Source organism: Pinus tabuliformis, chromosome 6 (genome assembly GCF_031772625.1).
Source record: "Pinus tabuliformis cultivar Carrire ecotype Pingquan chromosome 6, CPIR1, whole genome shotgun sequence".
Classification (NCBI taxonomy): domain Eukaryota; kingdom Viridiplantae; phylum Streptophyta; class Pinopsida; order Pinales; family Pinaceae; genus Pinus; species Pinus tabuliformis.
In genome coordinates this window covers 163,845,131-163,989,309 of record NC_142292.1, presented here as the reverse complement: position 1 = coordinate 163,989,309, position 144,179 = coordinate 163,845,131, and positions in this window count along the sequence as shown.

Here is a 144,179-nt window from a genome sequence, read left to right as displayed (position 1 = left end):
GGCCATTAATGTAGGGATTTGTTTGACTAACTAACGTTGAACCTAGGTCAGGATCCAACAAGCCAATAAATGGTTCTGTTTCCGAGACTGGAATCTGCATAAGAGATTTGTGATGTCATATCACTAGAATCCAACTATGAAATAAATTGGACACTGGTTGGATACGAAGATCCACGAATTCGCGACACAGGAGAACAAAAGTCTGCGACTAACAAAGGAATAGTGGCTGGACAAGTATCTATATACAGAAATACACGAGATCTTTTTCTATTCCTTTTCGGTTGAGCTATACGAGTGGATCGCGAAGCTAGAAGATAGCCAAGGAAGGTGGATACTTGACGATCTTTTTGTTTGGACCCCAGAGCTAGTACAGAAATTGGAAGCATTGGAGGATAAGATCACCCGTGCTATCGATCAATGGGTCAATCGCATCATAGGAGGATTTGTAACTGAATTTGTAGTTGATACCTAAGTTAGCTACAACGAGGCAGAGTGACGCTTTTTCAAAGGACCGTGAGGTTGAAATCTTTGAATACCTGGATTAAAATGTTATTTTGCGAAAAGTGGGTTATGCAGCTACCTTGATGTTTAGAGCTACGCAAAACAGAAAAACTTACAGGAATGAAGGAAAAAAGGGTCTTGAAGATAGTCTATTAATTTCACCTCCGCGAGTTGACAAAGAGGGAATAGCACAGGTTTCTTTGTGAAGTGCTATTCAGTTAATAAGACAAGGATTCCCGCGACTAACACCTCCACCCACTCCACCTCCATCATCACCACCCTCATCAGCAACTTCACTCGTAGCACCTCCTCCTCCACCGTAGTTTAGTATGGAAAATTCAATGAAGCTTCCTTTTTTCAAAGGCTTGGTAAATGAGGACCCAGGCCCGTTTTGGTTCATGGTGAAAGTTGTATGGGAAGCACAAGGTGTTACAGATGATAACATGAACAAGGAAACACTGGTTAGTGCGCTGCAGGATTACGCACTAACCTGGTACATCAAGTACTCTAATGATAACCCAAACGTTGGAGTGGTAGACATCCAGAAATCACTGAATAAAGAATTCAGTAGGCCTAAGTCTGACGCATAGTCAATTGTGGGGTTCAAGGAAATTGCGATGCAACCAGGAGAGACACCTTGGGAACTAGATCGGAGGTTGAAGTGTAAAATCCATGAACCTAACATGAACCTAACAGACGGACAACATTGAAAATGGTTTGTGGCTTCGCTCCTGCCACACCTAAGGGTTGCGCTGTCAAAACAAAAGATAACAACTCAGGCAGAGGCCTTAGAGATTGCAATGAGACTGCATGAAGAATCAATGCAAGATACGAATCTAGGGGTTCAACAGATCCATGCGCAGTTGAAAAATCTTTGCCTTAAGATGCAAAGCTTGAAGCAAGAAAAATAGTTCAACCAGAGCTGCACGAAGAGGTATGGTGCCTGAAATGCAAGGGTCAGGGGCATGACAAAGACCATTGCTTGGTCTATGGAAATGACCTGGCAGGAGGAGGACCAATGACTTTGAGGCCGGAAGCTTAGGCAGGACCAAGCGCGGGGCCTGCATTGTGGTGTGCTATATGTCAGGTAGCAGGAAAACATGCCACAGATAACTGTCATTTGTTGCAAAAGTTTGTACAAACACCACAAAAATTGTTCTATAAATTCTGTAGGTCGTTAGGGCATGATGAACGTAATTGCAGAAGCTATGAACTAATGATGGATAGAACTCCTGTCTATAGGGTTCAAGTAGAAATGCGGCCCCCTAACCAGAGCACGAGGATGGCACGGACAGGCTTTCAGGGGTGCGAACGAGGCCGAGGCAGAGCAGGACCTGGTAGAGGTCGAGGACAACTAATCTGCTACAATTGTAGAGGACCAGGACATTATGCTTGCGATTGCACTATCCCAACATGTCTGTCATGCAAGTATTGCACTCTGTTTGATCATGAAACAGAAGTGTGTCCTATGCTGATAGCAAGGATACGAGACAAAGGTGCGCTACCACCTCAGCCTACTCAGAACCTGTAGATGATGAGGTATGAGCCGCGCGAAGAAGATTCGAACGTAATTATAGTGCTCCAAAGTTGAATCACAATAGGAGATGATAAGGGGAAATAACCCGAGGATAGTACATGGGTTCACAAAGCTAAGGCCTCCACCTCAGGAAGCAAGGAGAAGCCTGATTAGGAGATGGACCCTTCTATGATTACAACCTTCCTGGAGACCTATATGAAGTTACTACGCAATAGTAAGGGTGTGAAGGGGCTACAGGAGCTTATAAACAAATGTGTCAGAAACATCCTGAGTGAGCCGCGCGTAGTATGAAATATAGGTAAGCATAAAACAAGGATGAGATGGGAGATGAGGCTGACTACACAGATAGGAGAATACGAAATGGATCAAGTTATTTTGGACCTGGGGTCAGATGCGAACATCCTACCAAAGTAGACTTGGGAGCAGATGGGGAGACCCGCATTGTAGTGGTCTTCGATTTAGCTAAGGATGGCAAATCAGTTGAACATCATCCCCATGGGGCAGCTGTAGGGGGTGACTGTATATATTGAAGGTGCGAGTGCACTGGCTGACTTTGAAGTAATAGAAATTGGGGATGACAACAACCCCTACCCTGCGCTCCTAGGAATTGATTGGGCTACTAATATGAACAGGGTAATCAATATAAAGAAGCAAAAGATGATATTTGAGTAGAAATTGCTTCGCGTAATAGTACCCCTAGATCCTGCTGAAGGATTGCACTATACTCAACTAGTCTACGATTATGAGAGCGATGATGATCTGGACTGTATCTATAATATAATGGCACAAGACCAAGATTGGGTGAATCCAGTGGCAGATGGATGAATTACATGGGATCGCGAGAGTTCCTACACCTCGGACTCTGAAGAAGAATTAGAGCGCTGGTAGAATAGGCTACATGAAGTAACTACACTAAGTTGTAACATGATGACCTGGTCACTGCATTGTGTGTCGTCAGAGGTAAGAAATCTGCCCACTTACGATGGCCTGAATGATGTAGATATCTTTTTGGATGCAGTTGAGAGGGAGGCACCAGAAAAGTAGCGATTCCAGGCATTGGATTGGCACTATGCACTACGCCCGCAAGATGGTGGGGTATGCATAAGGGAAGCTTTGATGATTGGCGCGAATGTAGGAGGATGATGAGAACATGCTTTGGGAAGCCGAAGGTGGAATAATAGACAAATATGATGGGAAGAATGATCCGCGTGTGCACTTGGCCAAATGGGCTCAGGTTTATGGAGAAAAGCCCCAACTTGAATGGGTGCACTTGTTCTGTCACACCCTAGATGTTGTCCCGATGAACTAGTGCATAGAAACAAAGCTCTGCCATGGTACAGGGGAATAAGATATTCCGCGCAAAGGATTCATAATGACATTCAGTTTTGAAGACAGGTTTGATTGTATTGACGAAGCTCTACAAGAGGTGAAAGCAGCAATCTTTAGGATACTGTAGGATCCTTTAGACCTGATTTAGCCTGAGTGGGCTACTCAGCTGAGTCACGTGCTAGAATACTATAACGTAACCATGTAGAAATTCCCACTATAGATCACTCGATAATGCAATAGACTAAAGAAAAATACTTGATGTACTTCTACAACCAATTTAGTGGAAGCTTAATTGAACATGAGCAACATCAATAAGAACACATATAACTGATAAGAAGGAATCAATCACACATAACATAGAAGATATAACCTGGGGAAAGCCTCAGCCTAAAACCCCAACTCTGTATTATCATACAAGTGGAAATATAGCCAGTATTACAAAAAGAATTAGCTCAAAAGCTATCCTGCTCTCTCTGCAATACCTCTACTGCTCATAGACAATTAAAGGCCTCTATCTAACCTCTGGTATTCCCTCCAAGCTTCCTATTTCTTTGTACAATTTTGATTGGGGTCCAGTGTAGCCACTTGTGTGAATTGGCCTCTTCACACACTCACCAACCTCTGATCCAACTACGCAGTCTTGAAGGAGATAAATCCTCATCATGGATGAGCTTCCTTTATAGGAAAAATATTCATCCAACTGATAGCACACTATCCCTTCTCTGATGTCAACTGGGTCTCTGTCTGAACTAACATGCATGAGTTATTCATGAGAGAATCTTTAGTTTTCTGAAGTGCAGCAGTTATATGCAAGCATGCATTAACTAACTGAAATCACATTAATTTAAACAAATTGTTTAAATCAATCTAACTGGACTTAACTCTATTAACTGAGCCAACTAATTACAACTCAAATTAGAACTCATCCTTATCTCTTTAACTGATCGATAAATTCCTCAATTAATAGAGAAACTATTGCATGTCCCCACATAGACTTCAAGTTTGATTTTCCTTAACTAATTAACTCAAGGTGAATTAATTAATTAATTTACAAACTGCTGTTAATATCAAATTCGAATTGTACTTCCTATTTTTAGTACAGGGACTAACTAAAATAGGAATCCATCCTCAACTGCTATAAATAGAATGCTATTTTTAGCACTTCCATTTTTCATTCCCTGTTGCCCAATCCAACATTGGTACCCAAACTACTATTTTTAGCACTTCTATTTTTAGCATTTCTTGTTGCCATTTTCAACACTCCCTCTCAACAAGAAAGGTTTCAACTCGAATCTGATCCTGTACCTATGGAATATTTTGCATGCAACATTCCTACCAAGTGTGGTTGCTCTAGCAACTCTCGGAACAAAAAAAAACTCCCAACTGACCTCTTTGTTGGGCTAGAAACATACTCTTATGCTGAAGCTCTACCTGCTGCTGACAAGTGCTCCTTCTCTGACCTCTGAGCTGCTACAACACTCCATGCATCTCACACCGTTGCACACCTCTCTGTGCCATCCTACACTGGTGCAACACTCCTATGCCTCTCGCATTGTTGCAGCCTACTGGCTCTACACAGTCTTGAGACTTCTGCACTATAGCTCTCTCTGTGCCGCTCCATTTGCATCTGTCTCTACCCAATTAGCCAGTCCTACTACTCCTCATCGGGGCTCCTGTAGCAAAGTCAAATCAAAGAGGTTAGGTACCTCAAGGATCCTGCCCCTCCTCCTTGGGACAATCACTCCACATCGCCCCACCTCCTACCTAGAGGTATGGCTGCATGTGATTCCTCTGCTCACCTGGCTCAAAGTTTTCCCCTACTGTAGGTCTCTACGTGAGTAGATGTCTCTACTCAATCTCCACTCAGCTTCCCCTATTGTGGCTGCTCCACAACCTCCTAAAGCTGTTGCACCAATCATGGCTCCTCCACAATCGTCTGAGACTTCTTCTGGTGCTGCATGTTGAGAGGTAATATACTCTCCCTCTCAACCACCAAGTCTCCATTAGTTGCCTTGCTTCTCAAGGCTTTGCATGCATCTTGAACCTTAAGAGCATACAGGTTCTTAACCCGTGAACCGATCTGCTTCACCTATCTAGTGATGATGTGTCTAAGGAAAACCTTTCCCTTACTGAAGACTACATCATAGCCTCTATATTCCAGCATCATGATCGACACCAAGTTTCTCTTTAGTCCTGGTACATACTTGACATTAGACAAGGTAAGGTGAGCTCCATGCTCCCTCTAAAAAAATCATGCCTACACCTGAGACACTATACTTTTCATCGTTACTCGTCGCTATGAGTATTTGGAGATCTTTCTCCTCCAAAGTACTGAAAAAACTCTTGTCATCGGTCATGTGGAAAAAAGCTCCACTGTCAAGAAACCAACCACTTCCCACCATGGATGAAAACGTGCATGTGAAGAGTGTTCTTGGTACCATTTCATTGCCATCCTTTTCTTCTAGAAATCCATCATTTGTCTATCTTTTTCTCCCATAAACCCCTCATAGTCCATTGAAATTGATTAATCAAAGCATTATAGTTGTTAATTTACATTAAATTTAATTTGTGAATTTTTATGTTAAAAATTAGGAATTTTCAACAAAAATTACAGGATGTCAAGACTTCCTGTAAATGGTTTATGATGTGACACGTGGCATGGCAGGAAAATCAAAACAAAGGATAGGAACGTGATCTGGAATGTACATACATGGTGAAAGATCTATTCAACAGCGAATCTAAAGCTCCTGGATACATGGTCAATGCTGGTCAAACCCAGCCTTTTTGGTCACAAAGGCAGCAAAAAGCCAGAGTTTCCCAAACTGATTTCGTTTTGCTTTGGAAATCAATTAAGATTAGAAAAGAAAAAAATCACTGTTTTGTAAAAGCAAAAACATCTGCATAATGTATGTACATTCGATTTAGAGGGAAAGCTAGTGAACATAGGATAGGAGACAAGTGGATAAAAGACTGCATATTGTATTGTCCAGAACGATTATTATTCATGTGTATTGTTTCCAGAACATTGCTCTTGCATGTGATTTCAACTTCCAGAACTTAATTACAGTCATTGTTTTACCCTTACAGTGCTTATGCGTTAACATTCTCATCGCTTGAAGTTTCTTAAGTGTGCCATTGAAGCGTGGACGGGCCCTACGTGGAGATTGGTATACTTTTATTTTCATTTCCATAGCGTTTTCGAATCTGAATAGTGTGAATAGCGTTTAATGTTATTTTCTTGCCTGTGAGTTTATTGATTTGATTAGAAGTTCTTGCAAATAATATTCATGGTGATAGCTTGAGAATTCGATTGCTAGATCATTGAACAATATCTTGTAAAAGATTTGATCGATCATTAGATTTCGAAGTATCTCTGTGGACTCTGTTTTCATGCATTTAAAATTTTAGTGTGTTTAAAAGAGCTTTTGATTTTCATGAATGCTTAGTGTGTTAGTTGGAAAGAGCTTTTGTGGATAATATCCTTGTAAGAGGGTTGAAAACTTAGTCTAGCAACACGTTGTTTCTTTAGAACAATTAGATAAATTAGATGATCTGAGTGTTAAAGTGTGAGAGGAAACATATTTCAATCTCTTGTAAAGGAGTGCTGTAACTTGTCACAGTAAACACTTAGTTAGGTATATGAGATCCTTGTAGGTCTATAGACTTTAGACACGTGCCTCTAAGTTTACCTACCTTGGTTGATATTAAATCTAGTCTAATCTAGTACCCTAGATTGGCCACTAAATTTTGTCGTCGTTGTCGGGGAGGCACAGCTAGAGGATTTCTAAAAAAAAAAAAATTAAACAAAAACAAGAAAAAAAATAGATTTAATTTTAATTCATCATTTTAGAAGTTATGTTTACTTATGCCTAGATCTAGATATAATAAAGGTAGATTCATAAAAACCCCCCATCCAAAAACTAACCTACCATCAAGAGCAGACCCTTTAGGAAACGTTGAACACATAACACGAGCTGAGGAAGTCACCATACAAAAATTAGAGAATAAACAGAAATCAGGGCAAAGACTCACACTCATCGAGAGGTAAATTCTATTAGCACACTAATCACAGAAGAAACATTTCCCTGAATCCTCTATAAAAAGAGAAAGTAGCACAGTAACTCAACAATCTTTCCTTGAACTTTTCTTTGAAACAAGTGATACTGAACAAGAAATTAAATCAACAGAGGAACCTATCAAAATGGCTGAGGAAGGAGATGGATCAGCAAGAGGACCCCCAAATCAAGGTCGAAGAGAGGAGGAAGAGTCAACCTTTAAATTTCCTATTCAAGAACCAGAAGAGGATGACGAAATAAAAATGAAAAACATACCTCCATTTGTGCTACCAAACTTTTATGGCATGGCTTCAGAAGACCCAGATTCATTCTTGTTTGAGTTTTACATAGTATTTCGAACATATGGTTGCACAGATGATGCCCATTGGCTTAGAATCTTCCCAGCAACACTAAAAGCATCATCATTAAGATGGTTCATGGGGCTTAGTGAACATGCAATAACTGATTGGGATGTCATGAGAAGAATATTCCTAAAGAAATACCAACCTTATGGTAGATCGAAATATTCCAAAGATGATATCTTTAGGATGAACCAACAAGAGGATGAAAATTTAGAGGAGTACTTAGAGCGGTTTGTTTGCAATTTACAAAAATCAAAACACAGAACCATGCCTCTTAATCTGATTCAAACAATATTTTTGAAGGGCATTCGAGAGGAATACTTAGATGATCTTAATTTGATGGGCAAAGGTGATATTTCCAATTTACCTTTTGAAGAAATTGCTAAGTTATGTGAAAAGTATTCTAGGAGCAAAGCCAAAATTGGAAAAAGAACCATATCATCCAAAGCCACAAAATATGCTTCGGCAAGTGTCACAAGAGCTGAAATAGGAAATTTGTTAGAGGAATTCAAAATAGATCTATTGAGTACCTTAGGAACTCAAATTGACACTCTCAAAACTAAGAAAATACAAGAAGAGGAAGATCAAATGATGGTTGTCTTTTGTCCAAAATGCCGGAAGAAACATGCCTTAAAAGACTGCCCATTAGAAAACATTCAAGTTTGTGCCTTTTGTACTGAAAATCATGATATATTTCATTGCTCTAAAGTCAATATTTTGCAGAATTGTAATGTGGCAGCTAACACAGATATGGAAAATGTGTATTTCATGGGCGCAAAGAGACCATGGCAGCCAAAACCTCCACCTCAAGGTATGTTCCCAAACCAGAATTTGCAATTTCCTGCACATGATCAGATGTATGCTTAGAATTCGTGGAATGTACCCATGCCATGGTAGCACCAAAATTACCCACAACAACAATGGATACCATCTCAGCAATACTCTCAACAATATCAACCATATCCTCAACCATACCAACCATATTCGCAGCCATATCAACAATATCATCAGCCATATTTGCCATATCCTCAACCATATCAGCAATATCCTCAGCAGCAAGTTGTTTACCCACATCAACCCCAACCCACTCAACAAGCATTACCTGCTCCTCCACCAATAAATCCACCACAATTACAACTTCCATCTAACCAACAACCTCCTAGACCTACTCAAATCCCTTTTCAACCTGTACCAAATCCAAATAACAGAGCAGAGAGACCGGCTTATAATGTAGATGAGGGACCATCATATCCCACATTACCCTTGCAAAATATCAATTTTAGGTCTGGTAAGATACTTCACAAAGAATCTCCAACAATTGATAAACAAGAAGAAAACGAAGAAAATGAAAATGAAAATCAAATTCAAAGGAAACAAAATGATGACATCAAAAATAAACAAATGCAACCGTTGCATCCACCACCTTTTCCAGACAGATTGGTCCAAACAAAACTTCCCATGTCTATACCACAGTTTGATGTTTTAGATGAGCTAAAGAATGTCTATATAAAAATTCCACTACTACAAGCCATAAAAGACATTCCCATATATACTAAAGCCATCAAAGAATTGTGCCTTAAAAAGCCTACTAGGAAAAGAGTTGATCCACAAACTATTCATGTTATTGTACATTTAGCTGGCCTTATGACAAACACCATTTCAATGGAAAAGTATGTTGATCCTGGTATTCCCAGAGTCACTACAATCATTAACAACATACATATTCCAAACACCTTAATTGACCTTGGGGCCGAAATAAATGTGATGACTCTTGAAACAATGAAAAAACTCCAGCTCACAAACTTGCAGCACACAAAAATTGTTCTAGAACTCGCTGATAGGTCTAAAGTGATTCTTGAAGGGATTTTGGAGGACATAATTGTTTCGCTGGACTCTTGGGAGTATCTAGTGGACTTTTTAGTTCTTCAGCCAAAATCCAATTTAGGAGGACACCCTATCATCCTTGGTAGACCATGGTTAGCAACTGTTGATGCATTCATAGGATGTCGATCAGGTAATATGATCATTTCACGAGGAACTGAAAGAAAACAACTCACTCTTTACCCATCAGCACAATCCCCAGCAGTAGCACACAATTTATGGCTTGACGATAAATACAATGACAAGGAAGAAGTTCAATCTGTTTTCAGCATCAACCAAATCTATGATTTTCAAGAACATAATAATGATGATCTGGTAGAATTGTTCCTTTCTCAACCTGATGTTTCCGAAGAATTGAGAAATGACCAATACCATGCTGCAGATGAACTTTTGGCACAAAATTTTCAGGAAACATGCACCATTCATTCCTTGCAAACACCATTTCAGAACATTTTTCCTATCCAATCTATCACAAACACACAGACCAAGACCATAGAGATTAGTCCAAGAAAAACTTTGAATATTGGCACTCTCCTAGACTCATCTCAGGAGGAAAAATTGATTCAATTATTGAGAAAATACCAGAAAGAATTTGCTTGGGACTACACCGATATGCACAGAATTCATCCTGAAACATGCACTCACCATATTTATATGGATAGCAATATCAAACCAGTGAGGCAACCGCAGAGACGAATGAATCCCATGCTTCAGGATATTGTTAGAGAGGAATTACAAAAACTGTTGAAAGTCAATTTTATCTATCCTATCTCTGACAGTTAGTGGGTATCCCCATTGGTAGTAGTGCCCAAGAAAAATGGTAAGTGGAGGATTTGTGTTGATTACAGACAATTGAAAAAAGCAACCCTGAAAGATTATTTCCCACTACCATTTATTGACCAAGTGCTAGACACATTAGCTGGGAAATCATCATTCTCTTTTCTTGATGGTTTCAGTGGCTACAACCAGATCAGGATAGCCTTAGAGGACCAGGACAAAACCACTTTTACTTGTCCTTGGGGCACTTATGCTTATAATGTTTTACCATTTGGACTTTGCAATGCTCCAGCTACATTTCAAAGAGTTGTATTAGCTATTTTTGCTAATTTAGTTCATGATTGTGTTGAAGTTTACATGGATGATTTTTCAGTGTATGGTAATTCATTTGAGCATGCATTAGAGAATCTTGAAAAAGTTTTGAAGACATGTATTGAAGCTAATCTGTCCTTCAACAATGAAAAGTGTTTTATGATGTTAAATGAAGGGATAGTATTAGGCCACTATATTTCTTTTCAAGGCATTAAAGTTGATCCATCAAAAATCCATATCATTGTCAATTTGCCAATTCTGAAGACTCAAAAAGAGATAAGAAGTTTCCTTGGGTATGCAAGCTATTACAGAAGGTTTATTGAACATTTTAGTAAAATAGCTTCACCTCTGTTTAAACTTCTAGCAAAAGATACACCTTTCAACTGGAATCAGAATTGTTAGCAAGCATTTGAAACACTCAAAGAAAAGTTATCAACCACACCAGTCTTAAAAGGACCTAACTGGAACCTACCATTTCACAACTTTACAGATGCATCCGATACTGCGGTAGGTGCCTTATTAGGCCAAAAAGAAGATTCTTTCAATTATGCCATCTATTTCATTAGCGAAAATCTAACACCTGCAGAATTAAACTACACAGTCACTGAAAAAGAAATGCTTGCAATCATACATGCTGTGAATAAATTCCGACATTATATAACTGGTTATGAGGTTTTTGTACATACTGACCATTCTGCCATTAAGTATTTAATGAATAAACCAGTAACTAATGGCAGAGTTACCAAATGGCTGTTATTATTACAGGAATTTAATATCACAGTGTCAGATAGACCACGTAAGGAGAATCAGGTGGCAAATTTTCTTTCTAGACTGCAAAATCCAGGTGAGGTTGTTCCGGTTGAAGATTCTTTTCCAGATGAAAATTTATTTGCAATTTCAATAGTGAATCCTTAGTATGTTGACTTGGCCAACTATTTGTCCACAGGAATAACACCTCCATATTTTACTCCAAAGGAAAAGAAGAGGCTAATCAAACAAAGTTCTCGATACTCATGGGTTAATGGAGATTTATTTTACACTGGTTATGATATGATTATTAGATGATGTGTAAGAAATGATGAAATAATTGATATTTTAAAATCTTGCCATGATGAACCGTGTGGTGGGAATTTTGTAGCTAAAAGAACAACATTCAAGATTCTTAGTCTTGGATACTACTGGCCATCTATTTTTAAGGATTCCAAGAAGTATGTGAAAAGTTGTGATCGCTGTCAAAGAATGGGTAGGCCAACAACTACAGATGAAATGCCACTTCAGCCTCAAGTACACTTAAAGCCATTTGAAAAATGGGCTCTCGATTTCATAGGACCCATCAATCCAACTTCCAAAGGTAAAAAGTACATCCTAGTATGTACTGATTACGTAACAAAATAGGTTGAAGCCAAAGCACTAGTCCGAGCAACTGAACAAACAGTGGTAAACTTCCTTTTTGAAGAAATTTTTGTGAGGTATGGAGTACCAAGGGAGATAGTGACAAATCAAGGTACTCAGTTTACTTCAAAGCTAGTTAAAGACATCACAATCAAATCAAGCACAGAAAAAGTACACCTTACCATCCACAGGCCAATGGCCAGGTGGAATCCACAAATAAAACATTGGAAGGAATTATCACTAAGACCGTAGCAATGAACAGAAAGAATTGGGAAGAGAAGCTCAAAGATGCACTCTGGGCTTATAGAATCACGTGGAAGAACACTACAAGATTTACACCATATCAGTTGGTGTATGGCAAAGAGGTAATGCTTCTTGTTGAATTTCAAATACACACTTATAATATGGCTGCAAATTTAGGAATTGATCTCAATGAAGCCCAACAAGAGAGGATTCAGCAATTGAACCAGCTAGATGAAATGAGGCAGCAAGCAGAGGAGACAACACTCCTAATGCAGAAACAAAGGAAGCAGTGGCATGATGCACACATCAAGAAGAAACAGTTCAAAGAAGGAGACTGGGCTTTACTCTTTGACTCTAAATTCAGAGATCATAAAGCCAAATTTACCACACATTGGATGGGCCCATATGAAATAGTTCAAGTTTATGAAAATGGATCAGTCAAGCTTATTACCATTGATGGAGAAGGCCACCCCTTTCTTGTCAATGGCCATCGGTTGAAACTTTACCATAAGCCCATCAGCAAGGAGGATTTTCTTCAAACTGTATCTCAGCAAAGGGAGGTTGAGATATTGTAGCCTTCAGCTGTGATATCTCTACCTTAGTTCATTTCATTTCAATTTAAAAAAAAATATAATATATATATATATATATATATAAACTTTTAATAATGGTTTAGATGTGAAAACCAGACTCTGGCACACTCTAACCTAGAATTCTTACTTGAAAACCAATTCTTTGGCTGGTAAGAATTCCTTGTTCTATTTGTTTACTGTTTGGTTCATCGCTTCAATAATGACTTGAGGACAAGTCAAAGCTTTAGTGGGGGAGAAGCATCAGCATTTTTGTTCTCCTCATTGTAAATTTTCAAAGAGTTTGTTTCAGCACTTCAGTATTTCAATAAAGAAGTTGTTTTTGTCTTTGTTCTAATCAGAGGGACCTGTTCAAGCAATATGCAGTGGGACCTATTCAGAAGACTATGTTACCAGCACTAATATTAGAGGGACCTGTTCAACAAACATTAAAGGGACCTGTTAAAGACTACTACATCAGGCTACTTCAACAAAGTTTCAACAGAGTTTCAAAGGTTTCTTATCATCAAGGCTACATCAACACCAAAGATCAAGGAAGCTGCACACATAGTTCTTCATATTTCAAAGAAGCTGCACACACAACATTCTTCAATTCTCAGACGGACCTGTTATATCCAATTTTATCTCAAAAGGGACCTGTTATGGACAGTGAAGATTAGTCATATCTGGACAATAAAGATTAGTCCTACCTATGCATGCCAACTCAACTCTTGGTCAACCAACAAAGTGTAATGTATTGTTGTAATTTTTATTTTTAACATTTAAAATTCTTGAATTATTTTAGTGTTAAATATGATGATTATAATTGCTTATGATCAATTTCAAAAACACCCCTATACCCATCACCCTTGTAACATTCCTAACTACTATCATTTCCCAACACACTCTAGCCTATCACCCTTCAAACCTTGTCATTAACTCCTCATTCTTGAATCGGCCATCAAACCTTATCATCGATCCATCATCTTCCTAATCGGCCAAGTACCAACAAGTAATGGACAAGTGGTGAATCATTGGAGAGCCAAGTGTTAAACGATTTCATTCATTTTTTTGAATCGGCCAAGTTATAAAATGATCATTTGACCCAAGTCGACTCATGCAACAACTATCCATTATCATCACTCCAGCACTCCTTATATGTCTATAGCGTTCTCATGATTGTACCTATGCAAACCAGTACAGCTCCTCTGTCTTTGTGATATGAATGCGCTCTGCATTATCATTATAGTAAATTGGGTAAGGTCGGTTGTTAAGTTTCATTTCATTCTCAGTTCGTAAAAAGGGCGTTACCATACTAGTAATTCAAACTCTGTGATTTCAAAGAAGGCCGAGAACAGTAGGCGCTACAAAGGGAGAGCATAGTAATTGGGCTCACCACGAGTTTCTACCTCCGCCATAATCCGAGGACATTAATCCGGTTGCTGCCCAAGTCATTGAAGAAGGAAACCCCAAGAATAGAGGGCGCTACCAGGTCGGTTGAGTGGAGCGCAAAACAGAGGTAACAAATCAAGAGACCCTTGTTGAATTATTAAGCATAAACAAAAAGGGTTAGAACAGGAGTTTCTTTGTCAAAATGACCAATAGAGCAGAGCCTACGACATTTGATAGTTCCCAATATCATGATGACTGTATTACAATTTTAAGGGAAAAACAATGGTTATCCTTCCTAGAGAAGTTTAATGGGAACAATGAAGAAGTAACCAAGCAGTTTGCATTTACATTTAATGGAGAGAAAGCATTGATAGGCAACTTCTCTTTTAGGATTTCAGAGGATACCATAGCACAAACCTTGGGAATTAGTCCAGAAGGAGAAAAATATTTCAAAACAAAATAATTTAAGGAAAAATCATGGACTCAATTCATGACTAGGTCAAGGGTTTCCTCTGTCAACTGGAAAAAGGGTGTCCCTAGAAGCTGGCTGATGCACCCATGGGATGAAATGGTGTACATTATTCAAAAATTTATTATGTGTGAAGGTCGTTACAGCATAGTCTATCTATATCACGTTAAACTCCCGTTGCACTTAAAAGGGCAATACACCATCAGTTTACCTTACTTCTTCTTACAGAATTTGACTAAAATGGCAAAAACCATTTAGAAACAAAAGGGTAGTGAAGATAAAAGCTTGTGTCATTTTGGGTTGATTAAAATTCTAATTGAACTTGAAGTGCAGAGGAGGGGAAAAACATGGAAGGAATTTTTGGTTGCTAATCAAATCAAAGATGGAGAAGATGAACAGGAACAGCAAGAGCGCTCAGTATTTATGCTTGATATTGATGAGGAAATCCCTGTGCACAAGTCAAGTAATGGTCCTCCACACAGCAGTAGTGTAAGGACAAGAAAGATGAGGCAAGAAGCTGCCCAGAAAATTGAGCAAGACAAAATTTTCACTACATACACAAGAAGATCAAGGAGAAGAAAAAAGACCCAAACACAAGAAGATCAACCAGAGTCAAATGCACATGCACCGATGGACATTGAGAGCAGTGCTCATTCACAGCCAGGACCGGAAGCCGAAATGGAAGTCAAGAGTAACAATGGACAAGGGAAAGAGCTAGCACCTGCAAACAAGAAACAACGGAGGTTAGAAAAACAAATTGAAAAGCTAAAAGAAGAATTGATGGAGGCCAACATGCTAGAGAAGGTCATCAAGAAGGAGAATGTAATGGAGCTCAGAGCAAGGAGACTCAATAGAAAAATGAGAAGCCGAAGGAGCAAATTAAAGAACTCAAGGCTGAACAAACCGACATTTGCAAGTGGGCAACCAAATGGTACACTCAAAAGAAAACTCTCAAAGAGAAACACAAGAATTTAAAACATGAGCTCCACGTTCAAAAGAATGCCCAAGCTCAGAAGAATATAGATGCATTGTTACAAGCGGCACAGGCACAGGCAGGAACAGAGTATAAAGGGAGCACATCAGGATTAGCATGAGGACATGCTAAATCATTGAGCTCGGGGGAGATGTTGGTACCATTTCATTGCCATCCTTTTCTTCTAGAAATCCATCATTTGTCTATCTTTTTCTTCCATAAACCCCTCATAGTCCATTGAAATTGATTAATCAAAGCATTATAGTTGTTAATTTACATTAAATTTAATTTGTGAATTTTTATGTTAAAAATTAGGAATTCTCAACAAAAATTACAGGATGTCAAGACTTCCTGTAAATGGTTTATGATGTGACACGTGGCATGGTAGGAAAATCAAAACAAAGGATAGGAATGTGATCTGGAATGTACATACATGGTGAAAGATCTATTCAACAACGAATCTAAAGCTCCTGGATACATGGTCAATGCTGGTCAAACCCAACCCTTTTGGTCATAAAGGCAACAAAAATCCAGAGTTTCCCAAACTGATTTCGTTTTGCTTTGGAAATCAGTTAAGATTAGAAAAGACAAAAATCACTCTTTTGTAAAAGCAGAAACATCTGCATAATGTATGTACATTCGATTTAGAGGGAAAGCTAGTGAACATAGGATAGGAGATAAGCAGATAAAAGATTGCGTATTGTATTGTCCAGAATGATTATTATTCCTGTGTATTGTTTCCAGAACATTGCTCTTGCATGTGATTTCAACTTCCAGAACTTAATTACATTCATCATTTTACCCTTACAATGTTTATGCATTCACATTCTCATCGCTTGAAGTTTCTTAAGTGTGCCATTGAAGCATGGACAGGCCCTACGTGGATATTGGTATACTTTTATTTTCATTTCCATTTTGTTTTCGAATCTGAATAGTGTGAAGAGCGTTTAATGTTATTTTCTTGCCTGTGAGTTTATTGATTTGATTAGAAGTTCTTGCAAATAATGTTCATGGTTATAGCTTGAGAATTCGATTGCTAGATCATTGAACAATATCTTGTAAAATATTTGATCGATCATTAGATTTCGAAGTATCTCTATGGACTCTATTTTCATGCATTTAAAATTTTAATGTGTTTAAAAGAGCTTTTGATTTTCATGAATGCTTAGTGTGTTAGCTGGAAAGAGCTTTTGTGGATAATATCCTTGTAAGAGGGTTGAAAACTCAATCTAGCAACACGTTGTTTCTTTAGAATAGTTAGATAAATTAGATGATCTGAGTGTTAAGGTGTGAGAGGAAACATATTTCAATCTCCTGTAAAGGAGTGTTGTAGCCTGTCACAGTAAACACTTAGTTAGGTAGATGAGATCCTTGTAGGTCTATAGACTTTAGACACGTGCCTCTAAGTTTACCTACCTTGGTTGATATTAAATCTAGTCTAATCTAGTACCCTAGATTGGCCACTACAAGTGTGAAATCCAACTCGAACTGTGAAGCAAGTGCCTCACCTTCTGATCCTTCCATGGATCCCTTCTTGGATTCCCTCAGTGGAAAATTTCAAGAAAAATGGCCCACCTCATGACAACGAAAGCATCGCACTTTCGATTTGTCAAACTTCTTCCCACCATGGGAAGAACTGGATTCAGAAAGAGAAACCTTCTCCTTCCCCTTCTTTGCCTTACTCACTAAGGCACAATTTTCTTCATCCTCCATGGATGAAGAACCATCTCTGGTGCTTCTTCTTATCTCCTCCTGCATCAAATCCGATCAAAGTCGTTCCCAATATGGTAGTTTCTCTCTTCCATTAATCGAGTCCTGGTAGTTATGCTAGCTCTTAAGAAGACCGAGGAGAGCAAGACTCACCATGTCATCATCAGCTGTCATGAACCCTACACTTCCAAGCTCATCCCTGCATGATGTGAGCTTGTTCAGATACATAGAGATCGTGTCCCCCTTTTCACACTTGATCTTTTGAAGTTTGTCCTTCAGTGCCAGCTTCCTCTAATCACCGCTATTCTAATATAGATCTTTCAATGTTTTCCACATTGAAAATGGTGTCTCCTTCCCATGGAGACTCAAGACTATGTGCTCTCAAACTCCCTCCAGAAGGATTCTCCTTGCTCTAGCCACACATTTCTTCCATTCATCCAACTCAACAACACCAATTGGCTTGGGGACTTCTTGATCAATGAAGTCCTTTAGATGTTATCCTCTAGTACTGCTTCCATTCGATCCTTCCAGGCTATATAATTCGAACTGCCATCAAGGGCATATTCGAGTCTCAAACCATTGAATTCCATAGGTGAAATAGAGATTTGATAAGAACTCAATTTCTATATTCAGGAATCACAAACTTCAACTTCTCCCTTCTTGTATACTGTTCTTCCTTGATCACCTGTGCTCTGATACCATGCAGAAATTTCCACTATAGATCAGCTGATAATGCAATAGACTAAAGAAAAATACTTGATCTACTTCTACAACCAATTTAGCGGAAGCTTAATCGAACATGAGCAACATCAATAATAACACATATAACTGATAAGAAGGAATCACTAACACATAACACAAAAGATATAACCCAGGGAAAGCCTCAGCCTAAAACCCCAACTCTGTATTATCATACAAGTGGAAATATAGCCAGTATTACAAAAAGAATCAGCGCAAAACCTATCCTTCTCTCTCTGCAATACCTCTGCTACTCATAGACAGTCAAAGGCCTCTATCTAACCTCTGTTCTACCCTCCAAGCCTCCTATTTCTTTGTGCAATTTTGATTCAGGTCTAGTGCAGCCACTTGTGTGAATTGGCTTCTTCACACACTCACCAACCTCTGATCCAACTATGCAGTCCTGAAGGAGATAAATCCTCATCATGGATGAGCTTCCTTTATAGGAAAAATATTCATCCAACTAATATCACATTGTCCCTTCTCTGATGTCATTGGGTCTCTGTCTGAACTGACATGCATTAGTTATTCATGAGAGAATCTTCAGTTATCTGAAGTGTAGTAGTTATATGCAAGCATGCATTAATTAACTGAACTCACATTAATTTAAACAAACTGTTTAAATCAATATAACTGGACTTGACTCTATTAATTGAGCCAACTAATTACAACTAAAATTAGAACTCATCCTTATCTCTTTAACTGATGAATAAATTCCTCAATTAATAGAGAAACTGTTGCATGTCCCCACATAGACTTCAAGTTTGATTTTCCTTAACTAATTAACTCAAGATGAATTAATTAATTAATTTACAAATTGTTATTAATATCAAATTCGAATTTTACTTCGTATTTTTAGTCCAGTGACTGAATAAAATAGGAATCCATCCTGAACTGCTAAAAATAGAATGCAATTTTTAGCACTTCCATTTTTCATTCGCTGTTGCCCAATCCAGAACTGATACCCAAACTACTATTTTTAGCACTTCTATTTTTAACATTTCTTGTTGCCATTTTCAACAAACCACTGAAGAAGAAGATGAGGATCCATGAAAGATTAACATCCCTAAAATAGAAGGTCACCGCGAGGTTGAAGGACCGCAGATTAAGAATCCTGACATAACTGCGTTGATGAAAACAAAACAAGTAAACATTGGTATGGAGGCAGAGCCCAAATTCAAGAAGATTGGAGACTACTCGGATGACCCAACGGTGGATAAGGTCGTTGAATTGCTCCACAGATACCATGATTTATTCCCTGCCAAGTTTACAGATCTAAAAGGGATAATCGGGGACCTAGGTGTTATGAAGATCATGTTGAAGCTTGATGCGAAGCTGTTTAAGAAAATACCTTACCGTCTTAATCCAAAATATAAGGAGAAGGTCTTCTTAGAGCTAGACAAGATTCTTGCGGTAGGCATCATTGAGCGTGTAGAAGAATTTGACTGAGTAAGCCCAATGGTGTTACAGGAGAAGAAGTAGAAGGATGAAATAAGGATATGCATGGATGTCAGAAAGTTGAATGACACTTGCGTACATGATAATTTCCTAACTCCATCCACTAATGAAGTGTTGGACAATGCAGGTGGCCTGGAAGCATATTCCTTCACTGATAGGTTCTCGGGGTACCACTAGATCAAAAACGTGTCAGAGGATAGGAGCAAGACAACCTTCATGACTGAGTGGGATTGTTTTTAGTACACTGCAATGCCATTTGGACTGAAGAATGCACCTTCAATTTTATCATGCGTAGTCATTGCTATGTTCAAAGATTTTATTTAGAATTTCCTAGAAGTATACTTTGATGATTGGACTGTGTTTGGATTGGTAAAACGCCATGTAGCAAGCTTGCACCTGATGCTGGATACCTATCGAGAATACCAGATTACACTCAATCTGAAGAAGTACCTATTTTGTGTTCCTTTTGGGACCTTGATGGGTAATGTGGTTTGCAGGCAAGGACTGATGGTAGATCCCACGAAGATCACAGTGATACTAAATCTGGAAGCGCCAAGGAGTGTGAAACAACTGCACGCTACCCTAGGACATATGGGATATTACAGAAGGTTTATCGAAGGCTATGCCCAGATCACCGCGCGTATGGAAAATTTGTTAAATAAGGATGTCACGTTCTACTGTAATGAGGATTGTAATAAGAGTCTGGATGTATTAAAAGAAAATATGGTCATCGCACTGATTTTAGTCTTCCTTGATTAGAAGAAGGAGTTCCATGTACACGTCGACGCATCATGTATAGCGTTGGGAGCAGCACTGACACAGGCTGGTGGAGAAGAATTGGACCATCCTATAGCCTTTTCAAGCATAAGGTTATCCAAGGTGGAGAAGAATTATTCCACCACCGAGTGCGAAGGGTTATCTATGGTATATGCGCTCCTGAAGTTTAGACACTACTTGTTGGGAGGCCATTTTAAGATGTATATAGATCACTCTGCACTAAAGTACCTGGTCAATAAGCCTGTGTTAGGGGGGAGAATCTACAAATGGTTGTTATTATTCTAGGAATATGATTTTGAAGTTATTGTGAATCTTGGACAATTGAACGCGGGACCAGACCATCTGTCACGAATCGAAATAGGGGAAGAGCCCACTAATTTGGAGGAAGGATTTATTGACGTGAAACTATTTGCAGTACACGCTATGGATGGTCATTTTGAGGATATCATACACTTCCTAACGATAGGCACTGCCCCAGAGGGATACACTATCCAGTAGAAGAAGGAGTTAGTGGTGCGTGCGATAGATTTTTGTGTTGTTGCTAGGCATCAGTATAAAATGGGGTCTGATGAGGTATTGCGACGATATGTACCTGAATTTGAAAGAAGCAACATCCTCGTGGACGCTCATGGGGGCGCCGCAAGAGGAAATTGTGCAAGGAGAGCAATCGTGCAAAAGATTCTATAGGCAGGGTTGTGGTGGCCAACCCTTCATCAGGACTCAAAAGTGTATTGCAAGGTGTGTGATGTGTGTTAAAGGAATGGTAGGCCATCACGAAGGGATGAGATGCCTTTGAATCCACAGATAACATTACAACCCTTTATGGGCAATAGATTTTGTGGGACCCATTTAGTCCCAAGGAAAGACAAGAGCAAGGTACATTATCACCGTGACAGAGTATTTGACTCATTGGGAATAGGCACAACCTGTGAAGGATTGTACAGGCGCGACTACTGCAAAGTTCCTCTTTGAGTGTGTACTAATGAGATTTGGTTGTCCAAATATTTTGATGAGTGATGATGGTACGCACTTTCTCAATGAGACGATCAGTGCGCTAATGGAGGAATTTCAGGTATATCACCAAAAGAGCACACCTTATCACCCACAGGCTAACGAGATGGTGGAAGCATTCAATAAAGTGCTATAGAATGCACTAACCAAGGTTTCCAACGGTTAGTGAAGTGATTGGGACCTACGCATACCTTTAGTACTATGGGCTTATCAGACGACATCCAAGAAGTTGACTAGACAAACTCCCTTTAGGCTTGTCTATGGTGTTGAAGTGGTAATGCCTATGGAATATATTGTGCCTAGTCTGCGCATAACAATTCTCACAAGTATGAAGGATCACAGAGCCATAGAGGAAAGGCTTGCACAACTGGATGAGCGTGAGGAAGAGATATTTCTGGCTAGATTTCACCAATAGGTCCAAAAGCAGCACGAAAACGCATGGCATGATTAGCATATTAAGTTGCGCACCTTTAAGGTAAATGACCTGGTTTTGTTATATGACAGCAAGTTTGATAAATTTTTGGGGAAATTCAAAATGCATTGGTTAGGGCCCTATGTCATTAAGGATATTACTGACAGAGGAGTGGTACTGCTGGTCAAGTTGAATGGAGATCCCTTCCCAGGAAAGGTGAATGACAGTCGATTGAAGCCATATACCAGTGGTCCAACCATGTGACTAGATGAAGGTAGAACAATATTAGCGCTCCAGGCAGTTGAAAGGAGGCACAAGACTATAAACTACACTAACCAAGTTAGGGAGCCACGTGATTAGAGGATTGTGCGAAGCAAGGAAGTGTCATAGGGTTTGCGAAAACGTGAAGGGAGCTACGCTACCCATGGAGAAATCACGCAAGTTGGCTGGAAAGTGGTTGTTAAAGTCATTGTTCATGATTTGACGATAGAAGTGCAACCAAATGGAGTGGGTGGTTGGCATTTAAGATGAAATTTATGGCTCAGATCCTTGAAAATTGGCCACCAATCTAGCATTAATGAACCGAATTTGGGGGGAACAGTTGAATTTGAATTTAAAATGCCCTATAAATTACAAGTGGTTGTCCAATGAAAAACACTTGGCATTTTGAGAATTGAGTTGTTGAGATCTCAAGCACTCATGAACCAAGAATTCTTCAAGGCTTTGAAAGAGACTCCAACATTTACAAACTTACCAGAGACATCGTGAGCACTGTTGGAAAGTGTTATGTCAGCACCCATAGAATCCACAGATACCGAAGCGGAGGAGTCACTGCCGAAAGTTGAGATGGAGGTAGAAGTAGCTGCTCTAGAGGTCGCCGAAGTACTAGCTGAAGTCCTTAAACCACCAAGTACACCGAGACCAAAGATGACCCCATCCAAGGAGACCGCCAAGTATAAAAAGGGCAAGCAGCTTGCCATATTGGTGCACGCATCACCAAGTAGAAGCCCACCAAAACCCACCGCACAGGAGAAAGGCAAGGCCATAAATTTGGAGCCGGAGGAGGAATACATTGAAGACATTTTGATGGATGACGAGGATGTGGGAGTCGATGTCGAGGAGGTTGAAGCCCAGGGTGCGGACCCTATTACTCGATTGCTTGAGTATGTCCCTCTATGCAAGCTCAAGACTAAGGTGTCGAAAGACATCGACAAAAGCAAGACCCCCTTGCAAACCCATTTGCTGTTGGATGATATTGTTTTCTACAAACTGCACTTGGCGTGGTTGCTGCTGCTAAAACTTGAGGACTGGGACTTGGCTGATTACGAGTAGTTCCCACACCTGGTGATTGAGTAGCTGATGCACTGCATCATCAATACAAACATTGGAATGACTGCATTAGAAAGCGGAGGTGGCTCAGAGGAGTAGACAAGGTAGGGTTGCTCAACCTCATTTGGGTGTCGCACTACAACCACACCCCAGTGATAGTATTGGTCATCAAGCAGCTGCTGTGCTTGGTGCATGATGGGTGTTTGTGGCTAGAGGAGCCAATACCCATCACGAATAAACTGATTCATAACATAACGCAATTGTCGTATACAGGAGATAATCTGACCATGATATTTGTTGGAGAAGGTGGAGAGCAGGCCCTTGCGAAGTCTATGAAGGAAAGTTTAAACAGGTGAAGAAGCCACACAGATATGCTATATCAAGCATTTGTGACCATGCTGTGAAGGTAGCCACACAGGTCTTAGCAGTGAAGGTGATGAGGAAGTGTCACACAAATGAGGTTCTAGAGCCTCTCGTCATGCTAGCAGCCTAGTGCACTGAAGGAGTCCAGTTCATCTGGTCAGACTACCTTCGCGATGAGTTCCTGGAGAACTGTCGTGAAGCGCAGGAGATCAACAAGACGTTCCACTATGCGTAGCTCTTCCTTTCAATTGTGTTGGTAGCGTGGGAGCTGCCAGAGGACAGTCAGTTCCCTTTGGTCGCACCAGACCTCCCAAAAGCAGCAAAGTACACTTTGTTGTGGGTGACCAAGGATGTGCAACGAGTCAAGGACATCAAGATCTTTTGGATCTTGATGGAGATGAACATTCGCATGGCCATCAATCGCAAATCATGATTATCGCCTATGGTGTACGCCAATCTGCAGGGCTATGCATAATTTAAAGGAGACTTCCATCATGTATCCATCAGGGTGCAGAAGGACCCTGTGCAAAAATGGTGCGACTTGCCTTACCTGGTCATGGATGATGCCATTGATGCGGTACTTGATAAATGGCCGGCAGAGTGATTCTCTACAACAGACTTGGTGGTGGGAGGAAGCAAGTCTGCCACACAGAAAAAGAAGGAGGAGTCCAAGCTAAAGATGACCCAACTAGTCGAAAAGAGAAAGAAGGAGGTTGTTCATAAGGACCAGGCGGAGTGCGAGGCCATGTAGCACACAACATAATAGATAGGTGGGACAGAGCGAGGCTCTGACAAAGGCGCACAGTCACCTTCACTTGAGACAGAGGAGGAGATAGAAGAGCAGCACGACATGGACCCACAGGATACATCCACCTGCATCAAGCGCCTAAGGGAGCTGGAGAAAGGAGGGTCCAGGAAGAAATCAAAGGCAACCAAGACATCACTGGACCCTATCACGCTAACAGAGGGCTACTTTCATGATATCGATGACATAAAGCAGGATGTCACCGCATGGGCCCTGCAACAATTTGAGTAGCAGCAACAGATCATCCTGGGGGCGATCAAGACAGGTTTGCAGGAGTTGTAGACACACACATTGCAAACTGGCACGGTGTCTACCAGCCTTGCCATCGACACTTTAGAGGCTGCCAAGATGCTACACGCAAAGGACTCTAGTGTGATAGTGCTACCTATTGGAGCACTAAGCATAGAGAATGAAGTTGACAGGCCCACTGTCAGTGCCCTAAAGGGAGTAGGGTTGAATCTAGCAGTGCTCCTGCATGAAGCACTCCACCTCTTATAGGATGGAGTGATTGTAGAGCTGAGGGCTGGTGAGCACTATGCCCTCCAGGTGATCAGTGAACATCAAATCAACAATGAGTAGATGGCACTGTAGTGAGATTTTTCCATCGTTGCTGAGACCGAGGCGACCAATCAGAGCAAGAGCATTATGCAAGTCATCGAGGAGGCATGCTGAATGGTTCCAGAATTGGCCATTTTAGAGGAGGAGCCAATCGAGGTGCACATCCGCAAGCTGGCCATAGGGGTGCACGACACTCACACTGAGATGGCGAAGGTTCAGTTGGAGTTCAACCTGCAGATCACAGAGTTGTAGTTGAAATCCTAGCCTTTAACTCCGTGAGAAGTCAAGGAGTAATGGGCGACCACTGTCACAGAAGCAATAGTGGCGGTGGATAGTGTAGTAGCAGACTACACGCAACATTTTGAGCAATCTTTTGAAGTCTTGGAAAGCTTGCAGGAGGACCCCAATGTCCAACGATTAGAGACGGAAGCGTGCAAGCTATAGTAGCATTATGATGAGGTTAAGGGCACAGGGTGTAGTGTCGCACTGACACAAAGACTAGCGAAACTTTAGGAGGCCAAGCAACTCAAGGAACAGGTGGATGCAGCGCTACACAAGGAAGAAGTGTTGAAGGTAAGAATGAAGCCCTGGCTGGATAAGGCTTACATGGTGATAGGATCTATTGAAGGAAAGATTACAACATTGCAAGTGATGCAATAGAAGCTTCAGGCCGACAGCTCAGGAGTAGTGACCGCGTAGATGGTAAAATATGTAAAGCAGGCGACTGCACAGTGAACAGCTGAGGTTGAGGCCATCCCAGTCGAACTGGAAGGTCTTCGCACAAGGATCTCCACACCCACTGATTAACTCGAGGGAGATTCACGATGTTTGTGTTGGGGACCTGTTGGGAACGAGATCCCCAAGGACAGTTTTGGGGCTAAAATCCCATGTTTGAGTCGAATTTTGTAATAAAATAGTAAAGTCTCTACATTTTGTGGTCACGGAGCGCAAAGGTGTAATGAGTCATAAAGGGTTGTTTCCCTTATTTTTTTAAAGTAAAGTCAGCTATAAATTATCTACCCATGGTCTGTGGACCATGGGATTGTATAAGAAGATATAAGCTCTAAGTAGTTCAAAAGTAATGGGTTGGAGCCAGATAGTCATAGCTCTGAAGTAAGAAGTATAAGTTTTGGGTCATAGTGTAGGTAGAGGCTTTACAGCTGAGTGCGTAAAGGCATAGGGTGGAAGTCTGCAACTAAGTGCGTGGAGCCTGTTAGTTCCAGTCTTCGCAGCCTGTCACCAGGGATCAACATGAGCTCTTACTATGTCTGGTTTTATTAGATGTTTTGCACATGATGTTCAACACAAAACATGTCATAAGTGTCTTCATCAAAAGAATCTCAGAAAAATATTTCCAATGGTATATCAAATTCCCATAACTAGCTCCTAGATTAAAAGATATGATCGAAATGAATGAGTGATTCTTGCTTATGCATGTTTTGAGGGCGGTTGCTACACACAATGACAAGTTTAGTACAAAATCAGTTTGTGAAATAATGGTAGGGAATTTTTCAAAAGTGAAAGAGGTTTTCTTTAATCACATACCAGATAACAAAAACCTCCTTCAGTTTATGAACAGGTGCTACTATGTGGGAGATATATAGTGATATTTGGAGCTTACATTAAAATAAAGCAAAATTTTCATATTTTTTACTGTTTTAGTCATTTTAGTGCGAGGCCATTTTACAACAGATGGAAAGTAATTTTGCAAAAAACAAGGAGGGTTTTGTTAACCACGAGCCATATAAGAAAAACCTCTTTTATTTTATTCACAGGTGTCACGAATTGGGATATGTGATTAGATCTTTACAACTCATTTTCAAAGATTTAAATTTTTAATGATTTTCTATTTTAGAGATGATTTTGTGGAACAGATTGCGAGCATCTGGAAACAAATTTCCCAAATTTGAGAGAGGTTTTTCTCCAAGATGATCTTATCTACAAAAATTTCTTTCAGTTTTTTAACACGTGCTATGTTTTAGGAGATACGATTTCATCTTCAACATCTATTTTCAGAAATTCGGCCCAAGTTTAATGTAACTGATTCTATTTTGAAGAAAATGGTTGAGCTCAACTCCCTTAGTACAAGGAGGAGAAAATGTATATATTTGATGAATTTCATAGTGTAGGGGTTGGATTTCGGTAGAAGGTTGGACTCTTGTGAATGCTTTGAGCATTATTGTACACTCATTTCAGCAGTTTGGCAAAGGAATAGACCAGGGTTTGCAGTACTTTATGGGATTCTTGTGGCAACTTTGATTTTGTATTGTGTTTCCTTCTGTAATTGCAAGTTTACATGTGTTTTATGTATGTCATTATCTCTCTCTGTTCATCTTCACTAAATGAAACAAGGATAAAGGTAGAATTCATTGCTTTGCAGTGCTCTACCTAGGGTTTTGTTTAGTTATTTATGTTTTTAGCTATTTGAAGAGGATCCCTGAGACTTTCATGTCCTATTCAACTCCTCACCAGTCTAAAATCTCTCCATCTCACTCAATTTGAAGTACCAAACGATTTGCCTACTTCGCCCCATAGAGATCTCTACAAAACTGAGCCCATTCCCCAGACCCAAATTTGCCTTTCACATTTGAGCCAACAAAACATCATCAAATTCAATCAAACTCTTCTGAACACATACCTAGCCTAAAATCAATCTTTACATCAGTCATCTCAAGCCTCATTGATCACATTTTACTGAGATTGACAAGGAGATAGCCCTCTCCTGAGCTGGTAGGGCTAGCTACCAGGTTAAGTGTGGTTTGATGTTACCCTAGATCTTGCCTTTCTCAACCTGAGGTAGATTTAGGCCCTAACAGACCTCTGCAACTGTGTGCGCGGGGTAGATAGATTCTGTAATCACTTGGAAGATATCAATAAAGAGAAGTATTCTGCAAATTCTATGTCTTTGTTCCTGTTAATGCATCTTGACATGTTATGTATGAATTTCATTTCTAATGCTTATATTATGCACGAATGTATGTAATTTCATTGGTTAAGAGAACGCAAGTAAGAACATCTATTTACGTGGTACTAACTATAATTGTTTAACAAGATAAGTAATATTCCTAATATAACTTTACAATCTATGCAATACGATGCCTTAGTAGTACAAAAGTATATGAATCGAACATTAGGGTTGCATGAAGGCTAGCTGTAACCTTTCATGGAGGTACTGAAGGGAGGAATAAGGGGTTAGGAAGTTAAAACCCTTGAACTTAATGACCTGTGTGAAAGCAGGAATAGAAGGAATAAACTAACATCACGACTATCTCAGGGTGTGGAAACTTGGTTCCAGCATCCCCCCATACTACTTTGGGTGAGACTTCGGTCCGTGCTCTGTGGGTTGATGCTGAAAGGGCCAGTAGTGTAGGGATTTATTAGGCTAACTAATGCTGAACCTGGGTGTAGGGATTTCTACATCTGCATCTCCCATCTAAATGCCTCTCATAATTTTATTGAGACTCATCGATCAAGTAATATATATTCCCACAACATTTCTCATCCTTATAAACAAAATCATGAATTTGTTGGCCAAATTTACCTCTTTAGTTAGAGATAGAAAATAGGAATTTTCATCTAATTTTGGGATTGTGTCTTAGAGTGTTCCTAATGAATCCAAATTATGTTTCAAGTCATCCAAGTTGATATCATTCTACATAAGAATGGCATGGGAATATGATTGTCTTCCTCAAAATAGAATTGTCTATTGGAATCTTACCATTCCCTCTTCTCTAGATTTTGGACTTGTGAAAATTAACCTTATCTCGTTTTGAATTTCTACTACAATCATAAATTAAAATCAAAATAATATGTAGATATGTTGTAGAATTGAAACTATTTACCTCTATAAGTGATTTATCTAGGGCTTATGGGATTGTAAATGTTTCCCTTGTTATAATTTGTGAATGAAACTTTAGTGTGGAAATCATTTTAGTAGATAGAAAAGAGTGAAATATTGTAGGTTTTAAACCTGTACATAAATTATCTGCATACAAATTCTAAAAATAGAAAATAGACAATAGCGAGAGCATAAAACATAAAATAGATATACACAAAGATTTTCCCTTGGATCTCAAAACGGGGACTACGAGATTGATTTTTCACTATAATCCTTTCAATGTTACAATACATATATATACATGTTGAAGCATTCATAAAACTCGATCCATTAACCCGGGATTAGAACATTATCGTAGTTCCCTTGACCAGATCTATAAGACACCATGGGTAGAAAACCTTCATGCCAAAAACCACGTGAAAAACCCATGCACAAAACCATAGGTAGGTTCGCCCACTTAATATAGGGTTAAAAAAAACAAAATCATGGGGCGTTGCCTTGGACCTCATAGAGGGGGCGATATCCCCCCATGATCCCCATTGCGATCAATGCAACTAAGAGGGGTTTGGATGCCCCCTCTCTAACCCCTCGGCATCGCCTGTGGGGCTAGTCGTGCAAATAGTATAATACACACTCAACATTCTCCCACTTTTTTTTCCACATAGGGGGTTACAGGAGATCTTGGTCATTGGTCTAGCCTTGCAATTCCCATTTTTTCTCTACACTAAGAAAACTTCTCAGTGCTCACAGACTTCGTCAATGCATCTGCAATATTCTTCAAAGTTTCCACTTTTACCAGCAACACCTTTTTTTTCCTCAACCATATCCCTCACAAAGTGATAGTGAACATCAATTTTCTTTGTCTTTGAATGATAAGCAAGGTTCTTTGCCAAGAAAATTGCACTTTGGCTGTCACAGTATATCGTTATAGCTCATTGTACTAACCCTATACTTGAACACAATCTCTACAGCCAAATTGTTTCCTTTCTTGCATGAGTGGCTTCCATGTATTCTGCCTCCGTAGTTGAAAGTGCCACTACAAACTGTCTCTTGCTCATCCAACTGACTGCACCTCCAAATAGGTTAAACACATACCCACTTGTATATCTTCTCTGATCCATATCTCCAACCCACTTTGCATCAACAAAGCCATGAATGTACAAAAATCTATCCAATCCCAATCTTTCTTGGTAGCACAGACCATAATCACTAATGTCACACAAATACTTGAAAACCTACTTCACTATTGGCCAATGCTCCTTCCCAGGTTTTGACATAAACCTACTCAATATTCCCACTGCATGTGATATGTCTGGTCTAGTACAAACCATTTCATACATTAGGCTACCACCTGCACTTTCATATGGAACACATTCCATGTCCTCTTCCTCTTATTATGTCTTGGGACACTGTTCACCAAATAAATTTACACTTATAGGAATAGGAACCTTCACTGATTTACTATCCTTCATATTAAACCTCTGTAGTATTGTCTTAAAATACTTCCTTTGGTTTAAGTAGAGCTTCCTCTTTGCTCGATCTCGTTTAATTTCCATAACCAAAATATAATTTGCAGCACCAAGATCCTTCATGTTGAATTTGGAGGATAATTGGGTCTTTAAATCCTGGATAATTTCTTTGTTGTTTCCAATCAACAACATGTCATCCACATACAATACCAAATAAATAACATGGTCACCAATTAATTTAAAGCACACACAATGATCCTCTTTGCTTCTGGTGAAGCCAATTCCCCATATAAATGTATCAAATTTCTGATACCACATCCTTGGTGATTGTTTTAATCCATATAAAGAATTTTTTAACCTCCATACTAGTTTTTTCTTTCCCTTCACTGCAAAGCCTTCAGGTTGCTTCATGTAGATCTCTTCTTCTAGATCCCCATGAAGAAATGTTGTCTTCACATCCATCTGTTCTACCTCAAATTCAAAAGCAACAAAAACATATAAAAATAATCTAATAGAAACTACCATAGCAACAAGAGAAAAATATCACCAAAATGAATTCCTAGCACCTAGGAATAAACTTTTTCTACCAACCAAGCTTTGTATTTCTCCACCTTGCCTTTTTCATGAATTTTCCACGACCGATGATTCTATCCTTCCTGTCATTCCCTAATAAGGCATCACCACCATCATATTTCTCATACTCACAGAACCACTTCCTATGGGGAGTGAAGTGAAAGGATGCACCTGAGTCAATCAACCATGCCTCATGATCTACATGTGTACTTGAAGAAGAAGACAAGTACACATCCCCACCTTCATCTGAGGTGGTTTTTGCCTCTGCAGAAGGAGCATCATCAGATCCATCTCCTTTCTCAGGAGCTTTAGATCTACAGTCCTTTTTGAAGTGCCCTTCCTTTCCACATTTCCCGCACACCTTTACAAGTTTTCCTGGAGATTTAGATCTCCATCTAGATTTAGATCTCCCACTCTAGGACTTATTTTTATTTCTGTTATGGGACCATCCTCATATAAACAAGGAATCTTCATTTTATCCCTCCATATTTTTCGTCTCATCTCCTCTGACAGCAAGGATGAGACTATTTCATCAAACTTCAAGGAAATTGTATTTCTACCTATTGCAACAACCATACTATCCCATGAATATGGTAGAGAACAAAACAAACTGATGCACTTATCTTCATACGAAATTTTAATATCAACAAATAACAACTAGACTATCAAAGTATTAAAGGTGTTCAGACACTCTATCACCGAGTCTCCATCCTTCATCCTTGGGTTATATAGTGTTTTCCGTAGGAACAGTTTGTTCACCAGAGACTTATATTGGTATAAAGTCCCTAACTTGTCCCACAAAGCCTTCGTCGTAGCTTCCCCTGATACATTCAACAATACTTAATCTGAGATACACAACCGTATTGTGCTCTTTGCTTTCTGATCCAACTTCCACCAGTCTTCATCTAACATTGTCATTGGTTTAGTACCTAGATCTAATGTGATCTGCTAATCCTTATCCACCAGCAGATCCTCCATGTTGAGTTTCCAAAACTCAAAACTCTGACCTTTAAATTTCATAATCTCTATTTTTCCATTGCTCACCATCTTCTTTCACCACAAGAATCGATCCCACAGATCTCCCACTGAACAGGGTCTACCATAGGCCCGAGGAAAACCCCTTAGCAACAAAGGCATCCCCTTGACGCCAAAACAACTCTAATACCAAATGTATTTTTTAACCCTGTACATAAATTACCTGCGTACAAATTCTAAAAACATAAAATAAACAATAGTGAGAGCATAAAACATATAATAAATATAAACAGAGATTTTCCTCTGGATCCCAAAACCGAGACTACCATATTGATTTTTCATTATATTCCTTTCAATGTTACAATGCACGCACACACACACACACACACACACCCACACACACACACCCACACACACACACACACATATATATATACATGTCAAAGCATTCATAAATCCCAATCCATTAACCCTTGATTAGAACATAACTATAGTTCTCTTGATCGGATCTACAAGATACCATGGGCAAAAAACCATCATGCCCAAAACCATGTGCAAAACCCATGCACAAAACCATAGGTAGGTCTGCCCACCTAATATAGGGTCCAAAAAAAATCTCGAGGCACTACCCCAAACCCTGTAGAAGGGGGCAACCGCCCCACATGGGGGGCATTCGCCCCACCTCTAAACCCCTGGCATCGTGCGTGGGGCTAGTCATGGAAAGAATATAACACACACCCAACAAATACACCAAGAAAATAATAAGTTTCCCTACCAAAACAATTCATTTTTTGTTGCACAATTAGAGTTCCTTGGACTATAACATGCCTCTCTCAATTGTATAAGGTTATCAAATGGAAAAAAACCCAAATAACTTAATAAACTACCAAGGATTGTTAACTCACATCATGAGTAGTTCACTTCCCTAATAGTTCGATATTTTGTTCACTAACTTAAGGGTGCCAAAAGTGTGATTACCACCTTTCTTAGAGAAATACATCCATTCAAAAGACTATGTTATCTTTCATTGTAGTAGAAATTGCTTTTATGAATGAGAAAAATGAAGACTTAGAGGCAAAGATAGAGTGTTGAAGACCTACTCTACACATTAAGAAGAAAAAAGGCACATAGGAGGACTGCAAAGAACATATTAAAGGGTGCATGTTAATTAAAAATCAAGAGGAGGTTTTGAAAAAAACAAAACGATAACAAAGGATATTCATTAGCTTTGTCACATGTTGAGATTTGTGCCCCAAAGGAAGGAACCATATTTCCCTTGAGGTACAATTGTTTAATGCTTATTTTCTTAGGATGCTTTATCCATTTGGTTGGATAGAAGTGAAGTCTGTGCTATTGTAATTTTATATTTTATATTCATCTCTAAGATTGCATGTTTACAAGAGATAAATCCGAGGAACCATGAGTTTGAGGTGTACTTTTTAAATTTGTTTCAAGTAACAATTTTGAAAATTTCCAAGAATTAAAATTGGAATAGAGATTATCCAATCCATTATATAAACATCTGCTAGGTATGTTATTACAAGTGATTTCCCAAGTGGATGAAAGAAACATTGTAAAAAAACACACTTAAATGTTGTGAAATTGTAGAATATAACATAAGATGTAACAGTAACATTTTCTTTATAGAATAAGGTTTTTCAGAGTGTTTCTAATAGCTTGAAACAAATACTTCTACATTTGAAATGGAGATGAAAACGACATGGGTAAAAGGTAGTATCTATGACTATATCAAAGTCGTGCATTTAATGTTGCTTATTTAAAGAAGATATGATGACATCTTTTACACCCATGTGTTTTTGAATTTTGTGGTCTATATATTTGTTTTAAAAGATTTGTGGTTGAATTTTAAGTGATGAGAGAGATTTGTAATATACCAAAACAAAAATAACTACTTAATATACATATGTTTTTGAGTGGATACCTTCATGACTATTACATTAACATGGAAGTAAGTGGAAAATAATTGGCAATGAAGTTCAATGGATGAAAGAGCTTTGTGATAGATGGAAGAAAGAAACATTTATTTATTATACTTATGGGTGTGATATGAGACATGATTTTAATATCAATAGGGAAGCAACTGGAAAACCAATTTTTAGACTAAGTAGAAATAATTGAATTGTTGATATTTGATTTCGTAGATTTATCTAACTAATTTTAAAAGATTGATATATCATTTGAATAATGAGATACACATCTTTCACTAAATATATTTTATTCCATGTTACTAAGTGGTTTATGCAAACAAGCTTTAATTGAAAAGCTTCGTAACATGTGTGGGAGGTGGTTAAAAGTAATTTCATCTATGTTGAATCCTTGAGAATTGTGAATGATTGAATAACTACATGTTTTGTATTCTTTTAAGCATTAGAATTTGTTTTTGTATCTTGTGTAACATGTTATTTTTGTGTCCTAGGGATTTTACACGCTTCTTAATGGATTGATGTGCACTACTATATCATTATTGGTAAATTAGATACAAAAGGTATTAGTGATATATAACAAAAGGTTTAGTATCTAATAGTTGAAGTGCACTTTTAAGGTACTCATTCATTTATGCTTTATGAGAGGGTATTTGAAATGAATAAGAAAGCATGAAAAGCACATCCCAATATTTCATGTAAGACAATTTAATATCACTAACAATTTACATTCATTATATAAATGGTGATAATACTATCCATCATTGACATGTTGATGCTATCTTGTCTTACAAATTAATGCAATATTCTTTATTTTTGACATATTCTCAATAAGTAACTTTTAATTAACCAAATAAATAAATAATCTATTTTCACATTATGTAAACATATTGGAATAGAGCTACCTTAGATATTTAATCTAAAGAAATTATAAAAACTTCATCTTTAAATCACATCAATTAAGAGTTTTTTTTTTTTTGAAAAATTAATCACCTCTTTTCACTACTTATAATAAAGTTGAATTTTATTTTAATTTTTAAATTTATATATATATATATATAAAAGAAAGACTATATCCATTAAATATATAGAATTTTAAAAAATCGACAGAGGAAATGAGTAATACTGTTGCAGCGCAATATAATTAAAAATAAATAAATAATTATTTTTTTACAATATTTACATTATGCATTATATTTGGCGTTCCCTTCCTACTTTAATGTATGCAAGTTTATTATTACGTAAAATCAATAGTGCCATGATGTAAAACGTCTCTCGACACAACAAAACGTTGTAAAAGCAAGTGAAAATGGGATTTTAAAATCTAGTTTGTTCGTTTAAAATAGATTTGATGAGAGTTGCTTAGATTAATCAATGAACTTTTTGGAATACTGGGAGAATCGAGGGGATGGTTTTAAGATTTGACATTAGATTAATCAAAGAATTTTTTTGGAATATTCGGAGAACTGAGAGGGATGGTTTTAAATGCTGTACAGTTATATATATATATATATATATAAAAGAATAATGTATTATTCTGTAGGTAATTTTTAAAATCTTGTTTGATTTTTATTTTTAAATGTGTTTTTTATTATAATACAAAATATATTAGATAATTCAAATTTATTGTTTTTGATATGTAATTTTGAAAACTAGAATAGAGAACTGAAATAAAGAGTAGAGTTTAGAATTAGTAAATTAAATGAGTATCTAAGATTAATATAGACAAAAATCAACTGTTATCCTAATTAAGGGAAATAAGAATAAGAGACAAAAAAATAGTGGTTTTATTGATTAGAAGGTATGAGCCAATAAGAAAATTTAAACACTGAGTTAGATTAAAACATAACTATTGTTCTAAGGGTTAATTGGAGAAATCATAACAGAGATGAAACTACAAAGAACCAAAGCATTAGGATGACAAAGAAGCATCAAGATTGATAGGTTGTTCATTATCCTTGTGCAAAGGAGGTGTTAGCCTCCTGTTGCAACAGGTTTCATATTTCATGATTGACAGTGGAAGTGCCAAAAATGTTCATCTTTTTCCATGTTGTAAAGGTTCCATTTTTGAAACATTTCTCAGTCAAGGGGAAGCCAAACAGCTTAAGCCTGGTTCCCCTAGGTTTAAATTTTTGCTTTAGAATATAGAGAATGTATCTGTCCAAACAGCTTAAGCTTGGCAGAGTAGCAACTAGGTAGAGAATGAAGGAGCCCAACAGCTTAATCTGGGCCCTTGGAAGAAATAAGGGTAGTTTTAGAAAGGAAAGGCAGATTAAAAGAAAAAACAATCAGGGTTTGCAAGTCTAAGTGCACCCTTCCTGAAGTAACAAAAAATGCTAGGTGGATTAGGCTGGGTAGGTAGCCTGGGGTTGCAGAAAAGATCATCTTCAGTTTTGGTTTGACAAAGAAAACTCATCTTATCAGTGGTGGAGGTAGCAAAGCACTATTTTAATGGCAGAAATTTGGAAGCATGTCTAACTTCCCTTCATTCCCCCTAAAAACCCTCTTACTAACATTTCCCCAAAGGACCTTGGGATCTGCCCAACAAGTCCTGATTCCATTTCATCTCTGAGAAGCATTAAGGTAAGTGTTGGCTTTCTTAAATGAAAAGAAGCCACATTTCTTGTGTAAAAGTCATGTTTTCATCTTCTACACACTCTCTATGTCTATCATCAGTTCACAGACTTATCATCATTGTCCCCTTCATTTTTTCATTTCATAAACTCACATTAACTCCTAATTTTATTATGTAGCTCCCTAACTACTCCCCCATCCCCATTCACTACTAAAAACTATATAAAAATCCCCAAAAAATATTAAATAGCCCTCCCCAGGCATTATAGCCATATGTTTGGTCCGGGAAATAGCAGTCCATTTGGGGCTCCTATTAGCCTTTCTGTCTCCTAACCTAGGAATTAACCTAACATCTTGTTTGGTTAATAACCTTTATCTGATTTCTCGTTCATCAAAACCTTCACATCCACTCCCCCCGCAGTCATTACCTCCAAGGGTTTAATGTTTAAAGCTTTATTAAAACATTAAATTAACCCCCCGCATGCATATAAACCCAAAAACCCTCTTTATTAAAGTTATAACCCCCCCCTGCCGCATCAATAATTAAACAAAATAGTGGGCGGGTCCCCGCCCTAACCCTCTGTTGCCTTGTCCTCCCCGCTAGCCATTAGATCTGGCCTGCCCCAGATATACGGTGGGCGGGCCTTTTCACGCACCAACTACCGGGGGTAGCGTCCGGGAGTTCAGCGGTTTTGCCGTCGTACTCCCGCCACGCGTCAAGCTCTCGGGTGTGGCGGAGCCCCTCCCTCCAAAACCGCCCAGGCGCTTAGGCGGTGCGCCCAAAACCACTTACCACCCTCACCTGCGTGACGTCACTGCCACGTCCTCCCCTATGACGTCACCTTCCGCGCTCCGCTGCCGTGCCACGTTGCCGCCACCTCATACTTTGTGTACCCGCGCCCTGCCACCATGTTGCCATGTCATCCATCCGTACCCCGGGACCCGCCGATGACGTCATGCTGACGTCATCCCGAAAAAGCGCCAAAAGCGCCAAATGTCAATTTTTTGCTCAAAAGAGTGCGGACGACCGTTGTAATTCATTTTTATGGGTTCATTTGAACGCTCTGGTCCCCTGTTTTATTCATTTGCTCACTCCCAAAGCTTCAAGGCGACCAACTAAACTGCTGTGGCCGGCAATTCAAGTTCGTAACCTACTTTGCATCAATTCATCAACTTTCGGCACTGTTCAAACCAGGTATTTGCCATATTTTCCCCTTTTCGCTCCTGTGCTCGCATTTTATCTATTCCACATAGTGTGAACCTGCAAAAATTCCCCGAATTGTAACTCTGCTACACCTGAGACACCATTAAACCTACTGGAAACCCTTTGCTTCAGAAAAGTCTCAGAAACCTTATGCCCATTTACACTTTTGCGCACGAATTCTGTTTAAAGCTCGGCTCCCGGCAAAAATCTCGCGGCCGCTCAGCATTTCCCATTTTTACCCTGTTCCCCTGTCCAAATCCCTTCACTGAAGCTGTAAATTGCCCTCTGCTCCTCTGCGTTGTTCTTCACAGTCTCTAGCTCCAAAGAATTCACTGAAAAAGGGAAATTGACCCAAAATTCTGCAAAATTTGTCTCTTACGGCATAAGCTCTCAAGCTATCCAGCTACTGTTACATTTGAGTTCAGTTCACCTGCTCCTGCTGGTTATTACGAGAAAATTTTGATAGCCAGTTCTTGCATTAGTCCTCTTTTCAGCTCAAGCATTCAAAAGCTGCATAATGGCCACTCCGTCTGCTCTGAACGTTACTCCCATGAACCCACCAAGTAAAGAACTTGAGTCCATGCCCTTGGCCGATGCAGACTATCTTATTCAAGACTTTGTTGCCAAAAGAAATCATCTACACACCTACTGCCAGCTGAGAAACAGCTTCTTAAACAGAACTGACAAGTATTACATATGGGAGTCCAATCTGCCCTATTATTTCCTCCCTTCTGTGAATATTTTTCCTGAGATTATTCATCTCTGTGCTGAAAATTATGAACCTAGTCAAAGGGCTGTTAAGTCTTCATCTGGAAGCATACTTTTCTACACTACTCCTGACTCCATCAACCAGATGTTGAACTTCAAAGAGACTCAGACGCTATTTCCCTTCTCCATAAATAATTTGCTGGAAGAGGCCTCCTGGTTCCCTGGTACCAAGATTGAAGTGATTGCTAAGACATTTATGAGGGCAGATTGCCAACCAAAGGAACCACCTCCATTTCCTTATGACCATTTCAATGAGGTGGGCAAGCTACTGGTAGATATGATATCTTATGTGTTGGGCTTCACAACAACTGAACTCGTAGACGAGACAGTACTGGTTATATTGTCTTCTTTCAGCCAAGGACAACCTCCTGCTGTCAAGTACAATTATGCCAGGTTCATATCAAATAAAATCCATGACCAGCTCACTAGACTAGATAGGCAGGGAATCTTCAAATATTCCTCCTATATCTATCATTTGTTCATGTTTTATCAATCTGAAGTTTTCCAATGCCCTATCAAGAAACTGGACTCAAAGGGAGAAAGGAGGTCTGTTGTCTTTTGGTCATCTGTATTTCATCAAGTCCAGCACTCTCCTTATTCATACTGTGAATTCATTGACCAGTTTGTCTATCCGGTCTCCTGCCTCCTAATGAAGGTTCCTCCTCCCAGATTAACCTATGAAATGCAAAAGACCTTACAGCTGTCTAAGAATTACAAATTAGGTGATTGGTACCTATATCAAGACCATACTGTCATCAGAGTTTATGGCTGTGAGCTGTGTCCATACAGGCTCCCGAGATATGTGCCAATGAGACTGTTTGCATTAGAATACTACAGGCAGCTTATAAATTCAGATTTGACTCACTTTCACAGCACCAAAAAGAAGGCACAACTGAAATTCAAAGACCGCCTAGGCCCCTTCATCATGAATAAGAAGGATGGTTGGCAAGAGGCTGACATAATACTCAAGGATCAATTTAAATTGAAAAGGAGTTTCTGGTGGGTCCCTTATGACCCACTTGGCTTCATTAATGCCAGAAGGGTCAAATATAGGTTGATACCCTATGACCACTGCAAATACCCAGACATTGAAAAATATGCTAATCAAGATGCATGGGCACAAGGAACTTTAGTGGAAGAATTAACTCAAGAGGAAATCTTGGAACAAACTGCTAGGGATCTTGAAAAAATTCTTGACTTAGATTCTGATGACCAGGTAAATTTCAAGCTGCCTTACCAAGTTGAAGAGGGCACTTCTACAGCTGCAGCTTCACAAGCTGCCCAAGGAGCTTCTACATCAGCAACAGGTACAGCCAAAGGGAAGGAACCGATGGAGACAGAGCAAACGGTCACGGAACAGCCAGTCACCTCAATGGAGCAAATTCAAGGGCAAACCCCTCCTCAACAAACAGAGGCACTACAAGTGCCACCTTTGCAAACGCCTGCCCACGAGGAAAGGGGCAGGAAGCGAGACCGACAAGATTCCACACCTGCTAGTGGGTCTGTGCAACAGCCTGAATCAAAGAGACAAAGGGTTGATTCTCCGGTTGAGGAGGAGGTCAGTGAAGAGATCGTGGAAAGCCCGAGAAGGGAAAAAAGCCTGCATACACCAACAAGCTCTTTTCAGCGAGAGCAAGATAGACAACAAGGCATGGAGGTGTCTTCCTCCACTCAAAGAGGCAAAAAACCAGCCAGCACCAAGGCCAGCTTCAAAGAAATCAAAGCTCAAAATGAGCTACTAAGGGTGCAATTGTATAAGCAATTTTTAAAGGCAACACCTGCCAAACAAGAAAGACTGATGGCAGCATTTGATATAAAGCAAGAAAAGATGATTCTGAGCCACTTCAAGCCCAAGGTTCAGCAGCCACAATCGGCCGCAGACTTTGTTAAAACGAGGTTAGAGGTCCTGTCCAAGGACATCCACCCAATGGATCAAATAGAATTACACAAGCAGACAGCCGAAATGCTTTATGCTACACTTGCTGAAAAGGCCACATTGGCCCATGAGTTAGAAGAATCATTGAAGAATACCAACACTCAGCTGGATTTTGAAAGATTGTCCTCCACAGCCAAGGATAATAGAATTAAAACACTGGAGGAGATTATTGTGGACTTAGGTCATGATCCTAAGGATCCTAAGGGTGTCAGGACCCTTATGAAAAAGAAAGACGATGATATTGTTGCACTGAAGAAAAGATTGAGGTTGCTTCCTATTGAGCACCCTCAAACAGGAGAAATACAGAAAGAAAAAGAAGCTGAGGATCAGTTGGACTTGATGATGAAGTTGAACCAAAGAGTAATCGATTTGGAAGCGGAGTTGGAGCAAGCGCTGCACGGAAAGCAGGGAGAGTCGACCTCCCAGCCTCCTCAAACAATCCCAACTATTGTTGATCCTCTATCACAAGCAGCAGTGACCCCTCCAATTATTCCAGCCACAACAATAGCTACAGAAGCTACAACATCAACAACAGCAGCACCTGAAGCAAGCATGAGCGTAGATGATTTGACAGAAGCTGTCAATAAACTTAAACTTCAGGCAACAGAAATAAAGGAAGCCAAAGAAAAGTTGGCTAAACTAGAAGAAAAATATGATAAGTCCAAAATGACGGTGGGTGAGCAATCAAGGGAAATCAAAGCCCTGAAGGACAGAATCAAAACCTTGGAGAAAGAATTATCCTTGGACAAAACTTTGGCTGAAATAAAGAAGATCCTGTGGGCCAAAATAAATCAGTCAATCACTGGCCAATGGAGGTCAATTCAGGCCATGTACGAACAGGTGGAACTGATTGGCCGTGCTAAGCTTGAAAGCCAGAGAGCCAAGGCAGCATTAGGAAACATGCCTGAGCAGGCTAACAGAATGATCAACTTTCTGAATCATCAAACTAGGGAAGAGCTGGCAGCACTCCATATCATGAACAGAACAGATGCCATATTAACAGCAAAAAGTGTGCTCACATTAAGAAGCTTGGTGCAAACTCTGGAGGCAAGATGTCGGGATATACAGAGAGATGTAGACAATTTTGACGTAAAGCTTGCAGCACTACAGATTAGAGGATTGCCCAGCCTGTTGACCAGCGCTGGAAAACTATTAACATGTGACCAATATGCTACCAGGCTAAATAATTTTGTCACAAATCAGCTTACCGCTGCATCAAGTTCTACAGCAGAGGCAGGGCCGCCTACAGGACAGACACTCTACGACAAGCTGGAAAGCTTATTTTACCTGGAGCATGAGGTCAATCATCTGTTTGATATGCCGCCCAGTTATTACAAGTACATAGAGGCCGATGAAACGCTTGTCAAAATACAAAGGCATCAGTTGCCTTCTGATAATTGGTGGCATGCAATGCTGGCCATATTGCCCAGGTGATTTCAATTTTTGCCTCTTTTTGTTCATTTCAAAATCTATGTCAGATACAGGTTAGCAAGAAGCACAGGATAAGGCACAGAATGCACAGGACAGAGTAATGAAGGAACGTGCAGGACAGGTGGGAGCAGGTACAAAGCAGTAACACTGAGATGGCAAACTGAAGAGCGCGGATTTCTAAGAACGCAGCCCCGCCGACTCAAAAGTCAACATCTACCGCCAGAAGTGAACAGCTGTTGCATTTGTATTTATTTTAGCATTTACTTTTTCATCAATCACTCCTTAAGAGTTGGTAGAGAAGTTATCAGCTATTAACTTCTCGTCTAGATATTTTTGTATCCAAATTTTGTATAAATACCACCCTCTGTGTTGTTAAAAGGGTTGGTCGGCTTATGTATTCCAGGAGAGACTCGCACTGCATACCTGTTATTTTCTATAATCAAAGACTGCTGAAAGCTTGGAGGAATGGCTGTCTGCATCGTGTTTAATTGGTTTAAAGACGTGAATATGGAATTCTTGCACTGCTATATGAAACAATAAGTGTTCCTCATCTCTGTCATTTCCATTTCATATATGCACAAATCACAGAAAGAAAGATTGGTTTAGAAATTGCATATCTGCACTCTACGCTCAGTTTCTGTGGTTTCTTAATGTTTTCCTCTTGATTTAGGCATGAATATGAATTCCTTTATGGCTCATGTTTAACCTATTTCACATATGAATGACTGTTAACTAGGAATTCTTAATTGCTCCTAGGCTGAGCTCATTCATCTTCCCTCTGCTAACCTGTTTGAGAGATTCTTTGTTGCCTCTCATTCCTTGGCATCCTTTCCATCATTTAAACTTGAAAAATTGTTTCATATGCAGCTATCTTGCTCCATGTTAGTCTTGTGACCAAGAAAATGCGCCAGTAGTCCTACTCTTTGACTCCACGCCCAATGGTTTGAAGTTTCCAGAACATGCCTTGCCTCTCTGCCTGAGAGTATTCTCCTTCCCACCCAAAATCAAAAACAAACCCCCTGAACCCAATAGCTAGCCTAAAATCCTTTTAAACAAAGCTAAAAATCATAAAGAGAGAGCCCTCTCTGACTGCAGGTGGGCTAGAACCTGCAGTCCAAAGTTGGTTTGTGGTTACCTCAGCCGTATCCTTTTCCGAAGCTTAAGGAAAACCTGAGTGATAATAGGAGGAACTTGAGAGCAAGGTGGAGAACCCATCTCCAATCTTGCTCATTGGACTTCCATGTCAACCATGAGGTCTCGGAGTTCATCTAACTTGTGTAAAAGATTGACCTAAGATTATCTCCTATCCACCAACATTTTTCCAAGCAACAACTTGACATGCTAATATAAATCAAAAGTATGAATATAATGATTTTGACAGCCTTATAAATTACTTGTATCAAGAAACCAAGGAGTAGTGGCTTCCATGTCGTCTAAATCAAGAGTGTCATGTCTTTCATGTCATATTTCTTCCTCCACCATTCAAAATTTCTCTTATATGTTTGGAGGCATGTTGGAATGGAAGAAATGGGCTAAGGATTTTGCTTGAAGGTGCACCTTGGATTGCCATGAAGCTCCACAACTGCCATTCTTACACTGACAACAAGCTCTCTAATGCATCATGGTTTCTAGGTGAAAAAAGACATCACATGGACCAGGATTGAGATGAGAGGAGAGTTGCATGAGCTGGCCATAAAATAGACATGTCATAACAATTTTCTAGTCAGGTTGCACCAACGTCAAATGAGAGATTATATCCTCTCCCTTTGAAAAAAATGACAACATCAAGGAGAACTCAATGATAAAGACATAAGACAACCCACCCAAGCAACCAAGAAGAGTCTAGGTCATAGAGAGTGAAGACAAGAGATGAAGGAAGTGACAAAGGAGAATGTCACAGTCGAGACACCAACCAGAGACAAAGAACACATTGGAGATTCGAAAGACGTTGTCAATGTGTATATCATAAAATTTCCAAAAAGCCTTAGCCTCCCGCCTAGGGGCCAAAACCCCTTAAATGTACTTTGAGAAAAACACATTCACAAAAAATAATGGTTTGAAGGCACATTAAGTCAGAACCCCATTTATATCACCATATGCCACCCATCAAGATTGTTTAACGTTTATTTAAAAAAAAATAAAGAGAAAATTTAATTATTTTATTTTCCTAAATATTATAAATCTTCAATTTAATTGTGAACATAACGAAAACGACATGGAGGTTAAATGTTACAAATCTTATATGACATGGAAGTTGATATATAAAATTGTTTAAAATCGGTTAAAATGATTAGATTTAATAAAAAATTAAAAAATGTTGAATATTTTTTTAATAATATTGTTTGTTTTAAAAGTTTACAAAATTTTATAAATATTATTTTGTTATATATATAATTAGCATAGTTTAATTAGTAAATAAAATTACTTTTTTTATTGGAATTTAATAATACAATTTGTTGTGTGATTGTGATTTTTTGTTATTTAAAATATACTTTTGAATACAAAAATAGATTCAATTCCCTAAAAAATCTCAAAGACGCTCAATCTTTATAGATTAAATAATTTAAACTATGATTTTTATAAATATGTACCAAATTTTGGACAAAATTGACAATAAAAAATCACTGCAAAAAAACCATTCATGAATTATTTAAACTACTTATCAATAAATTTGTTGAAAGTAAAATTATATATATAGTTTAAATATTTTAAATTTCAAATATTTATTGAGTAAATATTTAATACATACATAATTTTGTTTAGAGTGAAATTCTAATTATACTTTAAAACTCCTATAAAATTTATTATATATTTTTTAATATTTTAAATTCTAAATATGAAATATGTAAAGCTTTAGATATGTAAAAACGAAAAAAACAAAAATCAAAAAGAGGGATTTTTTTTAAGAAAATAAACCATCAACTAAGGAGAGGAGGTGGTTATTTAGGAACAAGGTTAACAAACTAGAAGAAAGATTACAAAGCATCCTACTCTTAAATAGTTTGAAATATCACTTGGATATCAAACTCATCAAAACATAAAAGAATGAACTCATAAAGTTATATCATGAGCATGTAACTAAAAGCATAAAAGAATGAGCTCATATAGTTATATCATGAGCATGTAACGAAAAGCATAAAAGAATGGGCTCATAAAGTTCTATCATGAGCATGTAACAAAAGAGCTTTGAAAATCATTGATTTTTAGTATTAAAGATAAGAAAGATGAAGACATTTACTGAAGGAAGAATTAAATAACAAATGACAAATTGAAACAACTTATTTTACAGAAACAAAAAGGCTAGGGAAAATAGGTTAATTTATGTTAAGGTATGTTCTATTGACCTTAAAGATATCATACTTGTCTTAACTTAAATGGGTCAATAATATTTATAAATGAAGACCTCATTCTAGAAGACCAAGCAAAACTAAGGAAGGAAGTTTGAAAAGTAAAAGGAGCTAGGAAGGAAGGAAAACGAGAAGTAATTAGGAGTTGAAAAGATGTTATTAGGAATATAGTCAAAAATATAATAATAAATAGGAATTAAATACACTCTAGATCCTTGCATGGAAATATTGTGGTTTTCCATGGAGTAAAGGGCTTACATTAAGTGGGATACCAAGTAAAATTTATATTATATTTATGTTTGAAACTTGGGATCATGAAAAATCTAACGTCGACATGGAACAAGAAATCCTCCTATAAGTGGACTAGAGGCATAACTTATATAAAAATGAGTGTTTCTCTTCACATTCGACTTCACGAGAAAGATTCTCTTAATCAATACATATGGAGGTATATTTCCAATATTATCATTAAGAAGATGTATATAGCAATATGTTATTTTGCACCTATGAATTATAATTTTTATAAGAAAAAAAATTTAGATAAGAATTATCCCTATAAAAACTTAGAACAAGATATTTATCATAAGAAATGAAGGTAGTACCTTGTGCCAATAAACTAATGCTAGAACTAAAATTAATCAAGCTATTCTTATGAGCAATTATTCTAACCCTAATCCTCTATGGCTAAAAGAGGACCTTGTCTCTACTAATAAGTAAAAAAGAGAAATTGAAGATCCTATTGAGAATTTATTTGGTACTGAGATAATCAATATCTCTAGCTCTCGAGATCTAATAATTAATGGTCTAATGAAATGGTGGAATTCTTACCCAATGACTTGTATCCATAAGTCACACAGTAATGCCATAGGTTATGCAATTTCAGATACCCCATATGCAATCAAATAGTAATTTTTGATGTTTTAAATGACCATGAGACTAACTCCAATCATAGACCTTTACCCCTAAACCTTAGACATTTTCATGCATAAAAAATCCATTGAGGAAAAACATGGTAACCAAAGACACTTACTTTTTGAGAAAAATAAAGCTGATATTTTCTTAGAGGAGTTAAATTGTGAATCAAATCTCCTATCATATAAGAACATTATTGGTGACCTCTATCATAATTTTACAACAACTCTCTCTACTTCCATTAACTAATTATCTTTAAAGGCATTATGGAAAAAAGAAAAATAAGACTGTAATCCCTTGGTATGGTAGTGAGTGAAAAATTGCAATAAAGGTCATCAAATATGCTTCTAATTAGTTCTTAAAGTTTGATAAGATTAAAATGTTAAAACTCTAATTAAAAGGAAAAAAGGCACCACATTAATAAAGGAGATAAGTTTCTCCACCTATCAAAGATTGATCCTAGGAGAATTTGGAGGTAAATTTTGACTCATAAAACTAAAGAAAATAATGTGATTCCCCTGAAGGATTGAAAATCCTACCTAAAAAATATTTATGAATCCTCTATTGTTATTAACAACATTCCAAATATTCGTATAAAGGATGAAGTTTTTTCTATAAAAGGAATAAATTTTAGGGTTAAGCGATTAAAAAAAGGGAAATATAAGGATATTAAAGGCTACCAATATGAAATATTGAAAATTGGAGAGCCTATCCTCATCCATTTTCAATTGTGGTTCATGGTCACTGGGTGGCCACTGTATCCACGGGAAATAATCCGGGTAGATCCACCCGAAGGTATCTACTCGTCAACCTAATATGTCAACCCTAACCCCAAGAGAATTGAGGATATTTGACCCTGTGACCTCCCAATTTCCAAGGTACTTAACAATGGGAAATCGACCAACTGAGCTATCCCTTGGGATTGCCTGTCCTCATCCCTTATATACGTAAATTCTTCAATTAGTAGTCAAGTAGGGATACATTAAAACCTAGACTCGTATCCTCATTGTTCCTATCTTTAAAGGTGGGGATAAAATTATTTTCTCTAATTATAGGAAAATTATGATTAGCCCCATCTTAGCTAAGCTTTAAAAAATTATTCCGGAAAAAAGACAAGTATATGGGCTAAAAGCCACACAACTTATCTAAAGGACAAGTTGGCTTTCAAAGATAGCATGATGGCAACATGGTGTTGGCATTGATGTCAACCCTAGGAGATAGTCAACCACTTGAGATTGGAGTTGATGTTAGAAAGTTTTGTGCTGATGATCTAATGTGTTGCAAAGATTCCCAATCTTATATAGTTCCCTAAAGAAGTGTTCAAGAGGTGGCAACAATTTCTAGGTGGTACAATTTGAATATCCCCTCATTTATGGTATGGACGCTAGTTTAGAAAGGAAAACCCGCAGACTTAACTTTCGTAGCTCGTATTTTATTTGGAAAATTTGTGTTTGGAGCTCAAATTAAGCATGGATAATGTGTGTCCATGCCTGTAGGTCCCAAAATGAGTTTCGCGAGCCTTAAACCATATAATTTTCCAATGGATTCATTGAGAAGTTTTGATCCTTGACATGAATATGAGTGCATTTGTTTTTCGTTGATCTAGTAAATGCTTCAAAGGTGTGAATACAATTAATTAATTAATTGTAGTGGTCATTGCAGTGGTTAAGGAACACATTAATTAATTAATTGTCAAATTAATGGCATTGATTGAGTGATCACTTGATAAGTTTGAGTTGGTCCTCCAATATTATAATGATATGGTCGTCAATGAAGATTAAACATAGTAATTTTCCAAGTGATTACCCACGTTGACCTAATCCATATAATTAATATGGGGAAAATTGTTATGATTGATATGGTCAAATTTTCTATGAACTCATTGAGTTAGTCATTAAGGGTTTGATTAAGGTCCTTGTTGGTTATTCCGGTCCTGATGCTGAACTCAAAAAAAAAAAATGAGGTTATGGATTTTTACCATAGTAACCAAAGGGACGAGAGTTATATACTATGAAAGCAATTCAATATTTGGTGTGTGCATTTGAGACAATCTAAGGAATTTGTTTCGACACCAACACTCGACAATTATAGATCTGAATTTGTTTCCTATCTTTTCTTTTATTCTAGCACATATTGTTTGAAGATTGAAAATCCTTTGTTGAATTGATCTCAGTCATTGAGACACCTGTGCAATCTTGTTGATCAACATCGTTTAGTTCGCAAAGAAGTTTGAGGGGCTACAAGGGTGTTCTGGCTCAGTCACTATGGATCTGAGCACACATAGATGGATTGATATCTGAACCTTTTGATCACATGCCAATGGGGATCTATGTCTAATCAAATTGTTTTGTATTGATAAATATGATGTCGTTCTATGTGATCTAAAGAAATATTGATTAGAAGGCAATATGGATGCAAGGGACTAAGTTATGAAAACCTTATGGGTTGAATTTGATGAATGTAGCATGAACCTAGAGTTAAGTGCAATGTGTATCGATTCTTAAGTGTATTTTTTCTAAAAAAGTAGTGTTCTAGAGGATTGATTCGTGATCTCAAAGAATATGGCTAAAGGAGTGTGATTGTACAAGTTGAAGAGCATGTACACATAAGATGATACTGTGATGAAGATATAATTGCATGACCTATAGTGTGTTTGTAGACCTAATGCTACATATATGGAGATCAAAGGCCATCCATGTTTCTAGGCTAGTTTGTATGCAATGACCATTGACAAAGAAGCCAAAGAAGTTAGTTGGCATGTGTTGGATATAACTTAGTATTGATTTATTATTTGACTAATTGCAAGGTCATTTTTTGTGTGTATATACCTGTAATGATTTTCCTAATATGTGTTGTCTAGTGAGTTGAGTAACAAGTTCGATGTATGTTGTTGTTGGATTATTGGGGTCTATGTATGAGTTGATGCTTTTTATGTAGTTGTCCATTATGTGTCTAAGTTGTATTGACTGAGTGAAAGAGTATGTTGAGAGAATGTATAGTGGTTATGATTGAGTGGAGTAGAACTATGTTGCAAAGGTTTGATATGCTCACTGAGTAGTTTGTATTCAATTGATGAGCATAGGGCATGATGGAGTTTGAATGGTAGGGTTTAACAATTTTTTGTATTCAGTTGATGAGAGTATGTTTGTTGGTATGAGTTGTAATATATTGTTGTAGTGTATGATCAGAGTATGTTACTACTAAGGGCAGATTAGTTTTTGATGATATGATTTTGACATATTACTGAACAAATATTAGTTTATGCAAAAAGAGTGGGTATTGCTAATGTTTGGGCATAAAATTTGATGCTACTAGGGTTTATGGAAAAATAGATACCACAAATATTGATAGCAAGGTACTGAAAAACATTTGTTTCTCTAGTGCTTAGTTATTATATTGATTACAATGTTGTTGCAAGGTTATGTTGTTAAGGCATACATTTGTCTTGATATGCTTGATGTACTGCTATTATGACTATCAGAGTATGAATGTCTTATGCCTGGTTTAATGTGTGAAATTCCATGCCAAGAGTAGTGTACTTGTTATTGATGAGATTCGTTGTTGAGTTTGATGAGAAGAGAATATTTATGAGTGCTCTTGTTGTTGGGTCAGAGCACTGATTGAATGCTTCTAGGGTTTAAGAGTAAATTAGTTGTTTTAAGAACTAGGATAGGATTGATGAATTGTTGATTATTGATTATGGTTGCATAGTGAGTAGAGGAGTTATTTCAGAATTGGATGTTAATATATGCTAGGGTTTGAAAATATAGTGACCATATTGTCTTTTTGAAATGATTTTATCATAGGGTATTTGACAATGTTTATGTTTTGGGCAAATCTAGGGTTTGATACTTGGTGTTGTTGAGATTGAATGATTTAGAGTGGATGTTATTGTTATAATTATGATGTATGTTATTAAGGTAGAAGAATATTTGTTTTGATTGTTGAGTTGCAAAGATTATGATTCAGTTGAGTATTCAATTATTGTTGAGCAAAAGTGTTATATGGGGTCTAGTCTGAAAATTATGAAACATGTTCTACGATGTTTAATTTTGTTGGAAGTGGATCCAATATGAAACATCGTGAAATGGGGTCCATAAGAGTCTAAGGGTTGGAGTCTTTAGTAAGGGAGTGGGGATTCCTTTTAGTGGTAGCTGGAGAACTTACAAAGGGAGTAGAGGCTTCCTTTTGATGATAGTTGGAGAAATTGCTAAGGGAGTAGTTGCTTCATTTTGGTCGTAGCTGGAGGAATTGCTAAAGGAGTGGTAGCTTCCTTCCAGTGATGGCCAAAGAACTTGATAATGGAGTATTTTCTTCCTTCTAGTGAGCTAAAGAACTTTCTAAGGGAGCGATAGCTTTCATCCAATGGTGGCTAGATAAATCAATCAGGGAGTGGTGGCTTCCTTCCAGTAGTAGTTGGAGAAATTATTGGAGGTGGTGGCCTCCAATAGGTAGGGTATTTCACATTGGTAGTGGGATAGTGTATGATGTAAAAGAAAAATTTTAATATTCATAAGAAAGAAGATGAAGACAAAAACAACAATATTTTTTCCTAGTTGGGTTTTCCACCTAATATTCAGTGTCTATGTGTGCTTGATGGTGTTCTCATGTGTTTGCTAATGTTTACTTGTTGATTTGATTCTCATGGTTCATGATTGATAAATTTCATGGTTTCTCTTATATAGTTTCTCATGATATGTGCATATTTACATGTATGCTACTAATTAATCATTGGTACAATTAATGATTGGCAAAGAAGAGTAAAAATTGGGCAAAAGTTGATTTATCAAGAAATAATGATTCACCCCCCCAATCAGTATTTTTTACATATCATTCAATTGTCAACCATATTCTTACATTAAATATCATTGCAAAAGAGTTTCAAAATAACAAAAATAATATCTATTATTGTTTTGTTTATTTTAGAACATATTTTGACATTATATCAAAACTAAGCTTTGGAATAAGTTATAAGAGCTAAAAGTTCTATATGAGCTTACTACTATAAGTCTATATGAAAGTGTTAATGCTAAGTTTATGAAGACTAAGGGGTGGACAAAAGAAAGGAATTATAATATAAGATTCAAGCAAGGTTGTCCCTTTTCCCCTACTCTATTTGGCATTTACAACAATAAATTAGAATGTTGATTGGAAGAAGCTAGTTGTATTGGCCCAACTCTCATTCATATAGTCATCATCCTTCTTCTTTATAGTCATGATATTTTTCTTATGACATGAAATCCTTGTGACTTCAATAATCATCTAAGAATCCTCAAGGACTTTCTCTCTAGTATGGCTATTGTTGTAACATTTTTTGGTTTTGATAAGATATAATATTTGAAAAAATGTTAAGTTAGGATATGGACATAACAATAGTGAATAATATATCTTGATGATGATGTCCATATCAAAGAAAATTTTAGGTAGATGCTCTAAAAAATCAAGGAAAAAAGAAAATGTTAGGTTAGAAAGAAAAGAAAACAAATAAACTCCGAAAGTGAGCAAGTCTAAATGCCACTACTATGGTTTCTGCAAAATAATGGTTGTGTGCAGCTTGTCTTAAATGCCACAACCCATGACAGTCAAATAGTTTAATATTGACTATTTCATGCTTTAAATTTGATGTTATAGTTAGGGAATAAAGATATGGCCAAACTGTTTAATCTTGGCAGATCAGTAGTTAGGTAGAGAATAATTAGGTGGTCATCAGTTTAATCTGAGGCCTTGGAGGTTAGAAGGGTAGATTTAGATAGTTTTCTTTTGTAAAATAAAAAGAAAGGAAAAGGGTTTGCCAGCTTACATGCACCCATTAAGTGAAGAAAAAATGATAGGATAATCAAAGGGTAACTAGAGCAAAGGTTGCAGAAGTTTGATAACTCATTGGACAAATGTACATTTATCATGTTTTACCATATGTTCCTATGTCCATGAGGCAATTACACAAAGCAAATGAAGGACTACTTTACTAATTTCATCCCCTTTCATTCCTATATTTACTAATTTCCCTTTTCTACCTTCATACACTCATATTCATTCATTTTCATTAAAAAAAACCATTTTTCCTAAGGTCAAAACCCCTTTTGCCTAGGAAAAGTGAAAACCCCATGTAAAATCCTTTTTTACCATGTTAAATCCCATTTTACCCACAAAAGGTGTTTACCCAAAGTATTGATGCATATATGAAAAGCATATAACCCATGAAAGGCACTATACTTAGTCTATTTTCCTTTTCAGCTCATATTTCATACATTTTCCCTTTTTCCACCTATATTTCCCCCCTTTCCGCTCATATTTCATATTAACATTGACTTAACGTATTAAACCCTTAAAAGTTCCCTTTCCCAGATATATTAGCTCCCTTTATTAAAATAACCCGAAACCTTAGTTTTATAATAAAACTATGTATTTTCATATCACATCGCAATATTGACAGGTCGCAACCTTTCAACGTGCATCCACTTTCCCCAATTGCGATATGCGATCAATGATGGGCCCGAACCTGTCCAAATATATATTATAATCCATATTCATATTGCATCTACCTACATCGCAAGTCCCGGCTAATAGCACTACCCTCCACTGTTGCGATCTCCGATGCGATTGGGACCCGGACCCGATCACATATCATACATGTTTTATTTCCATATCGTGTTTGGCCCTTATCACATTCCTTTGCGATGGGCCTTCCTCCACTAAACTATGATTGCGACATGCGATTAGCCTAGACTCGATATCATTATCCACCCAAGTTAATAAAATTTCAAGTCTGCCATATGTGTTTTGCGAAGGTTTTCTTTGTTAAATCATTTTTATGATTTTAACGAAGAATTAAGATTAACCTCCATATAACCCCGCTAATCACAGTTTTAACACATAATACAACCCATGCCGCCATATTTGATCATTGAGCCCCTCTGTACTACTCCTTCGCTCTGCCACCGTCCGATCTAATGCGTTCAGATCCAATGTCTCGGCTCTCTATACGAGCATTACCCACGGGAAAAGTGGTATATCACCATCCTCCTTTGCTACGTGTTAGGCTTTAAACCATATCAAGTGAACCCTTCCTAAAACCGCTCGCGCTTCATAAGCAGTGCGATGAAAACCAAAACTACCTCCTGCATAATGACAAAATAGCCACTATTCACTATCACACCATATTTCAAAAGAAAGTTGTTTTCCATTTAAAGGAAAAAATCACCATTTTTCCTTTGTTTCGCCTGTTTTACACAGTGAAGCCCCCATAAGCCTCTGCGACCAAAAAACCATTGTTTCACCTTCTGATATGCTATGGACTCCTTCCAATAGCCTTTCAAGCTCAAATAAAGCCATTGAAGACCTTCTCTGTCACCTATATTTTTCTTAACAGTTTCTGTGTTTTGCAGGTAAAAACCTCTATTTCAGGCTTACAAAGAAAAATCTTGCACACAGTTTGAAGACAAATATGAAGATCATATCAAATTACTTTACCATGTGACACAAATCTAGAAGGATTTACTGTTGAAAAACACAGTAAAAACCTGAAAAGCACTGTAAAGGTAAAAATAAATAGTAAAGGTTATTTAGCACGATTAAAGGATATTCATAGAGTTTAAAGAGTATCAGATGAAAGATCAAAATGAAGGAATCAACCAACGCAAAGGATTCAAAAAATCTAGCAGCGTAAAGGGCAAAATATCAGACAATAAAGCTAGCACAACCTGAATAAAAGGGATAGAAAGAAGCAGTTCAATAGCTGCTCCTATCATCTTGCATGAAGATCTTTCCTTTCCTAGAATAAATCTTAATCAGTTTTAGAATATTTTTTAGTTTCATAATTGTATAAATAACTCTCTTCTCGAAATGTTATAGGTTCAAAGTTCAAGATTCATTGTTTATTTGTTGTTAAGTTGCGACTGTTCATTCTACTTTGAAGGAAGCTTTTCTAGACCACCTTTGAAGGAAGCTTTTCTAGACACTTGATGTACTCAATTTTTCTGGAACCTTAATATAAAGAAGAGGATTTTGAATTTGGTTTTACATAGTTTTTGTTATCCTGTAAGTTTTTCCAATTATTAATCATTATGTTTTTCTTCATATGCTTATGACTTATAGAGATATCTAGGTAGGAAGAATTGTGTCTCAATTTATTCCTATAAGCTCTTGAAGTGATCATCTATTAAGAGAATGGATTAATGAACTATATTTTTAGCTAATCCCCTCTAATTAATAAATCATCGACATCTTGTGTAAGCTTAAGTATACTGCCTTGAACCTTTTGAACGTAGTTTAGAAGGTTTTCCCACTTATGATTGTTTTGTTTTACAATCTGGAAACTGTGATAATAATATTATTTTATGTCTTCTTCTCACCACTATTTTGATCTATATCACTGTGTAAAGCTTTATAGTAGCCCTTTGCTGAGATATTAATATAACCCAAAGGATCAATTAATTCAATTCTACATTTGTCTTCATTCATTGGTCTTCCAAAAACTAAAACCAAAAACCCCAAAACAATTATTTTAGATGCTCTCACATTGGTAGCTGACCTACTACTATCTCAGAGGTACAACATCAGATTGGCGCCGTTACCAGGGATTCGAATTTCATTTAAGTTTCCTGTGGGACAACGATATTCATTCATTCTTTTCCTTTAAAGCTGATTAAAGGTTTAGAAAGGTTAAAATCATTCACCTAGGCAAATCCACACTCCCAAGCTGGCACCTTTTAAACATACCAGATCTTGTTCAGAAGTTGAGAAATTTAGTCCTATTTCAGATCTTGAAAGGCTTCTAAGAAAAGCTAGTTCTAAAAGGGGACACCAACCATCTTCTTCTTCTTCTTCAATCGTACAATTTGAAGAATTGGAATCATTTGACCCCTATACTAATATCCCATCTGATCCCAATTACTCCCATTTATCACCTAGGGTTGTTGAACTTCTAAATAGAGGAGTTTATTTTAAGTCATCCTACCGTATTCATTCATTAGAATCTCGTCCAATACCCACACTACCACTAGGATCACCTAAAACTGAATCTGAGTTGGGTGTTGATCTACCAGGATATAAACCCACAGATTTCATATCCCCTACCACCTATCCATTTCCTTCAATTTTTGATCGACCTGAAGCTTCTTCTTCTAAAAAATTTGAGGAGACTTTCTCTATATATACCAATCCTCTCTTTGAAACAGAAGAAGGTATTCATTTACAGGTCCCTAAGCTAGTTCTTAAGACTCCTTTGAAGTCTTTCAGGAGATCTCCTCCTCCTTCACCTCCAACTAGTTTATCTACCCCTAAATCACCATCTTCTTTCTCTACTTCTTCTTCATCCTCTACATCCACACAAACACCACATACTCCACCTAGACAACCTCATACACCTCAAGCACCTCATGCACCACCTGTTGTCATGGCTTTCTGACCTATTGTACAGGCTAGATATGCTGCCTTAGTCTTACTCAATAACCTTGATGCATTCCCAGCTGGATACTTAAAATACTTTCCCAAGTACAATGGAGAAACTGGTCCCTCAGCTAAGGACCATCTTCAAAATTTCCTAGACTTTGCAAACAACATGAATATTGAACAAGAAAATGTTTATATGAGATTTTTTGTACAGTCACTTGAAGGAAATGTGACGGTTTGGTTTAAGCAGTTTCCAGCAGCTTCCATTAGAAATTGGGAAGAGCTTACAACCATATTTAAAAATCAATGGGGTGTGAAAAAGGATCCTCTTTACTTCCTCACAGAATTTGAAGAGCTTAAAAGGAACTTTGGTGAACAATTATCAGATTTTATCAAAAGATTCAATAAACTCTATCACAAAATGCCAGTTGATTGTAAGCCCCTTGTAGTAGCAGCTAAGTCTAGATTTTATAAAGCTTTTGATGATGAATTTTTTGTTATGTTACGAGAGAGAACTTCAAGAACTCTTGAAGATATGAAAACAAACGTTATAGAAGTAGAAGAAAATAGAGCAGCATCAACTTCTCTAGAACTTAAGGAAGAAAAGGCCCAAAGAAAACCCAAATCTGTTCAAGAAGCCTCTAGTTCCTCTAAGACTAAGTCAAAATACTCAAAAATAGATGAAATAACATCTCTTCTTAGAAACCTATCAAATAGGATTTAAAAGATTGAGACCTAACCTAGGACAATACAACAAACAGTTACTAGACCTCAAAACCAAAATCAAGGTCAATATAAAAGAAATCCACCACTATAAATTCTTCATAGACCTAGCAATGATCAATAGGTTCCTACTCCTATAATGATAAACGACCAACAACCTGATGATAATACTATGACAATTATTGAAGATATTAGTAGTATGGATTCTTCTTCCAATCAAACAGTCGTCATTCCTCTCTCACAACAAAATCAGGTTCAAGAAGATCATGAATCTTCAGAAGTCTCTAAATATCATGCTTTCTTTGAATTTTTAATTGCAGAATTAAATAAGAGGTATGATCTTAGGCTTAGGCCTGGTCCTGGGAGACCTCCAAAGGAAACTCCAGTAATTGAACCGCGTACCAAAACTGCTGAAGCTCAAACAACTCTTATTCAGCCCTTAGATCAGTCAATTGATACTACCCAAACTAGTAAAAACATTTTGAATACATTTAATGTTGAAAAAGAATTAGAGAGGGTTAAGATCCCAATTCCACTGTTAGATCTTTCTAAAAACCGTTGGGTGTGGAGCCTGATTATCTTCTATAGTACCGGCATATTGGACCCCAGTTCAAAATGGGGCGGCAACGCCGCCCGTAAAATAATCACTGCCGTTGGGGGTCCAGGCTAAAAACAGCTGTAAAATTGCCTTGTAAAAGTATAGTAATTTCGAGTCAATCTGGGCCGTTCATTAGGCGGATGATCTGACGGTAGAACTTATGTTTAGTTTAGGGTTTTTTGCCCTAGAAGGCAACCCCTCTCTTTATATGAGGGCATTGTACTTGAGGCTGTGATATAGATGTGTATTCAGTGAGCGAGAAACATAGAGGTGAGACTGTGAGAGAAAACAGAGGATATTACAGCGGTTTTGCTGTAGGTTGTATCTCTTCATTTTGCTAGATAATAGAAAGGAAGGACTGGCTGTTCGGGGTGGACGTAGCCCAAACTGGGTGAACCACGTATATCTGTGTCTCTCTTGTTTTGTGCGTTTTCTGTGTTTATATTTCTGCAATATTATATGTGTTCCATTGCTCCGTAATATATAATTTTCTAACAAAAACCCTGGTTACAAAAGCCAAGTCACAAAATGGATACAAAATACCTCGGTTGATGATGAAGGTGATGTCATAAGTCTACAAGATGAAAAACCAGCAGTAGTTTTTGGCCCTATTTCAGACATGATAGATGAGATAGTGCCCCCTTTCTATGTAGTTCTTAAAACAAATGATTCCATGTTGTATAATTGTATGCTTGATTCAAGAGCATCACACAACCTTATGCCAAAATCTATCATGGACCATTTGAAACTTGAGATAACTAGATCCTACCGTGACTTGTGCACCTTTAATTCTAAAAAGGTTCCCTGTTTAGGATTGATCAAGGATCTAGTGGTTACCCTTGCTCAAATTCCAGCGAAAAGTGTAGTACTTGATATTTTTGTCACAAATATCCCTCCCAAGTTTGGAATTCTCCTTTCTAGGTCTTGTTGTGCCAAATTAGGGGGAACTCTACAGATGGATATGTCATATGATACTATTCCTATTTATGGAGGAGAGAAATTAAGATTATATAGAGAGGTAAGATTTATACATATTGTTTGTAAAACTGACCAGCCAAGGAACAATCCAATTTATCCAATAGATCAAAACTTTGGTTGTTTTCAACTCACTTCAAACCAACATAAAACTCAAGTCAAAATTGAATAGGTAGTTGAAAGCCCTAAACCAAACCAAACTGATATTTGGAAACTGTTCTTTGATGGCTCTTGCACGAAAGATGGGGCAGGAGCTGGAGTAGTTTTAATTTCACCTAAAAAAGAAAATATAACCCAATCATGTAAATTAGATTTTGAAGTTACCAATAATGTTGTTGAATATGAAGCTTTCCTTTTAGGATTGCAATTAGCCAAAAGCTTAAAAGTTCAAAACTTAAGTGTTTTTACTGATTCAGAGCTTATTGTTAAGCAAGTAAGAAATGCTTGCCAAACCAAGCACCCTAGACTTAGGTCCTACTGAAATGAAGTATGGGATTCAATTGAAAACTTCTTTGATGCTTTTAATTTGACTCATATTCCCAAAGATCAGAATATTCATGCAGATGCCTTAGCTGTCTCTGCTAGCTCTTTTAAAATCCCTGATCATACTGATGTACTCTATCATATACAAGTCAAATATAGGCCATCTATCCCAGATAATCTAAAACATTGGCAAATATTTGAAGATGATGAATAGTTGAAATCATTTCTGTAGGTAACAGATGATTTTTCATTTCTACAAATTGATGAAGATAGAACTGAAATAAATGAAAATACAGATGGAAATGATACTTCAAATTTTAAAACCCAAATTTCTAATCATGACATTATTTAGTTATCAAATAATTTTATTCCAAAAGGACTCATTCCTTTAGAAAGATTGTTTGATCAAAATGATGTCCTTCGAAACCCTCAGTCCATTTCTTTAGAAGATGACATAGAAGAGATTAACATTGGAACTGATGAAGATATCAAAATCATCAGATTATGTGCATCTCTAGACCCTGAGATCAAAGCTCAATATCTTAAGTTACTGAAAAATTATAAGGATGTTTTTGCTTGGACTTATGCTGATCTACAGACTTATAATACTTAATTAATATAGCATAAGATTCCTTTGAAGCAAGAAGCAAAACCTTATCAACAGAAACTTAGAAGGATAAATCCAGCCCTTCTTCCAACTGTAGAAAGGAAGATTAAGAAAATGCTAGATACTCAGATCATCCTCCCTCTTAGATATTCTAATTGGGTTGCAAATCTAGTTCCTATTAGAAAGAAAAATGGAGAAATAAGACTCTATGTGGATTTTAGAAATTTTAACAAAGCATCATTAAAAGATAATTATCCTTTGCCCAAAATGGATTAGTTACTTCAAATGGTTTTAGGAGAAAAGAGACTTTCTATTGTTGATGGTTTTTCAGGTTACAATCAGGTGAATGTTGATACATCAGACAGAGAGAAGACAACCTTTACTACACACTGGGGTACATTCATGTACGCTAGGATGAAATTTGGCTTAACCAATGCTAGAGAAACATTTCAGAGAGCTATGGACATAGCTTTTATGGGTCAAGTAAATAAATTTGTCGTTATTTATCTTGATGACATAACTATTTTTTCTAAATCTGATCAGAAACATTTAAAGCATTTGATGAAGGTTTTTGACAAGTGTAGAAAATTTGGAATATCATTGAACCATAAGAAGTCCCTGTTTGCTGTCAAAGAAGGAAAACTATTGAGCCATATTATTTCAAAGGAGGGAGTAGTAATTGATCCCAAACGAGTATCTACCATTGAAACATTTACCTTACCTAGAAACAAGAAGGAGATTCAAGCTTTTCTAAGGAAGATTAATTTTCTAAGGAGGTTTATTCCAAATTATGTAGAGATTGTAAAAGATATATCTAACATGCTCTGAAAGGATCACAAAGTTAAATGGACTCCCTCTTCTAGGCGTGCATTTGAACAAATAAAAAGGTCTATCTCTGAAGCTCCCACCTTAGCCAACCCTGATTATACTAAGGCATTTAGTATTTTCTCTTTTTCCTTTGAAACAACCCTTGTTGCCATTCTATTATAGAAAAATGAAGATTCCCATGACCAACCCATAGCCTTTTTCAGCAAGGTTATGAGATATTTTGAGCTTAAGTATGACATCATTGAGAAGCAAGCATATGCCCTCATTCAAGCCCTGGAGTCATTCAGGATGTATGTTTTACATTCACCTATTACTACTTCTGTTCCTAATAGTGCTATGAAAATTGTCCTAACCCAACTAGACACTGATGGGAAAAAAGGTAGATGGATCACTCAAATTCTGGAGTTTGATCTAACTATCAAGACTACCAAGCTAGTAAAAGTTCAAGGATTAGCCAAGCTTCTAGCTGAATCCAACTACAAAGTACTTGGAATCAATTCGATTTTAGAAATACAAGGGAAGAATACACAAGAACCTTCTTTTCATTCTCAAGGGAAGAATACACAAGAACCTTCTCTCCTTGTAGAAGGGGAGAAACCATAAGAACCCTCCTTTCCTCCTAAAGGGGATAATCCACAAGAACCTCTACCTTCAGAGCAGATCTTTCCTATACACATTGATGAAAAATTCTTGTTGTCAAACTAATATCAAGATATTGTAAATTTCTTGATCCATTTTGAGTGTCCAACATCATTCTCCAAAGCCAGTGTAAAACCCTTAAGTTAAAATCAGTCAAGTACTGCATTATAAATGAAAATTTATACTGGAAAGATCTACTGAATATTTTGTTATTATGTTTAACATAATCAGAAACTGAGGGAATCATTAATCAGTTTCATACAAGATTTTGTGGAGGACATTATGCTTGGAGAGAAACTGCATACAAGATTCTGAGGGGAAGATTTTATTGGCCTACATTGTTCTTACAAGTAGGGGCAAAGGTCAGAGGTTGTGTTCCTTGTCAAATGTTTGCTGCTAAACAAAAATTAGCAGCTCTTCCACATGTTCCATCAATAGTTTCAGAACCTTTTTCTCAATGGGGATTAGATTTTGTTGGAGAGATTCACCCCACTTCAAGTAATCAGCATAGATGGATCCTCACTGCAATAGACTACTTTACTAAATGGGTGGAAGCAATTCTAGTCAGGAATGCTACTAATTCAGTAGTAATTAAGTTTATTGAGGACAATATCTTATCTAGATTTGGTTGCCCAACTAAAATTGTCACAGATAATGCAACAACCTTTTCTAGTGTTAAATTGATTGACTTTTGCAAAAAATATCAAATTACGTTACATCATTCAACTCCATACTACCCTTAAAGTAATGGCCTTGCAGAGTCATCCAACAAAAGCCTGGTAAAGGTAATAAAAAAGACTCTAGATGATCATAAGAAGTGTTGGGATTCACATTTGATTTATGCAGTATATTACTCCAAAGAGATCAACTGAAAAATCTCCATTTCAGTTAGTCTATGGGAAAGATGCAATTTTCCCTACCAATTTGGCCTTCCCTGTTTTAAAATTCTTGCAGGATTCAACAAACAAACCTGATGATTTTTCAAGAAGAATACATCATATTATTGAACTTAATGAAAAAAAGATGAAGTTCAATAAAAATTGAATAAATATGAAAATAAGATGAAGGTCCTGTTTGACAGAAGAGCCGGGGAAAGGGACTTTAAGGAAGGTGATCTAGTTCTAAGATGGGATGCTAGGAGAGAAGAGAATGGAAAGCATGGAAAATTTGACAATCTATGGTTTGGACCTTTAGCAATTGCTGAAGTAAAGGGTAACAACACTTTTGTGCTGCAGAATATTGAGGGGTTGTATTCCACTTATCCTGTAAATGGAAGGTTTCTCAAACATTACATTTAGTACTAAGAAGTTGAAATAGTTTTCATTGTAAATACTTCGGTTTTCTTTTACCTTTCAAGATGTTAGTGTGATTTCCTTACAGCAAGGACTCCATAGCCCAAGGAGAAGGCACATGGATCTGTAAGTTATCTACATTATACAGGAGAAAACAGTCCCCAGATGGAGCCAATGTTGTAACATTTTTTGGTTTTGATAAGATAGAATATTTGAAAAAATGTTAAGTTAAGATATGGACATAACAATAGTGAATAAAATGTTTTTAAAAAATATGTCTTGATGATGATGTCCATATCAAAGAAAATGTTAGGTTAGAAAGAAAAGAAAGCAAATAAACTCCGAAAGTGAGCAAGTCTAAATGCCACTACTATGGTTTCTGCAAAATAATGGTTGTGTGCAGCTTGTCTTAAATGCCACAACCCATGACAGTCAAATAGTTTAATATTGACTGTTTCATGCTTTAAATTTGATGTTATAGTTAGGGAATAAAGATATGGCCAAACTGTTTAATCTTGGCAGATCAATAGTTAGGTAGAGAATAATTAGGTGCTCATCAGTTTAATCTGAGGCCTTGGAGGTTATAAGGGTAGATTTAGATAGTTTGCTTTTGTAAAATAAAAAGAAAGGAAAAGGGTCGGCTAGCTTAAATGCACCCATTAAGTGAAGAAAAAATGATAGGATAAGCAAAGGGTAAGTAGAGCAAAGGTTGCAGAAGTTTGAGAATTCATTGGACAAATGAAATTTATCATGTTTTACCATATGTTTCTATGTCCATGAAGAAATTACACAAAGCAAATGAAGGACTAATTTACTAATTACATCCCCATTCATTCATATATTTACTAATTTACCCTTTCTACCTTCATACATTCATATTCATTCATTTTCATAAAAAACCCTCTTTTTCCTAAGGTCAAAAACCTTTTTGCCTAGGAAAAGTGAAAAGCCCATGTAAAATCCCTTTTTACCATGTAAAATCCCTTTTTACCATGTTAAATCCCATTTTACCCACAAAAGGTGTTTACCCTAAGTATTGATGCATATATGAAAAGCATATAACCCATGAAAGGCATTATACTTAGTCTATTTCCTTTTTCTGCTCATATTTCATACATTTCCCCTTTTTTCGCCTATATTTCCCCTTTTCCGCTCATATTTTATATTAACATTGACTTAATGTATTAAACCCTTAAAAGTTCCATTTCACGTATATATTAGCTCCCTTTATTAAAATAACCCGAAACCTTAGTTTTATAATAAAACTATGTATTTTCATGTCGCATCGCAATATTGGCGTATCACAACCTTTCAATGTGCATCCACTTTCCCCGATTGTGATATGCGATCAACGATGGGCCCAGACCCGACCAAATATATATTATAATCCATATTCATATCGCATCCACCTCCATCGCAAGTCCCAACTAATAGCACTACCCTCCGTCATTGCCATCTCCGATGCGATTGGGACCCAGACCCGATCACATATCATACATGTTTTATTTCCATATCGCATCCGACCCTTATCACATTCCTTTGCGATGGGTCTTCCTCTGCTAAACTGCGATTTCAATATGCGATTAGCCCGGATCCGATATCATTATCCGCCCAAGTTAATAAAATTTCAAGTCCGCCATATGTGTTCTGTGAAGGTTTTTTTTGTTAAATCATTTTTATGATTTTAACGAAGAATTAAGCTTGACCTCCATATAACCCCGCTAATCACAGTTTTAACACATAATAAAGACCATGCCGCCATATTTGATTGTTGAGCCCCTCCATACTGCTCCTTCACTCCACCACCATCTGATCTAATGCGTTTAGATCCAACGACCCTCGGTGATTTCGGGTTGGCTCTCTATACGGCCATTACCCACCCAAAAAGCAATATTTCATCGTCCTCCTTTGCTACGTGTTAGGCTTTAAACCATATTAGTTGATCCCTTCCTATAACCTCCCATGCTTCATAAGCAGTGCGATGGAAACCAAAACTGCCTCCCGCATAATGATGAAATAGCCACTGTTCACTATCGTGGCATATTTCAAAAGAAAGTTGTTTTTCCGTTTAAAGGCAAAAATCACCATTTTTCCTTTGTTTTTCCTGTTTTACATAGTGAAGCCTCCATAAGCCTCTGCGACAAAAAAGCCATTGTTTCACCTTCTGATATACTATGGACTCCTTCCAATAGCCTTTCAAGCTCAAATAAAACCATTGAGGACCTTCACTATCACCTATATTTTTCTTAACAGTTTCTGTGTTTTATAGGTAAAAACCTCTGTTTCAGGCTTACAAAGAAAAAGTCTGCACACAGTTTGAAGACAAATATGAAGATCATGTCAAATTACTTTACCATGTGACACAAATCTAGAAGGATTTACTGTTGAAAAACATAGTAAAAAACCTGAAAATCACTGTAAAGGTAAAAAAGAAATAGTAAAGGTTATTCAGCAGGGTTAAAGGATATTCATAGAGTTTAAAGAGTATCAAATAAAAGATAAAAATGAAGGAATCAACCAGCGCAAAGGATTCAAACAATCTAGAAGCTTAAAGGGAAAAATATCAGACAATAAAGCCAGCACAACCTGAATAAAAGGGACAACAAGAAGCAGTTCAATAGCTGCCCCTATCTTCTTGCGTGAAGATCTTTCCTTTCCTAGATTAAATCTTAATCAATTTTAGGATATTATTTAGTTTCATAATTGTATAAATTACTCTCTTCTCGAGATGTTACAGGTTCGAAGTTCAAGATTCATTGTTTATTGCTTGTTAAGTTGTGACTATTCATGCTACTTTGAACCTAGAAGCCACCTTTGAAGGAAGCCTTTCTAGACACTTGATGTACTCAGTCTTTCTGGAACCTTAATACAAATTAGAGGATTCTGAATTTGGTTTTACACAGTTTGTGTTATCCTGTAAGTTTTTCTAGTTATCAATCATTATGTTTTTCTTCATATGCTTATGACTTATAGAGATATCTAGGTAGGAAGAATTGTGTCTCAATTTATTCCTATAAGCTCCTGAAGTGATCATCTATTGAGAGAATGGATTAATGAACTATATTTTTAGCTAATCCCCTCTAATTAATAAATCATCAGCATCTTGTGTAAGCTTAAGTATACTGCCTTGAACCTTTGGAACGTAGTTTAGAAGGCTTTCCTACTTATGATTGTTCTATTTTATAGTCTGGAACCTATGATAATCATATTATTTTATGTCTTCTTCTCACCACTATTTTGATCTATATCACTGTGTAAAGCTTTATAGAAGCTCTTTGCTGACATATTAATATAACCCAAAGGATTAATTACTTCAATTATACATATGTCTTCATTCATTGGTCTTCCAAAAACTAAAACCAAAAACCCCAAAACAATTATTTTAGATGCTCTGGCATTGGTAGCTGGCCTACGACTATCTGAGGGGTACAACAACTATGACTATGAGTAGAAACAAAAAAAAAGTTTTTTGATAATCAAATCTCAAAACTTCTTCTAAAATTTCTTCCAAGCAGACTTCGTCTCATTGATTTCCTTAACTAGTTTGAGATTTCATCACCATATTGATGCTATACCATTTAAATTTAATATGACCACTCTGGCCTTCATGTTTCCAAATTCATCATGGATTAGGATGATTTTTCTCATCCAAAGAAGCTAGGCCTTCAATTCTTGCCTGAATTTCACTTCACCATTAAATTTACGGCGATTTTCCTTTATAAATTATACATGTAGGTTGTCTTGTAAAGGCTTATCCATATTATGGTTATGGAAACAAGCCATTTAATTACTCATTGAGTCTTCAATGGAAAGGGATTCTAGCATAGGATATTGATAGTGTATATGTCCCATCCCTAAAGACTCTTATGGTGCTATGGGACCTCTTGAGAGAATGAATCTTACTCCTACTAGCATTGTTCAAATTTTATCCATGATGTAATTTCCTATGTACATGTTTCATGCTTTGAATCAAATCCACATCAATTGATTATATTCTTCCTCGGCCCCAATTAGTCTCTCATTATCTACTCTACAACGTTAAAGATCTACCCTTAAGGTCCTCATGGTATCTACAAGGTTTAGAGGTATCTCTTAATTTATACACTAATGAGATATGTATATACATTTAGAGCTTGTAGTTAATTGATGGTGTTGTCGCCTTCTGAAAACAAATTTTTGTAGCCATATTCCAAGCCATAGAAGCTCTCAAATCTAAATTGGACCCTCTCCACTGGATAGTGTTTGGAATAAGGTTTCCAATGGTTGGTGGAAGTCCAAAATAGACTCCTAGATCAGAAGTTAGAGTAGATTGAAGATACCCTTTCAAAGACAAAAAACAAAGAAAAAATGGCTAAGGGTCAAGCTCATCGCAAATCGCAATCGGGGATTTTCTGAAACAACAACAAGGGAAGACATCGAAATTTGTGATTGGACGATCGTTGATATCAAAAATCATAAATCAGTGGGTCCAAGGTAAGGCAGATTGATGTTAAGAGGTCCCAAGAACAATATTTCATCTTATCGATGATTGAAGGTCCCGCAATATCAGTGATCGACGATTCTGGACAAGACTAGGGATTAAAATATTGCTAGGTGGAAAAGTCCCGATATAGTGTAAATCGTCGGGAGGGGCCAGTGACCATTTAAAAAAGGACTACGGTGAAAAAGAAAGGGCAAGCAGACCCTTTTCTCTGTCCTCCAGGGGGCCACGTGGCAGAATACCATTGGTCCCTATGAATCCACATGGTAGCTGACGTCATCATGACAGGGCAGTACGAAGGACACATGGCATGCTGATCTAGAATTTTTAGGGGTCCAATGGGGGCATTTCTAGGTGACATGTGGCATGGTCCTCTCACAAAGTTACATGTGGTAGTGATGACATAACCCATCACAAATCAACAATTGGCGATCGCACAAAGAAAAGTCCCTCCTCCACCAAATCCCTTCCGACCTACGATTGAGATATGTGAACGACCCTCCTGGATGCGATGTTTTATGTGTCATACCTTATGAAAGTTTCGTGTTTGAACAATTAGCCATCACTACAAAAGGATGTAAAAGGGCTCTCTCCCCCGTATTGTGATTGTGATATGCTGGGTGGGCCTGATCCCGCAGATTGACAATCACAAGCATCATGGAGAGATACCAAAGGCAAAGCATTGTAAATTGTTGGTATGTGGTATTCCAAGTAACAGAGGGAAAATACCCCCGAAGGGAAGTTCAATGCCCCTAATTCCCCATGACTAAGCACCTGGTCATAGCCCCCGATCACATGAAGTAAAAGGGGCTAAAGTGGATCTAAAGGCCTTCTCTTGTAAAGGCTTTTCATTGAGAAATATTGATATGAGAATGTCACAACCAGGTAGTGCAGAACTTTAAAGAGATGTTGGGTCGAAAACTATTGCATTTAATAAGGGAGATGGAGTATTCAAACCAAACATGGGCTAATCCAGAAAGGCTCTTTGTGCAGTGCTCTTCCAACTACTGCATCCTATCTCCGGGTGAACTGTTTCTAGAGTGGGAAAGCTATTAAAAAGAAAAGAATAGGAAGTTGAAGACGAAGAATAGAAACTTGAACAAAATAGTGATCAACCTTAAATACAGACTTCTCATGAAGAAACCTATGATGGCAGTCACTTCAAAGAGGAGCAAGAGAAGAAAGTTAGATGTACTGGCAGAGGTATCTGAGCAGATGCAATAGGAAAGAAGAGTTCACAGTTTTGGAAAAATTGCATGGGGACACGTAATGATTTTGCAGTGGGGGTATGTTGGACCTCATAATTACTCTCTCTTTGACAATTTTTCTCACTTCTTTCTCTTGTTTTTCCATGAAAGATAGATCCCCATCACTGATAAATGATAAATTTTGTTTCAAGGAAGATATTAAATGATTGACATGTTATAGTTTTATGTTTTTTCTATTTGAAATAAGTTTTTTCAAATTAGCTATGGAACATATCCCATTCTGCAGCTAATTATGTGTTCCGTAGCCACTTCCATGGTTGAACAGGTTACAGGTGTTAAACGAGGAAACCGGCCACATGGGCATCTCTAGAATGGTCACAACATGGATCCTATCCTATTCACCTAGCCCAGATCGACAAAAAATCTAGCTCAAGACCACAATCAAAGGTGGAGTCAAATGAAGAAACCCGAGAGCAATAAGACTCTATGTCCACTCTTCGTGGCTAATTAATAAATCCAACAATTTTGTTGTAGCATTAACTCGAACCAGCCATCGGTGATAACAGTTCATGCAACCATCTTGCTGACTTAATGTCACCTGTAGCTGATCAACCATTTACGCAGATCTGTTGTAATATGTGGAGACCACTTGTAGCTAAATTCTCTCAAAATACAGTTAGAAATGTTTCTTTAAATATCATTTGTAAAGAACTGAGAAGGAGTTTGAATTTCTATATGTATTAAGCTCAAACTTACATCTTTGTAATTTTGGAACTTATTTTCCTATTAATAATATGAAGTCATGTTTGACCAAGTGATCATTTGAAAGAGTATCTTCAACTAGTTAGCAGCTCAACTCAATCAGTTGCAAAGGTCCCCTGCACTGAAGAAGGTTTTTCTTTTATTATTTTGTTTACTGTTTAGTTTAGTTTCATTATTTACTTTTAGTAGTATTTTTAGTTTAGATTGATTTCCTGTAGTTTGTTTTATTTTAATTATGTTCAGTAGCATAATGTTAGAATTGAATGGTGCAGTCTTTTTTCTCCTATCTATTTCATAAATGAAACTTGTTTTGTTTTAACAGGGTAAGGTGGAAAAGTAACAAGGATGCATGTTTATTAGTTTACTTACTATTTGTTTCCTCTGCTATTTATTTCATAGTTCAGATTGCCAATGCACTGTGTGGATAAATGTTTTTGGTCACCATTTCAAGATGATATCCATCCTAACTAAATGGTTAAACATTCACTTCACACAAGGATTGAAATCAATTAGTTACTCTCTACATATTTGATTTAGTTCTCTAAACTATAAAGTACAGTAAGTTGCTTGTTTTCCATCTCAAGAAAGTTATCTTTCAAAATTGGAGGCTTGGACAACTAAAAGTGCTTTAGTCAGTTTTCATTCTCTGTAATTATTTCAATTTTCCTTACAACTTCACCTTTTAATTTTTTACTTAGAATTAAATGAAAAAATAGGATAGATGGTCTGTTTTTTTCTTCCCTTGACTTAGTTTTTGATTAGTTCACCTTTAGGAAATTTATACTCAGTTTCATCATAATTTAGACTGTACATCATTAAAAATTAAGGAAACCCCCAAAAACAAAACAATATAAAAATACAAAACAATGAAGTAAGAAGGGTTAACTAGCACATATAGTGCACTTCACTTCATTAGCTTACGAGCCTCGATTGATAATTTATGCAAATTAATTTAGGAAACTAAATTGACTAAACACCTCCTCTCAGAGTTTAACGCTATAAGGAAGAATCCAAAATAGGATATCTTAGACTTTATAAAAGGGTTCAATAAGCAGTATAATAATTTGTTGGGTGAGATAAATACTCCTCTAGCTATTGCTCGAGTAGCATTTTTGGGAGCCTTTGAATCTAAATTTGGTTTTACTCTAAGGGAAAGGAAGTCTTTCACTTTAGATCAACTCCAAATCGATGTGCTTGAGGTGGAAGCAAATTTCACCTCTGCCAGGAAGTCAAGAGAAAAGCAAGAACCTACTGAGAATAAAAGAGGGAAAGAAGATGCATCCTACTCTGGTCAAGCTGAACAATCACCAGACCTGAAGTGGGATGAATTGGATAAACTTGTCAAGATTTTATCACATAATGTTGGAAAGATTGAATTTGTGAACAAGAGTCTCACCAAACAGAATTCTCAAGGAAACAATTGGGGTTATAACCCATAGCATAGAAGGCCTCCATTGCAAATACTTCCAAGGGAAAGAAAGGAACAACTCAATCAAATCCCTCATCCTCTATATTTAGAATATGAATCCAATGAACAATCGTTAGATACACATGAGATGCAGGGAAACTTGTATTCCTCTTTCTTTGAAGAAGAACACGAAAATATGGCTCACTAGGAGACTAGTCATGATAGAGAAGTAGCAACAAATGAGGAGGATATAGATTATTGTAAACAGTTTGTGGATTTCATGCAAGCACAACTACACCAAAGGTATGATCTAATATCTTCAAGAAAGAGGTTGAGGGAACTAGAACAACAAGAGGGAATTGTTCCCCAAGATATTCCCTCAATACCAGATAAAGGAAAAGGTAAGCTGAATCCTGACCTTTCCAAGATAAAAGTCTCCTCAAATAAGGAAAGCAATAGTTTCTAGGGACACACAGAAAAGGAGGCACCTATTTTGCTAAAAAATTCCAGTGGTAAGGAAGGAGAAGCAGAGCCAGGAGGTATAGAAAAATCCAACCTAAATTCAATCTTTAGAAGGAACTTGAAAAGGTAAATATGCTTGTCCCTCTGATTGAGATTCTAAAGAAGCCTACCTACAAATCTCAAGTATCTCAATTCATGCTTCCATCCACCTCTTAGCCCACCCATGATTGTTTAAAAATTCAATAAGAGAGGCCAATGGTTGTTTTTGGGCTGCATGTGGAAGAACTTGATCCTTCTACTGCACCCTTCTATGTGACCCTGGTAATCCATGACCTTTTATTGCATAATTGCATGTTGGACTCTAGAGCCTCACACAATCTCATGCAATTAGCAATGATGGAACAACTTGGCTTGCAGATCACCAGGCCCTACAAGGACCTATATTCCTTTGACTCTAAGAGGGTCAAATGTTTAGGATTGATAAAAGATCTAGTGGTAAACTTGTCTCAAATCCCTGTGAAGAGAATGGTAATGGACATAGTAATGGCAGATATTTCCCCTCGGTTTGGCATGCTTCTATCTAGATCTTGGGATTCCAAGGTATGGGGCTCTATCAAGTTAGATCTAAATTATGCCATTATTCCCACGTTTGGAGGTGAAAAAAGGAGGTTGTATAGAGATTCCAGGTTTGTAAAAAACTGTGACCACATCTAAAGGCTCAAAAAACTCCCCAGTGCTTGGAAAAGAAAGCAACCTCTCCTACCCATTCTTAGAAGAAGATGAGACCATATTAGAAGAAACATCAGTACACCTAACAAGGCAATTAGAACAACAACATGCAAATGAAAACAAAGTATGGAAATTATACTTTGACAGAGAAAATTCCAAAGAGGGAAATGGAGCAGGAGTATTGTTGGTATCTCCTAAGGGCAGCCTAATACCCCTCTCATTCAAGCTGGAGTTTGAGGCAACCAACAATGTGGTGGAGTATGAAGCATTGCTCCTTGGGTTATAAATGACAAAGAATATGAATATTGAATACCTAATGGTCTATGGAGACTCTGAGCTAGTTGTAAGGCAGATTAGAAATCAGTGCCAGGCCAAACACCCCAGGCTGAGGACTTATCGGAATAAGTGTTAGATTTAATTGATAACTTCTTCCTGGCCTTTAATATCCAATTTCTTCCTAGAGAAGGAAATAGAATGATTGACTCCCTTGTTGTAGCGGCAAGTGGTTTCAGGGCCCCTCAAAATCCGCTCCTCAGGTATGAGTTAGAAATCAGATACAGACCCTCTATACCTAATAATGTCAAGCACTGAAAGGTATTCGAGGATGACGAGCGGGTGAAATGATTTATAGAATTCATTGGGGAGTTCACTAACTCCACCATCGATCAAGAAGAATAAAAAGAGGATGATCAAGAAACCACTTCGTGGGAAGACACAGTGGCTGGACATAAAATTCTACAACTGAAAGGGAACACCATTCCTCACAGACTAGTCCCATTGGAAAGAATTTTTAATAAGGATGACATAGCCTCCAAACCAATGGCTCCAAAGATAGATGATCAAGTAGAAGATTGCAATATCGGCTCAGAGGAGGAACCCAAAATGATCAGGATATCAAAAGGAATCCCCTTGCAATATAAACAAAGGTAATTAATTCTATTCAAAATCTACAAGGATGTTTTTTCTTGGTCTTATGAGGATATAAAATCATTTTATACTAACAAAATTCAGCATAAGATTCCTTTAAAGAGTGGAATAAAACCATGCAAGCAAAAAATTAGGCAGATAAATCCACTCTTACTCCCCTCCATTGAAAAATAAGTGAGGAAGCTTCTACAGGCAAAAATCATAGTTCCTTTAAGATACTTTGAGTGGGTGGCAAACTTAGTCCCTGTTCGGAAAAAGAATGGAGAAATAAGGCTATGTTTAGATTTTCAGAATCTAAATAGGTGTCACTGAAAGACAACTACCCGCTTCCTAAGATGGATTATATATTGCATAAGGTGGTTGACTCAGTCAGAATTTCCATGATGGATGGGTTCTCTGGTTACAACCAAGTGGAGGTCCACCTGGATGTTCATAAGAAGACTACTTTCACCACCCGATGGGGAACATGCATGTATGCTCGCATGCCTTTCGGTCTTATTAATGCAGGGGCCACATTAAAGAGAGCTATGGATATAGATTTTGTAGGGGAGAAAGACAAATTTGTGGTGGTTTATTTAGATGATATCACAGTCTTTTCTAAGACTAATGAAGAGCACATCCTCCATTTGAAGCTCACCTTTGAGAAATGAAAGAGGTATGGTCTTTCTTTGAATACTAATAAATCCCAATTTTCTCAGTGAGGGAAAGCTACTAGGACACATAGTATTGCAGGAAGGTGTGAAGATCGATCCTAAATGAGTCGAAGCCATCAGTCATATTCCTCTAGCCAGGAATAAGAAAGAGGTCCAAGCTTTTTTGGTGAGAATAAATTTATTAAGGAGGTTCATACCCAAATATGCAGAAATAGTCAAGGTTATTATGGAAATGCTTAAGAAGGAAATGAAGTCAATTGTAGCCCTACCCCCGAAGATTCTTTCATTAGAATTAAAGAAGCTTTGGCTGAAGCCTTAGTACTAGTCAGCGCTGAATATTCAATGCCTTTCTATATCTTCTCTTTTTCTTTTCTGCATACTAGCCGCAGTTCTGCTATAGAAGAATAAATATGGCTATGAATGTCCCATCGCCTTCTTTAGCCAAGTCCTTAGGGATGCTGAGCTGAAATATAACATCTTGAAGAAAAAATCCTATGCACTAGTCAAGGCTTTGAACGCATTTCGTATGTATGTTTTACAATTGGAAATCACAACATTTGTCCCAACGAAAGTGGTCCAGGACATCCTGGTGCAAGGAGACAGTGAAGGAAAAAAGGGGTAGGTGGATAGCAAAGGTACAATACTATGAGCTAGACATAAAGCCTAGTAATCTCATAAAAGGTTAGGGGTTGCCCAAGGTTTTATCCGAATCTAATTTCCAAGCTCTAGGGATAAACCCGATAATACAGGAAGGCAAACCAGAGGATCATCAGAATGGGATTAAAACATTCAAGTAGAAGATCTATGCTAAATTTGAGGGATCACCCTCGTATAAGAACACCATTCATATCTCTTATTCCTGAGGATCCCACTGGGGTTGGATGATCTGAAATGGAGCAGATTAGTAATGTTGTCCTAATTCCCCATTTAGAATAAAACCCAAGATGCTTATAATTTTCTTATAAAGTGCTTAAGGATTCACCATGTTTTCTTAATTAACTAATTCCCATGAGAGTTTATTATGTAAATGTTATAAACAATTTAACATAAAATATATGATGAACAACAGAAAAATAACAACAAAGAACATCAAAATACAACACACAACACAAAGATTTGATGAGGATTTCACCCCTCCTGGGCTACATCTCCTTGTTCAAGATTCCAATGTTTGGGCCTCTTTATTATGCTCAAAATTTCAACATAAGCGTGTTTACAATGCTCAAATGCCTTTGAAACTGTCTCAATGAGTTCAAAATGATAAAAACATGGCTATCTAGCCTCTTTTTGCATCCAATTTGGATAAGAACTAAACAAGTTATGACTTCTCCTAGTTCTCACACTAATTGTTCCACAAATTACTCCAAAACCGACATAATCCCACAAATTCGCTCCAAAATCTAGTAACTGAGTGAGAATTTGGCCATGTCGCGGGCCATAACCTCTCACCCATATCACAAATCACAATCGGTGAGGTTTAGCAGTTGAAGGTCTTGTTAGCATGGTGGAATGTTGTGATAGCGATATCACGGACCTGACAGGAGTATAAAATGTGGCTCATAACATCTTGCGTCCAAGAACTTATCGCTCATCACAATCAGCAATCGGTGCAGGAACATAATCCACGGTATCGGTGGACCCGACACATATAAACAGCAACACATAACGTATCGCGTCTAAGACTTATCGCAATCAAAACTCATCGCATTTTGCTATCATCGGATAATCCCTGTATCATATATATATCAGTGAGTACTGGGTGTGATATGCGATTACGATATATCACATCGCAACCCTGACTATGTTGGGGGATGATTCTTTAACTCCTCCTTTGTTGTGATTGTGATATGTGATATCGCAAATCTCAATCGACATTTCCTGGGGGCCGATTCTTGACCCGATCCACCTACAACCTATGATATGCAATATGCGAGGGCCAATGGCAGCCTTCCACTTGGTTCCTCCTCATTCGCTGGGAAATTTTCCACGTTATCCAATCATGCCATGTAGACAAGTCAAACTTGAACTTTGACTTGCTCTAACTTTGGCACATGAGCTCAGATTTGAGTGTCGTTCACACCATTGGATTTAGAATGAAGAGCTCTTCGATTGATCTGGATCTTGGGGAGGCCTCAAGATCTAAAAGATTTAAATGGATCTTGTGGGGGAAGTGCCAAACATCTGAAAAATTAAAATGCCAGAAGAAAGAAAGGAGAATGCCTAATAAACAACCAAAAAGAATTTATTTTTATTAAAACAAAGAATAACTGTAAAGGCTACAGTGTGGCGGAAAATCTATCCTTTTACAAAATGTGACTTGTTACTTATAGTCTCTTTCAGTTACAATACCACGAGTCAATTCCATGGGTGGATGTCACAATACCACGGGTCAGTTCCATGGGTGAATGAATACCATTGGTGGATGTCATAATACCATGGGCGAATACCATGGGTGAATGAATAGTAGAATACCATGGGTGGATGTCACTTACAATACCATGGGTGGATAAATACCATGGGTGGATGCCACTTACAATACCATGAGTAAATTCCATGGGTAGATGAAAACCCTGTCTGGATGAATACCATGGGTTGATGCCATTTTGCATTCGGATCATTCCTCCCTCCTTAAGAAGCAATGGTCCCCATTGCGTGAAGTTCTCTCCTGCGAAGCCTTTGTTGGATATGAAGAGCCACTGAAGGGAAGGGTTTTATGTGGTTAACACATAACCATGATGAACGAAGATCCGAGGATAGAGATACCTTGTAATGCTTGTGACCAACTGTGATACTAGTAGTGTGCGGCCTAGAAAATGGACTTCGATGAAGTGTGGGTTTGTGGATAACCCATAACCATGAAAAATGAAGATCCGAGGATAGAGATACCCTGAAATTCTTATGACCAATTGTGATCCTAACAATGTGCGGCCTAGCAAATGGACTTCGATGACGAGGATTTTGTGCAGTTTACCCATAACCATGATGTTGGTTGTTGATGAAGTAGCAGGTGCCTACATAGACTGGGGTGGGAGGGCATGTCTCCAAATAACCCAAGTTGAATGCTGCTATGCTGAAATTGATGAATGTGAAGCAAGTGCCTACTAAAGTGGGGTGGGAGGGCACGTCTCCAATGGGAACCCACTCCGAATGTTGCTCCAGAATTAAAATGGACATAAATCGGCCAATATATCTCAAAATATTTACTATAACCTATTTTTGGAAGTAGAAGGACCATTTTTCATCTTCCCATGTGTTGGAAATCCTTATCTAGACACTCTAAAATCTCTAATTCTCGCTGCAATTTTTCCGACTTGACAAAAGTTCTGAAGAAAATAGTTGATTTTAAATCAGCAATATCTCCCACATCCGAACTCCGATTCGACCCATTTTTTTAAAAAATGGGTGATTTTTCAAGAGGAGCTCAAATCTACGATCCCTTTTCAGAAATTCTGCACAAAAACTTCAAAAAAGTATAGGAAAGTCGTTGTCCACCAAATGTCGTCAGAAAAAAAATTCTACAACATAGCTGATTTTAAATTAGCGATATCTCCCTCATCCAGACTCCGATTCGACCGATTTTTTTGTTTGAATTTTGGTATTTTTTCGCAAGGAATCCGGATATGTTATTTGTTTTTGTAAATTTCTATCAAATGTTTCATATCTTATTTAAAAACTCGCCACCCAAAAAAAATTCTGCAAAAAAAAAGAAAAAAGAAAAATTCTTCCTATTTGGCCCAAGAAAGTGTTCTGTGGCGGTCGCAACACATGCCCGAAGTTCTTTTAATATTTCTGCAAACATTTGAAACTAAAATATGCATGAAACCCTCATTCCCATGGAATCATTACCTTCTTTGATACCATTGATCCGGATCTTGGGGGGAGGCCCTTAAGATCTAAAAGATTGAAATGGATCTTGTGGGGGAGCTACCCAAGATCTGAAAAATTGAAATGCTAGAAGAAAAAGAGGAGAATGCCCAATAAACAACCACAATTTTTTTTTAGTTAAAATAGAGAATAATTGTAAAGGCTACATTGTGGCAGATAATCTGTCCATTTACAAACTGCAACTTGTTACTTATAGTCTTTTTCAGTTACAATACCACGGGTCAATTCCATGGGTGTATGAATACCATGAGTGGATGTCACAATACCACGAGTATATTCCATGGGTGAATGAATACCATGGGTGGATAAATACCATTGGTGGATGCCACTTACAATACCATGGGTAAATTCCATGGGTGGATGAATACCATGGGTTGATGCCATTTTCCATTCAGATCATTGATCTGAAGTTAACTTTAACAAAATTATGACACCTTGATTTTTTAGCATAAACTTGAGCACCTGATCACTGGATAAATCCAAATATTGAACTCTGAGATTGCAAGCACAAAAATATATCACATACAATTGTCAACTCTATTGGAAGGACCCGGTGGGAGTTTTGTTGTATGTTTGGTAGAGGACGAACCCCATAAAGTGATTGAGGAATTTCATGGAGAATTTTGTAGAGTTCATTACTGCTGGAAGACCACAACACACAAAATCCTCAAGGCAGGATTCTACTCACCTACACTGTTTTGAAATGTTCATTCCCAAGGCAGGTCATGCCAGAAATGCCAAGATTTTTCTAAGAGACAAAAGCTTTCTCCTCTCCCCTTGATTCCTGTGCATGTGGAAGAACCTTTCAGACAGTGAGGACTAGACTTCATAGGAGAAATAAACCCAATGTCCAGTGGCCAACACAAATGGATATTAACAACCATGGATTATTTCACCAAGTGGGTAGAGGCCATCCTAGCCAAAAATGCTACAGACTCAGTGGTAATTAAGTTTATGGAGGAGAACATATTATCTCGCTTTAGTTTTCCTATCAAAATTATCACTAAAAATGCTCAGGTCTTCAAATATTCCAAATTCACCAACTTCTGCCAGAAATTCAATATCATTATCGGGAACTCCACTACCTACTATCCCCAAGGTAATCAGTTGGCTGAGTCCTCAAACAAAACTATGGTGATGGTGCTGAAGAAGACCATCACTGAGAATTAGAGGAACTGGGACGTCCAACTAAAGTTTTCCCTTTGGGCCAATCGAGTAACTCCTAAATGATCCATGAGATTGCCTTTTGAGATAGTGTATGGTAAGGATGTAGTATTCCCAATCCAATTAGTGATGTTGATGGCGAAGTTACTACATGAAGTTGAGGAAGAGCCAAGTGCCTTGACATGAATGATAAATCAGTTACTCGAGCTTCATGAAAACAGAGAACAGGTGGGGGCCAAATTGTCAAATTACTAGCAAAAGATGAAATCCATGTTTGACAAGAAGGCCAAGGATCAACCTCTTCAAACAGGAGATTTAGTTCTTCAATGGGACTTCTGATGGGAAGACAAAAGAAAACATGGAAAGTTTAGTCTGCTATGGTTTGGCCCTTTCAAGATTGCAGAAGAGAGAGGAAGTCCCTTCCGACCTACAATTGTGATATGAAAACGACCCTCTCAAATGCGATATTTTATGTGGTGTACCTTATGAAAGTTTCACATCTAGACAATCGGTTAGCACTATGAAAGGAGGTAAAAAGGCTCTCTATCTCGTATTGTGATTGCGATATCCTGGGTGGGCTCAATCCTGTAGATCGGAGATCGCAAGTATCATGGGGAGATACTAAAGGCAAAGCGTTATAAATCATCGGTATGAGTGTATTCCAAGTAACAAAGGAAAATACCCCCAGAGGGAAGTCCAATGGCCTTAGCACCTAAGGACTAAGCACCCATTCATAGCCCATGATCACATAAAGTAAAAGGGGCTAAATTGGATCTGGAGGCCCCATCCTATAAAGGCTTTTAAGTGAGAAATCTTAATATGAGAATGTCACGACTAGGTAGTGAGAAACTTTAAAGGCATTGTGGTTCAAAATTTGTGGAATTTAATAAGGGAGACGGAGCATTCAAACCTAGCATGGGATGACCCAAAAAGGCCCTTTCTGACATGGAACCAGGTTCGATGCTAACAGAAGTAAACAAGGACTTAGTAGATTAGGAGGACTTGATTATCCAACATGGTGCCCCCATATAGATGGAAGACAAAGTACCACCTAGGGGTCCTCTGCTTCATTACTATGGGATGAAACTGATAGTGCCCACTCCTAGCTTTAAAGGATAAATGGTTCAAGAAGTAAAGGTAGAAGTGATAAGAGTCAGGTGAGTAACATAGGAGGCTAGACAGTGAGAAAAATTCAACCTGAAGTAGCGACGATCACAAGGATGGGCACAGATATTTTGTTAACATTCTTATTTGACTATTGACTTGTTTTGTCACCCTGTAATGTGCTGCCATTAAATGAGGCAATTAATATTTTGTAATTTTTTTGGGCCACAAAGCCATCCCTAGCCGAGACATCTAGTCGACCTGATAGACTGAGACTCGACCAAAGATATTTTGTTGTAATGAATCTTCAAACACTCCCCTTTCTAGATAAATAGGGGGGAAGAAACACTTTACAAATGTTTAGAAATAGTAAAGAAAATGCTACATGTTATTTTTAGACTGTATGACTTTATAATTCAGATCTTTCAGAATATCAAATAAATTGTGGTGATTCCCCCTTCAAGTATTACCGTATGTTATCCCTCTGTTAAAACCCATTATGTTCATGTTTCTTCTATAAATTCATGTAATCATAGCTGCTAGAAATATTTCATACTTCTCACTAATTCATTTGTATTGACTTATTAATGTATATGCTTGTATGGATTATTGAGATTACATCTTTAAAATTACGCTACATGAATCATAGGATTCAATCTCTCTTTTTTCCATTATATCTGCCTGTAACTCAAATAAGTGTAGAAATTCTTAATGCTTCAAGTTCTATGTGTTAAATGTAGAATTCTTGATGCTTTAAGCTCTATGTGATGAGTTGCTCTTTCTTCTTATCCTCTCTCATTGCTCTATAAAATATTATTAAACTGTAAGTCCTTGGACTACTCGGGCGCCATTATTTTATGCACACACTTCTATGAACTGCATATGTGAAGAAGTACCTGAAACACATACCTTTTGGATGAATGAACCAACCCATTCCATTTAATATCTATATATAGAATATATGTGATGTCTCCATTTTCCTCAGAATCATTTGACACACACTAAAACTAGATGTGCCTAGGCACTAGTCTTATAAGAAATCCAAGGTTGTCTCTGGGAGCAACAACAGATGGCATATATTTCAAATTCATATCGATCATATGCATCATCCATGATGATAGCATGCTTACCCCAACCAAGACCAAGTCTCATTTAATTCAATTTTCTTAAATTCTAACCTCTAATTAGTTCCGGTGCATCATTGTATTTGTGAAAGTGTTTATACAATCACATTTTAGATTGATTTCATCCGAAAATATTGTAGAGACCTTTTATTTTAATGCATTTTGGAAACCACCCATAGTGACATTTTTAATCAAATCAAGATTAAAGACTCATTTCTTCTCAATTTCTAAAGAAATCAGAAGTACTTCTCTAGAATCTAAATGTTTAGTTTTAGTCCCTTTTATAAGGATGTTCCAATGACTATACCCATGCTCAATTCTAAGCTTAGAGATAAAATTTATAATACCCACAATTTACCTTTCTTCAACCAGCTATTTATATTTTTTATTAATGAGATCAATGTTGAAGACCAACTTCTACTACTTGTAGAAGAAAATATGACAAGGAATATAAGAAATTTTGTATTAGGAATGGATAGAATTTATGGTTGTGAGCATGCAACACCCTTCACCTTACTGAAACGATTCTCCAACCACTTTCGGCATCAATATGAAACTTTCATCCTTACACTTTCTATACTTTTTCCATACAAACAAAATTTTGCAAAAATGTTGTCTTTCAAATGGTGAGGATCCACAAAATTCTCATGAAAAAAGAATTATCCATGTTGTTGATATTATCAAATGTCAATTTGGAAAGTATTTCAACAATTTCCACCTCAAATCACTTTTCCTCAATTTATTGCCAAAAACTACCTCAAAATAGTGAGATTTTCCATATTTTTTGAACTCTATGTCAAAGCCCTTGGAATTTTCCCAAACACCCATTTGGGTTTTCTCATCTTTTCTCTTATTTCACATTTTCCAAATTTAATCATTAATAGGGTTGTTAACAATGATATGATCCAGCTCTCTGTTGTCTAGGCAAATCCTCTCTACAGATAGAGATGATCCCTCTAGCCCAATGAGTGGGACTAGCAACCTACATGAAAATCTACAAGACACTTTCCTAAATTAAAATCGAAATGAGAGAAGAGGAAGATGGCCTACCTCATTCTGATGCTATAATGTACTCCTTTGTTGAAGACCTCAAACCACTTCCACCTTAGGCTCAACTCTGCCGGTCACAACATTTGAATACCTTCACAATAGATCAAAGACACAACAAAGCATACAAGTACAAATAGCATAATAGAAAGTAATCCACTTAATAGATCAAGGAGCATTAAGATAAATGATGCATTAACACAAACATTTATGAAAATTGAATGAGCAGTTGTATATAGTAATGAAATAAAGGAGGAATCATACAACCAAGCCTTGGTGTCATTAAGCTATTTTTTAGTGAATGTCCAAGTCCAAGCTCAATCTCTCCAAGCACTCCTTCTACAAGCCAAATGAGTAGCATGTAGGCACTATCTCAGCATAAGGGTGAAAATAGCCAAAGAGCAACCATTTGGGAATGTGGGAGGATGAATATATAGGCAGGGAGAGGGAGTTAGGATCTATCCAAACATAGGGGAAGGCCCTCATCTCAAGGAGGTAGCTCATAGGGATAAGATCAAAGGCCAATATTGGGAAAATTCAACACATCCACACCGAACAACCTACAGCTCATCATTCTGGAAGCCTCTAGATCATGAAGCTTCTTGTCCTCTTTGGGAAAAATGCCTTTTAGGGATCATCACAGGTATCCAAGAAAAAAGTGTGCTAGCACCACAAGGCTAGTATAGTGCAACTAGTGATCAACATGAGTTTCTAGTTTCAGGGTCGCAATGATCCTAAAATTAGGGTTTTAGAGATCTATTATTCAAGGAAAGCTCAAAGCATTTTTCCATCAGTGCTTTACGGAGGATCTGAGCTGCATATAGGATGGGTATACTGCATGATTGCCAATTTTTGGGCACTTCAGGGTATGACACAGGGAAGTGCGGGAGGCATGACAAAATATTCTGTAACACTCTCTAAAAACTAAGGATCTGCAATGTAACAATGTAGCATCCCCATATAGTAATCGAAACCACATGAAAAGTAGCTATGTGATAGGATTCCAAGTCATTTTCAACTCTTATAAGCAATTTTCCATAACAATAGCTAATTGAGCCTACTAGGAAGAGATAGAATTTAATGAAAATGTATGGTGCATCTATGAAAACTAAAATGTAGCGGATATAAAAAAACAATGATCAAACATAACATGCATGATACAATGATTTTCATAACATAAAATAAAATAAATATTGTTTATATTCATAAATAAAAATATACCACTTATCTTTATTTCAATAAGGTCCACGATAATGGTTATATAAGAGAAATTTTTAATCCAACCATAGGCATCTATTACAAATATTATGTCTAGGTCAGACTATGAGGTAATTGGGACATCCATTTCTTAGCCCAACCCCTTTTCTCTCATGCACAGCTAATCCATTCACCATACTGTATTACAAACAGCTCATTTAATGATAAAAAACCAAGGATCTCTCTCCCACCACCCCATGCAACATAAAGCACACCTTTGCTCTACTCCATATCACCTCAAAGCACCCTTCCCTTACAATGTTCTTCAGTGTGTGTAGAAGGGTCTAATTTATTGTATGCCTTGTGAGATTTACCTACATGATCTAAACATCGCTTATCAAATATATAAAGAGCAAAATATGTATAGTGGGTGAAGGTTTCCTAACTTTCCAAGATTCTATTCTCATCTACAACCATCACTTTTCATCCAAAGTCTATAATTTCCTTTTACAATACTCTATATTTTCCCATGGAAAATCATGGTGAACACAACCTACACAACATAGATATTGAATGTGACAAGTCTAGAAAGAATGCTCAGGTCAATGTATTGAAAATAGAAACAGGAAATGATAAAAATAGAATCTGGAAATTCCAATTTAATTTGTCCTTGAATTAAACTATGAATTAAAATCAAATTCTATTCTCATAGAAACTTGTAAATAGTTAATTAAGTTTAATTAACTTAATTAGCTTAGGAATTTCAAGTTGGAAGTCTTTCTGAAGTCATGTATATGTTCTCCCTATATTATAGGGGTCCATGATGAGTTAAGTATGAGTGGTAGTTAGTTAACTCAGTTTACTGAGTTAAGTCCAATTAAATTAGTTCCAAACTGTTTGAGAAACTAATAGTGAGTTAACAGTCAGTTTATGCATTAGTGCACTCAACTAGTGCTACTCTAGTTAACTGAATATTTCCTCATCAGAAACTCATGCATGTTGATTCTGAGAAAGACCCAGTTGAGACTAGAGTGCAGGGAAATTGTACTATTTGTTTTAGATTTTTCTAAGTTGCACTGATAGTGCATGCATTCAGGAACTAACCCTTAAGGGATTGCGCAAATTTTAGAGGCTTTATTTTCCCTTTGAATACAAGCTATCCTCCATAGGAATTATGCATTGGAATAGAGACTTGAAGAGCTTGTGAAGAGGCTAAGCTTTGGCCTTGAACATTCTTATGAGTTGGAGATTGAATTTGCTGAGTGTTGGGATTATTCTTGTGAGAACAAGCATTGCATTATCATCTTAGATTTCTGATTAATGCAATATATATAGTGGGGTTTTGAGTTGTGGCTTTCCCCATATATTTATTGTGTTATGTGCCATTGATGTTCTTCCTCTTGTCAATTATTGTTTTGCTCGATTTTTATGTCCTTCCACTGTAAAGAGTAGAAGTAGATTATTTCCTCTTGTTTTAGTAGATTACATGAGCTTGTGAATCTATAGGAAAATCTACATCTTACTAGAGCTGAGAATAGTATACTAGAGGAGATTTCAAAGTTTTGAGTTTTGGGCCATGAGTGTGCAAAGCATATTTGAAATTTTTTGTGAAACTTTTCAAAAAATTATAGCATATTTGGATTCTTTATGAAAAAATAGCCAAATTCAAAAAACAAATCAGCTAAATCGAAGTTCGGATGAGGGAGATATCACTAATTTGAAATCATCTCTTTTTCTAGAAAATTTCGTTACGACGAGACAGATAAAACAGATTGGTGTGCTAGCTAACAACTTGTATGCTCTTTAGGTTCAATATGCATGCAAAGCCTTGAGGAGAAAGGAAAAGGTTAGAGACTTGGTGGTTGAAAGGGAGATTAAATTACCTCTCAACATGTTGTCCTAGAAGAAGCAGTCTCAGACAATTGTGGAGCATCCACAATTGGAGAAGCCGAGAGGAGACTGATTGGAGGCATCCATTCATGCAGAGACCTCCAGTAGAGTGGAATTTTGAGCCAAGTGGGCAGAGGGATCACATGCAGCCATACCTCCAGATGTGAGGTGGGGAAATTTGAAGTGATAGTCCCAAGTGAGCTGAAATTGGGCAGATTCCATTGAATGGTTTTATCTCATGGATTGTACCTTGCTACGGGAGCCCAAAGTACATAGTAGTAGGAGGAATCAGTGGGATTGATGCAATCAGAGAACATAGTGACATAGGCTAGAGAATTCAGATACTGAAGAGCATAGACAGGGTTGACAACAGTGCGGAAAGGCAGAGTCAATAGAAGCGTAGAGTTTTTAGTTGGCAGAGGCAATAACAATCAGAGAATTTGATGAGAGAGACATCATTCTGATTTAGGTTGGATGTTTTTTGTTTCTATAGTTGTTGGAGCAACAAAACTAGAGAGAAATGTTGCATGTAGAAAATTCCAAAGGTTTAGGATTGGGATCGAGTTGAATTCCTTTCTTGTTGAGATGAAGTCTTGAAAATATCAAGACGAAATGATAAAAATAGAATCTAGAAATTCTAGTTCAATTTGTACTTGAATTAAACTGTGAATTAAAACTGAATTATATTCTCATAGAAACTTGTAAATAGTTAATTAAGTTTAATTAACTTAATTAGCTTAGGAATTTTGAGTTGGAAGTATTTCTGAAGTCATGTATATGTTCTCCCTATACCATAGGGGTCTAGGATGAGTTAAGTATGAGTGTTAATTAGTTAACTCAGTTTACTGAGTTAAGTCGACTTAAATTAGTTCCAAATTGTTTAAGGAACTAATAGTGAGTTAACCGTCAGTTGATGCATTAGTGCACTCAACTAGTGCTACTCCGGTTAACTGAATATTCCCTCATCAGAAACTCATGCATGTCGATTCTAAGAAAGACCCAGTTGACACTAGAGTGCAAGGAAAATGTACTATTTGTTTTAGATTTTTTTGAGTTGCACTAATAGTGCATGCATTCAGGAACTGATCCTTAAGGGATTGCACAATTTTTAGAGGCTTTATTTTCCCTTTAAATACAAGCTATCCTCGATAGGAATTACGTATTGGAATAGAGACTTGGAGAGCTTGTGAAGAGGCTAAGATTTGGCCTTGAGCTTGCTTATGAGTTGGAGATTGAATTTGATGAGTGTTTGGATTGTTCTTGTGAGAACAAGCATTGTATTATCATCTTGGTTTTTTTATTAATGCAATACAGATAGTGGGATTTTGATTTGTGGCTTTCCCTGGATATTTATTTTGTTATGTTCCATTAATGTTATTCCTCTTGTCGACTATTGTTTTGCTTGATCTTTATGTTCTTCTGCTGTAAAGAGTAGAAGTAGATTCTTGTCTCTTGTTTTAGTAGATTAGATGAGCTTGTGAATCTACAGGAAAATCTACACAATGGAATGAGAGGATTAGTAAAATTGTGGCTAAACCATTCAATGTAAGACTCTTAGAATTCCCATGATGAGCATACTTAGTTATTGCTACCATAACTATGTGAAAGGATTTCCCACTAGCCTCATACATGCATTTAAATATGGGTTTAATATTGCCTTATTTAAGGTAGATGGTGAAAAAAGAGGTGAATTTTAAGGATTACACTCAACAACAAAGGATTTAGGATTTAGTTTCCCATAGGCCCCCTTATCTCTTCACCTCAAGTGGATTCATAGCCCCTCTGGTGCTAAATAACCATCTTGGACCACCACATTATATTCTAACATTGATATTTATATATCTTTAAGTCAACATGACAAGACTAAAACATGGCACATATATAGATATTTACATTATACATTCTTAACTATTCGCTAGTTGTACTTTGACATTGAACTCCAAAATAGGAATATATACTATTACATTTACAACCTTTACATAAACAGGTTTAATATAAAGATAAAAAAATAAATATTACATTAAATTTGTTAAATTTCTCATTACACACTTCCACTCTTACAATATTCTTTGATAATTTGACATAGCACTTTAAAATTTTTATAACTAATTATATATTATTGTTTAATTTATTTTTCATAACCTATTCTAAATTAAATAAAATTGTAATAACATTATTTCTCTCTAAATATATTATATATTAGAAAGTAAAAACATAAATGAACTTCCTTCCTCCATATTCCTAATATATGTACCAAAACTATAAAATTATAGTAAGTCTAATATACACAAAAGAGATGTTAGATCACTCAAATTCCAATACCTTAAACATAATTACAACTATTACGAAAGGAATAATTATAATCTTAAAATAATGCATTAAAAGACATTTAACATAATGCTAAAAATTATGCATAAAATAAAATGTACAAAATCTATGTATGCTTAATATTTATCTTTTTAATCATCATAGAAAATTTTCAATATGATATTAAACAAATAATAGTAATGGATCATCACAAAATGTGCAAATTCTATATCTCAATATTTGTGTTTTTAATCATCATAGACATTTTTCAATATGATATTTAAAAAAATAACAATTTTATAAAATAGGTAACCATAATCAACAAAATAAACATAAGCACGTCGTCTGTCTTTTTATTATAATTAAATATATCACTTTATAAGAATAACAATAGTATGGCAAACAATTCGTCAAGTATTATTATGCTATCTACATGAAATTTGAGGAAAGCCCAAATTGGAAAACTTCTATCAAATTTTGGCTATCTCGAAAGCGTGCGACCTTGGCTTACTGGAATCTATAGTGTGTAGCCCTTAAAATGAAAGTTGGCTTAAGGTTAAAATCTTATATTTTTTTGATTCTCAATTCAATGGGTTTTACAAAGGGTTATAAGATTATATTTCGAATAAATACGAGGAATTTTGAAAGTGTTATCAAATAAAATAAAAATCTTACAACTTCTATAACGTCCATGTGAGGTTTTATTAGTCTGTTTCTATCACCAAACACCTTCAAATGGGATCTCACTAGATGCTTATCTTAATTTATATTTTAGCTCCAATACATTATATAAAAATTAAAGTACAAACGTTAATCTAAATTGTAATCATAAATCATAATTCAAGCTTCTATTTAGACTTAGATATTTCCTACAAAATTTTCTATAAACATTAAGTTGAATATATTTAATGAGAAAGTTTTTACATAATATAATATGAATTATAAACTCATAGATTCCCTACATAAATATTTTTAGTAAATAGACACTTTGCATCCAACACAATTACATCAATCCACATTTAATCAGAGACCAAGACTACTTTTAAATCTAGCTGAAAGTTATCGAATGTTTACTTTTGTGACTACCTAACTTAGTTACAACATTCAATTTTATTTAGGTTCGACCAATCTAGATGCATCTTAAATTTGAATCTATTAAGTGCTGAAAAGGATCTGTTGTAGCAGCTACAAGCACCCTCCAACATTTTGCCTTAGCTTCATTTTGGAGCCTCCCTACCAACCCTCCCTAGAAACATGTCTTACATTGTCAAGTGCATACGCTTTAGGTGAGTTGCAGTGGCTTTCCAACCTGTGCATGTAACCTTCCTTGTCTCCCATCACAGACTGTCATTCTGGACTTAAGTAATTTTCTTACTAAGATGTTCACTCAGAAAATTGTGCAATTCTAGAGGGGAACTAGCCTTCCCTCCAGAAATTGTGCAATCATGATGGGTTGTTTGCTATGCTCCAGAATTGCGCAATCCAGTCAAGCATCCCTCCCTCAGAAAATTATGCAACCCATCTTGACACTGGGCTTCAACCAAGAAATTGTGCAATTTTGGGAGGCACTGACCTGCTGACCCCAAAAATTGTGCAATGCCTGAGGGACAGCCAAGCTTGCTCAGCCCAAAAACTACCAAATCCCTTTCCCAGATTTGCAGATTATTACAAGTGCCTTTAGATTGACCAGTTCCTTCCGGTATTGAGCAATCCTGATTTGCATGCATGGGCTGCTTTTCTCGAAATAGAAAAAGGAAACATGCAAAAGGAATCCCTAAATTTCAGGGATATATTTTTAAGAGCTAGAGGTTGCATGCAAAGATCGTTTTAGAAACTTTACTCCAAGTGTCACTTTTTCCCAGATTCGCGGCATGCACGTCATAAGCCTCAAACTTATTTATTTGATGCCGTAGAGCTCATTCCTCACATTAATCTTGGAGCTCTGACATCCCACAACACATCTAGGAGCCTTCAACACATTTAGCTCAGTTGTTTTCGGGTAAGTCTGCTTTTCATGTCATTTACTACTTTCCTATTGTATTTCTCTTCATATGAATGATGTTTGCTTGGTTTTTTTGAATGTCTATTGTCATTTTAATGTATATTAGCTTATAGAAGCACCGTTTCAGTTTTTGTTTGCATCTCACTATTTCCACATGCATGACATTGTTTTGCACTGACAGTCACCATTGCGGCGATTCGTTTAACACACATGCATACGTTCCCATTTTCTGAATCTTGCATTCACTATTTTCAGGCATGATCATTCATTCTTACTTACACCTAGTCTCAACATGCATCCAAACCTTTTCATGTTTTCAGTCGCCCATCAGTGGGTCTGGGCTGCCTTGGCTCGGACCTTGCTTTTGCCTAGACAGAAATGCGAATTTCTGGAAGTGAAGGCTCTCCCTTCCCTCCAAAACCTGTGCAAACCTAGACAACATTCACATCCAGGCTTTCATTGTGCAATTATGGGAGGTAGTGCCCTGTTGACCCAGAAAATTGCACAATGCAGTCTCTGGACATGCATTCCCTTGCTGACTGAAACTGTGCATTACACAGTTTCAATCGTCAGCAGGTAGACTAGACTGTGCATTGCTCATTTCTAGCAGTGAGTCAATCTCCTAATAGCCTAGACTGTGCCTTGCACAGTTTTGGCAATCAGTCTCCCAGCCTCCCAGTGAAAATTGCACAATATTTACTGCTAGTCACCTAGGTGTGTTGCATGACAGTCCTCAGATTTGTCTTTGTTTTCAACTGATAGATTTCTTTCCATGAGTGTCGCTATGTCTTCAGATATATCAAGTGTGTGTTCATTTCTCAGCAGTACAGGTACAATGGCCTCCAAGAGAGAAGGGTCAAAAAGCACCATTAGAAGTGGAACTGGAGATGCAGTTGAACAAGTGTCTATGAGCTTGCTTGTTTATAGAGACACTAAGTTGGTCATAGATAGAGACATCAAGATGAAATGGCAGGACAACAATGGTACATTCTCAAGCACATTTGAGGAATATCTAGAAGACTACAGGGTCTATGTCAACATCCACAAATCTCGCTTGTACCAGATTACATGCAGGTATCCTGCATTTCCATGTGCGAACATGATACATTGGATTGTCTCACACATTGATCCTGAGATGATGATGTTGAGCAGTGTCAGTGGGACAGAGCTTTCTACCTTCAGGGCGAAGGACTATCATGAGATGTATCACTTGCCACAACCAATGATCATAATGGAGAAACCCTTCAACACACGCAACAATGCAAACTCCAAAGATATCTTGAAGAGTTGGGTGAAAGAGCCAGCCAAGTTCAACACACCACCCAGCTTGGTTACAAGACAAATATAATGCAGAAGGCATATCAATACTTGGTCATCTTTTCATGTCGCTTATATGGCCAAGAGAACACAGACACCTTCCCACAGAGCTAGGTGATTGCGTTTGACCAATTGGCTAGTGAAGGAAGGCCATGCAATTAGCTAGACATGTTGGCTCTTAAGTTGAAGGAACAGGTGATAGAAGCCTGACATCCACCCAAAGGTCAACAAGAAGAGATATACATGTCCATTTACATTCTGGATGCAATATGTTCCTATCAGCAGTTCCTAGGCTTGAAGTGAGCATGGACACCTTCAGAAACCTCTGTGCACACTTATTATAGATTGTTCTCTGAATGTAGCTTCTGTGGAGTTATCACACAGTTGTCAAACCACTTTGTCACCTCAGTGTACAAAATGATATTTGAGCAGGATCCACCTTGCATTTCATAGGTAGCAATGGAGGCATTGATCAACATAGCAGATTGGTATGCATCACCCCTTGGCACCTTCATACGGAAGTACAACGCGAAGAAGCCTCTGCATGTTTTACTGATGTTTTCCATGGATAAGCTCGTCATGTAAGAAGTGTCATATCACATCTCAATATGGTTTCCAGCTAGACTGCACAGGAAGAAGGCACCTTGACCAGCTCTTCCTTTACGGATCGGGTTGTATGAGATATGAAATCTCAAACATGTTGATGTTGAGATGGAAGAGTTCAAAAGATTCACTTTCGGCCTAGAAGTTTGAATCCATATGACCCGCATTGCTTTTTAAAAGACCATTGTGTGAGAGTGCAATTTCCTTGGATCCACGGGGTGTGTCATTTGCCTGAGGAAGACCCATGGAGATACTGTCACAACTTCTCTAGGCTTAATAAACTGGTTGGCATAACTATGGAATGGTTAGCGAAGCAGCACGAAGCAACATCTCAGAGAGAACCATCATCAGTAGCAATAGAGGGTAATAAACCTGCACATGACAAAGGCAAGAGAAAGGTTGTTGACAACGCAAAGATAGAACAAAGCCGCAAATTCAAAACAAATCAACTTGTGATGAAAGTAACTTTGGAGATTGAGGCTAAGAGGCTACAATGTGACAAGAGGAACATGCAAAGGCAAAGAGACAAGCAGAGGATGGAGGAAACAAAAAACTAGTTGCAAGAGTTGAATAAGCAATTTCGAGAAGAACAGGAGTTGTGCAGAAGAGAGAAGGAAGTGCAACAAGGACAGACACAGAAGGAGGTGTAGCATGCATAGATCGACAAAACTATGCCTATACAGGTTATAGACTTATCTGAGCGGCTAGCACATCGCAGATAGGGTGAGCAGCTGCAGGAGCAAGACTTAGCTCAATAAATTGAATAGATGCTAGAGAAGATGGATATGGATGCGATGCAGCTAGAGTCCAAATAGGATATTGATCTCATGCCTCATAACCGAGAGGTCACCCCACTAACTTCACCATATCTAGAAGTAGAGAAAGTCCCAAGCTATCAAGGAGAAACAAAGATCCTTGAAGACAATCCAGAAGTGAAGATGCACAACATATCTTTCGACAAGTCACAACACAGAGTTGCGCAGTCGTGTAGAGTGCCCACTTCGAATGTCCATACATCTCCTATGCAATTTGAAGAATGAGTGATCGTATTTGATGTGCGCAAGCATCCAACAACATTGGCTAATGCTACCAGATCATATGCTGAGGCCACCAACTCGAGTGTTCAATTATTGATAGCAGAGAATGAGCACATGGGCAAGTTGTTACAAGTGGCCAAGTAGGGAGGAGAACAGGTTACATCATCTGCAAGAGAAGAGTTGAAGAGAGCGACACTAGATAAGGTATCTCCCCTTGAAACATTCATGCAGATGTTGTATTCTAGATTCATCACCGTCCATAAGGGAGTTGTCCATCTCAATGGTTGGCAACAACCCTGTGCTAGGAGAGCACGCATATTTTCAAATTGCACATTATTGTTGGCTGCATGCATACATGGACAATGAGGTACAAAGGATCCCCTTTGCATTTTCCAAAGATGATGAAGCCAAAGGCGTAGACTTGAAGGCACGCATCCAAAGTTAGATCTTGAACTATGAGTAACTGCTGCAACTCATCACCAGTTTGCTAGCTTCACATGCACGAGTGTTCATAAGCATGGATGGCATTGTCCATGCACACGAAATCCCATCTATTGGCATACTCACCGAGGTGAAGTCAAAGAACCAAGTCCAAATGGAGCTGGACATGTACTTTGACAAGTTGATGCGTGTAGCCACCAGCGCAGACTTGGAGATCAACACAGACACTATGCATCAGTATGTTGTTGGTCCAGTCGGACTCAAGACTATGATGTGTATGTTATTAGATGAGTTGGAAATAGGTTCCTTATCAGTGTACCCAGATGCAATGGAGGCGAGAGTTCACTTTCAGTAGGATGTCACATTTGAGCACGCGGACCCCATCACGGACTACCAAGCTTAGCATTAGTTCACCACCGTCAATCATCATGAAGATGTCGAAGATTTGGTCTTCCCATAGTTTTCTGAGTCTTAGTAGTGTCTTGCATGGCTTTCTCAAGCCAATTTGTCTCACATGGGTACATGTGCAGATTGTAATGTAACATCTTGTAAAAGTGAAAGACCAAGTGTCGATGGTCAAATTTAACAGTCATGTAGTAGTTGAAGAGTCATGAGTGTAGGTGGAGAGTCACAAAGGCGAATGTCAAGGGTCACCCCACCCTTTTTCTATTTATAGAACCTCATAACTCATTGTACATTCTTTTGGGAGCCAAGATTCCTATAGATGTATCCTAGAGAAATGTTAGAGTGCATTGTAACGAGCCTTGGCTTCTCTATAGTGCAGATCTAGTACATCTCTTTGGAGGAGTAGGCAACAGTGACTGTAACATTCCTCTGTTGGAACTAGAGGTTGGTCATGGTTGTACTGTATGATTGGATCTTTCACTCTTAATATAACAGAGCCAACACTTTTCATGCATATTTTATTATTGTATTTCAGTTGTCTTGGTTACTCTAATGATATATGTAGTTGTTTGCTTACACATGTATTTATGGAATCTTTGTATATATGTATGTATGAATCTTACTGAGATGTGTTGTTGGTTTAAGCATCACTTTGGATTGTTGGTTCACCTTCCATCCAGCGTGTGATGTATCGTTGCTCGTGTGTTGCCTTCCAAGTCACATGTTTCTATAGGTTTCCAAGGGGTGCACTCATTCCGCTTTCCATTTGTTAGAACCCTTCATGCACCTTCCTTGGCTTACTACACTGGTCACACCCTTGCCACCAACAAGGACATCCTTATTGCCTCTGCGCTCGACCGTGGTCAAGGCGATACCATACGACCCACTCCTAAGACTACTACATGAAATGGTCTAAGGTCTAGTTGGGACGTCTTACCGGGGAGATCCTCTTACATGTTGGTAGGTCTAGCACTGTGGTTGAAGGGAAAGTACCCCTAGGGTCCTTTGGGTTAAGACTCTACCAGACTGAAAATTGCTTATTCAAAGAAACACACACACAACCATTATCTTCACTTTAAGCAAATTCTAATGTTTAGGGTACGTACCTAAGGTCCTACGTTCGAGAAGGCCTTTAGGGTCCAAACCCTTCTTGGAGTTCCCTTCTTCTTCTTTGACCTGTAAAACAAGAAAATCAAAGAACACAACAATACATGGACAAATACTTATATGAAAACCATCTTCATTCTATAAAGTTAGTTATAAAAATCTTTAAGTAACTACTTGCATAAGAATTCAAGACAAGAATCTCATAAGCATAAAGAAAGATTGTTTCGGGAACCAAGACGTGTTTCTTTAGATAAAGGCAAGTAAAGTACATATAACGGAAAGATTTCACCTGAAACACCTTCAGCAGGCTCCAAGCAAAGCTTCCTCCCGGATTCGTTCCAGCCTCAAGCCTCCAACAAGAGCTCCTTCCAAGTCTTACTCAATGGTGATATAAAGGATGGATGATCACCAATACACATGGAAACAAGGGTTTCCTATGCAAAATGGGGGAAGTGCAGAAGGCACCAAGGACTTCAGACCTGGTCTATGGGGAAAATCTCAGCATAATAATCTTGCTCTTCTTTTCTCTCTCCCTTAGGCCTTCCCTTTGATGTCTTTTTATACCATCTCCAAAGTAGTTTTTTAGTTAGGAGTTGGTTGGGAACAGTTGGGCCACGGTCACTAACAGGTGATCAGCAGGTAAAACCCGCGATCTCCGCCCGAAAATGAGGAATTATTTATTTTTTTAAGTGTTTTAATACATACACGCGGGTTGGGTATACACAGACCCGCGTGTACACGCGTTTAACTCAGGGCAATGTCGCGTATAGGGAATAAAACACTGTTTTTTAAATTTTTGGACCAGGTCTGGAAGGAGGGGTTGCCCTAGGCCATGAGTGCAGCATCACAAACCATAAGAGTGAGATTTGGAGCTATAACAGATGCCCCCTAATGTATGAGGTCAGAAGGGGAACATGATGGCCGAAATATATTATGTAAGAACATGGAAAGGAACTCTGTCGAAAAACCGAGGAGGACTGCACCAGAATTCAGCCTGCCAAGCCACCAAAAGGAGATCAGAAAGAAACATTGTCTGAGGCGGGCATACCCATGCTCAGGAAAAGTAAAGCATGTCCGCATATCAAGTACAAGCGGATCCACTAAGTATACAAGTATAAATGACTGGAAGATACATAATGGATCATCTGATCATAATGAGTAAGTACATGTCTGAATATCACATATAAGACTGTCAATGATGCTGAAAGATGCAATGGATCACTGATATCAAAGACTGATCCCAAAAGGTACCAACTGAACATGATGGAATAGGATGGTACTACACTGCAAACTCAGGTGCCAGCATATAGAATGTCGCCATGACTGACTGCAACATATAAGGTAGAGTGGTATCAACTAGCAGCAACAGGAGCAACTGTCATGTGAACCAATGAATGCTGATACAACCTGAGGTCTTCACCGACCGCCGTGGTACATTTCTACACCATGGGAATAAATGATCTGAAGTCAACCATGTGAGAAATCGTTTGATTACCGGTCATTGATGTATACCGTTAACAAACGCGAGACTACTCACCGATAATGATAATGAGCGTCAAGGTACCCAGTACAATCTAACAAGTGTGAATAGATGAGTTGAAGTCGAACACCTGTAAGAATCTATCGATCAGGAGACAATGATGGTTTCCCACTGTCGATAGCGAAGGATCTGCCACTAATGACTGCAAACCCCAAGGTACTGCCAAATGGACTCTAGATCTTTGCCCCAGAGCAATGAGTCGGAGTCGATAGGGAAAGATCCGCTAGAAGGAAGGCATTAAGGCATCCTCCATCAATCTAGCGCGAGTGTAACCCGTAGGCCAATAATGTGGAAGGAATCGGACGAAAAAGATGTAGTAACCCAACCAAAGTACGTTTCCGGCGTACACAATATGTGGCTAGCGCACGGCAGAAACCCTCTGAACCAACCAATAATGAAAGCTGACACAGAGGCAAGGTATCCACCAATAGGGTCAAATGGAAACCAAGGTACTGCACGAATCCCAATGTGTGATAATGTATGCTGATGTCGAACACAAGGGAAACCACTCAGTCAAAGACCCATGATACTGATCGATGCTGAGCACAAGGTTACCTATCAATAATGAAAATAGGGCCAGGGTGCGGCTCTAGGCCTGTCCTCAGAGCAAGGTGTCGTGAGTCTTCAACGCATAAGTCATGGCGGGACTACAGAGGACTCCCAAGCCTACTCAAAACGAAGCAGCATGGGCAACAAATGTCAGTGAGGTGCTAACTACGAAGCCCATGTAAAGGTATGGCTCTACCATCGTGTCATGATTTAAAGAATCGGCGAGTGAAAATGGCTTACTAACCATAACACGATGGGGTGGACCCTACGACAGATGGATCGGTCAGATGGAGGCTAGTATGCATAATGCAACGGAAAAAATGGTGTCCCTAACCTATATGCCAGTGAAAACACGATACCTGCCATGACGGGTCAGCGGTCATGGAACCGTCTCGAACTATCGAAAAATGTCCTGAAAACAAACCAAACTCGGCATTCCAAGCTCCCAAGTTAAAAGTGACATGAGGCCAAACAAAATAAAATTTTGAAAAAATTTTTCATTTTCAAAACTTATAAAAAGAAATTTTGGACTCACCATTTTCACCATTTGACTTGGAGAGCAAAAATTGTGGAGCAAAAGGAGCAAACTTCCCTGTGACTTTTCCAACCGTTCAAACTTGCCGAAAACTTCCAGGTAAGCACTAAACTTGTCTTGCAATTAATTGTGATAGTTTTTAGGAATTTTAGTTGATGTTTTACCGTTGGATTTTTGCAAAAAATTCTTTCGCGGCGTACACGCGGGTTGGCAATATTGAACTCGCGTATACGATGGCCCTACACGCGACTGTGTATATATGAACCCACGTGTGCGCAGCGAACTAATTTTATAAACAAAACTAACGGATGAAAATTATTTTTTCTTCTAGGATGACTATCACATGGCGTGAAAGAGAGCACTCAGCCGTGGATAATGAAGTTATGAATAATGATGAGGCATTAGATGCCCTACGGGGATGCGGGTTGCTAAAATTCTTCAAATTGCCAAATATGAAAGCAAACACGCGTCTTCTCGAGAGACTCATTGATTATTGGGATGTCGATGAGGAAGCATTTGTGATTGATCAGATGCCACTCAGGGTAGAAGTGGAAGACATATATTTTATCACGGGCCTTTCCCGAAGGGGAGAGGTAGTACATTCCCGGGGCAGGACACGGAATAGCCTCAGTGTAGATGACTATGTACAACTTTACTGCCCGGGTCATCGGAAGGTTGGGAGCCAGATCTCTATCCCACATGTGGAGAGTTTGTCACTCAGGATAATCTTGTTCACCATATCTCGAGTGAACGGATCATCCTCACTACATCAAGCGTCACGGGTAAACATGAGCGTGGCAGTGGACTGTCTCACTACTGTGTTTGACTGGTGTACTCCTCTCCTTGCCAACATGAAGGAACAACTCACTTCTATCAGGAGGGGACAGACCAAGAACTTTGGGTTCGGAACCATCTTGTGCACTTTCTTCTTCGAGAAGGTTCCCGCACTCCGTCCCAGGGTAGCAGTTGCCATCAGTAGTCCACGTGATCCACGCATGGGCCGGTGGGCTGACTTGATGAAACGTCTGGGGGGTGGGGAAGTCCCAAGGAATGCATTTGACGACGACTTCTTTGCTTGGTGGGAGCAACAGATCATCGCCGTGGATGACTACCCCTATGCTGGGCTGGATTTTCGAGGAGATCCTGATCTAGTGTTACCACCAAATGCAGCATGGGGCGAGATCGGTAAGAATTTTTATTATTTTATGATTTTTTTGGATTTTTCAAATATAATGATGAATTTTGAAAAATATTTTTTGATGAGATTCAAATGACTAATATGATGATCATGTTCTAGACATTGGGCCTATACGACCAGATGGATTCCTGCGGCATGGACGACGTGGCCGAGGAGCCGAAGAGGCGACTGCGGATACGGAACGGACCCTGAACAACGTCCAACGACACTTGGCGAGATTGAGCTGCCAAGTACCGATGGCCGAGATAGAGGACCTTCCTCCGGATATGCAGCATCATGTAGTTGGCATGCCACGTGACTGGGTTCGCATCTTTCGGCGCGTGGCCCACGCTATAGTGACATACTTAGACGCTCATCCTGAGCCGAGGCGCTAGATATGCCTGACATGATTATGGGCATTTGAGTCCCAATTTTGTATATTTTTGGACACACATATGTACACTCGAGGCGTTTTATGATATATATATGTATATACAGTTTGACTTTTTGATGCATGATTTTATGATGATGAATGATTGATATGCCAGTCTAATGCTTGATTAGCGATAGAATCAGCTAACCAATTTTGAGATCTTGGAATGTGCAAATAATTAATGTAAATAAATGATCTTTGCAACAACCTCACCCTTAAATATTGGCAATATAATAATGGATCTCTAACCCGATAAATGTTATTTAACTGAGACACTATCAATTGAGAATCAAGATATACTACCAACGAGTCGATCCCATAAGAGATTGCCTCGGATAATAAATTGATAACAGCTGTATACTCGGCCATATTGTTTGAAGCAGGACCTATACACACGCCTCTCGATATCATCAACTGACTAGTTGGGTAATAAAGTACCGACGCTGCGGAAGCAAGATTCCGAGTGTGCCGACTAGCACCATCGGCGAACCCAAAATAAACCAAATCATCCATCAACACCTGCCAAAGCAGACCAAAAGTGCTGATATCAGAAAACGCTCGATAATATATGTACAAATATACATAAAATACAAAGAAGCCATTGCCTGGTAAAACTAAGCAAAATACTTCTTTAGGTAGAGCCCATTTCTGGGCTCCGCCAGCTTGTTTCCTTCGAAATCAATTAACTCATACGATCCTTTTTCTAAAACTCGTTTGATAATGAAAGGACCGTACCACATAGGCTTAAATTTGCCTGCCCCCAAGGCGTCCTTATCTTGGTCATAGACCAAGACAAGGTCACCTTCAGAAAAGACACGAGGACGGACAGACTTATCATACTGTGTTTTGACCCTTTTCTTATGGGCCTCATTCATCGTGGCGGCATCTCGACGCTGCTCATCGAGATGTTCCAAGTGAACTAGGCGCTCCTCGAGACTTGAAGTCTCAGGAAGAAGCTCAACAGCCAACTTTAGAGATGGGATTTCACATTCAACCGGAAAGATAGATTCCATCCCGTAAACCAACTGAAAAGGAGTAAAACCAATAGCCGTTTTGACGGAGGTTCGGTATGCCCAAAGAGCCGAATACAACATAATGTGCCAATTGGACCGATTTTTATCGATTATTCGTTGGAGTATCGTCTTAAGAGTTTTATTGACCGCCTCGACCTGTCCATTGGCCTGAGGATAATAAGGGGATGAATGCTCCTGACGGAAACCTAATTTAAGAGCCAATTCGGACATTAGCTGATTTTGGAAATGACTGCCATGGTCAGTGACAATCTCCCTTGGGATACCGAATCTTGAGATAACTTGATTGAAAAGAAACAAAGTTGCCGTGTCACTGTCGTTCTTATAAGTAGGCATGGCCTCAGCCCACTTCGTGAAGTAGTCTACAGCCACGATAATGTACTTGTGATTCGTTGCTGAAGGTGGATTACAAGTCGTAAAATCAATACCCCACTTAGTGAAGGGACCGACGGTGACAACGGGAAAAAGGGGAGCTGGATGCGCGTGCATCTTGCGAGTAAAAATTTGACACGGGTGACAACGTTTGACCGCTTCCACACAGTCCTTAAAGAGTGAAGGCCAAAAGTAGCCGGCACGTAAGATGCGCTGGGCTGTAGCAAGCCCTGATAGATGACCACCACAAGCTCCACTGTGGCAGTCATTAAGAACAGACTCTGCTTCCTCTAAGGTTAAACAACGTCGAAGAATTGAATCAACCCCTCGACGATATAATGTGTCACCAATGATAACATAGTTTTTAGCCAGGTGACGTAATTTGCGACGTTCATCCTTGGAGAAAGTAGAGGGAAACTTCGAAGTCTGGAGATAAACAATGATATCTCCATACCAAGGGTCTTGTGAAGAGATGAGGAATATATGTTCGTTAGGTAAAATTTCCTCATAAACAACATCCTCTCCACAAGGAAGCTCAGAAATTAGCTCCGCGAAGACCATAGATTTCTTAGACTTGGTGGACAAGAATTCGAGATCGAATTCTTGTAAAATGACTATCCATCTATTATATTTGCCCCCAATCACTCGCCTACTGAGGACAAATTGAAATGGATTGACCGCCGCTAAGTCAAAAGTTTTGTGCAGCAAAATATAATGAAGGAGCCTCTGGACAACATGGACAGCTGCCAAGGCCAATTTCTCAACCGGAGAATAGCGGAGTTCGGGACCTATTAAGCCTCGGCTTAAATAATAAATCACGTGCTCGACAAGAGCATCGTCCTCCTGAACTAGAACCATACCAATGGTAGATTCTGGTGCGGCGAGATATAAAAGGAAGTCTCTACCATAATCCGGTGGACTCAAAAGCGGGGCAGAGACTAATGCCTTTTTCAAAGCATCAAACGACCGCTGCGCAAAGTCATCCCACACAAATGGAACTCCTTTTCGTAGCAAACGCATGAACCCTTTAGTGATCTCGGCATAGTTTGCTATAAACCGTCTTAAGAAATTAGCCTTCCCTTGAAGACTTTGAAGTTGACGAATTGAGGACGGGGGAGGCAACTGAACTATTGCCTCAACCTTGAAGGGATCAACCCGAATCCCTTCATTGGACATAATAAACCCTAACAGCCGACCGGATGTAACCGCAAAAACGCATTTATTGGGATTCAACCGGATTTTATAGAAACGACATCGCTCAAAGACTAATCGAAGATGACTAGGATGATCAGTTCTCTTTCGAGAGCGAGCAGCGAGATCATCTAAGTATGCCTCAATGACGTGTTTGATGTCGTGGAAAGCGTATGACATGGCCCGCTGAAAAGTGGCTCCAGCATTTTTAAGACCAAAAGGCATCTTTCGATATGCAAAAGTACCCCAGGGACATATGAAGGCCGTCTTATGCTGGTCTTTAGGACAGATAGAGATTTGATTATAACCCGAAAAACCATCCATGAAGGAAAAAATTTCATTACCCACACACTCGTCGATAATCTGATCAATGAATGGCGTGGGGTAATTGTCTTTCGGACAAGCCTTGTTTAGATCCCTAAAATCGATGCATACTCGGATTGTTCCTTGCTTTTTGTCCACAGGGACTGGGTTAGAAACCCAATCCGTAAGAGGAACAGGGTATATAAAACCCGCCCTTAGCAGCTTCTCAACCTCAGCTTTGATAGCCGCTGCTTTCCTAGGGTTAACCAGCCGAAGCCTTTGACGAATCGGTTTTGCATTTTCGTACGTCTTGATCTCATGTTGGACTATAGAAGGATCAATGCCGGGCATTTCCTCATAAGACCAAGCAAACACATCGCGATATTCCTTGAATAGGTCGGTGTAAATTTGAATTTCTTCAGGGGAACACTCAATTCCGATGAAGATATTCTCTATGATGTTAGGGTCCCTAGAGATGTTGATGGGTATCGTTTTTGAAATTACCGACATATTACCTTCGGCACGAATGTGTGCTGGAGCCAAAGGGTTCGAAACCATATCAACATCACTAGTACAGAGCTGGGAAAACCTAGATTCCACTTCCTGCAAAGGAGGAAGAAAGTACGAACGATGGTGTAAGTCTTCCCACGGTTGATCTATACCCATCATTGCTTCAAGGATTGCTTCTTCAGAAGGTAAAATTGAATCCAAGCAATCCAAGGTAGAGATAGAATCTAAGCTCCAAGCTGGGGCCACATGACCATCCAACTCTTCTTCAGAGAAAGGAGTGGAATGGTTATCTGCAGAGTCTACGATAGACTGATATCTAAGCTCAGCTGCAGATATAGGAAATGCCATTCCATTAACTTGTCCTTCAACTAATGTGGTCATAGGTGAAGGCAAGGTCCAAGGGTCAGAAAAATAATGAGTTCGGAAGAACTCTTCTCGAGGAGACTCCTTGGATGACGAAATAGCATTGATTTTTGCAAAAGGAGAGGGAAGGTCAAATGTACCCATCAATGACGAATACATCCCTACTCCTAAATTCTCAGTCGGCGGGCGAGGGTTATCCACCAAAGGAATAGTAGAGTCGGATTTTGCTTGAGGATTGATTGGAGAATAGTCCAATTGATCAACCTTAATGATTTTACCCTCATGAGGAAAGCAAATGACACGAAACAGAGTCGATACGACGGCTTCCATTTCATATACCCAGTTTCTTCCTAATAGGAGATTATAGTCTAGGCTAGCATCTACGACTTCAACTTCGATATTAATGACCTTCCCTCCAACACATATAGGAAAGGCCGGGATAATCCCATGCGGCTTGTGAGAATGACCATCAAATGCAGTTAAGACGGTTGGTGAAGGAACAGCCGAAGGTGAGCCAATAGCCTTCCAACATGACATCGACATGACACATGTGGAAGCTCCTTCATCTATAACGGTGCGGAAAATATTGATTTTACGGTATGTAGACTTTATCTGAAAAGCCATATGATGAGGGAGTCTCTTTTTGACATTTGAAATGTCAAAAGAGAGCACTAAAGAGTTAGCTGGATCGACTGCTCCAATTGCGGAGAGTAAAGCACTTCTCTGAGACGGACACGACTGGAGAACCTCTAAAGCGGACATAGCACATGGGCTTTGAGCCAGATCCTCCACAATGGAGTAATTCTGGGCGGCCCTAGCATTAAGGTTAATCATCGCGCGTTTGGTGGAACCTTTCGGTATCCTAGGTATAGTCTCAACAGGGGGCCGCTCAATATGAAGGTCATTACCTCCGGGAACAGTTTTATCCTTAGATGTTTGGGCTTCACCATAATCACGTGACTGAGTAGTCACATGGACATTTGAACCCATCATAAAAACATTTGATGCTTTTTCCCCTTCCTGGTTGCCCCCTGAGGAGGTCCTAGGATTCGAATTCGCGCCAGCAAGAAGTTGCTGCCCTTGGGGAAATGGGTTAGTTAACACAGCTTGTGAACTAGAAGTCCCTTGCTGTCCTAACAAGCGCTGAGCGTCTTCAATTCTAGGGAAGAGATGAGTTAGATGGTCCCCACTGCATAACTTGCAAGGAAACTTAACTTTCTTTCTCGACTCACCTTTACCACCACCAGCGTTGTTGCCGGATTTATTTGCATCGAGCTTCCCATCCGAGTTCTTTTTCTTACCACGTCCTTTCTTTTTCCCATTGGAATTTTGATTTCCTTTGGGGTTATCGGATTGGACGGCATTAATTGAAGAAGTTTGGGAAGCGGGAGGATTAGAAAATGTGACTTGGTTGTTAGAAGCAGTTTGCAAAGACAACTGCTGCAATTGATTCAACAAGTTCACTGTAGATGTGTCTACTGACCCAACAATATCGTCCTTGTGCGGACCTGGCTTCGGCTTAGCTAAATCATCCTTAGATCCAGGAGCATCTGGCAAGTACTTTTGGAGGATCCCAGACTGAGAGTAAATCAGTTCTAACTGCTGGGCCCTGAAAATGGCTTGCTCCTCAGAATAGACCCCAGACATGGAGACATCCTTGGAAATCTCGGGTTGCAAAGACTTCAAAAACCACTCTAGACGGTACTCCGGAGGGATTTCGGCTTTAATGAGCCTCTTTCTCCGTCTCCATTCCTGAATGTGATTAGAAATGTGGGTTGCCTTATCCTGACGAAAGGTGGCCAGAAGTTCGGTTCTGGCGTCATAGCGGATAGGCAACTGGAAGTGATTTAAGAAAATATTGGCTAAGTCGGCGAACGATGTAAAGCTGCCCCCTGGCAACTCTATATACCACTTGGCCGCATTACCAGTCAAGGTGCGCTGAAAGAGTCTCAACCTAATCGAATCCTCGATGAGGGAGTTGGATGAGCACCACAGATGGAATGTGGTTACGTGGTCGCCCGGGTCCTCACCACTCTTCCCTTCGAATTTTGGAATGTCCGAAGGGAGTTTGGTTGGGACCGGAGGCTAGGCTGGATTATACCTGATTGGGTCATTTGTTAACTTTGTGAGATCTGGCAAGTTTAACATTGCCAGAAACGGAAGCCTAGGAGGACCTAGGGGATTCCACCCAGACTAGGCAGAACTCCCCAAGTTTTGAAAAGATTGTCCTGGGATTTGGGAGGCACCAGGCTGCCCGAAGTGACCAGTAGAACCGGCTGAACCAAAAGGCAAGCCTTGTGGTCCAGCAAAATTCGGAGTTTGACCAACTCCTGCCGTATAACCTCCATAGCCCGCAAAGTTTCCTCCTAAAGAATGGTAAGGAGTTGATAACCCCTGATATGGATTCCAAGCCGAAGCAAGGGGAGGAATACTTTGAAACGAACTAACCGTGGTGTACGGCCTATTCCCTTGTTGGCCGATAAATGGATTCCCAGTTCCTGCACTACTAACCCCAGGGTTATTCCAACCTTGGAAAGGATTGCTGCTTTGTCCTATAGAAGAAAAAGGCATGGATCCTACCGTCGGGTTGGAATGTGGTATATGACCACTTCCGAAAGGAAAACCCTGGAATGAAGCCAATCCGCCCATCATGGACGTAGCGGCACTAAATGGAACCGATGGAATACCCTGTGATTGGGTGCCAAAAGAGAAGAGTCCAGTACTAAAAGCATTGGTTTGGGCATTTCCACTCGTGGACGGAATGGAGGTAGACCCAAGTAGAGATGTGCTCGCAAAAGATCCAAACAAGGAAGTGGAGGGGATGGAAATGGTTCCTCCCCCTTGCACTGATGTAGGGGTTTGCATAGTCGCAACACTCGTAGAAGCCATGCTTCCAGTAGTGGTCATGAATGGTAAGCGCGTAGCGTAACCTGGACTTGCTGGTCTATGTGATGGAGTCCCAACGTATTGCAATACGTCTGGATGACTAAATGGTAGAGGAGAATTTGGAACCACTAATGATTTTGAAAGTTCTTCTACCTCTACGTTATTCTCTGCTTGAAAGCGAACTCGAGAAAGGACTGGAGTGTCCCTCTCTTGCTCAGAAGTGCCAGGCCTTGCTTGGCCGCTAATGTCCTCGAGAGGAGGATCAATCCTCGATGCGTCAACTGGTGTGGGACGGACCCTACCGGTAGTATTGCCTCTGCGCCTTCTAGGAGAAGGCTCTAAACTAGGTGGCGAGAGACCACGAAGTCTTCGAGACCGTCTTGGAGATCGGTCAGCCACTTTGAATTTTTTGTTATGATCTAACTAAAGACTCAAAAAATTAAAAGCTAGGCCAACTAGGAGCACAGAGCACACACTATAAAGTCCCTAAAGATACAACCAGTCAAACAAACTTCCACGTATTTCCGCTCCGGGTGATTAGGACCGGACACCAAAATACGAGAAAGTGAATCAAAGGGCCTTCCGAAGATAGTCTGGGATGATGAGGGCCCAATCCTATCAGCGAAGGTATCATAGGAAGTTATGCTGACCTCCTAACAACAGCCTGCGCCGGTGCAAGCCCCCAAGATTCGCAAGGGTGCCCTCCAGTAGTACTGTCGAGAGTGATGCAACGTCGACCTCAGGTGCCATGGGATTCCCCTCCACAGCCACCTATGCAGATCCCTAGGAGAGGCAACTATGGATACCAACTCGTCGCAGAAGCCAGGCGGAACAATCGTGAGGTAAGTTCGGACAAGTAGGAGAGGGGGTATCTCTCTTCCCTGTCTTCACAGACCCTCGTGCTTAACTCCCAGATCTGGAGCTTTCCTGGTCTTCCTAACGCTATTGGATTTTCTCTCGTTAATCAGACTCTTATGTTTGACGTTTTATGTGGCCTTGGAGAGTTAACTCTCCACTCGCCTAATCCAAGGCCCTAAAATCCTAAACTTGTTGGTGTAACTGACTAAAACAAAAAGTTCTAGTGGATTTTAATTTAGCACTTGATTTTATTAGGTTGTTCTTTAAGTCACAGGGTAATGGAGATGAAACTTGTGGTGCTTTTATGGACGCAAAAGAAATTAATAAAACTTAGCTACATGCACATGCACTTTTTGTTTTTGATGAAGAGCAATTTCTATGAGGTTCAGAGGTACTTCTAATATAAACAAATTTTTCTTTTCTTTGCAGACTCCACACTCACAAAAACTTACAAAACTATATATGCCTAAAAATAGATGCAAATCTATCCTAATGCAAGAACTATATGTGGATGCAAGATTTAAAGACTACTCTAAAAACAAAGAAGGAAAGTTGCTGCTTTACCAAATTGTGTCTTGCCACTAAAATGCCTAGATAGAAGATGATGTGTTACCAATCATTTCGTCCAAACAATAAAAACAAGTTCTAAGATAAAAACAAAGCACTTTCACTTCGCAAAAAAGGAAATCAAATGAAAAGCAAGTTTAAGAAAGCGAAACTCAAAACTTTCAAAAGATTTTCTTTCAATCAAACCAAAAAGTCATTTTCAAAGGAAAGCTCTCAAAAATACTGACACCAATGATTGATAAATAGGCAACCAAACAATTTTGTGAATTGACACCTTTCAAATGATGAAAACTCAACAAAAATAAATGTGTTTGAAATCTCTTTTTTGACAATCAAAAGCAGCAATGAAAGTCCAAAAGATCAAAAGACAAGTTTCAAGAAAATGGTAACAAACAACTTTCCCGAAACGAAGGAGCAAATGGTCACAAAAATGGTTTCGTTAAGCAAACAAAAGGGTCATCAAAACAAAAGTGAACACAAAGCTTGAAATCCAATCTTCCTACTCTGCCAAAACAGAGCAGTCAAGATTCTTAACCAGAAATCTTGTGTGTCAAAAATCAATGACGCTTGCAATCAACGAAAACAAGACTAATACTCCTTATAACTAGAGAGAGTTCAGAATAAGATGCCCCCTGTTAAACAGAGGACTGTTACTGGAAAATGACTGCTTGAAACTGACCCAAACCACCAGACAAACATTCAGCAAAAAGAAAATTTATAAATCTTGAAAATTATATAGTATACGTGCCTGCAGTGATGTGCAGAGTGCGTGTACACGCTACTGTAACTGAGGAAACCTGCGTATACGCGGGTCCACTTAGTACAACTTGCGTATATACGCTTCTGTAATCCAGAAAAACAGCGTATATGAAGACTTTCAAGAAAAATAAAAAAACACAGACTGAAAAAACTGGAAAAGCTTAGAGTTCAAGAACAGATCAGACAGTCAGAACCAGCAAACAGAGAGGCTGAGCCTTGATTGGCTTGAAGGCTACCCAAACTAGGAACAACAAGAGTGTTGTTCCCCAGCGGAGTCGCCAATTCTGGTTGAAGGGAAAGTACCCCTAGGGTCCTTTGGGTTAAGACTCTACCAGACTGAAAATTGCTTATTCAAAGAAACACACACACAACCATTATCTTCACTTTAAGCAAATTCTAATGTTTAGGGTACGTACCTAAGGTCCTACGTTCGAGAAGGCCTTTAGGGTCCAAACCCTTCTTGGAGTTCCCTTCTTCTTCTTTGACCTATAAAACAAGCAAATCAAAGAACACAACAGTACATGGACAAATACTTATATGAAAACCATCTTCATGCTATAAAGTTAGTTATAAAAATCTTTAAGTAACTACTTGCATAAGAATTCAAGACAAGAATCTCATAAGCATAAAGAAAGATTGTTTCGGGAACCAAGACGTGTTTCTTTATATAAAGGCAAGTAAAGTACATATAACGGAAAGATTTCACCTGAAACACCTTCAGCAGGCTCCAAGCAAAGCTTCCTCCCGGATTCGTTCCAGCCTCAAGCCTCCAACAAGAGCTCCTTCCAAGTCTTACTCAATGGTGATATAAAGGATGGATGATCACCAATACACATGGAAACAAGGGTTTCCTATGCAAAATGGGGGAAGTGCAGAAGGCACCAAGGACTTCAGACCTGGTCTATGGGGAAAATCTCAGCATAATAATCTTGCTCTTCTTTTCTCTCTCCCTTAGGCCTTCCCTTTGATGTCTTTTTATACCATCTCCAAAGTAGTTTTTTAGTTAGGAGTTGGTTGGGAACAGTTGGGCCACGGGCACTAATAGGTGATCAGCAGGTAAAACCCGCGATCTCCGCCCGAAAATGAAGAATTATTTATTTTTTTAAGTGTTTTAATACATACACGCGGGTTGGGTATACACAGACCCGTGTGTACACGCGTTTAACTCAGGGCAATGTCTCGTATAGGGAATAAAACACTATTTTTTAAATTTTTGGACCAGGTCTGGAAGGAGGGGTTGCCCTAGGCCATGAGTGCAGCATCACAAACCATAAGAGTGAGATTTGGAGCTATAACACACTGTCAACAAGATCAAATCTCCTAAGGTGAAAACCTCTTTTTTGAATGCATAAGTGGGAGACAGTGATGGTGGGGTGATACAAAGGAAGGTGGGAGAGAAAGGGAGAGAGAGGAAGGAAGAGAGAGGAAGGAAGAGAGAAAGGAATTGAGAGAGAGAAGGTGAGAGGGAGGGAGGGAGACATAATGTTGGAGGGGGAGAGTGAGGGAGGCAAGAAGAAGATATATAAAGAGAAAGGTGAAGAGAGGGAGAGGGAGTGACAAAGGAGAGATGTAAAGAGAGTGAGGGAGAGAGGAGAGAAGAGAGATATGAGGAGAGTGAAAGGGAGAGAATGGGAAGAGAGAGAGGGAGAGGAAGGGGGGAGAGAGATATATAGATAGATAGATATGGAGAAAGAGTGTATATGTTTGGGGCATGAGATAGAGAGACAAAGAATGAGAGAGAGAGAGAGAGAGATATGGAAAGAGAGTGTGTGTGTACTTTTTTGGGGGGTGGGATAGAGCCAGATAAAGGGGAGATGGAGGGAGATATAGATATATATGGCGTAGGGAGAGATAGGGGAGAAGAAAGAGACATAGAGACAAACACAAATATTATATGGTATTACATAATATTGAACATTATTAACCATGGAGGAAGAGGAAGTAAGGATTTTAAAAAAGTTATAAGAATTTGGATTTAAAAAGCCATGAAATTTTGGTTTTTCATTGAAATAGATGGATTGGTTTCAGTGGATGTTGATTCCTAATCCTGTTTGATTTATTGCAATAGATGATTTGATTTTAGTGTAGTTGTTGATTTATAACCTTATTTGATTTCTTTCATTGGATGCATTGATTTTAATGTAGATGTTTATTTATAATCCTATTTGATTTCTTGTAATAGATGCATTGATTTCAATGAATATGTTGATTTATAATCATATTTAATTGTTTACCCTAGATGCATTGATTTCAGTGTAAGCACAAAAATTATTGATGACATGCATTTATTTCTGTGTTACAATAAATCAACCATAAATAAAATAATTGAATTTTAATCTTAAATAAAATGTTCACTTATCTGAAATTTTCATCTTGAAACTATAAACTATTTGTAATTGAATACGTTATCAATCCCATTTCCATCATTCAATATTGTTAGTCACTTTGCTTTCAAACGAAGTAATATAAAAAAACTACCATTGAAACTTGCTTGGGGTTTAACACTCCGTAATTCACAATGGTTGGCTTTGAAGAAAGTTACTATTAATATTGGAAAGCAAGAGAGACAAGGTATGATGTTTACGAAAATAGCTTGAGTTAAATATTTGAATGCTCTATGATTCAAACCTCCCTTTTCATATGATCGATATGAAAAGAGGACAAAACTAGAAAGTGTGATAATCAGAATAGTAGAAGAAAATAGTTTGAGATTGATCACAATGAAGACTATTTTTTTGTTGGTGTAAAGTTCAGATTAGGAAGACCTGGGGTTCAACCTCTAGTGGCCAACCAAGGGATTTTTTGTATTCTAACATGACGCTGACATTTTCACTCCTTCGTAAGGAAGAAGCATCTAACCCAAAGCGTGCCAAGACAATCAAGGATAGAAGGGATCAAATTTAGCGGTGAAGAGTGTCTTAACAATTGGATCATTCATTATATAAAAAATATTTTTAATATTCAAAGCTTATTATAATAGAAACATTCTACAACAATAAATACTAAAAAGTTACACATTAACATGATCTTAAAAAAATTTAATAGGCCACTCATACAACATTGACACAAATACACAGAATCATTCCTCACAACACCTCAATTTTATTATCACCTAAGACCATTACATCATAGATCTTCTCAAGGATGTGAGATATTTCATAGCTTATCAGAGATAAACTATAAAATAGAATTACAAAAAAAATTAGCTAACCAATCCATATTTCAATCCAGAATCATTTCAACATAGGTTGGAACTTACCTCTCTTTTTCTCTTTTGTGGCAGCCTTTTATATATTTTTCTCTTTCATTCCACTCGCTTGATCTAGTCCACTTTTTCCATTTGGTCTAGTCTTCTTTGACAAAATTTGGGTGTCTTGATCCTGATCGTCTTTTGCTTTTTTCAAAATCCAGCATGTGCATCCTCCTTTTTTGGCTTTTTCAAATCCCAAGGTAACAACCTCTAACTTCTTATGTTGCTTCTCTTTTTCTGTCTTCGGCTTTCGACTAGTTTGACCATCTATCTTGTCGCTTCTACTAATCTTCTCTACAACCACTTTTCAGCAAAATATTAATCAGAATTTTCCAAAACCAATACCAAAGATGAAGGATCTAATAGGCCCCGACCACAATCCATTGACTCACCCTCGAGTCAATCTATTGCTGGTACATCAATATTTGTTTATGGTTGTGGTGTCTCTATTGTTTCTTCTCAAGATACAAATCATATTTTTATTAGTGAACTCAGCTAGTCCATTACCCTATGGGTAATAAGTCGAGGAAGTCAAGTGTTTGATATTTTACTAATTACAAAACCGAGTAAAATGTGCAGATATAAATGAAATCCCATTATTTGAAATTAATTCAAAGGAAATCCAAAGGGTGAGAAAATATTATTTTCTAAGAATTCAATTACCTACTCATCATGAGCATTCTTTAAAGGAATGGTGTTGGCCCACCTAGTAAAATAATAATTAGCAGTAAGTATAAAAATATGACCCACTTATGAAGGAGGGTTAATCGATCCAATAAAGTCTAAACCCCATTTAGCGAATGAGAATTCATGGATAACCATGCAGAGATGCATAACATGTAACTTTTCTCTTCTAGATGCATGTTTCATTCTTTGCAGCTTTGTCCATAGTTATAACAATCTGTAAAAATTGCAGGCCAACAAAAATTATACCTTAAGATTTTGTATGTAGTGGACATTTCTGCAAAATGTCCACCAGTGTGGAAACCTCCAAAGGCGGAACCATGAGAAATTGATAACATTTTAGCTGTAGATTGGGCATCAACACAATATGACAATAAACAATCATAAGACATATGATAAAGCATAGTGTTCAAAATAAAATACTTGGAAAAAACTAAACATAAACATCTGTAATGAAATTTTTTCAAGTATTTGAGGCATTTTTTATTTTGAAGATAAAATATCATATCTTTATACCATGGATGGCTTGCAACATCAATTAATTGTTCATTTGTTAAAATAAGGAAGACAATGATTCATCATCATCATCATTTGGATTGCTTAGCTCAAGATGTTGAGCTAGGATTGATGCCAAGTTGTGTCCCTTTATTGTTTTTGAAGCAGTCATTTTCAAATCATGCTCTTAAATTTTGGAGAGAAAATGTGCAATTTTTCCTAAAAACAGAGTTTGAGACAATAAAAACTTGATGGTAGGTAAAGGGACTCTTACCTCCATGTGCTTGTGAAGAATACAGTGTCTAAATTTTTAAATCTCTTTAACTAGGGTAAAAACATTTTTTTCAATCAAAGAGTATTTAAACTTTGTTATGCAAACAACTTGCAAAATAGAAGAAGAGATAGATCAACGACTTAAAAATAGTCCTCTTCGAGGGGGCAACCTCATTTACATTACACAAATGAAAAATTCTTGTATGATTCAAATGAAGAAACCTCATTTCTATATCTAGGAGTCTAAGGGGTCACAATATAATCAAAGCCAACATAACAATAATAATGTAAGGGCACAAAAATAATAATAGTGGGCTTCTATGGGGCACAATAATAATATGGGGACAACATGGGCACAACAATAACAATAAAGGGCTACAATGACAATAATAATAAGGGAATACACTAGTATTATAGGGACCTAACATGCCCCTCTCCTTCAAAAAATTGTTGTCCTCAATGCTTGAGTAGTTGTGGATGCTTCTATATAAAATTATCATCCTCCCATGTGGAATCTTCAGCAACTAAGTTCTTCCACTTGATGAGATACTCTGAGATTGATCGATTTCGTAGCTCTCGATTTCTTATTTATGTGACTGCTTCAGGTTTCAATATGATTTTTCCTTCCTCGTCAAGTAAATTTCTGGAAATATTGTTTGAACTGGGATCTTGTCACATATAACCTTCTTTAAGCATGAAATATGGAAAATTGGGTGCACTCAGGAAGATGTAGGAAGCTCCAATTTGTATGCCATAGTACCAATCTTTTGCAATACCTTGTACGGACCATAATACTTTGGTGATAATGTATTATCCTTCTTAGGTTTCTTGAGGGACATTTGTTTGTATGGTTGTAGTCGTAGAAATACCCAGTCACCTGCATCAAAAATTCTTTCATTGCGATGTTGATCTGCTTGTTGTTTCATTCTATTCTACACAAAAGTGAGGTTATCCTTTAAGAGTTGGAGAACCTTTTGTTGATGCTCGATGTGATCTTCCACTGCTTGAACCTTGGAATTTTCTTTTAAATATGATGTGATGGATGGTAGATGATATCCATAAAGTGCCATAAATGGGGTCATTTTTGCTACATTATGGAAGGAAGTGTTATACCACCATTCAACCAAAAGCAACCACTTGACCCATTTTGTATGTTTATCGAATACAAAGCAACGAAGATATCCTTCCAAAAATTTGTTGATTATCTCAGTTTTCCCATCAGATTGAGGATGATAAAATAAAACCATGAGCTAACTGAGTACCCAAACATGAAAATAATTATGTCCAAAAATTTCCAGTGAAAATGGGATCTCTATCGCTTACAATGATCTTTGGGTTTCCATGTAGCTTTTAAATTGTTTCCATAAATGCAGTAGCAACTGTATTGAATTTAAATGGATGAGATAATGCACAAAAGTGTGGATACTTGGTAAGTCTATCAACTACCACCATGATGACACTCTTTCCTTTGAACATGGGTAAACGTCTGATAAAATCCATTAAAACCTCCTCCTAATGTTGACTTGGAATGGATAAAGGTTGTAACAGACCTGGGGTCTTAATTGTCTCAACTTTATTTTGTTGGAAAACCAAACATTCTACCACAAACGTTTGAATATTAGATTTAAGGCCATCCAAAAAAAAATATTTTTTAACCCTATGGTAAGTTTTTAAAAATTCTAAGTGCCCTCCTAAGGGAGAGGTGTGCAATTCCAGAAGAATCTTTTGTTTGAGTTGGGAATTCTTATAGAGGTATAAGTGATCTTTGTAACATAACGAATCATTTTTCCAGCTAAATGTATCAGATGTTGTTCATTACGGTATGTTCTATGCTTGGAGCAGTTTACTTCCTTTTCTTATTATTATCCATAGATTAGCAATCACATGTACATTAAGTAAAGTGTAGATAGAACATTAAAAGGTCGACAGAAAACAAGCGAAGACAAGAGACACAAGATGTGGTGTATAGCCAGGGACAAACCCCAATATGGGGAAACCCTTTGATCAATTCTTCTTTTATCTTCAATAATTCAGCAGAGAGAAATAGTACAAAGATCTTATTTATATGAGTAGCAGCAAACCCCAGATCAGCCCTAAACTAGTGCAGGAGACCCTAGATTGAACTTGTCAAGTTTCCACCAGTGAGTTGTTCACCATGCACCAGTCCAAGACTTCATCGTGCACTAGTCCAAGACTTCACCATGCTCCAATCCAAGATTTCACCGCGCACCAGTTCAAGATTTTTCCGCGCACTAGTGCAAGATTTTGCCACACAACAGTGCAAGTTTTCGCCATGCACCATTGCAAGATTTCGCTGCGCACCAATGCAAGATTTCTCCATGCACCAGTGCAAGTTTTCACCGCGCACCAGTGCAAGATTTCGCCGTGCACCAGTGCAAGATTTCACCACTCACCAGTGCAAGATTTTGTCGTGCACCAGTGCAATATTTCATCGTGCATTAGTGCAAGATTTTGCGGCACACCAATGCAAGATTTCGCCACACACCAGTGCAAGATTTCTCCGCACACCAAAGAGAGAGAGAGAGAGAGAGAGAGAGAGAGAGAGAGAGAGAGAGATGTGTTGATCAATGTGTGTCCAAATGAGGAAAAGACCTCCTATATTTATATACAAATGTTGATGATGAATATATGTGTCTGTTGGGCTTCTGAGCCTACATGAGTTGCTGGTCACCTTGATAATTATTCCATAATCAAAATAAATTCATATATCCATAAATACTTATCAAATCAAATGATCTTTAGATCAATGCTACACCTCTTGATGAGAGGAATCTAATAAAAATATTATCATCCATGAATAAGATGACCCACATGGAGTTTCGCCCTAGTTTCCAATTTTAACACTCCCTCTCAACTAGGGAGAACTCCATCTGAAATTCATCTGTCAGTCGCTACTATTCATCCATCAAATGCAATACCCTATACAACTTGACCACTTCTCTCCTATGCTCTATCCTTCCTTCTCTACTCTATTCTGTTTTGCCATGTTTTGATCTGCTCTACTCTGCTCTATTCTGCTTTGCTCTGCTTTGTCCGAATTATGAAGAGGAGGAAATGATCAAGGATGTATCATACTGACTCAAAGTTAGTCTCAGAGTGTGTACCACTGGTCCCAGACCAGTCTCAACCGATCCGAAGTTAGCATCATATTGGATACAACTCCTACCACTTGTCCTATTATCACCCCAAGAAACTCTCCTAGGTTGTATATCAGAGATGCTCGGGAACATTACAAACTCAACAAAAATGTTGGAGAATGGTGGATGAATGAAAGAAATGCTGCATATTCAAGAAAAATAACCACTTCTACTGTGCTTAACCCCAGACATGGGTGAACACCCCCAGACTACAAGGCTTTAGACCACCAATTACTCACAGTTTTAAGGAAAATGTGATGATGGAGAATACTGATCACACCAACAGATGCACAGGACCCTGTGATGGCCAGCTACAACCTGTTAAAAGGTCTATACATCTATTTCTTAATGCACAGACAGGATGATAGCTCTCTGGCATTAAAACAACAAAAACCTGCATACATATTCAACAATACATGCTAAATTCTAACAAAGAGGTGGGATGACATCCCCTCTAATGCTAAACATCAACAACACATGAATAAATGCATAACAGAAGAAGTGGAAAGTGAGAAATTAACAACAAAAGAAGCTTGTATTGGCTGAAAATGAAGACCAGAAGCTGCGGGTATCATAGTAGTTACAGTCTCTAGAAGCTAAACTTTACATCAAAATAACATTCATCAACCCTCCTTACATCTTCTTTTTGGGTATATATGGAGGTTGAATACAAAAATATCTACTAACCTATGCATGGAGGGATCATAACTGAACACCAACCTTATTTACAATCAGATATGGTCTTTGATACAATTTGTTCGTTTTAATGGACCAATTTGACATTTACTAGTACTTTCTTATCCTTCCTGAACAGGTGAAGTATTATTTGAATGAATTTCAATAACTGCTGCAGTCATTGAACTGCTCAAGGATTTTCCTTCTCATCCTTGGCTGTGATGTTCTTTGAATGTGGTAGCTGAGGACTTAATGTGAAGAGTATTGAACCATGAGCTTCTTTCTTCTTCGGGTGCACAGGACAGGTCAAACAAGGAAAATGTATGGAAAATGGACGATGAACTGGGAAAGAATAATGACCATTGGTGGCTCATATGGACGGTCGAGATCTGATGGTGAGAGGTGATGAGAAGGCGTGAGGCAAAACGACTATAAATCATCGGATCGTGTAATCAAACGACGACGAACAATGTACTGAGGTTATCGGAAGGTAGGGGAGCAGGGAGATCACAGACCGTCGGATCGCGGGATGGACGATCAGATGGTGGATGGGCACGGAAACTGTGGAGAAATTAACAGGTGGGAGTAGTACGGGATGAGCGGTAAGTGGTTTCCCCACATCGCTCACGGGAGGTGGGTGATTTTCGTGTGTGGAGGAGCGATCAAGTATTAAAGTGCCGCATGGTAGATGGGACGGTGGGGAAATAGCTTTCCCTGCTGACTAACGAACGCGCATGACACTGGAGTGGGAGCAGCGGATATCGTCTGATCCACGAGAAATGATCGGATGGCGGTGGGGTGAATGCGCATGTGCTTTAAGTGATGTGGCAGGTGAGGGCCCCGGTGGTGACATTTTTATTATATGCGCACGGTTATGTGAATAACATCATATGGGCTTTGAAATTAAGCAAATAAAGGATTTAACTAAATAAAGGGACTTACACAGGGTTATATATTATTTAAACAAAAATGCATGGGAGCCAGGGAAAAAGGGTTTATGCGGGATTTAAAGGAGAAAAACAAGGATAAAGGGACTTAAAGGAGAATAAGGAGGATTTAAGGGGAAGGAAGAAATGGAGGTGTGGGGAGTTATAAGGGAATAAGGCAAATGAAATGGAAGGATAAAATAAACTGCTGCAAACCCTTTGCAACCTAAACCAGCATTGCCTAACCTGATTTTATCCATTAAATGTTGCAAATTGTAGCAGAGCTAACACTGGCTCCTTCTGGGGATGAGATCCTCCCTGTGAGGTCTCAAGAACCTGTAGATCAATGCCTTTCCAGCTGAAAACAAATTAGTCAAAATTCCTAGTGTTCCATTGGGCATGGAGTCTACTTTGCCTGCAGAAAACTGATGAAAACAAAATATTTACAGCCTTTAAGGCCAAAAGACCTTAAACAACATAATTTTTTAGAAAACGCCCATTAAATGGGCCATCAAAAGCTTTCTCTCCTCCCATACTTTTCAGTATGAAGGTGTTGTTCCCTTGAATCTGTGAAATGATGAAAGGGTCTGTCTAGAGAGCATCAAACTTCCCATGATGGCCTTTCTTTTCCTTTAGTGCATCCCATTTCAAAACCAGATCTCCAACTTGAAAATTGTCTATTTTTGCCTTCTTGTCAAAGGCTTCCTTGATCTTTTTCTGATGTGCTACAACCTTTTCAATCAGTTGTTCTCTAATTTGATGCAACTCTGCTAAATCAGTGATCCTCTTTGCCATGTATTCTTCCTCATCCTGCTCTTCTTGAAGGAATTTTTCCACGAGGAGAGTTAGCTGAATTGGAAATACAGCCTCAGTGCCATATACCAGCTTGAAAGGAGAATTGCTTGTGGATTTCTTAATGGTCACTCTGTCAGCCCACAGTGCATACTTGAGCTTTGAATCCCAATAATTTTTATTGTCCTCTAACAACTTCTTAATTATTCTTATCAGGCTTTTATTAGAGGATTCTGTTAGACCATTTCCATGAGGATAATATGAGGTGGAATGAACAAGTTTAATCCCCATTGAATCACACATTTCCACCAATTCATTTTCCCTGAAGGCTGCTGCATTATCTGTAACTAATTTATGTGGACAACCAAATCTGTCGAAGATATTTTCTATCAAAAACTTCATGACCACATTATGATCAACCTTCCTAGTAGGGACTGCTTCAATCCACTTGGTGAAATAATCAGTGGCTACTAATATCCATTTATTCTAGCCAGTAGAATGTGGATTGATTTCTCTAATAAAATCCAAGCCCCACTGCTGAAAAGGTCCTTTTGCCTGAAATGGTTTTAGGGGTAGGGATTTCAACTGTTGTTTTCCTTCAAATCTTTGGCACTCATCACAAGATTTAACAAAAACAAATACATCAGAAAATAAAGTGGGCCAATAGTACCCAGCTCTGAGAATTTTATGGGCTGTGGTTTTTCAATAATGGTGTCCTCCACACATGCTGGAATGAAACTGCTGCATAACTTCTTTTGACTGTTCCTTGTCCAGACACCTTAAAAATATTCCAGATGGATCCCTCCAGTAGAGAAGATTTTCATTGATGCAATACTTAGCTGCTCTAAGTTTTAAAGTTATAGTTTAACTTTGAGTAAATACTGAAGGGATTTTTAGCTTCAGTAAGAAATTAATTATTTTGGCATATCAATTACAAGAAGCTAGACTCTCGGCCACTGACTGCTTACCCTCTGGTTCAACTGCTTCCTCTTCTTTATCTGTCTGACCGTTTTCTGCAATTGTGCACAGGAAATCAATATCTAAAGACTTGCAATTTTCCTCAGCCAATAACTTGGCAAGCCCTTAACCTCTGACCAATTTGGTGGGCTTTAGTTCTATATTAAATTCTATCATCTTTGCAATCCACTTTACCCTTCTTCCATCAACATCAGGTTGTGTCAAAACATCTTTAATTGCAGCAGAGGGTACATATGCAACTATCTTTGAATGCAATCTTTAAACTCTGAAAGCTTTTAAGGATTTGATAAGATCATATGCATGTTTCTCAATAATATCATACCTCAGTTCAGCATCCCTCAAGTTGTTGCTGAAAAATGCTACTGGATGTTTTGAACCTTCTTCATCTGTTTGCAATAGAACTGTTGCAATGGTATTTTCAGAGGCAAATGAGAATACATGGAACTCCTTGCTATATCTGGACTTATTAATGTGGGAGCCTCCATAATAGCCTTCTTAATGGACTCAAAAGATTGTCTTGCTATATTAGTCCATTTGATTTCTACCCCTTTCTTCAACATGGACGTAACATGCTTCACCAATTTTTCAAAGTTTGGGATAAACCTCCTTACAAAATTAATTTTACCTAGAAAGGACTGGATATCCTTCTTTGATCTAGGGACAGACAAAGTCTGTATTTCTTTTACTCTTTATAGGTCAATCCGAACACCTGCAGCAGACACAACATGTTCTAACAGCGTGCCTTCTTCTAAAGCAAATTGTGATTTTTTAGGATTGACTGAAATTCCAAACCTCCTGCACTTCAAGAACACTTTTTTCAAATGCTGCAAATGATTTTGATGGCTACTGGAGTAAACTGTTATATCATCAAGGTAGATAAGGACAAATTTATCCTTCTCCCCCACAAATGCTATATCCATAGCTCTTTGAAAGGTTGCTCCAGCATTCATCAATCCAAAAGGCATCTTAGCATACATAAAAGTGCCCCAAGGAGTGGTGAATGCAGTCTTCTCTTGATCATCTGGATGCACAACAATTTGATTAAAGCCTGAAAATCCATCCAAGAAAGACATTACTTTGGCTCCTGAGACCCTTTGCAGCAAATGCTCCATCTTGGGTAGAGGATAATTGTCTTTTTTAGAGCATTTGTTTAAATTCCTGAAATCGACACACAGTCTGATTTCTCCACTCTTCTTCCTCACCACCACCAAGTTTGCTACCCATTTTGAATATCTAAGAGGAACTATGATTTTAGAAGCCAACAACTTTTTAATTTCTTTTTCAATTAGAGGAAGAAGCATAGGATTTATTGGTCTCAGCATCTGTTTGAAAGGAATAATGTCTTTCTCCAGAGGGATTTTATGCTGAATTATGTTCTTATCATATGTTTTTAGGTCACTATACTCCCAAGCAAACACATCAGCAAATTGCCTCATTAAATTGCAGTATTCAGCACTTTAATCAGCTAAAAAATGAGTGGACAAATTTACATATCTAGGCTGACCTGGACTTCCTATATCATGTTTATAGACTACAGATTGATCTTCTTTTTGGGCAGCCTTGTAAGGCACATCATTTTGGACAAACAATCTTTCAAGAGGAATTAGACCCTTAAGAATATGATTGTTGGGAAGCTGAACAATACTATCTTTACCAATTTTATTTCTAAGCTGGGATTGGGGATTTTCTTCCAAGGGTTCATTCTCTTGGTCAATTTTCATTTCTGAAAACTCATCAATGACTTGAAGAAACCTATTTAACTCATCATCATCATTAAAAACTTTCCAATGCTAGACATTATCAGGCAAGGAAGGTTTGTATTTCATTTGGACCTCATAAACTAGTCTGGGAGGCATGGGAGGTATAAATAGACTAGTAGAAACAACAAGGGAATCAACAAGCTGATTTTGGGTTCTAGGAATATATGAAATACAGAAATAATCAAAAGAGTCTCTGATTCTCCATACCTCATCTCTGTATGCTTTCAGCCTTGGGTGCTTTTCTTGAAATTTTTTATTTACTTGCTGAATGATCAAATCAGCATCTCCAAACACTTTCAGATTCTTGATTCCTCTGTCTTTTGCTACATTAAAGCCCAATAGCAGAGCCTCATACTCTGCTATATTTTTTGTGACATGGAAAACCAGCTTAAAAGACAGTTGAATGATTTCTTTGTCTGGAGACACTAGCACCACCCCTACTCCTGCAGTCTCCTTGGAACATGCTCCATCAAATAACATCTCCCAAATTTGACTTCCTTGCTCTTCCTCGACCTGAACTGTTGGTTTCCTGATCTGCAATGAGGCCTTCTGAGATTCTTCTATTTGGAGAATACATGCTCCAAAATCAATGTCCACTACATAAATGGGATGATTAGTAGGATTTTTCTCATCACTGATGATATATGCCAACTGTGCTTCTCTGTACAACCTCCTACTTTCTCCTCCAAACACTGGGACAGTGGCATAAGATAGATCATTCTGTAATGTCCCACCTAGTCTCTTAATCCATCCTCTGGACAGCAGCATGCCAAATTTAGGAGAGACATCTGCTACCACAATATCCATCATCATACTCTTCATAGGCAGCTGAGTTAAGGTAATGGCCAGGTCTTTAATCAATCCAAGACATTTCACTTTCCTTGAATCAAAAGAGAATAAATCATGATAGGGTCTCGTGATGTCAAGGCCCAACTCTTCCATGATAGCTTTAACAATTAAGTTGTGGCTAGCTCCTGTATCTAGCAGGCAATTATGGAGAATTTTGTCATGAATGATCAATGAAACATAAAAAGATGGAGAATTATTATCAATGGGTTCAATCATGGGTCTAAGCACAATGGCAGGCTTGTCATCTTGCAAATTGATAGAGTCAGTGGAGGTTTGTGTGGTTTCTAGCTCAAGAGCTTCAAGGATAGGCTTTCTAAACATTTCACTCTTCACCAACTCTACCAAAGGCACATATATTTTCAATTTTTGGACCTTTGACTCAAAGCTGAAAGAAGAAGGTAACTTATCAGAACCTCTTACCTCTTGAACTGGTGCTTTGAGGATGACTGGATCAGCTGTTGGTCTTCTCTATCTGATGTTTTGTGACTCTGTTTGGACAACAGCTCTTTGGGCAGTATTTTCCTTGACATTTTTTGCATTGGACCTCAGATTATATCTCTAATGTTGCTCAGTTTGTAGAACAGCTCCTCTGTCCCACTCCTGACTATTTTGTTCTTGCAGAAATGATTCTTCATAAGCAGCCAATGTCAAAAATGCAGCGCTACCTTTATCTTCCATGCAGTGAATTTCATCCTCATCTTCTTCAAATTGTTCCTCCTCCATGACTACATTTTGGAAAGGAGCTTTAACTTTCTGATCTACTTTTGATTCTTCACCCCTCTGCATTATTTGTAACTGTTCATTGCTCTTCTGAATAAATTCTGATGTCTTGGAGCAAATGTGTTTTGCTGCCTTGTTTTTCCTGAATTCTGCTCAACCTTTAGCTTAGAAATTTCAGTAGCCAATGACTCTATCATCTTAGTCATTTTATTTAATTTAGGCTCTGAAGATGATGTATAAGAAGTAGAAGCCTGACCTCTCTACCTCCTTCTGTCAGCTTGATTTTTGAGTTTCTCTGCAGCCATGATATTAGACTCTACTTCTAGGGCTGCATCTTGCATGTCTGTGAGCGTAGCACATCTCCTTTCTCTCAATAATAGGTAGAAATCAGAGTCAAAAGCATTGGCATAAATGAGTTTGGTAGAGGTGGGGGTAGGCTTTACCTCTGCTAGTATCTTACTATACATACGATTGAATCTTTTATTAAAATTAGGCAAAGATTCACCATTTTCCCTCTTCATATTACCAAACTCAGTATGATAATACAACAAGTCCTTTTTATCTCCCCAGTACTTCAAAAATGCATCATCTAATGCTTCAATATCTGTTATAGATCTCTGGGGTAATTCTATGAACCACTTCCTGGCCTCTCCATCAAGGCTCTAGACAAAAACTCTCATCCACACATCATTTTCACTTATGTCTAAATTATCAGCATAACTGTAAAAAGCTTGAAGGTGTTCTTCTACTGTTACTCCCTCTGTGCCAATGAACTTAGGCATATATTTCTGATATTCACCCACAGGCATATGATTTAAAGGAACAGGCAAGACCGAAGGTCCATATCTAGTGGCAACAATTCTCTCTATCTTCGTGGGTGCTTGCTAGCCTGCCATGACTGGGGTATTTGGAAGAATACTGGAAGATTGAATAGCAAGAAATAATGTGATAGATGGAAGAGACAAAGGGATGTTTTGGACTGAATGGGTCCCTTTGTTTGGATTGAGATTCAAAGGGGAACTAACTATACAAGGGGTTGAATTAATCTCTGAAGGAATTTCATGATTAACAATGCTGGGCTCTAAATCTTCAAACTGTACATCTTCAGCTACAAATTTATCTTTCAGAGATGAATGAGATTTTTTAGGCTTACCTGATCCTGATGCCCCTTTCTGTGATGCTTTCTTCGATTTAACAGTCCTCTCAAGGTCAGGCACTGGTTCAGCTGGTGATTTCTGAGGATTTCTTCGAATGTGTCTCACAAACTGAGCCAGAACTTCAATGTGGAGTTGCCAGATAGATGATTACAACCAGAAACTATGTTCAAACCTTGTCTATCATCAAAGCTTGAAGCTGTGTCATTCTCCCAGGGAAGCTGAGCTTCAATTATCCTCTCCCCGGCAACGGCGCCACTTAATGTTATCACCCCAAGAAACTCTCCTAGGTTGTATATCAGAGATGCTCGAGAACATTACAAACTCAACAAAAATGTTGGAGAATGGTGGATGAATGAAAGAAATGCTGCATATTCAAGCCAGATAACCACTTCTACTATGCTTAACCCCAGACATGGGTGAACACCCCCAGACTATAAGGCTTTAGACCACCAATTACTCACAGTTTTAAGAAAAATGTGATGATGGAGAATATTGATCACACCAACAGATACACAAGACCCTGTGATGGCCAGCTGCAACCAGTTAAAAGGTTTTTACATCTATTTCTTAATGCACAGACAGGATGACATCTTTCTAGCATTAAAACAACAGAAACCTGCATACATATTCAATAATACATGCTAAATTCTAACACAGAGGTGAGATGACATCCCCTCTAATGCTAAACATCAACAGCACATGAATAAATGCATAATAGGCACAACCTGAAACAAAGAAGAAGTGGAAAGTGAGCAATTAACAGCAAAAGAAGCTTGTATTGGCTGAAAATGAAGACCAAAAGGTGCAGGTTTCATAGTAGTTACAGTCTCCAGAAGTTGAACTTTACATCAAGATAACATTCATCAACCCTCCTTACATCTTATTTTTGGGTATATATAGAGGTTGAATACAAAAATATTTGCTAACCTATGTGTGGAGGGATCGTAACTGACCACCAACTGCATTTACAACTAGATATGGTATTTGATACAATTTGATCGTTTTAATGGAACAATTTGACATTTACTGGTACTGTGTTGTCCTTCCTGAACAGGTGAAGTATTATTTGAATGAATTTCAATAACTGCTGCAGTCATTGAACTGCTCGAGGATCGTCCTTCTCATCCTTGGCCATGTTGTTCTTTGAATGTGGTAGCTGAGGACTTAATGCGCAGAGTATTGAACCATGAGCTTCTTTCTTCTTTGGGTGCACAGGACAGGTCAAATAAGGAAAATGTATGGAAAATGGATGATGAGCTGGGAAAGAATAATGACCATTGGACAGCTCAGACATATGGCCGAGATCTGATGGTGGGATGTGATGAGAAGGCACGAGGCAAAATGACTATAAACCATCGGATCGTGTAATTGGACAGTGGCAAACAGTGTACGGAGGCTAATGGAAGGTAGGGGAGCAGGGAGATCATGGACCGTCGGATCGCGAGATGGATGATCAGACGGTGGATGGGCGTGGAAGCTGCAGAGAAATTAACGGGCGGGAGTAGTACGGGATGAGCGGTAAGCGGTTTCCCCGCACCGCTCACGGGAGGTGGGTGGTTTTCATGTGCAGAGGAGCGATCAAGTATTAAAGTGTCACGTGGCAGATGGGACGGTGGGGAAACAACTTTCCCCGCTGCCTAACGGACGTGCATTTCACTGGAACGAGAGCAGTGGATATCGTCTGATCCACAGGAAATGATCGGACGGCGGTGGGGTGAATGCGCACGTGCTTTAAGTGACATGGCAGGTGAGGGCCCCAGTGGTGACGTTTTTATTATATGTGCGTGGTTATGTGAATAATGTCATATGGGCTTTGAAATTAAGTGAATAAAGGATTTAACTGAATAAAGGGACTTACACAGGGTTATATAGTATTTAAACAAAAATGCGTGGGGGCTAGGGGAAAAAGGGTTTATGCGGGGTTTAAAGGAGAAAAACAGGGATAAAGGGACTTAAAGGAGAATAAGGAGGATTTAAGGGGAAGGAGGAAATGGAGGTGTGGGGAGTTATAAGGGAATAAGGCAAATGAAAGGGAAGGATAAAATAAACTGCTACAAACCCTTTGCAACCCAAACCAGCATTGCCTGACCTAATTTTATCCATCAAATGTTGCAAACTGTAACAGAGCTAACAGGTCCCAGACTAGTATCATCCTCCACTGACTCAAAGTCAGTCTCAGAGTGTGTACCACTGGTCCCAAACTAGTCTAAACTGACTCGAAGTCAGCTTCATAGTGTGTACAACTCCTACCACTGGTCCCAAACCAGTATCATTAATCCCAAATCAATGAACAAGGATGTATCATACCATCCTCCACTGACTCAAAGTCAGTCTCAGAGTGTGTACCACTGGTCCGAGACCAATCTCAATCGACCCGAAGTCAACGTCATAGTGGGTAAAACTCCTACGACTGGTCCCAGACCAGTGTCATTGATCCGAGATAAATGAATGAGGATGTATCATACCATCCTCCACTGACTCAAATTCGGTCTTAGAGTGTGTACCACTAGTCCCAAACTAGTCTCAACTGACCTGAAGTTAGTGTCATAGTTTGTACAACTCCTACCACTGGTTCCAGACCAGTATCATTGATCCCAGAACAATGAAGGTCATCTAGCATAGGGAGTATGGTAGATACATCGATGCTTCCATCGATACTACTATGGTCCTATCCTCATTTCCCTACTCATTGATAAGATGAGAGGTACTTCCCAAGAGTCCTAGATTGCATGGGTAGGATGCCTTGAAAGGAGAACTTAATCAATCCTATCCTCATAGAAGAACTAATCATCTTGCTACATAAATGCCATGGAGAACACATCATCCAGGCCTCACAGGATAACTAATCATCCTGCTTCATACTCGTCATGGAGAACACATCATCCAGACCTCATAAGAGAACCAATCATCCTGCTACATAGTTGTCATGGAGAACACATCATCCAGACCTCATAGGAGAACCAATCGTCCTGCTACATAGTCATCATGGAGAACATGTTAGTGTCGGTATCTTCATCCCTCCGTCAGTGATCAAATTCTCTTGTTGTGTTGCATAATAGGTGTCTCGCTCAGTCAGCTGCATTCCATTAGGAGCATGGATCATCTAACAGTAGTGGCTTCTTATACATTTTCCCTCATGCCCTTTACCCGTTGGCCCATTTCCATTTGTCAAGATCATCTGTAATCATTTTTTGTCTTTAAATCTGCAAGGGTTATTTTTAGGGTTTCAGTTTCATTACTTCTAGGGTTTCATCAAAAAGGTCTTCAAAATGTTCAATAACAGTCAGCAGGTACATGAGGAGGTTGAATAAAGTTTCAGTACCAATAAATTCCATAATCACATGCTTAGAGACTTATTTTCCCTCAAAACCCTGTTTTGAGGAAAAACAGAGTATTCTATGTTTTAATGTATAAAATTTGATGTAATTTCAATTTTTCATATGTAACAGTTTCAGTGGCAACCCTCGTCACCTTGCCAAGCTTTAGCATCTTTGTCACCTGCAAGGCAAACAAAAAGTCAAGTCATTCAGTTAATCAGAGGCAAAATAAAGGAAAACTGCCTGAAAACAGAGTTTGAAAAGAAAGTGTCAAATGTAAACATTACAAAAGTGGGTTTTATGAGTGAAAAATTAAAGTCTTTTGTATATAAGCCATTTCTTGTGTTTAAAAGACTCATTTGCATCCGAAAGAGCAAGAGAAACTTAGAACAAGGTTGTGGAAGGAAAATTGCAGCAAAGAGTTTCAGTTTCAGGGGCACGACGCATTGGGTCAATGGCGCGGCGCATAGGGCTGGCACGGCACATTAGGCCACCCTCCACAGTGTAAAAAATACACTAGCACGATGCATACAGTAGGTGCAGCGCATTGGGTTTGTGGCGCAGCGCATAGAGGTGCAAGCCATTTTCACCACGAAATCCATCCAAATGCTTGATTAGCTCGACTTCCACATGTCCAAAATAAGTCAAAAATTCTTCCAATGCCAATGAATGTGTTTCTTAAGATGTTTATGATGATTTAGTAAAAATAAATTTCAAACCCTACCTCCTTGCAATTTTTTCTCAAGAAACAATTGCTTAGGGTTTGTAGATGTGTTTTTGTTGCCATCACTCCCTCACCCTTTTATTCCATGACTTCTTTTCTAGTTTCATTAACTCATTTCACTATCCCCATATCCCTAAATTCATTCACCCCCTATCCCCAATTTCCACTATCCCAAACCCTAATTGCTATCCCAAAGCCTAAAAATTGTCCCTAGAACCCTTCTATTCCCAAATTCCAGTCAACAACATTCCCAAAACCCCTCTTACCCTCTCCCTTCATAGTCCCTCATACATTTTCATACACTTGGCAGCAAAAGATCAAAGACACCTAAAATCTCTTCATACTCATCTAAGACAACACAAACATTTGGCAAACATGGAATCTGATCCTTCCTATGACCAAGATGAAGAGACACATAGTGACTCTCCTACAAAAATGCATGCACCAAGGAGACTTCACAAGGGTGGTAAACATATACGAGAGGAGCCTACTTCACTTACCTAGATACAGGCCTGCCCTCTTGTTGTCACATTCTTTCAACACCAATCCTGTTATCAGTTCTATGAGATGGTTACGAGAGTCTAATACCATCATGAGTTGGCTAGGTTGTTTGTGCTTCATCTACATAATGGCCAAGTCACTCTAGCAGGTGTGACATTCACCTTGACACCATAGTCTATTTCTCTAGCAACTGGAATTCCAAATCTCAGAGAGCAATGGAATAAAAGGTAGCAAATTGATAGGGAACACTATGAGCCATACATCAAGGCTGGTTACCGGAGACATCTCAGTAGATTTTTTCCCTTTCGGTACCTGAGAGACTCATATGCTCTCTTGATGAAACTCATAATTAAGTATTTCAGCTGTGAGGGCTGGTTTTCTCACCTATATGCCTATCACATCAGATTGTTGATGCACTTTACCAGGGTGAGAATGATGAATCTCCCCTACTTCATGTGCCGAAATATTGAGAAGATGACCACCCTAGTGCAAAGGAAGACTCCTCAGCAATAGTATAACAGCATATACCATTTTGCACTAATCAAGATTGTGGTCATGCATCAGCTTGGTTTGCAGAACATCTCATGGGAGGATTTCATTTCTCATGAGGTCTTCATGGCTCCTCAAGTACCTTAGGAAGCTTTTCATGAGACAGGTGGACCTCCACATCAGTAGGAGAGTCATGAGACATAGACTGCTATTGTGCCGGTGTTTGTCACCTATCAAAAGGGCACTAAAAGGTTGTCTGCAGCAGCAAAGCAAGTATTATCTCCACCTGGGGTGGAAGGGGTCTCGCTTCCTTCATCAGCAAAGTAGGTTTAGGACAAGGGCAAGAGGCCATTACATGATGAGGGGCCTGCAAGAGAGAAAGAGACAAATTTCATTCTTATTCAGGATGATGACACTGATTTGGGCTCACAAAGCTCAAAGGTCAAGGAGATCATCCAAGAGCAACAGGCGGACATCAATGATTTTTCCCTCAACCTAGAAATAGCTAAGTGGATAAGAAAATATTTGGAGCAAAGAAACAAGTAGCTAGAGGATCAACAAACCATTATGGAGCTGCAAAACATACGAGAAAACCACCAAGCTGCCAAGAGGAGGAAACTGAAGCTCACATCACTTGAACTAGAAATCAATGCTCATCAAGATTCTTGGCTTGAGAGGGTGAATATCCACTTAGAAAAGTTGCTAGAGAAGGCCAACAAGAAAAAAACAATGTTGAGGCAGATGGCCTACCATTACTTGGCGAGAAATAAAAGTTGCAAGGAAAGAATCAAAAACCTGAAGGCCAAGTTGAAGAAGGCATCGAGGAGGCGAAAGGAGCAAGATAGCTGAGGCTTCCTTGGCCCAATACAGTACTTGATGGATAACACTCAGCCCAAATTTCAAAAAATTTGGGACACTTTTTGCAATTTTGAAATTTTTGGGCCAAAACACAGGATTTTCTGCCTAATGCGCCGCGCCACTTGGTGCTTGCTTTTGATGGAGGCCTCCTCAGAATTTTTGGATTTTTCATGGAGAAATATGCATGCTCACCAATGGCCAAGAAATTTTGACAGGTTTTGAGCCCCCAAAAAGTTCAAAAACACCCCAAAAATGACCTTTCTACCCCTTTTTGGACACACAGGAAGCAGTGTTGGAGAACTCAGTTTTGGAGGGGCAAATGGAGGCCAAATTCAAAAATTCCACTTGTTCTGGAAAGTAGATAGGAAGATATTTCCAAAAAGCATGCTTGGAGAAAATTTGGACACAAGGAAGACCTCCAAAAGCCACTTCAAAAAGCTGCTATGCATAGGGAAATCAGCACGACGCATTGGGGAAACTTTGCTCAATTTGACCAAAAATACTCTGTTTTTGCCTAGTTTCTTGACACTTTGACTTTTCTCCTTCTTAATGTCAAACTAATGATGTAATTTGATGGATCTCGATGTAATTATGCTAAATTTTCACTCATAGATGTAGATTCATCCATGAAAAGGTAGTTTGCAACTGAATGAATCAGTTCCCTAGTCTTTAGAGGCAAGCTGTTCCACTGCCTACCTTTTAGTTCTTAGGTTAGAATTTATTGGAACAACTCCTAAACTTATGAGGTCGACCCTTGGAGGCTAGGATGAGTTTTTGTTTGCCTATATCTTGTGATTTTTCAGTCATTAGCAAAGGTTGGAATTTTGAGAAAGCTGGGAGCTTCATTGTATACATTTTTCAGCAGTTTTGGCTAAGGAATAGACCAGGGTTTGTAGCACTCTATGGGATTCATGTGGCATCTTTATTTGATATTGTGTTTCCTTCTATAAATGTAAGTTCACATGTGTTTTTGTATGCCATCATCTCTCTTTGCTTCATCTTAACTAAATCAAACAAGGATAAAGGTAGAATCCATTTAAATCGCAATGCTCTACCTAGGGTTTGTTTAGTTATTTATGTTTTCAGCTGTTTGAAGAGGATCCCTGAGGTTTTCTTGCCCTCTTCAACTCCTCATCTATTTAAAGCTCTCCATTTCATTCAAATATGAAGTATCAAATCATTTTCCTTTCTTTCCCCATTGAGATCTCTGCAAAACTGAGCCTCATTCCCCAGACCCAAAAACTTCCTTTCTCTTTGAGCCAACAAAACTTCATCAAATTCAATCAAACTCTTTTACACAAATACCTAGCCTAAAATCAGTCTTCACATCAGTCATCTCAAGCCTCATTGAGCATTCTTTGCCAAGATTGACAGGAGAGAGCCCTCTCTCGACCTAGTAGGGCTAGCTACCAAGTTAAGCATGGTTTGATGTTATCCTGGATCCTACCTTTCTCAGCCTGAGGTAGATTTAGGCACTAATAGAACACATCATCCAAACCTCACAGGAGAACCAATCATCCTGCTACATAGTCATCATAGAGAACACATCATCCAAACCTCACAGGAGAAGTAATCATCCTACTACATAATCGTCATGGAGAACACATCATCGAGACCTCACAGGAGAACTAATCATCCTGCTACATAGTCGCCATGGGGTGTTAAAGGGAAATTTTTGATTCTTTTACCCTGTGCTCATATGTCACTCCAAGAAGTACCCCGCACCCTGGAGCTACAAGAGCACCATACATCATATAGGATCCTCATCAGAGGATTTCTGAATGACAATAAGTCATTCTCAGAAAGTCAAAATTTTGACCTTTCATAGGGGCTTTGTCAGAAGGTCGGAAACCTGTTTATCTGTACTGATATGTTGGAGCCTTATAGCTCCCCGCTACACCATATCTTGAATATAGTGGTACCTGATATCGATACGATTGGAGCAATCATGAAATATGAGATTGTCTGACAAATGAATCCCACTCTAGTTGTCACAGAGGATCACAGTGGTATCCAATGTAAATCCAAACAGCTCACTGAAGAGCTTTTGCAACCAGACTGCTTCACAGGAGGCCATGCTAGCAACAATATACTCTGCTTCAGTGGTGCTCAAAGCCACTGACTTCTACTTCCTGCTCATCCAGGATATCGAAGCAGATCCCAAGGTGAAACAACACCTCAAAGTGCTCTTACGGTCCACCAAACTACCTGCCCAATCAGCATCAGTATATCCAAGTAGTCTCACATCTCTAGCAGTGTATCTTAACCCATAAGTGATTATGCCACGAAGATATCTCAACAAATTCTTGGTACCAATCCAATGTATGTGGTGAGGTTCAACCATATGTTGACTCAATGTGTTGACTGTAAAGCATATGTCTGGATGGGAATTCACTAAGAACATTAATGCTCTGAAGAGTTTCCTATACTCGGTAGCATTTTGTAAAATAGGTCCAGCAACACTACCGCTTAACTTCTTGAAGTCAATTTCCATTGGGGTAGTTACAGGCTTGCAGTCTACCATACCGAATCTTTCCAGTATCTTCACAACATATTTTCCTTGAGATAGGAAAATTTCCCTTGGCTTCTTCCAAACTTCAAGTCCTAGGAAATAATGCATCAGTCGTAGGTCCTTCATTTCAAATTCAAAATCCAACTCCCTCTTACATTTTTGAATGAGAGGGTCTGCACCTGTTAGGAAGAGGTCATCCACATATAGTACCAGTATGAGAGGTTTGTCATCTTCAACCTTAAAGTAGAGGTTAAGGTCGGCTTCACTCCTAGTGAATCCCAGCTTCATCAAGTAGCTATCGATCCTCTCATACCATGCTTGGGGTGCTTGCTTCAGCCCATAGAGAGCCTTATTCAACCTGCATACATGAGATTTTTGATCATAAATCTCAAATCCTTTGAGTTGCTCCATTTAGACCTCTTCTTTGATTGAACCATGAAAGAATGTGGTCTTGACTTCCATCCGATGTAGGTTCCATCCTTATGAAGCCACAAGGGCTATGATCAAGAGGATGGTGGTATATCTGGTAATAGGTGCAAATATCTCGTCATACTCTTTTTCTTTTGGTTCCTTGGTGTCAGCTTCTTGAGAGCTCCTCACTATAGGAAGATTGTTCACCTTACTGAGAGCCATATCTTCGTCAAAGGTGACATCATGACTAATCACAACTTCCCTTTGATCGGCTACATAGATTCTATAGCCCTTAGTATTTTCACCATAGCCCACGAAGATTCCTTTCCTTACAGATGCACTCAATTTATTCCTTTTCTCTTTCGGCACATGAAAATATACAGGGCTTCCAAAAATTCTAAAATGAGATATGTCAGGTTTCTTACCGGTGAACATTTCTTCAAGAGTCTTGGAACCCAATGCTTGATGAGGGATCGATTTTGTACATATACAGCGGTGCTTGTAGCTTTAGCCCAAAGAAACTTCAGACGTCTTTGATCATGAAGATTGGCACGATCAGCTTCCACAATTGTATGGTTCTTCCTTTCCACCGCACCATTCTATTTAGGAGTATATGGTGTCATAGTCTCCCTCTTAATGCCAACCTCTTGCTATTGATGAAAGCCACCTTGTAGCCTTTGTCTTCCACAAAGATGTGGGAGCTAGCCAGGGACAAACCCCAATATGGGGAAACCCTTGATCAAATCTTCTTTTATCTTCAATAATTCAGTAGAGAGAAATAGTACGAAGATCTAATTTATATCAACAGCAGCAAACCCGAGATCAGCCCTAAACTAGGGCAGCAGACCCTAGATCGAACATGTCAAGCTTCCACCAGTGAGTCATTCACTGTGCACCAGTCCAAGAATTCGTCGTGCACCAGTCAAAGATTCATTTTTCTCTAGTCCGAGATTTTGTTGTGCACCAGTGTAAGATTTCTCCGTCCAACAGTGCAATATTTTTTCGCACACCAGTGCAAGTTTTCACCACGCAGTAGTGCAAGATTTCGTTGCGCACGAGTGCAAGATTTCGCCGCGCACTGGTGCAAGTTTTCACTACGCACTAGTGCAAGATTTCTCCATGCACTAGTGCAAGATTTTTCCACGCACCAGTGTAAGATTTCGCTGCGCACCAGTGCAAGATTTCGCCACGCAGCAGTGTAAGATTTCACCGCGCACCAGTGTAAGATTTCACCGCACACCAATGCAAGATTTCGCCACACACCAGAGAGAGAGAGAGAGATGTGTTGATCAGTGTGTGTCCAAATGAGGAAAATACCTCTTATATTTATATACAAATGTTGATGATGAATAGATGTGTTTGTTGGGCTTCTGAGCCTACATGAGTTGCTGGTCAACTTGATAATTATTCCATAATCAAAATGAATTCATATCTCCATAAAACTCATCGGAATCAGATGATATTTAGATAAATCCTACACCTCTCGACGAGAGGAATCTAATAAAAATATTATCAGCCATAAATAAGATGACCCACATGGAGTTTGGCCCTAGTTGCCAATTTTAACAAATGTACTAGGATCTTGCTGCAACTTTTGAATGAGTTCCCACACTTCTTCATCATTCTTCCATTCACCCCTTGCTTCTATTATCCAATCTGGTTGGATAATAGAAATTGCACAAAACAATTCTTCCACATCCTCATGTTAAAATGGCAACAATAAATGCTAAAAACAATGCTATTTTTAGCAGTTCGGGATGGATTCCAACTTTTAGTCAGTCCTTGGATTAAAATAGGAAGTAAAATTCGAATTTGGACCTAACAGTTGTTTGAAAATAAATTAATTAATTCACCATGAGTTAATTAGTTGTGAAAAATCAAACATGAAGTCTATGTGAGGACATGCAACAATTTCTCCATTAATTGAGGAATTTATGCATCAGCTAAAGAGATAAGGATGAGTTCTAATTTGAGTTGTAGTTAGTTGGTTCAGTTAACTGAGTCAAGTCCAGTTAGATTGATTTAAATAGTTTGTTTAAATTAATGTGAGTTTAGTTAGTTAATGTGTGCTTGCATATAACTGCTGCACTTCAGATAACTAAATATTCTCTCATGAATAACTAATGCATGTCAGTTAAGACAAACACCCAGTTGAGATTAGAAGAGGGACAATGTACTATCAGTTGGATGGATTTTTCCTATAAAGGAAGCTCATCCATGGAGAAGGATTTATCTCCTTCAGGATTGCGCAGTGGGATCAAAGGTTAGTGAGTGTGTGAAGAGGCCAATTCACACAAGTGGATGCACTGGACCCCAAGGAAAATTGCGCAAAGAAATAGGAGGCTTGGAGGGTAGAGGAGAAGGTTTGAAAGAGGCCTTTGACAATCAATGAGTAGCAGAGGTATCGAAAAGAGAGAAAGATAGCTTTTGTGCTAATTCTTTTTGTAACACTGGCTATATTTCCACTTGTATGATAATACAGAGATGGGGTTTTAGGCTGAGGCTTTCCCTGGGTAAATTCTTCTGTGTTATGTGTGATTGATTTCTCCATATCAGTTATATGTGTTCTTATTGATGTTGCTCATGTTCGATTAAGCTTCCGCTAAATTGTTTGTAGAAGTAGATCAAGTGTTTTGCTTTAGTACATTGCATTACCAGGTGATCTACAGGTGGGAATTTCTACATGGTATCAGAGCACAGGTGATCAAGGAAGAACAGTATACAAGAAGGGAGAAGTTGAAGTTTGTGGTTTCTGAATATTGAATTGAGTTCTTATCACATCTATTTCACTGATGGCGTTCAGTGGTTTGAGACTCGAATATGCCCTTGGTGGAAGTTTGAATTATATAGCCTGGAAGGATCACATGGAGGCAGTATTAGAAGATAACGGTCTAAAGGACTTCATTAATCAAGAAGTCCAGAAGCCGACTGATGCTACTCAACTGGCGGAATGGAAAAAGTGTGTGGCTAGAGCAAGGAGAATCCTCTTGGAGGGAGTTCGAGATCACATTGTCTCGAGCCTCCATGGGAAGGAGACTCCATTTTCGATGTGGAAAACATTGAAAGATCTTTATCAGAATAGCAGTGATCAGAGGAAGCTGGCACTGAAGGAAAAACTTTGAAAGATCAAGTGTGAAAAGGGTGACACGATCTCTATGTATCTAAACAAGCTCACCTCATGCAGGGATGAGCTTGGAAGTGTAGGGATCATGACAGCTGATGATGAAATGGTGAGTCTTGCATTCCTTGGTCTTCCTAAGAGCTGGCATAGCTACTAGGACTCGGTTAATGGAAGACACAAATTGCCAAATTGGGAACAACTTTGGTCAGATTTGATGCAGGAGGAGATAAGAAGAAGCACTAGAGATGGTTCTTCATCCATGGAGGATGAAGAAAATTGTGCCTTAGCGAGTAAGGCGAAGAAGGGGAAGGAGAAGGCTTCTCTTTCTGAATCTAGTTCTTGCCATGGTGGGAAGAAGTTTGACAAATTGAAAGTGCGATGCTTTAGTTGTCATGAGGTGGGCCATTTTTTTACAAATTTTCCATAGAGAAAATCCAAGAAGGGATCTGGGGAAGGATCAGAAGGTGAGGCACTTGCTTCACAATTCGAGTTGAATTTCACACTCTTCGCATGCATGGTTTCATCCATGGTGGGAAGTGGTTGGTTTCTTGACGGTGGAGCTTCTTTCCACATGACCGGCGATAAGATTTTGTTCAGTACTTTGGAGGAGAGCGATCTCTAGATACTCATAGCGATGGGTAATGATGAAAAGTACAGTGTCTCAGGTGTAGGCACAGTTATTTTTCAGAGGGAGCATGGAGCTCGCCTTACCTTGACTGGTTTCAAGTATGTACCAGGACTAAAGAGAAACTTGGTGTCAATCATGATGCTGGAAGACAGAGGCTATGATTTGGTCTTCAGTAAGGGAAAGGTTTTCCTTAGACACATCACCACTAGATAGGTGAAGCAGATTGGTTCACGAGTCAAGAACCTGTATGCTCTTGAGGTTCAAGATGCATGCAAAGCCTTGAGCAGCAAGGAAACTGATGGAGACTTGGTGGTTGAGAGGGAGATTACATTACCTCTGAACATGTAGGGCCAGAAGAAGTCTCAGACGATTGTGGAGGAGCCACGATTGGTAAAGTAGCTTCAGGAGGTTGTGGAGCATCCATAACTAGAGAAGCTGAGAGGAGATGGAGTAGAGACATCTACTCATGCAGAGACCTCCAGTAAGGGGAAACTTCGAGCCAGGTGGGTAGAGGGATCACATGCATCCATACCTCCAGGTCGGAGGTGGGGTGATGTGGAGTGATAGTCCCAAGAAGGCTGCAATAGGGACAGGATCATTGAGGTACCCAACCTCTTTTTTTTGACCTTGCTATGAGAGCCCTGACGAGGAGTAGCAGGAGTAGCGGATGGAGCAGCAGAGAGAGATACAGTGCAGGAATCCCAAGACAGTGTAGAGTTAGCAGGTTGCAACAATGCAAGAGGCACAGGAGTGTTGCACCAGTGTAGGATGGCACAGATAGGTGTGCAATGGTGTGAAATGCATGGAGTGTTGTAGCAGCTCAGAGGTCAGAGAGAGAGCACTTGTGAGTTGTAGGAAGAGCTTTAGCATCAGAGTATGTTTCTAGCCCAACAGAGAGGTCAGTTGGGAGTTTTTTTTTGTTTCTAGAGTTGCTGGAGCAACCACACTTGGTAGAAGTGTTGCATGCAGAACATTCCAAAGGTACAGGATCAGGTTCGAGTTGAATGCCTTTCTTGTTGAGAGGGAGTGTTGAAAATGGCAATAAGAAATGCTAAAAATAGAAGTGCTAAAAATAGCACTGCTATAAATAGAAGTTGGGTACCAGTGCTGGATTGAGCAATGGGGAATGAAAAATGGAAGTGCTAAAAATAGCATTGCTATTTTTAGCAGTTCGAGATGGATTCCAATTCAGTCCCTGGACTAAAATAGGAAGTAAAATTCGAATTTGAACTTAATAGCTGCTTGAAAATAAATTAATTAATTTACCATGAGTTAATTAGTTGTGAAAAATCAAACATGAAGTCTATGTGAGGACATGCAACGGTTTCTCCATTAATTGAGGAATTTATCCATCAATTAAAGAGATAAGGATGAGTTCTAATTTGAGTTGTAATTAGTTGGCTCAGTTAACTGAGTCAAGTGTAGTTAAATTGATTTAAACAGTTTTTTTAAATTAATGTGAGTTCAGTTAGTTAATGCATGATTTCAAATAACTGTTGCACTTCAGATAACTGAATATTCTCTCATGAATAACTTATGCATGTCAGTTCAGACAAAGACCCAGTTGAGATCAGAGGAGGAACAATGTACTATCATTTGGATGCCTTTTTCCTATAAAGGAAGCTCATTCATAGAGAAGGATTTATCTCCTTCAGGATTGCGCAGTTGGATCAGAGGTTAGTGAGTGTGTGAAGAGGCCAATTCACACAAGTGGCTGCACTGGACCTCAAGGAAAATTTCGCAAAGAAATAGGAGGCTTAGAGGGCAGAGGAGAATGGTTGAAAGAGGCCTTTGACTATCTATGAGCAGCAGAGGTATTGTAGAGGGAGAAGGATATCTTTTGAGCTGATTCTTTTTGTGATACTGACTATATTTCCACTTGTATGATAATACAGAGATGGGTTTTTAGGCTGAGGCTTTCCCTGGGTAAATTCTTCTATGTTATGTTTGATTGATTTCTCCATATCAGTTTTATGTGTTCTTATTGATGTTGCTCATATTTGATTAAGCTTCCACTAAATTTTTTGTAGAAGTAGATCAAGTGTTTTTCTTTAGTACATTGCATTACCAGGTGATCTATAGGTGGGAATTTCTACACCTCATCCTTTCTTGAGAGTGCATCTGCAACAAAAATTTTCTTCCCTTTTTTTATATGATTTCAAAGTCATAACCCAACATATTTGTGACCCATTTTTGTTGCTCTTTTGAAGATAATATTTTTTCTAAAAAGTATTTACGACTATCATGATCTATTTTTACCTTGAAGTGTCTTCCCATTACGTAAGGTCGCCATTTTTTAAGTGCATGTAGAATTGCCAACATTTCCTTCTCATAAATAGCTTTGTGTAAATACTTTCCTTTGACTGGATGACTTTCAAAAACACTATTGTAATGGATACTACAAAATACATATGGAGGATGGAATACCCCTACAAGGTTATCTCCATCTTGGAATTCCTCCATAAATTGAATCAACACTCTGGTTGACTAGGGAACCCATAGGCTTCACTTTGTGAAAAGCATATCTAGAAGTGATCCTATGACTCTAAAACTTGTTCCAATCAGTTCAGAATTCCCAAAAATGGCTATATAGCCTCTTTTTTCATCTCATTTGGTTGAAAATTGCCTTAGTTATGACTTATGCAAGTCTCCCCACAATTTCCTCCTCCAAATTTGGCTTACTACCAGTTAAAGTCATTATTTGCGATCTAAAGTAGAAGTTCTATCGTAATGGGCATTTCCGCTATCAATCCTTCCAATCTCGCAGTTAAGGGCCAAGTGGTCACACTTGTGGTTATGTCTAGTGGTTACGGTGACGATCCTGTAATCTATCAGATATCGCAATCGGCGTGCTAGGGGTAATACACATTACACATGAAACATGTGAACTAGCGATAAGGGGACCCACCGGATTATAAAATGAAATGTAATACAGTATCGCATCTGGAACCTCCTGCTCATCGCAATCGGTGTTATCGCATTCGTGACTTAACTATGCCTAGACCAGGGCTAATAACCAATGGTAAATGCGATTGCGATATGTGATCGCATCGCATCACAACTCCATACCCTGTCGGGGTCGAGGCCGATTTGTGTCGCCAATGCAATTGCGATATGTGATTGCATCACATTACACTCCATAAACTGTTGGGGCAAGGTAATTTTATCACATCACAACTTGCCGCAATCATTGTTATCGATGGGAACATCTGCGAGACTCTGCCCTCTTCCCGATTTTGATATGCGATCACATCGCAAATCCTGTCGAGGCTGATTCTATACCTAATCCTTTCGCTAGTATGCGATTGTGATCCATCGTAATCGCAACTTTGGTCAATGTTACATCGCATCCCTTCCCTTGCTGGGGGTTGATTATGTAATGTGATCCATTATTCGACTACGATTTCTGATATGCGAGGGCCAATGGTAGGCTGCCACTTGGCACCTCCTCATTCACTGAAGACCTTTCCATGTCATCAAGTCAACCCTAAACTTTGACCAACTCTAGCTTCTGCATACAAGATCGGATTTGAGTGCCATTCACACCATTGGATTCAGAATGACGAGCTCTTCAATATAAAGCTAAACTTATCAAAATTTTGACACTTTGAATTTTTGACAAATTTTGAGCTCCTCATAACTCTTCCCCACTAAAAAATTTTTGATCTCCAAAAGCATTAAATAATCAACAACTGCTTTGTACTTGTCTGCACCGTAAGTATCCTTCACGTCATCCTTCCTTCTCCTTCACCTTTGTTCTTTGGATCCATAAGCGGTGAGCTGACACCTGCATCCCCTCCAAACCTGTAGTATGATCTCGCAAATTACATGTTTCACTATGCAATCAAAGAATTCAAGTTTGACTTTCTTCTCAACCTGTCCATGTCACTTTGGCCATCCACAACAACATCCTTCCAAAGAATAATTCCAAGAAGATTATCTGCAATAAGATCCTAAAAGACTTTGTCAAATGAACCGAAAACAAGCTTCACATAGTGAATACTCATATAACTCGAGTGCTACACACGTTTGTAACATACTAAATGTTGGAAATATTGAGAGGGGGGTGAATCAATATTTATTTTCAATTGTTATTATTACCATTTTAGATTCTTTAAAATTTTAATGAAAGAAATGATTTTATTAACTATAGGAAAAGATTAAATACAATATCTGACGCCTTTTTCCAAGAACCAACTTGGACTTTGATGAGGCTCCAACCTCTAGGGCTCCTACCCTATCTTACCAAGGCACCAACCATGAATTTAGGAGCACCAACTCCAAGGACACCAATCCTTCCAATTTTGATGCACCAATCCCAAGGGCTCTAACCCTATAGATTTACTTTGACAGGAAATGTTTGATTGTATTATACTGCTTCCAAGAAATTCTTTACCAAATATTGTCCTTGTAGTATTTGCAACAGGTCGTTGTCTGTGCTATGGCTTCACTTCGAGTCTGAACCTTCCAATATGAATAAGGTCAAAAGATTGTCCTCTCGCTCTGTCTTTTTCTTCCTTCTTTGCTCGTCTTTCAGATTCTGTTGCACCTTTGGCTTCCTCTGTCTTTTCAAGTTCGCAAGTTGTGAAATTTTTAATTCTTCTTTGTGCCCGATGCTCGATCGATGCCTTTAGTGAAACGTTTTAACTTGTACTTATACAAGTTTCACCAATGACTTGAGAAACACGTTTATTGGAGGGAGGCTAACTTGTTTATTTACAGAGAGACTGGAGAGGCCATTTTTAATATTCATCCAAGTTCCACATGGAGGTCCCACATCCACATCATCAATCGCAATCGCAATCACAACTTTTGGAGGTCCCACAATCACAACCTTTAACGTTACCAATGTAACATAGGCAATACTCATATTGTCAATGAGGAAAATGCGATATAACATTAAATAGTTGTCAATAGATCCGTCGGATCCACAACTTCTATCACAATCAGCAGTATAGGGGTTTATCAAAATCGGCAGTTCAGGGTGACAACCCTTCATGATTTGTGTAACTTCCGATACCCGGATGCAATACTACATCAAGGTATATTTTAATGGATCTGTTGGGTCTGTATATTATATCGCAATCAATGTTTTAACGTTTCATTCCTTTAAGCCTTGTGATATGAAAATTCAGATACCCGGATGTGATTTTACATTAAGGTGTTTTATAATGGAGCGATCAGGTCTGCACCTTATATCACAATCACAGTTTTTATTGTGATATCCCTTTATGACTTGCAATATGAAAGTTTATACAGTGGATGTGATATTGTATTATGGTGTATTGTAGTGGAACCATTGGGTCCGTAATGGTATTTCAATCACATGTTTTTTGGCGGTGACATTTATGAATTATGATACGTAACTTTTGATAGTGGTGAACGTGTATTATATTAGAGCTCATTTTATTGGAAATTCGGGTCCACAACTCAAATCACAATCGGGGGTTTTGTGCGGTGGCATGTAATAGAGCTCGTTGATATTATATATGTCAATATGTTAACTCCTCTGTTTTGTTTTATGTGTTGTGAACTTTTTAAGAGATTTCCATGGTTTATTCCTTCCTCCGACAGATCTTCTTTGTATTGGCTCGTCTCTCATGTGGTTTCTTTTCACCCCTATGACTTCCAATACACTGCTCTTATATCTCTTCTTTGATGACTTTCAATGAACTCTTTCTGCTCCCGTTGCTCACAGATCTGCTCTGCTTGGCTTCACATCATTATTTACTATCTAGAATATTTCCACATTGACATGAATGACAATCTAGATCAAGAGTATCCCCCTTTGTCATTAATGGCAATATTCTTCTTCTCTCCCCCTTTGACATCAATGGTAAAGGAGTGCACAAGGACTCCCCTTGTCAAGTGGCATCTTAAGAATTGGTTTAGTGTGATGCTAAAGCAATAATGCCCATATTTTGACGGAGATGTTCAAATGCTTCTCAAGGAAGAGGTTTGGTGAACATATCTGCAATCTGTTCCTTGGTATTGATATATTCCAACTTGATGTTTTTTTCATCCACCTATTCATGGAGAAAATGATACTAGGTTGGTATATGTTTGGTTTTTGAGTGCATCACTATATTTTTACTAAGACTGATAACACTTGTGTTTTTAAGACCTCTGTGGTACATTATTTTCGAATTAGTCACCGGAGTTCCCACAGTAAGAACATTTTTCTGCCAACGTTTCGAATCCCAACCGGGATCCATCATCAGGACAACAAGAATGCTTTGATAGAAGAAGAGCAGTTATTTAGGGTTTAAATAGAAATGAGGAGAGAAAGGAGGTGAAGGTCGGCTCTCAATTTTTGAGAAGTCGGCTGCCTCTTTATTTAATAATTTATTATTATTATTATTAATTAATTAATTAATTTATTATTATTTTTTTTTTTTTTTGACCATAATTATTTAATTAAAATTATTAATATAATCATTAATTATATTAATTATTATAATATATAAAATTTTTACTTATTAGTATAATAATTAATTATATTAATATAATAGTTAATTCTATTAATATAATAATTAATTATTTTAATTATAAATAGTTTAAAATTTTTTAATACTAATTAAAATCTTAATTCTTTATTTAATTATTAATTGGATATTAATTAATTATTAATATACTATTAATTATTAATTATAATTAAAAAATGGAAATGATTATAATTATTATAATAACTATTGTTAATGTAGTAATGAATTTATTAATTATTAATATTGATATAATAATTAATATACTACTTAATTAATTATATTAATATAAAGATGATAATAATTAATTTTACTAATTATTATTATAAATATAATAAATAATATAATAATTAACTATTTAATTAATTAATTATTAAAATATAATACTTAATTAATTATATTAATATAAAATGATAATAATTAATTTTATTAAATATTATTATTAATATAATAAATAATATAATAACTAATTATTAAAATATACTGCTTAATTATATAAATATGATATTTTAATAATTAATTTTATTAATTATTATTATTAATATATTAAACAATAAATAATTAATTATTAAAATATAATACTTAATTAATTATATTAATTTAGTATTAATAAAAATTAATACTTAATTAATTATATTAATTTAGTATTAAATAATACTTAATTAATTGTATTAATTTAGTATTAATAAAAATTAATAAATAATTAATAATTAATTGATTAATAATTAATTAATTAATAATAATTAATTACTAATTAATTAATAATAATAATAATAATTAATTAATTACTACTTAATTAATTACTCATTAATTACTTAATTAATTAGAAATGAATTAGTAATTATTATTATTATTATTATTATTATGGTTAATTTTTCTGATTAGGGGAAACCAGCTACTGCTAATCTCTCCTCATTTCTATTTAAACCCTAAATAACTGCTCTTCTTCTATCAAAGCATTCTTGTTGTCCTGATGATGGATCCCGGTTGGGATTCGAAACGTTGGCAGAAAAATGTTCTTACTGTGGGAACTCCGGTGACTAATTCGAAAACACTTGTGTTATCACAATGGATGGTGATTGGATTTTTAGTTTCTATGTTGACATCCTTCAAAGCTTCCTTCCTCCATAGTATTTGTGTATAACAGTCAATTGCAACTATATATTCAGCTTCTTCTGTTGAGAGAGATATAGATGATTGTTTTTTGTTGAGCCAAGCTACCAGGAAATCTCCAATAAAAAATGAATTTACACTGGTGCTTTAACGATCATACATGCCTCCATCCCAATCAACATCAGTATAAGTTGTCACTGTCGTATTTGTGCTTTTGGGATACCAAAGACAAAATTCAAGGGTTCCTTTGAAATATTTGAGAATTTTTTTCACAGCCAACATGTGAGATTTCTTAGGAGCTGATTGAAATCTTCCCACCATTCCCACTGCTTGCATAATGTTGAGCCTTGTAAAAGTTAAGTATAAGATAGCTCCAATTATTGATCTGTAAAGAGTTGTATCTACCAAGGAGAATCATCATCTTTACTTAGTTTGTAGTTTTTTGTCATCAGTGTGCTCATAGGTGCACATTCTTCCATTCCATATATTTTCAGCATATCTTTGAAATATTTTGTTTGAAAGATAAACATGTCTACTGTGGTTTGTGATACTTGTAGTCCAAGGAAGTATGATAGCTCACCAATCATTGACATTTTTAATTCTTTTGACATATTTTGAGCAAACTCATGGCTCATTTCATCATTATCACTAGCAAAAATTAGATCATCCACATATAGAAGGGTGATTAGTAATTTATCCTCATCCATCTTCATGTAGAGACTACTTCCTGCCACCCTCTTTTTGAAGTTTGTTTTGTTGTAGATAGTGATCCAATCTTGTGTACCACACTCTAGGAGCTTGTTTCAAACCGTATAATTCCTTTTTCAACTTACATACAAAGTATTTTCCTTCTACTAGATCAAAACCTTCTAGTTTCTCCATGTAGACTTCTTCATTCAGTTTTCCATTAAGAAATGTCGATTTTACGTCCATTTGATAGACTTTGAATCCTTTTGAGCATGCAAATTCCAGAACATCCTTATAGCTTCCATACGAGCTACTGGTGTAAAGGCTTCTTCAAAATTGATTGCTTCAATTTGTGAATAACCTTTACAGACAAGTCTTGCCTTATTTTTGATGATTTGTCCATCTACATTCATTTTATTTTTGAACACCCACTTAGTTCCAATTATATTTTTATCCTTTCGACAAGGTACCAGCTCCCATGTCTCATTTTTCTCGATTTGAGATGTTTCTTCTTCCATGGCTTCCACCCAATGAGGATCCTTGCTTGAGTAAAAGTTTATGGTTCTATCATATTTAGGAGAGCAACATCATTTCTCTTTGGTGTACTTGTCATCCTTCTTCAGATTTGTATTCCTTCATCTAGATTGCCAATAATTTGCTCTTCTGGGTGATTATTTTGGAGGAATTTCACTTTTAAATGAGTTTGAGATGATTCTTTTTGTTTTTGTTTTTCTTGATCTTTTTCTTCCTTTTCGGGTTCTTCTTCACTTTTTTCAATAAAGGGGTTAGCTTCATGATCTTCAATTTTCTATTCTGGAAGATCTTCATCAATATTCACATCAATACTTTCCACTATTTTCCATAGTCAATTATTGTAGAATTTGTAAGCTTTTCTTCTGGTAGAATACTCAAGAAATATTCCTTCGTCAACCTGAGAATCAAATTTTCCTGGTGAGTCATCATCGATCTTTATGAAGCATTTGATTCCAAAAATCTTGAAGTATTTTACTAAAGTAGGTCTTCCTTTCCATAATTCATAAGGAGTCTTCTCATTATTAGGTCTTATTCGAGTTCAATTCAAGGTATAAATTTTTGTCTCGGCTGCTTCCTTCCAAAAGTTTGGCTGCAAGTCAGCTGCTAGTAACATAGTTCTAGCCATTTCTTGAACAGTTCAGTTTCTCCTTTCAAGTACCCCATTTTTCTTAGGTTTTCTAGCAGTGGAGAACCCTCCTTCAATTCCATGTTCTTTACAGAATTCATCAAATTCTTTTGATGTGAATTCTCCTCCTCTATCCATTCTAAGACAATGAATTTTGGAATCCTTTTCATTTTCTACAAGAGATTTAAGATTCTTAAAACATTCAAATGCTTCATATTTATATTTTATGAAATATACCCACATCATTCTAGTATAGTCATCAACAAGTAAAGAAAAATACATTTCTCATTGGAGTGTTGGAGTTTTGGTTGGCCCACATAAATCTGCATGAATGATCTCTAGAGGTTTTGATGTGGAGAAATCCTTAATCTTGTGGTTGGTTCTAGTTTGCTTGTCATGTTGACATGGGACACACATAGCTTGATATGGTTTGTACATCTTTGGAATGTCCCTTATTGCATTGATTTTTCTAATATTGATCATGTTATTAAAACTTGTATGCCCTAATAGTTTATGCCACAACCAACTTTCACCTGTTTGACTTAGATAACATTTATCTTCTTGAATTTTTTTTAGAATGTAGACGTTAACTAATGTTCTAACTCCTTTTGCCACAAGTTCTCCTGAGGAAGTGTTCGTTATTTCACAATTTTTAGTGTCGAAGACAAC